Source organism: Cheilinus undulatus, linkage group 6, assembly GCF_018320785.1.
Source record: "Cheilinus undulatus linkage group 6, ASM1832078v1, whole genome shotgun sequence".
Classification (NCBI taxonomy): domain Eukaryota; kingdom Metazoa; phylum Chordata; class Actinopteri; order Labriformes; family Labridae; genus Cheilinus; species Cheilinus undulatus.
Genome location: NC_054870.1, coordinates 4739841 through 4861736, shown reverse-complemented (window position 1 = coordinate 4861736; position 121896 = coordinate 4739841). Strand labels below are relative to the sequence as shown.

The window sequence follows — 121896 nt, the reverse complement described above, 5'->3', positions numbered from 1 at the left end:
GAATATGTAAAAGTAGACACAATATGGAGAAAACACACAGAAATCAAGAGAATCTATTAAAATGTACCTAAAATGAATATTATAATATTATCATTTTTATCACCATAATGCATTTAACAAAATTATGTGTACATTGATGCATTTATACACATAGCGTAATCATCACTGCAACCCCCAAACAGGATAGGTGATGTAGAAAATGGATGGATGGTGTAATCATAATTATTGTTATACTATTTTTCCTATTTTTGTCATGTTTATATTACTATACACAATTCTGGCTTATTTCTGTATATTATGCATAATTTATGTCATACATATATTATTCATAATAATTATATCAATATTGTTTTCACAAACAGATATAAAATAAGAACTATATATTCTTTTGTATTCATTTTAATGTTATTACATTTTTTTTTCTTATTCTTGTGCACCATGAGTGAAGTAAGTTAGACCAACACTTCCCAAAGTGGAGTCGGGACTCCCCCAGGGGATTGTGGGACGCCTATGGGGGGTTGTGGGATGCTTTTCAAAAACAGAGAAATAAAAAGAAAAGATGTTAAATGGTATTTTCTACTCACTGTTGTAAATTCATAATACAATAAAATGAGTTGAGTTTAACCATTCAACCATAGTTATAAGGGAAGATTAAAGCTTGTATGAAAAGTCCTTAAAAATGCACATTTGTACACAAATCTTTGCACAATATTTCACGCGTTAACCAACTCCAGGGACAGTGGGGGTCCCCAGTTTTTACCATTGTCATTTTGGGGGTTCACAGGCCCAAAGGTTTGAGAAACTCCGAGTTATAACACAACTAACCCCTCTGTTAGAGGGGCTCATTTAGCCTGTCAACACTGGTTCTAAGGCAGTTACATGTTTCAAATCAGTGCTATGTCATAGACAACAAGATGGTTGTTAGGGTTGATTAGGTGACTTCTACATAAAACTCAATAACTGAAAGCACACGTTCCAGTAAGCTCTGCCAAACCACATCCAAAACTGTTAAAAATGAGCAGGTGAGACCTGTAGGTGTTGTGGTCAGATAACTGGGAACACATTTCACTCAGTGTTTAACCCTGTGTACCTTACATTCAGAGCACTGATTTAGATCTATAGGCCCCTTGGATTACAAGGCCCCAGCTAACTGCCTCCCTTTGCCTGATGGTAAAACCTTCTACGGATGAGAATCACTGGTTTCAAAGGTTTATGGGAGTCTGATTGGATGGGGGTCAGCATGTTCTTTTCAGTGACGTGCTCCATGCATCATTTAAGACGTCACGTTTCAGAAAACTGCTGGCTCAGTCGATCCTCCTCTCTCCCCACATTAAAGGTCGCTCCACTGATTTCAGCTGGTTTTTCGGTCAGTTTTGTGTGATTCTGTTGGCATGCGTTCAGTAAAACTGGGCCACTCTCTGGCAGTTTGGGATGGGGGGTTAACTAGCTTAGGAGTTTGTCCATAAATATTTGAGCATTGTTCACGCCCTGACCTTCATTAAGCTGTACAATAGAGCACTGTTCTAACATTCTTATCCAAACAGCACACAATGGTGTACGAGTTCCTTTCAAACTGGATTCAGTTGCCTTTATTATGAAAACAAGAGAACATTGTATTTTATATGCAGTTCTGTACTGAGATTACACAGCAATTTGCAAACAGAGCCTATTTAAGTGGCAGTAGTTTTGCCAAATGAATGTAGAATAAATAATCCAACAGGTTTTCTACACATCGCATCAATAATGGCAGACAGATCCTCTCTTTTCTTACAGTCTGGTAGTACAATATTTATTTTCAGTTGAAGTGTTACATGTTGAGCAACAAACTTACAGTTGTCTTCAGCCACAAATTTAATGCAAAGATAATGAGTCAAGACTATCCCGATGACTTCTCGAACACTAAAGAACTGGCAAATCAGATGTGACATAATATATACATAATGTCTATGTACATATACAGTTGCACTTGACTTTAGATGGACTGTGAGACACTGCTGTGCACAGGTTGGAGAGGAAATTAAAAAAAAACACCTTTGAATGGGGCAGACAGACAGACACATGCCGATACAAACAGCAAAATAATCACAGACAGAGAAGAGAAACAGAAAAGGCCCATACAAACAGAAACTGATTCATTTACCAACCCCACAGTAGGAATGCAGAGAAACACGCTCACTCACTCAGACAGAGTTCTCATGGACCTGTGCTCAGAAAGCCAAATAAGGAGGGGTCTCCAACAGGTCTGAGATGGGGGTGATGGGGTGTCGGGGTCTGGGATGATCGCCTATGTGTAGAATTTGTCATCAATAACAGGACAGTTTGACAAGAAGGATGCTTTATTTGTTTTTGGTAGTGCGGCTATATTATGTACAGTACAAATACAGGCAACTTCATCTTGTTGTCATGGAGACATGTTGTGAGTCATGTCTTCACTGTCCTGTTTGGCTGTGGAGGGGCGGGGCGGGGCTTTGCTCGGACACAGTGGAGTTTGAGGGGGATGGCGGCCAGGCTGATCGGCCCGCAGAGGTGTCGGGGGTTTGACGTGGAAGTGGTTTCTCTCTCAGCAGCACCCTCCTGATGAAGGCTTGACAGTAGTGCCAGGGGTCAACTTCACATTGGGCTTCTCTCCTCCTCCAGCTGTGGCCCCGGGGCCCATCCTCTTCTTGATTTCAGCAGCCATGGTCATGAAGGCCTGCTCCACATTGGTAGCATTCTTGGCGCTGGTTTCCAAGAACGGGATGCCCAGGGAATCTGCAAACTCCTAGACATGACAGAGACAGGGGGCAGGAGTTTAGACATCAGTTTTAAAGAGGGTCTTTTTTTATTTCAGAACAAAACAGAACACAAAGAAATTGTACAACATAAATGACTGTATAAGAAGTTGAAATAAAAACTTCTAAATATTCATTTACAAAGATCAGAAAATACAGGGGTTTGAAGTACGTTTATGTCATGTTTATTTGTAAAAGCACAAGCATGCATAAAGTTAACAGATACTTCACTCTAAAATATTCATAGCCTGATATAATTTGTGATTCACAATACCCATCCCTAGCTGGGCCTTTAAAAAACCTAAACTCAACATCTCAACAGACAGAGACAATGCTAAACAAGCCTGAAAATAAAGGGAAAAAATGCAATAAATATTAAATCATATCACACTGTAACACAAAGTAAAAAAGGATGCATGAGTAGAGTATGTAGCACTGCCTTTATTTGCCTGGTTTAATATTCTGCATTAAATCTACACAGTAGCTACACCATATAGTGACCTACAACTAGGGCTGAACGATTTGCAAAAATAATCTAAATCGCAATTTTTCCCGAATATTGCAATTGCGATTTAATATGCAGTCATTTTTAGGTTCCTCATCCAATGTGATGTTCCACAAATACGAGCAATAATTCATTCTATATTATAACCTGCACTATATTAGATTAAAGACATGGGGATAAGCAAAATAAAAATAAGAATAACTGTGATTGTTGCTCTAATTGCAAATTTGCTATCAACTGCCATATTGAAGGGGATTTTTACATTATTCTCGTTTTGATTAAGAAAGAAATACACTTGAACAACTAACTTAAACTCTTGAATGCTTGCATAATGTGTAGAACATAAAATCTACTGCTGCAAAAAATTTCATTAAACTGGTATTTTTACAAATTTTCAGGTTAAAGAAATATTGCACTGTCAGCGATTTGAAAAAATTGCTGCAGGCCATATTGCATTTTAATCTAATTGTGATTTATTGCCCATCCCTGCCTACAACATCATGAGCACTACATACATGTGCATCTGAATAAATAGAATTTTCTTCCAGTAGTTACATAAAGTTAAACTTCCATTTATTCTAGATTCATCACAAAGTGAAATATTTGAAGACTTTTTTTTTGTTTTAATTTTGATGATTTCTGTTCACTGTTCACACAAATCTAAAACCCACTACCTCTGAATACTGGGAAATTGTGGAAAAGTCAAATTTGGAAAAGTCCATTTCTGGTTCAGAACACAAAACATCAGGAAAACTGCTGACTGGACTGTTGTCTAGAAGGAAATCATGGACGAGGAAATAAATGTCTGAGATTTTTGGATGCTGGCAAAATAATTCCATTAATTGGTTTGTCATCTTCTTCCATAAATCTCACTTTAGTGGTCCTCAACTGGTCTACCCTCAGTGAGGGCCTACCCCCTTCTTAATGAGAAATTCTAACCCAAATTTCTGTAAATTTATAACCACTTGAACTTATTAAATGAAAAATATTTCACTTTAGAACAAAATGTTACTGAACAAAGTAGAAAGGCTGCGTTGTGGCTTGATTTTCATTTCAGCATCAATATAAATAAGTCCAGGCTTCCAGACTGTGTGAGCACTGCAACTCACATACCAAGAACCTAGAAATTAAAACATTCATCTATTTTTCCTGTGAACCACATTTATCTATCGGCCAAAACCAACAGGAAACTTACAGAGAAATATATATCTACCCTGTATGTCTACACAGGTAAAAATATGTCACAGGGAAGATGGGGGATGTGTGACCCTGACTGAAAACAGCTCCCTGACCCACTATGGGTCCCAATCCACCAGTTGAGAACCAGCACTCTAAAGTGCACACGATACACCAGTAGACATTACTCAGACACCGGATGCCACCCCATGCTGCCCAACAAACAGTCACAGGCCTTTTAAACTGCACCGTCAGCACTGGTTATATTTTTGATGAGGTGCACATCAAGAGGGTTGGCTTCTGCATGGGTTTAGGAATGTGCATGGGTATGCTACACAGTGAAGCCTGGCTATTAATCAGATTTAGAATAATTTGCTACATGTCTTACTGGAGCTGCCAGGTAAAAAAAAAAAAACAAAAACAAAAACAAAAAAAACGTTAGAATGACGTAATAATTTTCTATGATCCCAAAATTTTAAATTTTTAAGAATATGGCGCGCCGGTAGTCGAGTGGTTAAGGTGCGCGCCATGTACGCAGGCGACCCGGGTTTGAATCCGACCCGTGGCACTATTTCCTGCATGTCTCTCCCCGCTCTCTTCCCTGTTTCTGACTCTATCCACTGTCCTATCTAACAAAGGACAAAAATAAATCTAAAAAAAAAAAAAAAAAATGTAAAGGATAAATACTTTTTAAACACACTTTATTACATCCTGAGTGCATTTTTTACTGCAAACCCACAGAAAGTCATTCCCTCTATGTGCCATTTCCATCACAGATGCTACAGGAGGATGTGTGGCTAGTTAGCCGCACTGTTAGCATTAGCAGCACCAGCTCTCAGTATCAATGCTCACATGGCTGTCTGGCACACTTCAGGACTGCTTACACTGTTCATGGAGCCCCGAGTTACTCAGCCTGTCCCGTTTACCTCAAAGAAAAGTTTTAAGACTCACTGTGGATTCTACGATCCCAGGTAAGAGGATTTGTGATTACTGTAATTAGATGATAAAATAGCTACAAATGTAGCACAAGCTTTGTACTGTCAGATAATAAATAGTTCCTTAGCACACTGTCGACTGAAGCAGATGCTGAAACTATGATCTCTTAATAGAAATTAGGAATGTGTTGTGGATTGGAAATTGTTTTGAATTGAAAATCGATTTTGAATTGAATTGTGACTCCCAGAATCGGAAATCAATTGAATCAAAAGATTCTTAAAGATTCACATCTATGTCCGACCTCCATTTTAAAAATCACAGAAAGTGCATTATTTCTTTAACCTGAAATTTGTGTCAAAATAACAGTTACATACATTTTTTTTGCTGCATATATATGAAAATGCTTAAATGTCTCTTTACTTTAATGACAAATTGCAAAATAAAAATAAACAACAAAATAAGAAAAATACAGTCTAAGCACCCAAAATGTCTTGGGAGAGGATTCCTAAACCCCAAATATGGCATAATCTAATGGAATTATTTGACTTCCCTTCCTTTAAACTTTAATAAATGTAAATTGCCATCAGAACTGTATTGCACTTTGTAAAATATATTTTCTTAAGGGACCCATCTTCTTTCTCAATTATCTAGTACTACTTCTCTTGAAAAAAGCAAGTGATTGATAAAAAAAATGCAATTTCTCTCACTAGAGCACTCGATTAATCGACAGAAAAAAATGACAGACTACTCAGTTACAAAAATAATTGATTACTGCAGCTCTAGTAAGAATGATGATTCCCCTTAATATATCAATTCACATTTCATTTTCATTACGAGTCAAAATAATTGCAATTACATATTTTTATCAGAATTGCTCGACCCTTCTGTGGTGTAGATTCAGTAATTACTTACAGAAAGACCTCAAACTTAGTGAACTGGTCTCACTGGGAGCTTTTAAGAGGAGGTTGTTTGACTTGGAGGCAGTCAGATCTTTCTGCAAATGTTTTGAATGATGTGTTTGATCATAGCTGGTTTTAAGAATTACTTGCTGCTCTCTCTTTCTGTGTACTGTTGTTTGACATTTTACTTGTATGTTTACTCGTTGTTTGTCTGCAACTTTAACTGTGCTGCTGCTGTCTTGGCCAGGACACTCTTGAAAAAGAGATTTTTAATCTCAGTGAGGTTGTTCTCTTGGTTCAACAGAGGTAAAAAAAATCAGGCTTTAGGGAAGTTCTCTTTTTTTCCAGTGGGAGTGAAAGTCCCCCCTACTCACTTTAACTGAACTAGATTATTTTGAATCTTTTCCTTGACATTCATCTGCAAGACTTCCTCTTGTTGAACTTCGTAAGAAAGTGCAACTGTCTGTAATATCATCCAACTTTTCTGAAATGATGACTTTGACTTTGGATTGGTAAACTGTCAGGGCCATGAAGTTCACTGTACATGAAAATTTGCTTGTGGGGGGACGAGTATGTTGGTTTAAATATTTTTAAACATACAGAACATGCAGAGGGTCATTGCTAACAACCGCTTATCTGTAAAACTTTCCTCTCTAGTTTGACCCATCCAAGATAAGACTAGTTTCAATGCAGTACTACTAATGCAAAAAAAGAGCAGAGTGGACACAGCAAAGAGAAATGAAAGGACATTTCAAAATAGACAAACCCTGAAAAGCATGATGAAGTTTCAGAGTAAAGGTTTCTGTTAATGAGAATAAACACACAAGTATGTTACCTTTGCTGTTGTGTAATCCACCACCTTCTTTGTCGTCAGGTCACACTTGTTCCCGACCAATAGCTTGTTGACATTTTCACTGGCGTAGCGGTCTATTTCCTGTAGCCACTGTTTGACATTGTTGAAGGACTCCTGGCAAAAAACCCCAGCAAACATTAACACCAAGGTTCATCTGCTACATGATGCTTTCACTGAGCCTTTGAAAGCAACATGAAGATATTTATAAACCAGAACAAATATTTTTAAGGGCGGTTTGTTGACAGGGAGTAGGTCTGAACCAGTAAAAGAAAAGACGACAACATAAGAAAGCAAATCCAAAAAGCAAAATTTAACTAAATGATGTCAGTACATGAACTTCAAGCACAGCACACAAGCTATGAATTAATTCAAAGGGACAGAAAAGAGCTGATTATTTTTGTAGTTTTGACCTTTATACATTTTGACAATAATGGCTTTCTCATACTTTTTGGTTACATTACAGAGGGCAGTGAGCATGCAGGGTTCTGTAGCTCTTGTAAAAGTGTAAACACAAACTATCCCACATGAGGAAGCTGCATTAATTACTGTATATTAAATGTTTGTTCCTCAGTAGTTGATCAAAAGCAGATATCTTTGGTGTCAGTTAGGACTAGATGTGAGTCGACTTCATGCTGTAAATATGACTTTTATTCAGATACTTCTTCTATTCTTTAGACCCCGTTTAAACCTCGCATTAACATCTGGCATTGGGTCACCAAGCTGACTGCACTAGCCCACCTCTTAGGAAAGTAACAGCCCATTCATCATTTCTGTGGCTTAGTTACATCCATCAAGCCTCAAAGGTCAGTTGTTTTGAACTGAGGAGACATTTTAATCTAACCAGCAACCCACAAGTTTTATTTCCGACATCGTCACAGTTTCCTTTAAAAGCATCTTCATGACAAAATGAGGCATTTGTAGCCTCTTAACTTGTCGTTACGTATGCCTACATACTACAGTGTGGCAAACTAGCCACAAGATAAGAGGCTAGCAGACTCTCTTCAACAGCAAATCTCTTCCTTTTTTTGCCATAAATGTTCTTTTAAAAGAAACAGGGAAATGCTAAGCAATAAATAAACCATGCAGGTGTCTGGTCTGATAAGAATGACAACCTAGTTCAAGACAAGTGACAAGTAAGACTGGCCGCCATAAATAAGCCCTGCTCTTTGCTTACTAGAATTGACAGGGCAGTCTTTAAGGTTCCAGTATACATGAGTGTTTACACTAACAAAGCATCCCAGGTCACCTCTGTATGCAGCCTCAGCTATTGGAGATCAGATCGTCTTCAGCGGTCATTAAGGCTGGCCTTACACTAGAGGACTTTGCTAAAACCTTTAAAACACTTTAAAAAGACTGACATCTAAGACCGTCTCACATCTAAAGACCATTTTTCAGCAAGTCGCTGAGTTTTTTAACCTTGCAAAGCAGATGGATTCGCCTGTTTCTGTGTTTCTCACTGGTGAATCCATCTTGCAAAGCTCCCATCTGAACCGTTTGGGCCCAGTCAGAAAGTGACAGGACAAATCAGGAGTAAGGGGCAGTACTTTTGGGGCGCGGCGGAGTTGTGACGTAAGCAAGAAGTGACAAGAGGCTGGTGCAATTATGGAGGAAGAGATTAGTGTGGATGCTGCTATAGTGTCAGTTTTATCAGAACTTGACGACATTTCTTCCTTAAAAGAAGAACAAAGAACAGCGGTGAGTTGTTTTCTTCTCAAAAATGACAAAACTGACATGTCTACTGTTTTTTTTTCTGTTTCTTTTTTTTTTTTTCTTTTTTCAAAATATGCCCTTTCCCAAACACAGCCGAGGGAGGTTTCCAGATGGATGTGGGAAACAAAACCATCTGGTGTGTCAGGTTATGAGTTTTTAGTCACAGACTAAGATTCTGCAAAGACTGATACTGTTGTAATGCCAAGACTGAGGAGAGAGAGACAAACTACTTTGACTGAGTTTTATGTCCACCTTACACCTAATGACAGATCATGGGAGCGCGCTGCAATTTAAGCAAGACTCTCGTGATTTGACCCCAACTTTTGAATTTTGTCTTGGATTTTGAAACCACTTGAAAAGTTGTAAGGTTTAAGTCCAACATAAGGAGCATCCACACCCAAGGATGTTCCTAAGTTTCAATTTCCCTATTTGACTCATTTAAATTTCGTTTAACTGACTAGTCTAAAGAGGAGAATCCCTAGGAAACAGTCAAATTCTTTACAGGGTCATTGTCTCAGCAGGTGTGATGTGAGCCTGGTATACTCTCTACAGCATGGCTAACATTAGCATCTAGCACCGCCAGCATTCGTTACTCTTTGCAGATTAATATCATGCTTTGATGTGCTGCCTCTTTTCACTTCGGGTAAGTTAAACCCTCCTTACAGTTTAAAAGAGTATTAAAGACCAGGATTTCAAGCCTGTATTTATATATATTTAAAAAACTTGCAAATCTTGCGCTGGCTAATTTGATAACCGTTTTACCGATTGACTACGCGCATCCCTATCCACACCTAGAACTAAAGATGACCATTCAGTATCCAGATGCCCTAAAACAGATGTTGATGCAAGGTATAAACAAGGTCTTAAACCTCTGAAATATTAAATAAATGTTAAAGTGTAAACCTTGACCATTAAATTACATTTCTTTGGTTTTGTCACCATTTCTTCAACTACTACTCTAACCCTATGTACCAATACAATGACAAATACTTCAGTGACATTTCAGTTTGTTATAGTCGGCCCAATCAGATTCAGTCAAGTTAGAGGGTAGATATCAATGAAATGGATGAAAAATGTGCCCCTCAGATAATCCAGTCTCATAAATGAATAAAACTGTGAGTTTATTTGGTATGGAAAGGTGCAGGGATACTTGCCTGGTCTGTGACATCGTACACTACAATGATACCATGAGCACCTCTGTAGTAGCTGGATGTGATTGTACGAAACCTTTCCTGACCCGCCGTATCCCACTGTCAAAGGAATGATAGGGTATTATTAGTTTAAGTGCATTTTTTATGCTTTCTGATAGAAAAAAGAAGCAGGTAGATGCTTTAGAATGCATTAAAGCTTGATTAATGGATGTTATGGCGTCAGTTTTAAAACAACAGGACATCTGTGAATGTGTACACTAGGACCAAATAAGATAGCAGTGAAATTAAATCTGACTAGCTAGATAAAACCTTCTAAAAATACATTATTCCTCTAAATGAAATAAAGGCGCCTTTGAGGTCATAATGAAGCAGTAGATTACTTACGATCTGAAGTTTAATGGTCTTTCCGTCTAGCTCTATGGTTCGTATTTTGAAGTCCACACCAATAGTGCTAATGTAACTTTCTGTGTATGTGTCATCCTGAATAAACACAGAGAGGAAGAGTTAGATTTCTCACACATCCTGGTCATTTCCGTCTTCAATGTATACACACACACTATCAGCACCAACAGTCACTTCTAACGAAACAGGGAAGTAGCAAAGGTGCTGGTGACAGAGTTTGTATACGTTACAAACTGCAGGATGTGAAAATGAAGGAGTTGCAATAGTGACGAATTTGGAAACAGTACTAGTAAGAATCAGACATTATTGGTAGCCACAAAAAATGTCCTCCTGGAACCCAAAACTGGTTAATTTTGTTTTCTTAATTTCCAAGCTGCACATTAGAAAGGGTAACTGAAAACATACACACAAAGCTAAACTGATCAATAATCATTTCTAATCCAGATGAAGTACAGGCCGGTTCTGCTCTCAGATTCATAAAACTTCATCGTCTGTCGTGACAGACAACTGTCTTAGGCGTGGCACAACATAGAGTGCAACATACCAACCACAGAAAAATGACATTAAAACAATGCATTCCTGGCAACAGACTAAAAATGGCTACTACAGTAAGTTAGACAGGATTAAAATATATATTTAAAATACTTTGTGAAAATATGCCTTGTATGAGCAGTGGAGACATAGTTGGGAAATTTTTATTTATTTAAGATGTCATTTTATTAGTGTTAGTGTTTGTGTAGAGCTGTGTAGCTGTCATCAGTCTTAGGCTGTGAAGTAAAGAAAAACTTGAAGGTACTAGGAGTCACTGCAGCACAGGCGTTTTTAGACCCTTTTAGGTGTTCTGAAGCATCCCTTAATTTCCTCTCAGCACCCTGGAAGAATAGTAACAAGGACACATGCAGAGGCCAATCCCACCAGATTTTTCAAATTTGTCAGAAACTTTTGCAAACATTTGAATTTAAATGTAAGTTTGAATATCACAACTAATTAATCAGCAGAAAAACGCACAGATGGGGAAGAACTAGGGAAGAGAAAATATCTACGCTAGTGAGCTCATACTCACTAAAAATAAAACCTGTAGATATTGAACGCTGTAAGTTAAATTAAGCTTTTATTAAAGAGATTAGCCTTTACCCCTTCAGGTTAGCTTGTCCTCTTGCTCGCTATCTAACTTTAGTTTAAACTTTTTAATAGAGAAGAAACCTCCTGTTTAAAATTAACCTTTAAATGCAAAAGTGGGTCAAAAATGACCAAATGAGGTTGCTAAGTTATTCCCCAGTTTTAAAATATGAAATATTAAAAGACAAAAAAAATGAAATCTAGTGTTGACCAAAACACAGTAAAAGAGAATACTGTTCACCGAATTCAATAAAAGGGAATATAAACATATTGATCTTAACACAGGTTATTTTTGAACAATTTATGAAAAAGTGTTGGGTCTAATCACTGACCGCTGTACTCTCCTCTATAAATGGCAGAAAATCCAGAGGTTAATAATGCAAAAGGTGGGCTATTATTAGTGAAATAAAATTTAGCTGTGCACAACTTTACTGGACAGAAACACTATCGAAGTGGTGGGGAGAAGTTTATTGCAGGAAAGGTAGAAAACTTGTCAAGTAATCATTTCATAAAAATAAAATATATTGACAATAATTGCAAAAAGATCTAGATCCGTGTAGATCTTTTGCTTGTGTTGTTCTTGCTCTTGATGGTACGTCGCTTTGGATAAAAGCGTCTGCTAAATGACATTGTAACATTGTTGTATTGTAAAAAAGCATGCTTTAAGTTTAATTCCCTTTTAAAATATTAAAACATGCTACTTATTTTGCTGAGCAGAGCACCCCTAAAGGTCTCATCCTAAATCACCCCTACATTTGTCTCTCTCCTCTGCTCTTTATCAGTCTGTTACGGACACATTGACATGTGCATCTTTATGAGACAATTAAAAGACTTAGTAAGACTTATCAGCCAATCATTGAATACAACAGTGGTTCACTGAGGGCAGACAGAGGGCGGAGCGGAGATGCAGCAGGCAGATAGATGCACATCTTCATAGGCAATCAGACGATCATGTTTGTGAGGAAGTGTGCTTCTACGTCCTTGCAGGCATCATCATTGTAAAATAATCAGAAATAACATCTATTTTCTCTGCATCCCCACTGTCACTATTACCCACCAGTGTATTTTCCCTTTCTCTCTCCAGCTTTGGGTTGACAATATGACTATCTGGTTTTTCCGTTATAACTTCAGTACTTTCAGTACTTTCAGTATTATTGCTCATACTAAAATACAGCTCCCATTTTTTGACAAGACTATGTCTACTCTCCTTGGCCTGCATTTTAAGAGGAAACATGCAATATGCAATAACATTATTAGCTATCAAGACAAAAATAGATTATGTAATGATTAAACCAGTAACAAAGAATCCATACTAATAGAAGCTATTAGCAACATAATTTTATTTAAAATAAATCCCCAAAGCTTTATTTGCCACTTAATTGTCACATTGTTATCTGAGGATGGCTTGAAATTAATCTAGCTACATTAAAATGTCATTATAGCATAGTGATTACATTCAGGACGTGCCTCCGCTGTTAAAATGGACAGTACACATGCTGAGAGGGAAATTATTGCTTGCTTTTATAAAGACTTTTAAACTTGTTACTGTAGATAAAGACTTTATATAGTTGTTTATTGTGAATGCTTAAACTACAATAAAGATAAAATTAAGATTTGATAGGCAGCCTGAGTTATGCTTTTGTATTCATATTCAATACTTGTATCATCTTAAGCCTGTGCAGCACGTTGATCAACTGACATTGTTTTAAATGTGCTGTTTAATACTTTTGAACTTGAACTGACCACAGTTTGTACATTAGAGCATCTTTTCCTGTTCATTTAGGTTGTTACTGAGTTAACAACAACCCCCAGTTAAGATGGTGAAAAAAATCTGCTTTCAAAACCAAACCAGCCTTCGACAGTCTGCCCCAGACTATCCCAACAGAAAAACACATCTGCCTCCTGTTTCCTGGAAGAAAAAAAAAGAATTAATACACTGTTTTCTGAAACTTACTGCAAATCGGAGAAGAAGGCAAGACTTTCCAACACCAGAGTCACCAATCAGGAGGAGCTTGAATAAATAGTCACTGTGAAGGAAGAGAAAAATAGCTGAGAGGGTTTTCATGAATCGTTAACCAAGGGAGAAAGTGACAGATTACCCTTTAAACTACATAAATGGCTGCCGCAGGAAATGCCAGCGAACACAGACTAAAGGATTCTGATCTCCTGCAGCTCATTCATAACAGAGATGAGCCTTTCTTGTCTAATTCTTGACTTCATGTCAGTTTCAGCTGGATATAAAAATGTTCCTCAGCACTGGTATGTAACTTCTTTTTGCTGAGTGGCCGAGGGTCAATCTTTCAGCAGAAAAGGAAACAGTTGGGACAATGAACTCTGCTGAGCTCAGGAGCTTTGACAGAAGGAAGTGTAGCAAGCCAGCAGATCATGTGAGTGGACATATGAAGCTTGTTTAAAGGAGCAGGGAAAACCAAGAAAAGGCGTGATCTTTCCTTTGCTACAAGTTTTACCGCTCTTCTCCTGATGTCATTTTAGTCCTTATCACGTTAGCCACTCACATCACTGAGAAGGTAATTTTTCTTTAACAACATTAATATAGTTCCACTTTTTGTTCATGGGCTTAAGTTTCCTCCCTTGTAAAAGCCCCTGCTACCAAATTGGTACTTTCCAATAACCCAGACACAGCAGGATCAGAGAGGAGGGAGCAGCACGGCTGCTGGATTATAATTATGATTATACGGATTGATATTATTACTTTTATTATTAAACACTGTTACTCACACCACTCACATACCAATTTGGGTGTGAATTTCAAACAATAACTAGTACTGATCATGTTGTATAATAATCTGCATTATTTGACTCTCCAAAACCTGAGTGGTTTCATTGGGATCTGTGTATTTAATGGCCAGCCATGTTTTTTGATGACAAAAAAATCAATGTTGTCAGCAATGTTTGCCCATCGTTATTGAAAACAAAACAGAAAGAGCCTTTTCCTTGTTTGTGTTGAGAAGATTATAAAGGCAACTGTCCTTTAATTTTCTTCAACATGCATCTAGATTGAACTCAAAAACTGCACTAGGTGGTGTTGTATTGTTTTTTTTTTTAATATAATCTTTATATAAATGAGGTCTTTTGACTTTATTCGCCTTTATGCCATCTTCTTTTTCTCTCTCACTTTCAAAATAATCTGAGTACGTGCCATGGCCCCTTCTGCTCCTCACTTAAATTAAAGTGAGAGCTTTTGTTATGGGAGGGGCAGAGTACACCATATGCTGTAAAGGGAATGAGGGAACTCCCCTTTAATACACTGGATAAAACCTACTGAAAAACAAGTCTAACACAGCATGAGGCAGAGTAGTCATTTCATCTTGATAATACTGGTCTGACAATTTCTGTAAGCTAAAATTGTACTTGAAATTGAAACTTGATTAATCATCCAGTGTAAGTAAGCAGCACAGAGAAAACCCTGCACTAATGCACAGCTTTTATGCAGACAGCTAGGAATCACAAGCAATTTCTATAGTCATTATAACACTCTGGAATGGGAATAGTGCTCAGTCATTGCAATCACAAGAAAAATACAGAGGAATTTCATGACTAGTCTTTTAAAAAGGTGGTGCATTTCATCTTTAACATCTCTGAGAATTAAGACTGAATGTATCCTGTATCCTGCAGGTTCTTATTATGAAATGCTCAACAGTTTTGATTCTCAAAGAAAACTGTCGAGACACGCACATAATGAAAAGGGTAGGGCATTTTTGTTTTATTAAGATGATCCAGCCAAAATGACCCAGCCTAACACTGTCTCACTCAAACACAGATTTGGACAGCCTGCAGCTAACATTCAAGTCTAAACCCCAACCTGCATCACTCACAAAAAGACTCATTTAAAATGAAGCAATGTGGTGATAATCCTTCACTTCCCACATGCTCAGAAAGATCTGTTTGTGCAGCTAAACAAACTTGAAACAACCAGCTTTGCCTGTCTAATATTTAGTTTGTAAAGACCTGTTGGTGTTAAGCCTTGCTCTGTTCCCTCTGCCTCTGCTGATCCACTGCAGTACCATAATTTTAAAGAGGCCTACATGGACATGAAGTCTTCAGGTGCAGTTACAAATACTGCACTTTTCTTCCAATTTCAAGGACTTCTCCTGTATGGTATGATTCAAAAATGTAAAATCCTGGGAATGAATGTGGAGTAAAGAAAATATACAACTTGTACAAAATGCTTGTGCAGGACTCCAAACTAGAGTGTTTTCACTCCAGGCACAACTGTTTTGTCCTGTGCCTGGGCGGGGTTACTACCCCTTGACCTGTATGCAGTCTGTCCGATACAGTAGGTGGCGCAATGCAAATAGCTGATGCAAAAAAACACAGAAAAGAAGGGACAGCCATGGCAACCATAACGGCAGTCTCAAGCCAAAAACTGACTGGCACCGAATGATGCGATGCACCAGTCTGGTGCCGGTGTGTTTTGGGCTTCAGACGTGGTGCCCAGGTATGCTATGCTTGTGTTTACACTGACCAAACAGAACTGGACTCGGGATCAAAACCACTTGGATCTGGGCACAGGTCCCTTACATGAAATCATTCTAAAACTAAAGTCGGTTTTTACTGCGTCTTGTCACGCCCTATCTTATTTCATAGCAGCCAATGCTGCATCACCGTGTCTCCACCCCACTGGGGAGGGAGTAATTGGCGAATTAGAATTTTAAAGGATTCTTCACTATTGGGAGATATGGCTAATGGCAGAGGTCTGCGCTCTCTGGGTACTTTTCTAGTTTTAATGTGCTTTAGCCCTTTCATCATTATTAGAAATACATTAAAGACTCTCAAAAATTACACACGCTTTGAAATGTTTCACTCAATATTCCATAATCACAACAGGAGATCCACATAAATGAAGGCTTGCTGACAACAACACATCGACCATCCAACACCATGAGTGCAGGACAGCATCAGCAATATGCAGGTACTAAAAATTATTCAAATAAAGCCGTAACACACTGTCCTACCTAGATTCCACGCATGTGAGAATCAGCAGCAAAATCAGCAAGATTACACTGATTCATAATGTAAAGCCCTGACTGCATGTGAACAATGAGGTACAAAGCAGAAGAAATGCAGCGCTATGGGAAACACCCATAGACTTCTCTCTCCCCCTCTTGCACATAATAGCGATCATGTAAAGATTAAAAAAAAAAAATCAGTACTTTACAGACCATGAATAGTAGACTTTACAGACCAAGAGTTTTCAGTGGGCAGTTTTATCAGAAGAGGTGGGAGAAAAAATCGATTCTTAGATGCATCGTGATTTGGAGGTGGAGAATCTGAATCAATTTATAAAAGTCCAATAATGGATTATTTAAATATTTAATACTGTGGAATAGCCAGAACAAAAAGGTGGAACTCTGACACAAAGTGCATAACAGGAAGATTTAGATTACCAGTTGTTCATCTGTGATAAGGGCATTTTTATGCCTGTAATTTTAGATAAGTAACAAGGAAAGGATGCTGCTATCTTGGTCCAGTGCAATTGTAACTTTTCAGTTTACACACATCTCCCATTATAGGATAGGAGACATCTAATTTATCTCCTTTTTTCTAAACACAAATACATTTTTTTATTATGCTGGACACAGTGAGGACAACAGAAATAAAAAAAGTGCTTCACAATGCGTCAATAATCAATAAGAATTGAATCGTAGCTCTATGAATCGTAGCTGAATTGAATCGTGAGGCACCTAAAGATTTCCACCTCTACTTATCAGATTCTTTTTGTAGACTGAACTGCAAATTTTGGTATCAGGATTGGTATCAAAGGAAAAATGAATCAGAACATCTCTTAATGCTCCTTAAAGTCAAAAGAGGCCACACTCAGGCTAGAAGGGTTAGCGTGTAGCTGAGGTTAGATCCATGCATAACTAGTTCTTCAGTGTGATGTGATATTTGAATTTTGTGAACACAAGTTCCTCTTTTTCTGTGTTGCGGGCAGTTGAACTTGATGACCACTTCATTCTTCTCCACAGGGCGATTACCGAGTCTGCTAATCTGTCACCCTCAGCAGTAACCCAATGTAGTCAGCTGACAAAACAATGTAGCCACAGTAGCCTTCCAGGTTGAATAATAATAACTGAATAAAAATTGTCACTTTGCCAGTATGCACAAAAATGTTCAATGGTGGTAGATACCTCATACTTGCAGGCTAGGATAACTGTCAGATAGGGTTCAGACCTGACTCAGTCTTTCACTTTGCATTAGAACCATCAGGGACCATTACATCCCTTTCTGGCTTTCCATCCTCCTCTACCTCCTACATTTAGTTTTTGAAACACACTAATTAAAGGTTTCAATTTTGGAACAGAAACAAATATGTTTGAGTAATTCAGCTTGTACTGTTAGATTAGGCATCTGAAAATGATCTTTTATTACCTAAATACTAATGCAGAGTAATTAACTGTTTGCCTGTGATCAAGATTATATAATTACTGTCCTTGACAGCACAGCGTGTACTTTACCGTTTCCACCAAGTCAGCTCTCACTCTAAATTTAAGTGAGGAGCAGAGGGAACCTGGTTACTATCAAAAGTGACAGAGCTAAAGAAGATGACAGAAAGGCAAAGAAAAACCACTCAGTTAATGGGGCCATGTTAGTTTTGAGAAGTCAGACCTTGAATGCTGCAGGGGTGTAACGATTTATCGATCTGGATCGATATATCGATTGTTAGAGCAATGATTCAGTCAAATCGATTAAAAGTATAATAATCGATTTCCATCGCCATTTTTACCTTACCCTTTAATTTTAAAAGTCCCCCCGCGTGCTTGGTAATGACAGTTTCCACCCAGCCATGAGTCACAATGCTGAATAAATACTGTGCATTTAAAACTGAAAACTGCAGCACTTTAAAGTGAAACACAAGCATTTGTTCGCTTTGTTAAAGAAAGTTTTTCATGTAAATGCCTTTAACATTTGGCAATAAAATTCTCAAAACATATCAATATTATGTATTGTGAAAGATTGTGGTAAATGGGTTGAATCGTTTTTCTGAGAATCGACATAGTATTGTGATGAAACTGGTGATTTACACCCCTAGAATGCTGTGAGATGCTGTGCTAAATTTGTAGCATGTTCGGGTCTGCCTTTTGTGGCAACATGTCAAATTTTTTTCATCATTTGAAATTCGTGCACAGAGTAGTATATAACTGTGATGTCTGAATCAACCAGAACAATCCTAATCATAATTATTGCCACAACTTAGCAGCTGTATTGCATACCTTCAAAAGGTCAAACATGCATTCATTCTGGTCACAGTCTGGGACTTGTAGTTACAGAGAAATCCAAACAAACAGATAGTCTGATTTAGGGGATGCCGGTATACATGCCAATACCAATCCCAAGTACTCTTACTCCTAAAGCACTGCAAGTAGGAGCAAAGTGCACAATATGGCGATATTTTTACATTAATTAGGATGCAAAAAGTGCACAGTTGAATGGTCAAGAGGAGAGCTGAGGAACATCTGATGAAAATGAAACAAAGTTTCAAAATAATTTAAAATAAGTGCCATGCTATTAAGTACTCATATTCGTACTCCATATTGGTGAGTACCCAAGTGTACATGCTTGCATTTGGCCTGAATAAAGGGGGTATCGGTGCACCCCTAGTTTGATTTATAATAATCCAAAACTGTTAAAGTACAGCAAAGAGGAGAAATGAACAATAAACACATTGATATCAAAACTCCAGCATCAATAGGATGACGGCGGTATTGTACAACTTACTACTCATAAATCATCCTGACTCCCAGGGCCATCTCAGTCCCACCCCCCTACTCAATTAATGTTTTGTGATGCATTCCAGTCATTCTCTCTTCATTAGGCCTGTGACTGAGTGGATAATGGCCTACCCTTTACTAAGCTGTCCAATCAGAGCTTAGCAGAAATCTATGTGATACTATACTGACTAAAAACAAGAGTTTGAAAAAGCTACCAAATAGGGCTACTGACTAAGCTTTGTAACCCTACTCAATGCAACACAAGTTGTTAAAGTCAAACCTGCAAATTCCAATAATCATCATTTTATGAGTCCTTACTACTGTGTAAACAACCTCAACTTAAGCAGAGAAAACAATCTAAAAATGCCATTGATAAGAGTCAAACTGTGCCATTTAGAAAATCCACCCGGCCTACAATTGCTTGTTGCATTTCAACAAGAGGTTTGGATAAGGAGACAGGCTTACACACTGATCTAGGGCTGGGGGATATGGATTAACATTTTGACATTTTTTCTGAAAAGAAATAACAACAACAAAGTTATGTCTGAGTCAAATCCTCAAGGGTAAAATGCCAAACTTTTATTAACAGCCAGCTGCACAGTGTCAACATGAAATGGACATCAACAATAAAGTAAATAAATAACAATTAATTAAAAATGTCACTTACATCAAACACAAATAAGCAGTTTGATTTGGCGTAACCATTTCAAACATCATCTTGTGGTCATAAACGTGTTACTTCCTGTGGCTCTTATTCAGATCATTTCACTAAGTACGCAGCCAGAGATGAGCAAATCCCCTCCTGATATCGTTTATCTGCCTGATCCAGACTCAAATAGCTAGATTCAGAATCATAACCATGGACAGATAAAATTACATGGGGCTGATCCTTGGGGTCAGTCTATACAGCTCAGTTCTACACTATGTTACTGCTCTCACCTCTCTGGTAGGCTTGTGCACAGCACACAAGAAGCTAACAACAATGGCTTTAAGCAATGTGTAGCTATTTCACTCCTGGTACACCAACAACTTCGGCAGCTACTAGCAATTTATACACAGCCATGTTTCAAGGAGTGGTGGTCTAACCATTAGTTTAAACCAATGAAGACGAAAGGCAAAATAATACATAAGAGGCAGTTCACTTGGTCTGCTGCACTGCAAAGAGTTGTACATGGACTGTACGGCAAAGTATGATAACTTCATTTGTTTATTTCAGTTGTTTTCCAAAGTTGGGAAAGTTGGGTACTTCTTCTTCCCCAATATGCCATCATTTCTTGTGTTAGACCATAAAAAAGTTGACTTTGTCCAAGACCTCACCTCTCCTGGTTAAAAAAAAACCTTCTTTAGATTAGTAATTAGGTGTACTAGATGCCAGGATGGAAGTGATACCACACAACAGATAAATGTCTACATGCCACATTATTTGCTCATGTGCTGTCTGTCATCAGGTCTGGTATCACCAATACCAATGTTGATCCAATACATCCCTCTATAACACTGCTATCACATCAGATTAGAGCATAAGAAATGGACTACATTAAGCCTTACATGATTGTTGTTTCTTCTGAGTTCATCCAACATCCCACTCACAAATGGCCAGATGAAGTCAGAGGGAACTAGCATAATTTTTAAGCAAAACAAACAATAATTAACCATAAGAACCTACATATTGCCCACCCCTACACCACACCATGCTGTAGCTCAAATGCCTCTACTCTGCTCTTTTGACAGAGACTTTTATTGAGTAAGTAGATCTTGAGCAAAGTGTATCTGGTCCACAGCAAAGAGCTGAATCATTAATACAAGATGAAGTAATCTGCAGGAGATCAAATATCCTCGTTCAACGTAACGGCGAGACCTATGTGATTAACAAATGAGATAAGTGGTGTTTGGACACAGCTTACCATTGGGAACATTCAAGAATGAAAATGTGGAGAGTGAGCTCAAGTGACGGATTGCTCAATGCTATACTGTGGTGAAATCGAGGGCTTGTCCTGTTGCATGTGACCTACACATGACTAAGAGGCTGTCTCACCACTACTAGACCATATGACTGAAAACTGAGTCATGCTAAATACCAGGTTAAACCGTTAAACTACCTACCTGGATGTAAACAACAGAGGGTTGACTCCACTTTAAGTAGCTTCACATTAATAGTGGCAGGTAAATAATGCCCATCACACGAGACACCTAAGTAAAAGGTTTTCAATTATCTATTATGGGAACGGTTGATGTTGACGAATGTTATTTGAAATTTAATCTTCCAAACTGTTATTTAAATTTATTCAACAGGGATGCAATTTAACAAAGTTTCAATATAGAACATGGAGCTGATGAGAGATTTTATAACGTTTACTAATTTAAAACTCTTGTCTCTAGTAGGGCCTTTAAGTATACAATGTATAGCATTCAGTGGCATGAAACTACACTCCCATACTGCATAAAGATAAGACAAATGCATTTACCCCAGTATAACAAAACAGAACTACTATAAACCAACAGGAACTGTGATGAAAAAAAAACAGTAAGGGTATGATTAACTTTTACCAACACCTGACCTTTGATGTTCAAGATTTTAAAACCAAGTTTAACATTATTTCAGCGTCATGTGCTCAGAATTAACAGCCTTTAAGAGAAAGCTCACTGCCCAAATGTAGATGTTGAATGTTACACTTTCCAGTAACGTTAGCTAACATTCTGGTTAGCTAACAATGGTGTCTTTATGCAGAACAACACCTGGACCGCATATGAGCCAGAATGGCCCTGTTTCAGTCACCACTCTAAATTCAACACGGCACCTTTGTCTTTTGATTATTTACATGTCAGAATAAACGCATCGAGCCGACACCAGTCTCTACAGCTAAGGTGATGCCGCTGGCCCGACAGCTGGCTAGGCTAACGATGATATACGCAAATTTTTATTGTTTGGTAAATGTCAGTCATCTCCGACATCTTTAACGCCCTAATCATATGGTTTTCATAAAATGTTCCCCGTATCTTTCAGCAAGGTGTACAATAAGGCTAATGTCAGCTGATGTTAGCGGCTAACTTAGCTCCACTGCTAATTTTAAGTTGTTTGCCAGCACTTGTAAGCTAACGGCTAAAGCATATCTATCTGGACATAATGTTCATAAAGATAATACTTACTATTCGGGATTCATTGTTGACTCCTTATATAGTGTACTTCCTGTCGTCAAAGGTCTCCTGTTTTCTGTCTGTGGATCAGCAGAGCTGTTGAGGTAAGAAAAAGGAAGCTGTGGCTAGCTGACACTGCTCCCAAAACTACGGCCGGCTAGTTGTTTCTCGGTGAAAATCCAAAATGGCTGCAACTCCAACCAGGAAACAGCTAACATTAGCCAGCTGGTTAGCGAAATCGGGAATAATACAATCTACGAGGCTTATTTTTGACTGATGCCGTGGCTCTCTGAGTGATACTGGTTACTGCTACAGTAGCGGTAAAACTACAGCGAATAAAAACGGGTGGTACCGGTAAACCGGATCCTTTCTCCTCCTTTCGTTGACTGTGTGTCTTTACCGCAACGGCAAACTGTCAAGCCAGGGAGGGATTACGTCATTTAGTGAAACGTGGCAGAAAGGTATCAGCCAGTGCCCCGCGTCAACTTCTGTACCATACCTAACATCCGGAAAAGCTTTTCAGAATAAAGCTATACTAAGAGAACCCACTACAGTCCGCCCATGCTCATCACCGAGGCTCTTATTTCTAAGGGTTTAAGCAGAATTTCCGGCCACGTCGCATTTAAATCTAACGAGCCTGATACATCCTACACCTACAACACATACATTCAGTATGTTCTCATCGACTTGAAACTTTAAAATCGGAGGAATTTGAAAGTTGGGGGATTTCTTGAATAAAAGAAAATGAAATAAAGAGTCGAACTGGTTAGATAAAGTCATATATATGACATAAAAGCTGAAGTTATAATAAAGTCATAATTAGATTTAAAAAAGAAAATCAAAATTATGATGTGAAATAATAATTATGATATAGACTGAAAAAAATATTTTGAAGTCTTTAGTAATTATGAGATTAATAAAAAAAAATGTAATAAGAACTAGATATTGTATAGGGGATAAAAAGTCAAAACCATAAGATACAAAATTCCAAATTATGATATTAAAAAGTAATAAAAAATCGAAATATTTAGATCAAGAGTAAATATAACATTTCTAGAGAAAATGTTGAGCGAGGAAAATAGAACTTATGAGATAAAAAGTCAAAATTATAAGATTTAAAAGTGAAATGTGTGAGATAGTCCAAAATTATGATATTTAAAATAAAGATAGTGAAGAAGAAAAAAGATTGTCACAAATCTTGGATAAAAAGTCAAAACTATGAGATAAAAGTTACAATTCTGATATTAAATGTACAAATAATGAAAAAGAAGCCCGTAAGTCTGGGAGATATATTCCGAATTATGAGATAAAGGTCAGGATTATGAAATAGTAGGTCATAATTAAAAGTAAGAAGTCAAAATTATGAGATAAAATGTGAAAATTATGAAAGAAAAATCAAAATTCAGAGATAAAATTCATAATTACATGATTAAAAGTAATAATTATAAGACAACAATCAACATTGTGAGGTAGAAAGTCAAAATTATGAGATAAAAGTGAGATTTATGAGAAAGTAAGTAATAATTGGAAATAAAAAGTTGAAATTATAAGATAAAATGTCTAAATTATGATATTAAAAGTCACTGTTATGAGATAAGTCAAAATTATCAGATGAAACAAGTTGAAATGATCAAATAATGGTCAAAATTATATTTAGAGTGGAAATGTTTGTATAAAAAGTCAAACTTATGAAATAAAAAGTCATAGTTATGAGATAAAAAGTTGAAAGTATGTGATAGAAAGTCACAGTTCTAGGATGATGAACTTATGAACAAATGTGAAGTTAAAATAAGTCATAAAAGTATAAATAATCAAATAGATAGTCATAATAACAGAATAGAAAGTAGAAACTATGTGATTAAAAAGTCAATTTTTTTAGATAAAAGCCCAAATTAGAACATGGAAAATCATAATCTGAAAATATAAAGTCAAAATTAAGAGATAAAATGTCAACATTTGACTTGAAAAATGTAAAGTATGTTATAATTATTCATAATCATGAGCTAGTAATTCATTATTGTGGGATAATTAAAGTATGAGATAGAAAGTTAAAATTTATACTTAAATTATGACTTTACCTCACAATTGTGACTGATTCAATCATAATTTTGACTTTTAATTTCATATTTAATATCTCATAATTTTGATTTAAGTTTCCTTTAAATAACTGATTATGAAAATTGGCATGCAATGAATAAAAATGTCTGATTGGTGGGAGTCAAACAAATATGTCATCGAAAGTGAGCGTAGAGTTTTTTTTTAAATTTCAGCCTAACCTTGTGACATGTTAAAATATTACGGTGTACTGAGGGTCTCTTTCACTGGCCTATGGGCTTCCACATGACTAAAACCATCTCTGAGGTAGGCTACCTTTCCTTAGCAATAATAATAAATAATCTTAAATTAATCATTTATTGATCTAGAAACTTCTGCTCCAACTAAATGCTCATATAAAACCTACGAACATTACTCATGGTTGCATCATCGCTGCTGCAGTGAACAGCCCCACAGGCTGCTCATGTCAGCACCTGTACACAGGTACACATGACTCACCTGATAAAAACCTATTACATTTACATTCCTGATGTTAAGGATCATCCTCAGCTTTACTTTTATATTCATACATACAGGGATCCATTCTGAAATCTTTAAGAATGAAATATTATTTTAAATGTTTCAGGTTAACTGCCATGAATGGTTAGTGTATCTGTGCATGAAAATACTGAGCAAAACTCAGAATAGTTTAAAAAACTCAACTGAATGAACACACTGTTGTAATGGGGAAAAAGGACAAAAAGACACGCAGTGACACAAAGATGATTTCTGAAAAATGTTGATATTGAAGACTTAGTTTTGACTTATATTTTTTTACATTGCTGTTCAGATTTGCAGATGTTTGTACTCAAATGAAAGTACCTGCACTGTCCAGCATCTGCAGTAAACATAAAAATAATAACAGGTGGACAAGCAACCCAAGAGGAGAGATTACATCTTCACCTTTCTGATTTTTCTTGTTCTGGCCAAATACTCTCAGTTCAAGTGTCTGTAACATTTTTTAAAGAAATGAGGAATTATAAAGAAATGATTCAAACTTCCTGGATGTAAATGGAAATATGCTTTTTGGACATGATCCACGGCAATGTAAACCCCTTTTTACTTTGTCAGCACAAAAAAAAGTCAAGAATGCTTTGTCAGCGTCTTTTCTTCCCATGTCAAAGAGAGAAGAAAAGATTCAAACCATGTTTTCAATAAAAACTGATCCAATCTTTGTTTAGTTTTCAGTCAGGAGGTGACACTAAAATGCTGAAAATTACAACAAATTCTTAACAACCAGCCATCAGCACTGTGAATCAAACTGATCCAAAATACAACACCTTTTACTGTCTTTAGGTTGGACATCACCTCATTCAGCTCCAGCTGTAGGTGAGAAGCATCCAGACACTTAATATAAACTGCTGAGGGACTGTCGTCCTCTTCATCTGCTCAAAGCAGCCTGGGAAGGGCTCATACATTTGGTCTCAAGCTTAGTTAGTCAAAAACAGTAATCCAGTGTAGAAATCCAGTTGAAACTGGTAGGATAAAAAGCTGATCATTTAACTTAATAATGGGACATAAAACAGAAATGTAGAACAGATGTAAAAACGATTGAGCTCCACTACAAGGGCACTCAGACCATGGCAGTCTGTGTGTGCCATAGCACACTTGAAACCCAGAGTCCAGTTTGTTTGATTTGACCAGTGTGAATGCTCCCTACCCTGCTCAAGCATGACACTCTTCCTTATGTCCCTTTCAAATGTGCCACCATTTAAAAAGAAAATAAACAAGCTTTCCAGCAGTATAAGATTTATTGCCAATAAGCATTGTTACAACAAAGAAATAATCTACCAAACACCAATTTCCTTAATTTTGTGCCAAGTTCACGTGCATAAAATTTACCTTCTTACTTTCTTGGCCCCGGCACAGATGGGAGGTGGGCTGTGGCGCCATACCATTACTCATGCAAGAAGCCATGAAACAAGCCAGGTAGCCATCATGTTGTCTTTCTTGATCGTTCTGATTGATTCTGAGACTGCGTGATGTATTTGAACTCAGGCCTGGTTGGGTTTGAAGCAAAGTTAATACAACTGTAAAAACACTCACATTAATGCTCTATCAAATAATGTAGAAATACAGATGAAAATGTGTAAATATCTTTATTGCACAGTGGAGGAATATGGAGAGAACGTCCAACAAAAACTAAATTACATTTTAGTCTTCTTGAAACTAAACTTAAGTGTTGTAACAGTTTTTTTTTTATCACCTAAGATCTGTTTTAGCCTGTCTTGGTCTCATCTTCATGGAAAAAAGGTTGCTGGCTAACAGTTTAGTCGACAAAATTAACACTGAAGTGAACCATATTTTCAACCTGCAGCCAACTTTCATGCCCTTTTCATTTAGTGTTTCTCAGAGAGCCTGCTGCCCACTCGGCCTGATCAGATAATCAACCAGACAGACTCGTACAGCAGTGCAGCAGGCCAGTCCACCTGGTCCAGCCTGGAGCTATCGAGTTTCCACTGCCTCAGAAAGCACCATGACTTCCTGTTCTGTGGTTTCTGTGTCTGTTTGTGGTCACAGCCTCAGGCACCACTCTCAAATGTAGATCATTCCTGTGTTTCTCAGCTGGTTCACAGGGAGAGGACCTGGTGTCAAAAGACCCAACAGCCTCAACTGAGACACAGCAAACGTCCCTCTGTTGATAACCTGCAACAGATTACTGGCTTTCTTTGACCTGATTGAAGTTAGCTTGTTCTACAAAGATGTAAAAGCTCTTAGATCAAGGGGGTCAAACTCAAAGCCCAGGGGCCAAATCCAGCTCGTGGTGCAGTTACACCTGGCCCGCCAGATCATATGATATTTTTATTAGAACTGGCCCACCAGTATGAGGTCTGTAGATTTCCTCCAGTATAAAAATCTAACTTAATCATGATGATTTATAATATCCTTGTTGAGTCATAAAAATTAAAAAAGTACACAGTAAAAACAATTTGATAAAAAGTCAGGAATGTGGGAAAGAAATTCATGTTTTCTCTATATTTTCAATTTTCCATCTCACAGTTGTGACCAAAAGTTATGGTTTTGACTTTTTATTACCTCCGCCAAGGAGGTTATGTGATCGGGTGGGTTTGTTGGTTTGTTTGTTGGCAACATAACTCAAAAATTCATGGATGGATTTTCATGAAATTTCAGGACATGTCAGAAATGGCATAAGGAAGAACTGATTCGATTTTGGGACTGATCCAGATCACTGTCTGGATCCAGGAATTTTTTAAAGGATTCTGTACTATTGGGAGATAGGGCTAATGGTGGAGGTCTGCGCTGTTAACACTTCACAACCGGAGATGGCAGACATGAGTAACTTCAATTCCAGGAGCATTTTTTGGTGTGTTTCTATTCAAAGTTTTGGAGTTTATAGAGTTTGAAAGACGCACGCCCGGTCGAGGAGAGGAGTCAGAGCATAATTGAGAGAAAGACAGCGAACTGCAGCAAGAATACTCACAATGCTGGGAGGAATAGAGGAATATTCACTCTCTGCCATGACTTCCAGTCGTCCAGTGAGACCATGGGTGAGACTGTCAGTGCATCTGTTGGCACCGGCAGGCAACGCTTCCGCCATGACAGTCCACACATAGCAAATCTGATGCTTTGCCTCACCATTTGAAACTCTTGATTTTGACGTTTACCTCATATTTTGACTGTGAAAAATCATGATTTTGAATTTTATCTCAGTTTTTGACTTTTAAAATTAATGTTTTCAGTGTTCTATCTCATATTTTGCCTTTTAAAAACATTATTTTGACTTCAAATGTCATGTTTTTAACTTTCAAACTTATAAGTTTGACTTATTAGCTCAGATTTTGAGTTTTTAACTTATCATGTTCACCTTTTGATTGCAAAATGATTTATCATCAGTGCCAAGGTTTTTACCCCCATAATTCATTTCTGGTGAGAATAAGGTTTGCATTTTGTGGTTAAATATTGACCCTGGTAGGCCCTCAGGTTTGACCCAAGTTCAGAATCCGGACCCTGCTGTATCAGAATACAAGTCAAGATAACCTTGGACATTCAGGTGATAGAAAACTAAACTTCTACTTTATATGATTGATATCAGATGTTTTCAGTAGAGCTCTCCCTGAGAGTCCAATCTAAGTGGTCAGATTGTGCCATGGTTCACTCATTCTCAGTTTTAGAGAAGAAATAAACTAGCTAGTTAAATGTTTTCATCTTCTAGGCTTGGTGCAACAACTTACTCTCTGACAGGACTTGATCCATCCTGTTTCTCACTCATTAACCCTGCATTGCAGCTCTTTTCCCTTTTTCTAACGTTTATAACTTTGTTGAATTTAAAGTTAAAATGCTGCTGGTCCATGACTTCTACTAAAAGTATCCGTATTTTAATAATTCGACAATGTTATTTTTAAAAATTGCATGAAAGGCAAAGAAAAAGTGTGATTATATTAACCTACAAAGACGACAGGCAGTCCTTTTAACCTCCAGATTTTTTTTTTCTGCACGTTTCTCAGTATTATAAACAATTCTCATCCATCCTGTCCTAAACTGACAAAGCACCATAATAGTCAACATCAACAACTAACATATTCAGACACTAAAGTCAATGTGTTTCCTTTGGCTGCTTTTTGGGGTTTAGGATTTCTAGAGCATTATTTGACATTCAGATGAAGAGCCAGCCTCTGATCACCTGATAGGAGGATGCTCCACTTCACCAGATGGAGCCATGGTCATCCCTGTTGTCTCAGTTTACCCTAAATTTGCAAATAAATAGTGGATAGTTTTAGACAATGTGGTTTATTCAGTGACTTACAGTGTAAAAGTTTTATTTTATTTAGTGGTCAGTTCACACTGGTGACAAAAGCAAAACCTCAGAGAAAGTTACAATCAAAAGTGGAAAAAATTAACCAGACGTATTTAACTGTGGAGAAGGAACAAAATAAGTGTTTGCAATTTGGGTTTGAATGACCCTTTAACATATTTAAACATGTAAGAAAAGTTATATAAAATGTTGCTTAAGGCTGTGTAAAGGCAGACCATCTTGTGGATAAGACAACATTAAAATATTAAAACAGTACTGTGAAAGTAGACATAAATATCCTACAGGACAGTGCATGCTAAAGGACAGTAACAGTCCTCGTCCATTCCTCAATCATCTGATCACAAATGTGCCAGTTAAAAAAGCTGTTTATACCCAATACTCATATGAGTCTCACGTATGTTGAGATCTCACCTTCCAACTCTTCATTTTAATAAATACATGACCTGAAACATCTCTATAAGCCCACAAAATGATCACAGAATACAAAGCTGTGACACAGCAGCAGAGCAGAGAGAGAGGAGGGTTTAGATGAACACAGGCAGAAATGTTAAAGAGAGGTCAAACTGACTTTGATTATAAAACTTTACAGCTGTGTGGGGTGTACGAACTCTGATGCAGACTGAAGTCGCTGTTAAAACTGAAAAAAACAGATAAATAGCTCTGTTTTATATATTATGGGCGTAACAAAGGGGGAAAAGGGTACTGATTAACTGGGCCCCCAGCAGGGAAGTGAGTTTTTAAAAAAAATTTCTTAGTAATCAGTAGGGCTGAATGATTTGGGAAAATAATATTGTGATTCTTTTCCCCCCCAATACTGCGATTGCAATTTAATTAGCAATTTTTCCTTAAGTGCCTCATCTTATGTATTTTCCAACAAAAACAAGCAATAAACCAATATATATATTAACCAACAAAATATTAGTGACTAGGGATGAACAATTTTGAAAATATATCTAATTCTGATGATTTTTGACTCATATTGCAATTGGATATGACTAATTGCAATGAAGGGAGTGATAATTTTTATGTCATCCTCATACTTAACCAGAAAAATGTACAAAAATGAAGAAAGTAGGATTATTTGAAGACTATTCTATAAAATGGGTCTTGAGTGATTGCATAAGTAATGCATAACATTTCTGCTAAACTGGTATTTTGAATAAAATTTCAGGTTAAAGCAATATTGCTACTTCTGCGATTTGAAAATTGCAGCAGGCCATATTGCGATTTGATCTAATTTTTCGATTAATTTCCCAGCTCTAGTAATCAGTGTCATTATTGAATCTAAAGCAACTAAATTAATTAGTCAACAAACTGAAATTTGAATCAAACAGAGAGAAATGAAATACTGGGGGGCCCTGCTCCTCCTTTAAAAATGTCCAAATAGTGTAGTCCAGCACCAAGAACTAATACAGGTAACCAAAGTAAAAACACTGCTCTTACATTGTGAAATTATGGTTCAGAAATACATTTAAATGCATAGATATTTGTAAAAATGACACATTTGTTGCTTGGCTAACTGGTTAAGGGGGGCCCTGTGTAATATTCTTTCTGGGGGCACAAAATCCCTAGCTACACCCCTGGGTATGATGCTGTCTTTCTTTGGAAGTGTTTTTCTTTGTGCTCAACCACTGGGCTTTTTTCTATACTGGTGCTAAAAAAATACTTTTAAAACCTTTGGCCTAAATGGTGTCTTAATTGATCATTTTAAGAGAAATAAAGTGTATTAAGAGTTGGCAGATGATTAAAAGTACAAGACGTTACTCTTAGATTCAGCAGAGCATGAATCTAAGAGTGCACATAAATTACACAAACACATTCCACACTGTATTTTGTCAAATCAGGATGGCATGGTGATGAAGTTAAGCACCAGAACAGGTGTTGTAATTGTTAGATGTGTCGCCACTGGTACACATTGAGAAATTTAAGGATGTATCGTCAGTTTATTTAACCTCCTTCTCCTTTTCTCTTAGTTTTAGAGATAGGTAAATTTTTCTTTGATTAATTTGGTTATCTCTCCTGGAGACTCATTGTGTTTATGAGGCATTTACTAACCCTGAGGTACATTTTTAATGATTCCTTTGTTCATATAAACCGGTAAAAATCTGTAAATAGATCTCCATGTTATTAAAACCTTGAAAACCAGTCTTCATGGCTGCTTGAGGCATACGGGCCTTTTTTATTTTTGTCCTAGACTGGTCTCTTTTTTTAAAGTGCCCTCACTTTACTACTTCATTACAACCCAGTGGTTCTCAACTGGTGGATCAGGACCCAAAGGTGAGTCGCAGGGCCCTTTTCAGTGGGTTGTAAATGTGTGCCTGGAAAATAATTGAGCCAAAAAGTCTCTTTAGCTTGTGCTTGTTTCTTTGTTTTGGACTGAGGTCCAAACTTGGACATTTTTCTTGAAAAAATTTGACGAGTTAAAAAATTCCTTAAATTTGGGTCATGATTCTTCATTCGGGAGTAGTTGGTGGGCCTTTGTCTTAACCAGTAGAGAACCACTGTTATAAACTATGACCCTGTCCACATTTTGCATTAACATCCATGCTGGGTAATCAAAACCCAGGTTGATTGACTTTGCATTAAAAATACATCTGTAGTGATTCTCAGGCTTACTGTGGCTTTCTAACATCCATACAGCCTCACTGGTAGCCTGTTATCTTGAATTGATGAGTCCTTTCAGTCCTACCCTTACCAGATTTATTTTCTGAACACTAATTTACCTTTTCCTTTAGATGCATATTAATGATAACATAAGGTAGAAAAGCTGTTACAGCCAGCATCTTGGCTTATCGCTAACCTGCTCTCATAGACTGTGAGTAGCCAGTAGACTTGTGTATCTCAGTTTCTGTTGGGTTTTTTGAGTAACCTGGTTTCTGTTTGTGCGGAGGGTCAGCTGGTCTGCCTCTGCCCAGACAGAGTGAGTGAAAACCAGGCGGCTGTGTGCGCAGCGGATCATTCAGAGGATCTGTGTGACCTGGCTGCAGTGCCATGCCTAACTGCGCTCATATTTAGATGAACGGGGAAGTAAACATTGAGATTTTTCCTCCATTAATGAAACATGAGCATAGTTCACTGTGGAGACAGAGAACGGCCGCTCATGCAACGAGTACAGTGTTCAGGGCTCTGTGTGAGAAGCTCGAGAAACGACACTTTGTAAGCATCCTGCTAAGTCCGTCACGACATCCCAGGCTATTTTTTATTTTCGTCTAAGTCTTTTGAGTACGTTTTTTAGTTTTAGTAACTGTTTAGTCATTTCTATAAACTCAAACATGAGATACAGATGCATTTTTTTGACAGATTTACCCACAGTGGAGAAATATCTTGGATTTTGAATGTCTGACAAAAACTACATTACATTTTGGTCATCACAGATCTATCTTTGGCTAGTCTTAATCTAGTTTTCATCATAGGAAAAAGGCTGACAATGAACATTTTTAGTCATAGTTTAAGTGAACGAAAGTAACACTGTTGTGAAGCTGTTTTCAGGTCAGTTTTTTAGTGAATGAATTTGCTTTAGGGATTGCTGAGCTCTTTCTTAAAGTCTTGGCTAAACTTCCTTAGCGTTTGATAGCATTTATAATCACATCATATTTAAATTAATTGGAACCTTGTTTGAACATGATGATGGAATTCAATTGTGTAAATCCCAAAATAATTCACAGTGCTCTTTTTTCTCAGATTTAATAAAAAAAATGCCATGGTTTTGTTGTAAAAATAATTGCACAGATGCCTGTGCAGATATGATTCAGTAATCAAAAACTGGGATACTAATATTTGTCATGCATACAGGAATATGAATAACCAGGTTTCTCTGTGCGCATGTAAACACAGAATCCTGAAAATGATAAAAACCGGGATATACAGCAGCATCAGTACATGTTGTAGTGCGTTCACACGGAGCATCAAGGATTGTTATTTGTTATCTTATTACCCAGCATGAATGCTTCTGCTAATGAAAGGTGTAAAAAGGGTCTCTAAGGCTGGCCGAGGACTGCTAGATCCATAAACACTCATGCTGCTGTTTCCTGAAGTCTGATTTCATTACAGGTTACACTGGCATACTCCTATCTCGTTCATTATAGAAACTAACTCCAAAATGCCAACTGTGACTGTTAGCACAGCAGACAATGTAAAATCAAAGAAAGGTACCATAAAAGGTTCTCGTAGGCTTTAGCTGGTGATCTCAAAACAGACAAGAGTGACAAAAATGGTGATGAGTAGAGAGTTGTGTCCTTTAAAACACAATGGTGACAGCGAGTATGAGTAAGAAACAAACAGTGCATGTTAAGGCATTTGTGTAATCTCACAGACAAAGCTGTTGGAGAATTTCGAGGTCTTAAATCCTTCATTTATCAGTTCAGTTAATAAACTAAACCGGCCCTGAATGCTCCACTAAAATAAAAAGGCAAACATCTTTCATACTCATGATCCTTCCTCAGTGACACAAAATGGCTTAAACCAATAACTGTTGGTAGAAACTGAGAAAACAATACATAAAATAGTTCACATATTTGGACTTATCCTGCAGTCCATTCACTAAGTGGACCCCTGGATCCCTACAGGGCTTGAGTCCTCCTCTCGGCTCTGCTGGACAGGACCAGGCTGAGCTGTAAGGCTGTCCATGGCAGACAGGATGGAGGAGAAGAAGTGTTCAGTGTGGTTCTCCAGAGCTCCAGATTGCCTCTCGATCAGCAGCAGTGCTTCTCTTAAAACTGAAGGAGAGGAGAGGGAGAGTGAAGAGGCACAGAGGGATATAAAGAGAAAGATGTCGGATTCTTATTCTAGGCTTTTCAGACTTACATGGAGACGTTGTGTTGATGCAGCTGAGGAGAAGCCGTCCGGTGTGCAGAACACAGGAGACCAGAGGCTGATGGCTGCTCACTTCTCTCTGAAAACTCTGACGAATACAAGCATCAAGAAAGACAGCGTCACATGTGCATGACGAGAATCAAGACTGTGTCTATGAAATGTTTTTCATAGACACAGTCTCACCCCCAAAGGCAAAAAATAATTTACATTTTTGAAGTGAATAAAAGAATTAAACAATAAAATGTTAATTAGACCAAAATTTATTTGAGTTTTTTTAAAGTCTGGCCCTTTCGGTGTCTTCCAAGAAAAAACAGTCATTTCTTGCTCTTGGAGTAATTTCTGATTTGTTTTCAATTTTTTCCTAGCCTGACCTGTTGTTGAAGATTTTGCATGATACAGATTTTCTTTCCTAAATCAAAACAGTTATTGACATCAAAATGATGATATTATCCCTTGTCTGTAACTGATGTTCAGTTTTATGTCTATAATAAAACACTGTGATCAACTACTTATCAAAAATTGTCCAAAAGTGCACCAGGTCACTAACCTGACATGCCAGATGGATTTGTTTCATTTGTTTCATCCACCTGGAAAACCTTCAATACTAAGAGTTTGGGAAAGGGCAGAGGATTTAAAAAACTCAGAGTGTGATTGGATGAACGTTCTGTCTGTCACATCTTTACGCACCAATGAGAGCAACAAAGCATGTGATGTAGCCACAACCGAAGTGCACGTGCGCAGCTACCAAGGAATAACACAAACCATGGCGACTGCAGACAAGTCAGTACACGACTTTTGTCGTTTTTGAAAAGAAAACAACTCACTGCTGTTTTTTGTTCTTCTTTTAACAAAGAAATGTCATCAAGTTCTGATAAAACTGGCGCTTTAGCAGCATCCACGCTAATCTCTTCCGCCATAACTGCACTAACCTCTTGTTGCTGCTTGCTTACGTCACTCCACCGCGCCTGAAAGTACTGCCCCTCGTCGCTGATTGGTCCTGTCACTTTGTAACCGGGCCCAAATGGTTCACACGGGAGCTTTGCTAGATGGATTCGCCAGTGAGAAACAAGGAAACGGGCGTATCCATTTGCTTTGCAAGGTTACCAGGTCACATGACCATCTCTCATTTTAATTCCAACTAACCTTCACCAGAAAACTGTGTCAAACCCTTTTATTTTCTGTATTGCTCTGTATTTTATTTTTAATGGTTTTATATTAGTAAGCGCAAGTAAAATAAAAAATATACTCAATTATCTGGTTAATCTGTGAATTTAATTTTTGTCTTAATTTCACATTTTAGAGCGATAAATGATATACAAAAGGCCATTATTAACACTGTTCAGCTCTCTTTATGGATGTGACTCAGGTATAAATCAGAAACAGAAACATTTACAGCATTAATATTCTCCCTGAATCCTGAAGGAGCTATGAATTATCAAACAAATAATACAATGAAAGGTTTTTTTCTTTTAGGTAATGCTTTATTACTATTGTTTTTTCACCTGGCTGCCTCTTCCATCCTCTTTGCCTTTAGTGAATGAGATTTGTGGTTGCAAGGCATTCGTGTTTTTCAATTTCGTACATAGTAATGATCTATACTGACTTACACTTCCTGACTGAAGCTCAATCTTTGCTAAAGCATGTGTGGGAGAGATGCCACCGTTCCAAGCTTTTAAGCCCTCTAGGCCTCTACAAGGTCATATGACTGAAAGTTATGATAAAAATATAACTTAGAATCATATTGCAAAAACAGTTAACTCCATTTTTATAAATTGTCATAAAATGTATTTTTTATCGTAAAATCAATCAGACTGAAGTTGATTAAGTATAATTATAATAAGTATAATTAATTAATATTTTTAAAGATTTTAGATCAGAAGACAGCTCAATTGAAAGTGTTAATTTTATTATTTTTTTCATAATTTACCAGAATGGCATCTGAACCTGGAGTTTGCTCTGTAGGGTTCATGACAAGTAACATTTCTGACAGCAGATCAGGTAAAATGTTCTCAAACGTGAATATTTCCACCACTCCAAACATCAAGAGTCACTGATCCACATGTGTCTGTATCATTGTTTCAGGCTCAGCCCTCACCTGATACTCAGCCAGAGAGGACTTCACACTGTCTATGTCCACAGTGGGCGCAGCCAGCAGCTCCATCTTCTCTGATACTGCATACAGCCGCCGGATGAGCTGCTCCAGGTGTGAACAGAAGACCTGAAACAAACACGGCATTCATGGCTGCTTTTACTGACAGCAGTATTACAACATTCATGATGTATTAAAGGCTAAAAGTTTTTAGATTTTAATCAGTCGGAGCATGCGTGTTTCTATGAAGGCATCCCACAGTTTTAGATATATGACATCACAGTCTATCCCACCTGGTTCCACTTCTACCTGGACAGTAAAAGGGGGCTTGTTGTTTTATGTTATGTTTATTTTATTATGTTTTATCGGAACTTCTTTTGGTCTAAGATTCCAACAATGCCCACATTTTCTCATCTCTGACCACAAAAAAAAGATCAGAGTTGCCCAACAGGTCCCATCTTCTGCCTAATGAGATCTCTATTCTGAGCTGAATGCCTGTATTTAATGGATTCATCACAACAGATAAAAGCACCTGCTACTGACACTGGCTCAGCTGATTCAGTGTCAGTATTTTCTATATTCTTTACTGATCTCTTCTCTCTTTTTATTCTTTTAAAGAAATGAAATTTAATCCACTGCTCAGCAGTATTTATCAGCCCTAACTCCAGCTTATTACTCTCAGTTTCAGTTTCCATGTTTTCCTGTTCACGAACAAACAGGAAATGTCTCATCTGGACAAGGACTGGCATAGAAATTGAGTGGGCGAGAAGCATTTGGGCAGAGTATAGGTTCTTTGCAGATGACGTCACACAGCAGAGAGCTTTCCTTGAGAGGCAAGAAGTGATTTCTACATAGAAAAATGCTACCAAAAGGCCATGTTTGAGCCATTTATGAATATGCCATTGTGAATATATAAACATTTTTAATTCTTAAGCTTCTTTTATGTCCCAAAAGTAATGAAATATTCAGGAATTTTTTTTTTTTTAAGTTTTAAAACAGGAGTTAGAAAAGTCTCTGTGCCTTGATGCGTGGTGTCACTCAACACTTGTGTATAGTCTCTTTCTACAAAGCGGCCTGTTTTGGTTCAGTACAGTTTTGCCATGGTTTAGCTCATTAAACTCTGATCCTACCAGTGCCACCTCAGCTGAGGGTTATCTCACCAACCTCCAGCTTTACTCATTGTGACAGGAGATCCAGGTCATTCTCAGTAGGGCTGGTTGTTTGGCTTCCAAATGAATCTTTATTTGATACCAGTTTGGCTTTACCAGTGTCTAACATAAAAAAAATATTGTAGCACAGGCCCAATCATGAACGGCTAATTAGCACGCCGTCACTTACCCTACAAGGTTTATTCAGCTGATAGTACATCCCTGTTTCGATTACAAGCATTTCCTTACATTATGAGGGCTTTTTATATGTTAAAGGGGAGCTCAGATAGCCTCTTAGCTAGGTAAAGGCTCTTCAAGACTTCCTTTTATCTGGCTAGAAGATGCTAGGAGGTCTGTAGGACTGAGTAATTTGTGATACTGATTGCCTCCCTGCCAGGTAGACCATTTCACCTGTGGTAAAAATCACTGTTTTGTAAAGTGTAGAAATCGCACTCAATGTTAGAACTCCTAAGGATTAACTTTCCTTCGTTCCCATTCATTCCTAATATCTGACCTCTGTTTCCTGACCCCGATCTTTAACATGCACTAAAGCAAACTATGATGCTTTAAAAATGATCTCTACGTGTATGTTTGTATAAATGTTATTCTGATCACGGAACGCAATCATTTAACAGACATTCTGGATCCTGTGATCGCAAACCACCCATTGCAGAGCTACTGAAACACACCAGTGAACAAGTATGTGGAGGCCACGACAGTGTAAGCTCCTCTACATAGAAGTAAAATCCAGACCTTACTGGATGTCAGGGCTAAATACATATGTGTGTCCACAAATTCTCCTTGGTAATCTTTGTAGTGCAAATTTTGTACAAAGAAAGTTTAAAATGTCAGCAATAAAAACCTTTTTTAAATGTATGTGTTTGAGCTGACTAATTTCTGACTGCTAGCCTATACACTGTTTAATTTAAAGCTTGATTGATTGTTAATTCATATATTTTGTTGTCTTATCTGTATGTCTTGTTTTAACTCTTCCCTTTAAAGGAACATTGGGTTTTATGAAAGGTGATTAAATGCATTATTATTACATACCTGCAGACCAGTTAATAAAGTGTAAATAAAACAGCATTTCCATGGCAACGTCTTATCTGTAACAAACGCTCTGAATGTGCCAATAATAATGCTAGCAAATGCTAAGAATAAAACATGTCCCTGTTTACTGGTGACTTTTAACCAAATCAGAAGTTGGAAGCAGCACTAAACAAAGAGGTATTTATTCTGGCAGCTACGTAGGCACCAAGGTGTTAGTATGCTCTAAGAGCACTGCCTGTGTACACAGACATGCCTCTTTCAGTCCGCTCTTCTCCAGTTTCTCTGTTTTTTGAGTGGCCTTGAGGAGACTCAGCTCACTGGACAGTCACTGACATTTGTTTGAAGCATTCTATCTCTACTTTGCTGACTTCTGTTACTTTTAATGCTTCCAAATATATCTAGAATGTAATAATCGACTGAAATGCATAGTATCCTAACTCAACTCTGGTGTTTCAGCCATCAATTATACTGAGCTACTGTGCAAGACACATCTTTACCTTAATGTGCTGCATCAGAGAGTCCCTTTGCCTCTGGTTCTCCTGGCTGCTCCTTTGGCTGCTGGGCAGTGTGAGGCCTGAAAGCTGCTCCACCAAAGCCTCCACCTCCCTGAGATTCAGTCCTCCCCCAGCAGGTTCCACTGAGGGTCCTGGACCCGTTCTCTCTGCCTCTGAGGCCCTGTGATCGGCTGCTGGTGGACAGGACATGAATTTGTCACCCCTTTAATAGGCTGCATGCAACCTTCAAAATCATAAACAAAGTAAAATATTTCCCTTGATTAGGTCCCAGTGGGTGCATTATTTTGGTGTAATTCATACTGGGAGATGTGGTGAAATTTAAAGACAAACATAGCCTACTGTACGTAAATGTTCTGTTTGGTTATATCAGAATTAACCTGAGATGTCAGATAGATTTGTTTTCTCTTAAACTCTATGGGATGTTTTTCACATCTATCTGGGCAACACTAGATGGTGTTTGGGAAGGGCAGAACCTTTAACAAAACTCAGAGAATGACTGGGCAAACTTACTGTCAGTCATTACAGGCCAACCAGAGCGATAAAACATGCCATAGACATCTGTGGTCGCAAGAAGTAAACTATATAACACATGTTTGACACACTGCTGTTGTCATGTCAAGCCATGATTCTTCCCTATTAGTGGAGCCAGTTGGTAACCTCAATAGTGCTGCACAGATAATATAATTGCAATCACAATCACAATCACAATTGCAATGGCAATGCCAGGCTGTGCAATTACATAATCGCATAAAAGGCTGTAATTATTGTGTATTAAATAATACTACATAATCTGGAGAATCACTTGGCTTTCCCAACATGTTGCATGTGATCCGAAAGAACAGAATGACCAGAATAAAAACATCGATCATTAAATAATAAACAGTCAACCTGTCAGAGCGGCACGTCTCTCCTCTCTGTCTGTCTCATCTTTTCCTCCTGTCCCATTGTTGCCCTCCAGCTCCTTGTCTTCAGCCTCCTGTTTATCAGGCAGGGTGACGGAGGACAACACGGAGGTGGTGCCGGGCCCCAGGGACTCCCAGCTGGCTGTGACAGGCCGGCTCAGCTGGGCTGTCACCTCCTTCACCTGCACACAGGGACAAATACTTTCACTGCCGGCTAAGTAACACAAAGCCTTTGAAAAATTCAACACTCTGGAGGTTCCCAACCTTCCAGCGACATGTTTACCTGGACTACATTTGCAGCGTTTAAGATGCCAAATATGTTTCAGACGTGTTAACTTCTATATAGTCAAAGAATGATGATGACATGTGTGTCCTTCCATGTGATAGACCATAGCGGCCATGTTGCTGTGGCACCATGTACAGCAGTGGTTTTCAACCTTTTCAGCCCGCGACCCCCAAAATAAAGGGGCCAGAGACCGGGGGTACAATCAAGAATAGTCATGTACAGACAAGGCTGCCCATATGGGGGATAGATGGGAGAGCTTTCTGAGGCTCAGCTGAACTGGGGGATCATGGAGGTCAGCAAAATTATGGTCCAATGTAAAGTTAAGCTGTGATATCCACATTTTATATTTAACCTGAATAAAGACAACTCTTTAAAAAAAAAAAAACACTTTATTATTTTGTGCCGTAGTAAAAAGGCTTCTTAAAAATGTAAATCCCTTTTCTTAATTGGGTTAAAAATGGCAAAAATGGTGGAAAAGGTAGTGAAATGTGGTTTTGAAAGTAGCAGGAATGGGTTAGAAGTGGCAAAAATCAGATAAAATTGGAAAAAATAGGTAGAAATTGGTAAAAAAAAAAATGGTTAAAGTGGCAAAAACGAGCATAAAAAGTGGTATATGGCAATTAAAAAGTGGCCAAAATGGTTTTAAAGTGACAATAATGGGTGGGAAGTTTAGTAAAAGATGAAGAAAAATAGTGTTAAACTAGCAAAAATGGGTTAACTGAGGCAGAAAAACAGGCCAAAATTTGCCTAAATAGGTTTATCTGGCAAAAATGGGCATAAAAAGTTGTACACAGTGGTTAACAGTGGCAATAATGGGTCAACGGAGGCAACAGTAGGCGGAAAGTGTCAAGAAAATGTTAAAAGGTGGCAAAAACAGGCAGAAAAACGTGGTGGAAGGGTTTACAATTGACAAAATTGGTTTCAAGTGGCAAAAATGTAATAGAAATTGACAAAAGTATTTGGAAAAGTGATGAAACGGGTTAGAATTCGGCAAAAATGGTGTGAAGGGGCAAATTTAAAAGTTAAACAATATTCTTACTGATTTAAGGGCAAGTGGAGACAACCTCTCAGTGTCATCCACCCCACACTGAGAGCCACTGATGTACAGGACAGGAAGCTCTAGTATTGTTATTTTCATGTCATGCTATTGTAAATTTCAGGGATACCACAAAGCCAGATTGGCACAGCCCAACCCTCTTACAGTAGGCATGCTAAACATAGCTTTAAGCCTCAGTTAGAGATGTTTGGTATCACAAAGAACTTAACTTTCTCTGGTAAGCAACATCAATTTCCTGAAAGGGGCGTGGTCAGGGTCAGTGTCAGGCAGCTCATTAACATTTAAAGCTGCTGACACAGAAACAGCTCATTCTGAGCTGGGCCGAAACAGAGGAGTTTTTTTAGACATGCAAAAATCCAATACTGGAGTGTTTTTTTGGCAGCAAACTTCACAGGCATGTTTTGGGGACCTCTCAGACCAATATAAACTTGTCTTAAAGGGGTAACATATGTCCCCTTTAAGGCTGTTTGTACCCAACATAAAAGTGAACATTCTTCTTCTCATTTCTGCATTTATGAGTTTTGCCATAATCAAGCAGCCAAAGCTAGAAAAATCCTTCATTTTCACATTTCTCATGGGATGTGTCTCATCAACACAACAAGACACTGGATGTTCAAAAACAATGCTACCTATAGTTGCATGGGAGGTGCCATTTTGTTGCTCTATCTCATTCATGTTTAGTGCTGCTTACTAGTGATGGACAATAATTATTCCGTTACTCCTCCCCCAATCCCATAACTGTGAGACCACACTATACATCTCCAAGTCCAATAGATAAACCCTGCTCAGCTCTGCCTACCTTCCATGCTTATGAACTATGGAGTACATTCAGCAAAAACTGCCCTCTAAGAGGTGTATTAACTACACAGTAAACTACTTTTGTTTCCAGCTTTACGTGATCCCTGGATGCATTGTGAGAAGTTGGCAGCACAAACCGGGAAAGCCACTTTGAACAGCTTTTTCCTTTAATATGCATCAACATGCCTTATCCTTGGAACAAAAATGTGGTTTTCTGAAAAGTGAATACACCTCATGGATGGCGTTTTTTTGTTGAAAAGAGCCCTCAGTGCAAATCTAGTCTGTAGTGGAAGTTGGTGGAGCTGGGCAGCACATCTCTATACCTCTTGGAAATGTCTAGAAGGGCAGCGATTCCCATATGATGCCGCATACTGATGTGTCTTAAGACAAATCTAGGTGTGCTGTGGGAATTTTTACAGCCACACATCATTACAACAACTGAAGAGCAACTAAAGAGGCTTTTACACATTATAGAGGCTATTTATAGACAGTATAATAATAATAGAGGGAAGAGTTGCAGGGAATCTCTCCCATGAGTCCCAAGGCAATGGAATTTACTGTACATTCGTGCTTAGGTAGCATTCATGACTCAGCACTGACCTGTCTTGACAGCAGCTGCAGCTCCTCCAGCTGATCTGGAAGAGGCCAGAACTCATCGTCCAGCTCCCTGCATGTACACCTGGACCGTGGGAGGACACTAGTGGAGCGTCTAAAGGCAGCAGAGGTGGAGGAGGAGACTGCATGGTGCTGATGATAGCGACCACCCTGCCTGCACAGATTTATTCGTCCTGAGTGCCTACAACAGTCCAGACTGTCCACAGACAAACCCACCGGGTCTGTCAAGGACAGATGGTCATCCAAGGATCTGGTGGACCCCTGTAGGTCAGGTGACTGAGGACCCTCACTAAGAGGACCTATTCTCCGTGTCTGTCCGTTTCCCAACCCTGACAGGCTTGGGGAGCTACAAAGATGGTCCAGGTCGATCCCAGAGTCCTGCAGGTTTGGATCCGTTTGGAGGAGAGAGTCCTCCTGGTGGTCAGTGCTGTCCCACTCGCTGACGTGTCCTGCTCTCAGGGGATAAGTGTAGTCAAGAAGGGTTTCATACTCTCTGTTTGGGTCCCAGCCTCTAGAGTGCCTGTCCGGGGAGGGAGGCAGAGACTTAGGGATGGCACAGGCCCAGTAGTTGGCCTGATGTGGTGACATTGTTTTTTCTTTTAAAAGCCTCTCAGAGGAGGAACGTTTGGTTTCTCCTCCAACTCCCCCCTCTCTCCCCCCTAATCTGGGATGAGCCTGGTCCCCCCTTGGTCTCCCTGATAGAGGGGTATAGGTAGGATGGAGTACAGTGGAGGTCAGCCGGGGCCTCAGAGGAGGGTTCAGTCTTTGGACCTCCAGAATGGAGCTGGTGAAGCTACGCTGAGCTGATCGGCTGCCAGATAGAGACGAACGAAAACTGGGTCCTTCATGGAACAGACTGGACCTGAGCTCAGAGACCCCCAAAGGTGAGTCTAGGTCTTCTTTAGAGACTGAAGGAATGGAAAAGTCACCGTGAGACAGTCGGAACATCTCTGGAGACATGGCCTCTTTGTCTCTGGTCCAAAGGTTACTGTCCACATGGTTCAGATTTTCCTCTCTTTTACTAACACCAAACTGCTTCACCTGGAGGGAGGGAAAACAAAGACATAAAAACAGATTCCGTTGAACACCTGGATCCAGAGATGAATGGTTTCTGTATCTTGGGGGTTACGGTTATTTTTGACAGGCAAGTAAGTGTTAATGGGGTTGATTCTCAACTGGTGGGTCAGCACTCAAAAAAGGGTTGCAGAGCTTTTTCAGGTGGGTTCCGAATGGGTGACTGGAAAGAATTGTGACAAAAAAGTCTACAGTGTACGGAAGCCTTAAGTGGACACACATGCATACTTTTAAGTTTAGATAGTTTTCCTGTGATAACAAGCACAATCCAGTCGTTTTCTCAAGATTCCCACTAATTTATCTCCTTTTCTTGGGGAAACAAAGCTGATTCCCCCAAATAACAAAGTCATTCCTGAAGAAATTACCCAAATTCTTAAGCTGACTCAGGAAAAGGAAGAATAAACAATATGCATGCATGTCCTTCTGTGATCAAAGGTACAAACAATAATATGTTTATTTACTTACTTTCTGTGATTTTTATGCCTTTATTTAGAGAAGAAAACAATATACAGAGTCAGAAACAGGAATGTGAGAGTGGCAGGCCAGACTTGAACCTGGACCTCCTGATCTAGCCTCTGGGCTGTGACCCACAAACTGCAAATGACACAAACCTTGACTGTGGACTTTGTGCTGTTATTCTGAAATTTTTGTAACATAAAATAGCATAATTATGTAATTATGAAACATTTCATAAGCTCTTGCTACAAAAATAATGAAATGAATTTTAACAACTTCTCTAATCATGTGGTGAACAGAAAGAGGTTTAAAACAGAATCACTCACATAAACTCTAGTTCTATGACCTCAGACTCTATATAACTGATAGAAGGTGTAAAATGTTGACTAGTCTTTATTCCTCACCTACATGTGTCATATATAATAATCCATGAGTGTAAAAATGTTTGATAGACAAACCTTCATCCAACCAGAGTTAATTTCATCAGCTAAAACTATGACCAAAAATGTTCACCTCCAGCCATTTTTTTTCCATGTGAAAGACTAGACAAAGACTAGCCAAAAATAGATCTTTGATGACTAAAAGTGACTAAAACTAAGTTTAGTTTTCGTCAAAATGACTAAAACTAGACTAAAATGTAATGAAGTTTTTGTTGGACTTTCAAGATCCATGATATTTCTCCACTGTGGATAAATCTTTCAAAAAACAATGCATCTGTAGCTATTTTGCCTCTCAGTTGTAGAAAGCAGAGACTCCAGGTTTGGCAGGCTACAGAGAACACACTACCACGACCTGGTACCAGATTCAGAGAATAAATGCTTGAGCCAAAAGTGAAGACTAAAATGTGAGGACATTTTATGGCCTAAAACTGGACTAAAATGTTTTTGAGTTCCGTCGACTAAAACTGACCTAAAACTATAAAGGGTAGAAATGACTAAAATGTGACTAAAACTAAAAGCTATTTAATCTGAAGACTAAGACTGAGATTAAAACTAAAATTAGCTGCCAAGAAAACGCTGCTGCCAATTTAAGGTTTAAATGCAACCTGCTAGGTTATACTCTCATTACACTAAGCATCAACAGAGTTCTTGCACTCTTTTAAAAAGCTCATTTAAAAACCATTTTAAGACCTGAACTGAGAAAAATAAAAACCACAGCGAATGGTTAAAAATGAAAAGAATGTGAGAGTTCCCAGCACAATGGACCAGGGCTGAATTTTCTGATTCAATGCACCGTTTATGAAACGTCAAATGGTTAAAAAAAAAAAAAAGAATATTTGGTCAAAAAAAACTAAATTTGATGACTTCTGGGACATTTAATCCCTCTATTCTATCATTATACAGTATATTGATATTTATCATAACATTTTCAAGCAGCTGTCTTAAGCTGATATCTTAAGCTAATCAGTTCAATTATTTTTGCAGAGAATAACAATTTTGGTCAGACCTGTAGATATTAGCCTGGGTTGTATGAATTGTTTAATGGGCAACTTAGGCCTGATGTCAGAGACCTGGACTAATGTTTCTTAGCAACAAAATTTGAGACCTCTCACTGGTTCTGCTGTTTGAAGAAACAGCAGGAGTCACATCCAGGCCCCATGGTCAAACGTCCAATTTTACAGCAGAAATAAACATGTTTACAGGCTGGTTAAAAACCAGTTTGGTCAGAATAGCTCATGTCTTCATGGACACACACTGTATAGGGGTGAACTTCTTTTATGCTCTTCCATTTTGGTTTTAAGAAGGATAAAATGTATGCATAACCAGGGGTGTGGCTGACTACAGGCCATGAACAGGGACATGAAATATCATTCCATCATGGTTTCAGTACGAACATCTCAAGGCGTAAAGACAGGAGCTTTGTAATCCAGAAATACACTGTGAAAACATCTTGAGATAGTTTGACATCAAATAATGTTTTGGTTTTTGGTTGTCGGGTGTGTTTAAAATACACGGTATCTCTCAATTAAAAAATTAAAAATCTTCAGAACAAGCAGAAACAGATATTTTACTGAAAGTGTTCATTCACCCTCCCTCCTTCTCACCTTGTCTTTGGGGTTTTGTGGATGAGTCTTCTTTAAGATGGATGTGTGCTGTTCTGCAGCAAACAGAGGCTTCCTGACCACATACTGTCTGTCCGTCAGATACCTGGAGGTCGGCGCCATGCTAACACTTTTGTGTGATCCTGCTCTGTCCCTTTCTCTCTCTGTTTTGCCTTTTTCGCAGTCATTTGAAGTCGGACTCGAGCATCTCCTGCTATGTGGGAGTTTCATCTTCCATTGCTGGCTGCATCCCTCTGCTTCCATCAGAAAAAGGAAATATAAGCTGGTCCAGTCAACTACAAAGACACAGGTTTAGTTAGTTTCAGATTTAAGACTTTTCAAAAATAAAAATAAGAGGTTTGTGAGTCGTACTTAAAATTACTTTGTGTTTTTGGTTTCAGTCATGCTCCTTGAAGGAGCTGCTTGATTGTGGCAGAGTTTCTTTATCCAGTGTCCTCTCGATAACTAACATCATGTTGGTGAGCTGTGGAACAGAGAAGCACTGTAAGGACAAGAAATACACACATTTACAGTTCAGTATAAAGACATAGAGGCACCTTTTATAGACAACCTAGGAATTAAAAACATGAATTATTTCTGAACTGAAGGATTCCTCTTAACCAGGGGTGTCAACTCAGTCACAGCAGGGGCCATATTCTGGATTCAGGTCTAACCTGAGGGCCTAACAGGGTCACCTTTTTAACCAGAAACTGTCAACCTCATTTCACCAGTAATAAAATATGAAAAAAAAAACCTTATCACTGATGATAAATGATTTTGAAATTTAGAAAGATCAGTTTAAAGGCTCACAACCTGAGAAAAGTAAATTTATCAGTTCAAAAAGGTCAAAACGTGAAATTGAAAAAATAATGCTTTTATAAAGGCAAATATATACGAAAGAAAGTCAAAATCATGAGTTTAAAGGTCAAAATATGAAAAGATGTATAATCATGAAATTAAAAGTCAAAATATTCAAAATGTTAAATTGTGAGTCTAAAAGGTCAAACTATGGGACTATGAAGTCAAAGTTTGGAGTTAAAAATGTGAGATAAAGAACAAAATGATTGGTTGAAAAGGTCAAAATATGACTTAGAATTTAAAATTATGAATCTTAAAACTTTTTACTTGGGGGAAATCTGCAGACCTCACACTGATGGGCCAGTTATAACAGAAATATGAGATCATCTCGCAGGCCGGGTTTAACTGGTCCACGGGCCGGATTTGGCCCTCGGGCCTTGAGTTTGACACTCCTGCTCACAGAGGTGTTAGAGACACATTAGTGCTTTTCCAGATGTGTAAGCTGCCCACACCATGGGCACTAACATAAGACATGCAGATTCAAAATAAGCTAATATTTTTCAAGAAATGGTAAAATGTTTGAAAATCTGATACAGCTTATTGTTTATGCTGTATTGGGAATAAAAAATAGCCTCACACATAAATGGTTCTTGGTTTCATTGCCACAGTGTAGTAGACTATAGGATTTGAATTTAGGATTTTGAATATAAAGTCGGATCTTTGACTCCCCTGTAAAATAGGACCCCCATCACTACAGACAGCTGCAAGACAGTTTTGACTAATAAAGAAATCACTGTAAACATGTTCCAGATAAACAAATATATCCTGTTGCTGAGTAGGGGGAAAGTCTCTAGCTATTGTTGTCTGATCACTAAGCAGCAGACCTGAGGAGCATCCTGTTAGCCTGGGCAGTGAAATGATATGCTTGCTCCTCACCTGACTGATCTCATTAAGACTGCATGTTCAGACCTGCTCACGCTCACCAGACCGACCAGGAGGAAAATAACGAGGCGCTCAGTTTGATCGGACACCACTTCAAGACCTACTAGAAATATTAGAGGCTATTACAAGAGTTTTTAATGCAACGTCTGTGTGGTCTGTTCCAAAACAGTAACTGTACAGCAACAAGGACAAAGTGTTATTGCTCTACATGTATCATGTAAGACCCTGAAAATTCTACTTCCTGTTTCACTGCACAAAAAAAGCACCATGGCCGTGCCTTTAGACGTAGATCTTTGACCATCAAATATGTGATTTGATTTGGTCAGCCATGTAGGGATAGCCCTGTTAATGGAACTAGCTTTTTCATAGATTTCCCATGACTAGACTTTGAAGTTAAGTGAGGAAATTCAGTGTTTGTGGTGATGATCATCTTTGTAAAAACTTTATACAGAGCTGGTCTGGGTTGTCTTCAACTGGTTCGGCAGTTTAGATGCTGTGTGGACTAGCACACATTTAAGACTGCCCAGTCAATTGTCATGTTCTTCATTTATGTCTGTCCAGTGTTACTTTTGGCAGCTTTTTTCATTGTAATTTTATAGTACTGAGGAGATCTGAGGCCCTCAGAGGGATTGTTGATAAAAAGCCTTTCAGTCAACTGTCCTGATGAAGGCCTGTATGGCTGAACCATGTTGACATGTTTTTATGAATTGTAGCCCTCATGAAATAAAGGCTTTTTATCATCAATCCCTCTGAGTGTCTCAGATCTCCTCAAAATTTTAAGTTGGATCCCCACACTGAAGAGCACCAGAGAGCGCATATTTTTACAATCATTTTTCTAAACTTATCAAAACCCATGCAGCACTCCATGCAACTGCTTTTTGACTGAGTAATGTTATATTAATTTTCTTTACATTAAAATGCCTTTAAGTTTTAGTCACATTTGGCATTTCCACTGACATTTTTCCCACTTTAGTCCAGTTTTAATAACAAGTCCTTACATTTTAGTCTTTGATATCAGTAAAAAATCCTCTTGTCTTAATTTTTTCATATTGCAAAAATGTTAATAAATAAACATGAATATTAATGAATGAATGAAGAAAATACTGACATACCTTCAACAAGCATTTATCATTAACAAAGCTTGGATTTTTGTCAAACTTTAAGTTTGAGTTGGTGTCCATTTATATGTTCCTGGTCTCTTCTGTGTTTGAGCTTTTGTTATTTAAAATTTACTGTTGCAACTCCAATGAATTCATAAATAAACATAATCCAACAGGACTCTACCAGTTGTTAGATTGGACTTCTAATTTTGATTTTTAAATCATGATTGTATCCTAGAAATGTCAGGATCAGACATTTTCCAACAGTCTTTGTCAGGATTCAGGTTTGATGAAGACTGGCCCTCATTTTGATGGTGTGTCTGGTATCCATGGAGACGGCCTTGAGGGCTGGCTCTTGACTCGAGAGGGAAATGTCAATCAAAAGCTACAACAAAGAAAAAAAAAGGCTGTCAACACTGAAAGCCAAAAGATGAACAGAACCTGCAGATCTTAGAGGGGCCACTTTAGTCTTGTTCCAGTCGATCCCCAAAAGGCAACATATGTGGAAAATTCAAGCAGTGTACATATGTCTTCCTCACTTATTCAGTCTTGTCCTTTTATTCAGCTGATTGTCCAAATGGATGAAGAAGAAGTCTGTGCTATGAAAGAAGTTGGCTGCAGCCATGATGCCAAACTGAGGTCTAAAAACAACAAGCAACTGATAATACCGTGGTTAAATCCTCTTTATCAGAGTAGTCCCAGAATGGAGCTATCTTAATAGTATACGGTCACTAAAACACTGATCAGCGGCTGAAGTAATGATGGTAGACTGTAACATTTATTGATGTTTGATCATGTTCTGTCAAACTAGACAACCCAGTGCTGCAGTACGATCCCTGGAGAAGAGGAAGAAGAGATGCCTGCAGCTCAACCATCACAGCTATTTGTCCTTCACAAGAATGTTTGTATCTACATGAAAACGAAGCCCTGCTACACAAGGTAAATATGGCTCTCTATTTGTCATTTCCTGTCTATTTTGTCTGAGAAAAGGGTGCAGTCTGTCATAAAACTAAGCAAGTATCCTATTCTCCCTCGACATGTGTATTAGGAGCACGTGATGTGTTCATGCAGGCAGTTTGAAGGCCTGACTTGTTAACATGCATGCTGAAATGAAAATTGAGCAGTGATGCAGCTGCAGTGGTTGCCATGCACCAAGGTTATACCAGTTTTGGATTTTTCATTAGTTTCTATTTCTATTTCATTTTCACTTCCTGTGATCGATTTCAGTTTAGTTTTTATTAATTTTGACTGCTGGTTTGTTAGTTTAATTCTAATTTTGCAAAAATGCTTCATTTTAGTTTAGTTTTTATTAGTTTTAGTTTTTTTGTTTTTTGAAAATGAAGCACAGAAATCTTAGTTGTAATCCAGTACTTTTGGTATAGGCTATAGGAATGAGTATTGAAATCTGGTACAGACATGGTATCGGTACCAACTAGGGGAGCACTGATCGATCGGCCAAAATCGGAATTGGCGCCAACTTCCTTAATTTTGGGGCATTGGTGATCGGCCAATACTTAGATAAGATTGGTGGATAAGATCGGTTTCATATGTACCTCTACCTACTAAAATGTGAAAAAAGAAAGACTAAAGTAACTGATATAATTTAGTAGTTTGGACAGCAATGCTCTAAACTTTTCATTTATATTTAAGAGAACTACCTCATGTGCAGTTAAAACAACAAGTTCGTATTGTTTAACGGGTATTGTTCAATGTTTTTCCAATAAAATAAGATTGGAACATTGAAGGTGTATGCTGTCAGTTATTAAAAAAAATTGGTATCGGCCAAAATCGGAATCGGCAGGTCAGGCTTTTTAAAGATCAGTGATTGGTGATCGGCCAGAAAATTGCAATCGGTGCACCCCTAGTACCAACACATCTGCTACCTACAGGACCCAACTGCTACAAAGACATTCATACTTACTTTCAATCCTCCCCATCCCAAATGAAAGGCAAGAAAATTGTTAAGGAATTTGTGGGCTTTATTTTTGTACATGTATGCATTTACTTTTCTTATCATATGTTTGACGGGCATCTTTTAAGATATTTCTGTGAATTATCAACAATACTAAGACAGCTATAGTCTCCTGCTGACTTTTAATTTGCTTTCTCTCTCAAAAATATTGATTTAGCACTGTTTAGGCACTGGCAACATACAAAAAGTAACGATTTAGCATCGTATCAGAAAAACCCAGACATTACCTATCTCTAATTGGCTGTAGGTACCAGTACCACTGGGGCAACAGATTTCGATACCCACCCCTAGGGAGCATTTGTTCACGCCATGTCAGACTTGACCCTGTACTGGTCTGGCCACCTGATGGCCATCATCCATGCCTGTCCCGTCTCTCCAAGTATCCTCCTAGCTGAGTCCTCCAAGAGGCACGTGGTCGCCCCCAAGCCTGGTCCAACCTACCAGATCCTGGGTACCCAGTATGCTGTGAGCTGGAGCAGGACTGGGGAAGTGTACCAGGGTCCTGAAGAAGCCCAGGTGCTGCTCCCTATTACTCAATATGAACATGGTACAATGACAGACCAGTGGTTTGGTTATGCTGAGCACTGACAACTGACCCCGGTCTCCCCTATGTAAACAGAGGGGGGCAGTGGTCAGAAAGGGACTATAGAAGAAACCATAGCAACAAGGACTGACACCAAACACAGTTGACCTATACAGGCTAAGAGCCATAGCTGTCTACAAAGCTGACCATGTAAGGATCTCTGTCCTGCATTTACTCATGCCATGAGTAACACCAGCACGTGTTAAAGGACCCTTTATCAGCTCTACTAGCTGGAAAAAACCTACAAATTAAAACGAGAAAATGTAGGACGATGTACATGAAACCACAGAGGACAGTGTTACTGTACGAGCAGATGTGTAGACTTCAGCAGCAACATAGCTGACGTTGCCTTTACTTAATATGGAAAATGTGTAACGAATGAATCTCATTTAAAGTCCTGAAATTATAAAAACCATTCCTTATCATTAACAACATTATCAAATTTGATACAGCTCTACCGTCCCGTCACCTATTATTGTATTCTCGTTAATTCAACATTACGGTCCATAAAGGATGGATCCTCCTCATTACAGCTCTAATGTAAAGTCCAGGCTACTTTCTCCAACGCCCTCTATTGTGTTTTCTTCTTAGTAGAGCGGAAGTCAGACCAGATGTCACTTATCGAATATCTGTCAATGCAGAGCTTCTTATTATCTTCATAAGCAGCAAGTACAACCATGAGTACGAGTAAAAACATTTAATTTAATCATGTTCTTACCACATTTAGCAGGGTAGTTTTAGCTAGTAGCCTCCAGTTGTTGCCGCTCATACAGCAGCCTTCTTCCTATGGCCCTGGTGCCTTCACTGGCTCATTCTCAAATCGTGTTTTTTTCGGTTGTCATCTAACAACAGTCTTTTCCGAACATTTTGAAAGAAAAAAAAATGTTGCAAATCCTCTGGCCAGGAACTTCTCGTTCGGTGATATCTACTTTTTCATCACTGCTCGGGTAAAAATGCGAACTCCTTCGTCTCCGAAGAAGCACGAACCAGTTCAAAACACATAAAAATTGGAAAGTTGTAGTGTGTTGGAGGTCGCTGAATCTGGAATCGCCAATACAAAGCACTATGTGAAGACGTGTGCATGATTTTGATACGTTTCAAGAAATTTGATTATATCACACTAAAAATGGAAACCCCAAACCTTAACAATGTGTAAACGCGACACTCTCTCGTCTAGTTTCTGCTTTGCGGGTTGAAAACCAGACGGATAAATTTTTCCGTGAACAAGTGAAGGCAACCCAGCGAAGTTCCGTTATGAACGTGTGGAGCAGCTCACTGTTGTCCTTTACCGCCATCTAGCGGAAACTGCATTGACAAACAACAAAAAGCATTGAAGCGTCATATTTTCCAGAATAGTTCTCAAACATTTTACTTATTTATTTTTCTCATTTAAAATGAGAATAACATAAAAACGCTCATTCCCACGGAGGCCCTGAATTCCCATGTATTATTTACTCCGTTTTCCTGTGATAACGAATAATTTCTGTCCGTTTTCTATGAGTGTACTGCTGACATTGGTGGGTCTTCCAAACTAAAAACGTTGAAACTGTTGGAATCAAATAAATATGACAAATAAAGTAGCAGAGGAAACACTGGTTTTGATTATACAGGACTGCATTCCTGCTGATTTAGCTGCTTTATTCTGATCATCGTGATTCAGGTGTTTTCTTTTGCTCCCCAGCTCTATGCTAAGGTGTTACAACCAGCTCGCTAGGGGAAAGGGAAGTAACATAAAAAAACCTAGATGTTCAAGGTTTAAATAAAGTTATTTATTAACAAAAGTAAAGTTGGTTTGACAAACAAAAGTGAGGCAACTAAGGACAAAAAGGTGCTGTGCAAAATGGAAAAACGAGAACAAAAAGAGACTCTAACTTAGAGTTATTAAACTAACTTTTAGCAACACAAGAGAAACCAAAAACCTAACTACCCTAATTAACAAAAGAATCACAAAACAGCACCCAAACTAGCAGATAAACGGAGTGTGTGTATGAGATAACTAAATAGGCTATACAAAAACCACAAAAGACTAGTGCCTCAACAAAGTTACAGAGATACAATAGTTTAACAATAATGTCAACCAGCAAGAGGCACGTGAGCATGGCTGGTTACAGCTTGCTGCTGTCTTCTGGTGGCTGGCTCCTTTTATCCTCTGCACTCTCTTCTGGTTGGTGGATTGGGCTGCAGGACCTCCAGGCCAATCAGGCTTCTTCTGCACAGGTGGATGGAATCACTGCAATAAGCCTATGCAGCACGGGCAACCTGAGAGCTGCAGAGTGCCAGGCAAACAAGAACACTCACACACACACACACACTCAAATGGGGAGGTAAAGATTCCCAAACGGCGGCGGCCGTAACACCCCTCCCCTTAAGATACAAACCTATAACAATCAAGGTTTGTTACAAAAATGCACAGTTCACAAAGTCATCAGTATAATCTGGACAGCGCATCAGCAACAACATTTTCTGACCCCTTTTTGTGTCGAATCTCTAGGTTGTAGTCCTGCATAATCAGTGCCCACCGCATGAGTCTTTGGTTGTGATTGAACATGCGCTTTAAGAAAACTAGTGGGTTGTGGTCAGTGAAGACCACCACTGGCAGAGGACTTGAACCTATGTATACTTCGAAGTATTGAAGTGACCACAACAAAGCAAGTGTTTCTTTTTCAATAGTGGAATACTTAACCTGGTGTTTGTTAAACTTGCAGGAGAAATAACACACTGGGTGATCTACTCCATCACTATCCTCCTGTAATAGGACAGCCCCGGCTCCCACGGCAGAGGCATCTACTTCTAATTTGAACGGATGGGAGAAGAACGCATGCTGACAGTTGGGAGACCAAGCGAAGTCAAGTTTTGGACTCATCAGCGCAGTTAAAGGCTGAACAACGGAGGAAAAGTTGCGACAAAAACTGCGGTAGCAGCCTGCCATGCCTAAGAAACGCCGCAGGGCTTTGCGCGTGCTCGGGACCGGAAAATCATTGATGGCAGATACTTTTGCAGCGAGGGGTTTGACTTGGCCCTGGCCCACCTGTCTCCCCAGGTAGGTGACAGTGGCTTTGCCAAAGTCGCACTTAGCGAGGTTTAGGGTGAGGGAGGCGCGCGCAAGGCGAGTGAACACCTGTTCGAGGGTGTGGAGGTGCTCCTCCCACGTCATGGTATACACGATTAAATCATCCAAATACGCGTTACAGTTGGACAGCCCGGACAAAACTGTATTAACAAGCTGTTGGAAGGTAGCAGGCGCATTGCTCATACCAAAAGCCATCACAGTGTACTGTAGGAAACAGTCAGGAGTCACGAATGCGGAGATCTCAGACGCGCGCTCAGTTAACGGGACTTGCCAGTACCCTTTTAGCAAATCTAATTTGCTGACATATTTCGCGGAGCCGAGAGTGTCAACACAATCTTCCATTCTGGGAAGAGGATAAGAATCGGGAACAGTTACAGAGTTTACTTTACGAAAGTCTGTGATAAAACGAGGAGAACCATCGGATTTTGCCTCCAACAGACATGGAGAACTCCAAGAACTGGAGCTTGGCACAGCTAGACCATTTTCTAGCAGATAATCTGTTTCCTTCATCATAAGCTCTCTCTTCACGGGGTTAACTCTGTATGGATGCTGTCGGATGGGCTTGGCTTCTTTTACATCGATATCATGCTGCAAAACGTTTGTGCGAGTTGGAACATCATTAAAGAGACACGGGAAACGACCAATAAACGCAGTTATGTCACTTAGTTGCGCGCAGGTTAAGTGGCTTAACTGTGAAGGTAGCGCTTTAAGCATCTCAGAGTTTGGCAGACGAGCAGTTTGATGAGACAAATGACGGGTCTTTAATTCATCCTCATCATTGATGCAAGTAGAAGGCTCAGTAACTATTAACGCACTGACAGCGACAGGATCAGGCTGTGGAGAAACCACGAGTGGAGCGGCAGCGGGGTTTGGTTCACGAGTAAAATACGACTTTAACATGTTTATGTGACAGACACGAGTTTTACGCCTTCTCTCCAGTGTAGCAATAACATAATCGGTGTCACTGAGGCATTCACGGACCTCATAAGGGCCGGAAAATTTAGCGGAGAGAGAGCGAAGCCAGGAATAGGCAATAAGGCCAAAACTTTATCACCGACCTTAAAGCGGCGAGAAACGGCAGAGCGGTCATAGTGACGCTTCATCACAGTTTGGGAGGACAAAAGACACTCTTTAGCAAGTGAGTCTGCACGATGCAAACGCTCACGGAACTTACTCACAAAATCAAGCATGTTTTCCTCACAAGAGGTTTCGGAGGAGAAGAACTTTTCCTGCAGGGACTTAAGTGGACCGCGGAGTGTGTGGCCAAAAACGAGCTCGGCGGGACTAAATCCTAAGGATTCCTGGACAGCATCGCGAGCAGCAAACACAAATGGGATTCCTTCATCCCAACTCTTACCTGTCTCTAAGGAATATTTTCGGAGCATAGACTTTAACGTCTGATGCCAGCGTTCTAATGCTCCTTGGGATTCGGGATGTTAAGGACTAGACACGGAGTGTTTTATTTTAAGGATTTTAAGGACCTGTTTGAAGATTCGTGACTGAAAATTGGTGCCTTGGTCTGTTTGGATTACACGAGGGAGGCCAAATGTAGAGAAGAATCTGGTCAACGCTCTGACTACAGAGCTGGACGTAATTTGACGCAGCAGGACGGCTTCAGGGCAGCGAGTGGCAGCGCACATAATGGTGAGTAAATATTGATTACCTGATTTAGAGCGGGGCAATGGACCTACACAGTCTATTATGACGCGCTCAAAGGGCTCACCTATGGCAGGAATAGGATGGAGTGGAGCAGGTGGAATGGTTTGATTTGGTTTACCAGCTATTTGGCATACATGGCAACAGCGACAGAATTTAGCAACATCAGATTTCAACCCAGGCCAGAAGAAATGTTTTAGAATACATTTGTACGTTTTGTTTACACCCAAATGACCTGACCATTTACTCTCGTGGGCAATAGAGAGCACATGTTGCCGATACACTGAAGGCACAACGATCTGATAGACATAACTAGACTCTGAATCAGTCACTGGAGGGGACCATTTACGCACCAGGATCTCTTTATTTACGAAATAGGCCACAGTTTGGTCACTTGCTTTGTCGGCACTTACCACACCTTCAAAGCAACGCGTCAGGGTCGGGTCAGCCCTCTGCGCAGCGATGAGACGTTCACTGCTCACCGGCAGCGTGAGACTATTCGACAGTGATGAACTCGGACGAGAGCGCACGGGCTCAGCGGCTTTAGAGGGCGGAAATGCGAGAGCTTTCTCCGTCACAGCTTTCACATCTTTCTCATCTGAAAAAGCGGACATAAGCACAGTGTCAGACAGAGTAAATTCATCCATTTTACGAGCTTGAGCACGAGTAATTGCACAAGATGGAAATAACTTTGAGTCAAATTCACTATAATCAATCTCAGCGCACTGAGGGGAATCCAACACTTCCAGCGCAGGGATAACTTTACCGCCAGCTATGCCATTACCCATTAGGAGAACTACCCCTTTAATGGGCAGAGCAGGGCAAACAGCCACAGGGAAAAAACCACTTATCAGTTTGGATTCAATGTGGATCTTGTGCACAGGCTGCGGAATGTAACCCATTTCAATACCTTGTAAGGCAACGCTATAACCACATGCAGATTTCTCAGAAAACAGTAACCCACTAGCCAGCATTACAGATTGAGAGCCACCGGTGTCTCTCAGAATGCGCACTGGACACTGATCTGCAGACTCACCTGTCAGAGATACAAACCCATCAAAAATGAATGGCTCCAAACACGGGTCTGGGCAAACAGAAGAAACAAGGTTAGAGTTGGAAAATTTTTCAGATTTTATTAGCCCAACGCCTTTAGGAGGCGACCTACCACCATTTTGCTCCTTTCTTTTTAGTGTGGGGCAGTTTGCAATGAGGTGTCCAGATCGGTGACAATAGTAACACTCTCTCTCATCTCGTTTGTTAAACACTTTTGTTTGAACATTTTGAGGTGCCGGAGCACGAGGCTTTTCAACAGTGGTGGACGGGAACACAGACTTGTGCGTAAGCACATACTCGTCAGCCAGTACAGAGGCAGTGGAGAGAGATGACACTTTCTGTTCATTTAAATAAATAACAATGCGCTCAGGCAGGCATTTCTTGAACTCTTCAAGAAGAATTAATTCACGCAGTGAATTAAAATCATTGGCTTTACAAGCATTGCTCCATTTATCAAAGAGAGTTCCCTTTTCCCTCGCGAACTCAACATAAGTTTGAGCTGGGGCTTTTTTGTGGTTCCGAAATTTTTGCCTGTAGGCTTCAGGGACCAATTCAAAAGCACGTAAAATTGACATTTTGACACAATTGTAATTTAGACTCTCCTCTAAAGGAAGAGCAGCTACAGCTTCCTGGGCTTTTCCGTGGATTTTGCACTGAAGCAAAAGTGGCCACACGTCATAAGGCCACTGGAGCGCAGACGCAATGCGCTCAAACGCAGCGAAATAACTATCAACCTCAGTGTCTCTAAATGGAGGAACAAGAGAAATATGTTTACCAATATCAAAAGATTCACGGGTAGAGCTGGTGGAAGGAGACATACCTGCATCCGCAGATGCACTAGGTGCGGGAGTTTCTCTCAGCTGAGCTTCCAGCTCCAGCTGATGCAGGCGGACTGCTTTGTCGGCCTCGATCTCCATTTTCCGGATCTCCAGTTTGAGCTGAGCTTGCCGGCTCTCAGCTTTTTCTTGGGCCTCAATCTGGAGTCTTGCCAGACGGACTTTTAATCTGGCCTCACCCAGAGAATCAGTGCTGGAGAGAGGGTCGTAGCGAGGCAAAGTGAACGGAGTTTTGGGCCGCTCACTAACCTCACCAGTCTCTCTTTGGGCAGCATAATCAGCAGCTTTCTCCTCAGCTGCAGGTCTGAGGCTACCATCCCCCTCAGAACCAGGTGCACACACAGGTGACTCACTAAGCACCGGCAACACAATCAAATCCAACTCCACCAACTTACCTATGACTAGAGATTTTAATTCTTTCTTTAGAATTGGTTTGGAAAACGAGACATTGAAGTGGGTAGCTATCGTGATCAAATTATCTTTTCTGCATTTATTAATTTGATCAAGGGAGCCAAGAAGCTATCAAGATCAAAGGACGCCATTTTAGAACTTACCAGTTACACACACGCAAATTTTTTTTTCTAAACACAATCTTACCTTTAATTAACAATAACTTTCAGTTACCGGGTCTCCTCTAACGGATTTTTTTTTTTATCCCGGACGAGCCCCCATTTATGTTACAACCAGCTCGCTAGGGGAAAGGGAAGTAACATAAAAAAACCTAGATGTTCAAGGTTTAAATAAAGTTATTTATTAACAAAAGTAAAGTTGGGTTTGACAAACAAAAGTGAGGCAACTAAGGACAAAAAGGTGCTGTGCAAAATGGAAAACGAGAACAAAAAGAGACTCTAACTTAGAGTTATTAAACTAACCTTTAGCAACACAAGAGAAACCAAAAACCTAACTACCCTAATTAACAAAAGAATCACAAAACAGCACCCAAACTAACAGATAAACGGAGTGTGTGTGTAAGGTAACTAATTAGACTATCCAAAAACCACAAAAGACTAGTGCCTCAACAAAGTTAGAGAGATATAATAGTTTAACAATAATGTCAACTAGCAAGAGGCACGTGAGCATGGCTGGTTACAGCTTGCTGCTGTCTTCTGGTGGCTGGCTCCTTTTATCCTCTGCACTCTCTTCTGGTTGGTGGATTGGGCTGCAGGACCTCCAGGCCAATCAGGCTTCTTCTGCACAGGTGGATGGAATCACTGCAATAAGCCTATGCAGCACGGGCAACCTGAGAGCTGCAGAGTGCCAGGCAAACAAGAACACTCACACACACACACTCAAATAGGGAGGTAAAGATTCCCAGACGGTGGCAGCCGTAACAGTGGTTATCTGAATGAGATGAAGCGCTATGGCAAGAGACTGAGGAGAACCCCACTGCTGACAAAGAGACATAAAAAAGCCAGACTGGAGTTTGCAAAAATGTACCTGAGTAAGCCTCAATCCTTCTGGGAGAACATTTTGTGGACAGATGTGACTAAGGTAGAGCTTTTTGGAAAGGCAAGTCATTCTACTGTTTACAGAAAATGGAATGAGGCCTACAAAGAAAAGAACACAGTATCTACAGTCAAACATGGTGGAGGTTCAAGGATGTTTTGGGGTTATTTTGCTGCCTCTGGCACTGGATGCCTTGACTGTCTGCAAGGAATGATGAAATCTGGAGACTATCAAAACATTTTGGGCCGCAATGTAGGGCCTAGTGTCAGAAAGCTGGGTCTGCGTCAGAGGTCATGGGTGTTCCAGCAGGACAATGACCCCAAACATACCTCAAAAAGCACTAAGAGATGGTGGGAGACAAAGCTGGAGAGTTCTGAAGTGGTCAGCAATGAGTCCAGATCTAATTGAACACCTATGGAGAGATCTCAAAACTGCTGTTGCAAGAAGGCACCCTTCAAATCTTCACATCTGAGGGACCTGGAGCAGTTTGCAAAAGAACAGTGGTCCAAAATTCCAGTTGAGAGGTGTAAGAAGCTTGTTGATGGTTATAGGGAGCGATTGGTTTCAGTTATTATTTCCCAAGGGTGTGCAACCAAACATTAAGTTGAGGGTGCCAACAATTTTGTGTGGCCCATTTTTTGAGTTTTGTGTAAAATTATGTCAATTTTGTCTTTTTCCTTCTGATTTTTTGTGTTGTTCCAATGCACATAAAGGCAATAAACACATGTATACCAAAACATTTGTTGACTGCAACAATTTCTGCGAGAAATTATGTATTTTCTGGAAAAATTCCAGGGGTGCCAACATTTTTGTCCATGACAGTACATATATTTTTCTCTTACATACATACATATATACTTCTCATACATGCATATATACTGTGATGTGATGGTGTGGTATTTGAACCCAGAATGCAGGAAACGGAGCAGTTTTAAAGGTTTTATTGATGACGGCGGGGGGTGGGGGGTGGGGGGGATCCACAGGAACGGGGGTGAGAAATCTTGGTGGAGTGTTACACAGGCTGTTGGTGAACATGGAGTGAGGCACTGGAAGGGAAGCAGAGAGACACATAAGTACAAAGTCAACAATTAGACACTGGAGAATATTTAAAAGGTGCAAAAGATTACAAAGGCCGAGCGCTGAGGATTACCACGGGTGAATGATAGCAAAACACTGGCACAGCAGAGAGTCTCGAGCAGCCTCTTGTAGTCCGTCTTGATTTACTGACGAGCCACAGGTGTGAATGCTCTCTGCTGTGCCGTGGGGGATGGTGACCTCAAAGGAAGCAGTGTAAAGTTACCCAACACAAGAATGGAGGCCGGAAGTCAGCGACCGGAAGTCCACAAAATAAAATACAAAATAAGAGTCTGATACACACCACATATACTTCTCATACATGCATATATACTTCTCTCACATACATAATATATGTATGTGAGAGAAGTATATATGTGTGTGAAACTAGGGCATAATTTGGGGGGTGGGGATAGGGGGAACGTGTCCCCTGCACTTTTTAAAAAGGCAGTTTTGGTCCCCTGCAGTTTTTACCATCCAAAAACAATGTTACGCTATATTAAATGGAGACAGGTTGAACACTAGGACCAAGTGGAAAATGGCTGCTCAAGCTGAAGCCTGTTTCCCTTTAGACCGCCTACTGGCCCACAAGCTCATCAATTGGCTCTGCTGTTTCTTGCTAACGTGTGATTGGCAGTCCCCGCTGTTACTCCATCTGGTTGTAAACAGCGCCTGGACTATGGCACATGAGCACACTGGTGTTTAGCTAGTTGGCCATGAGTCCACGTTCATCTGCCACTGCAAGTTGTTAACATGTTGGGCATTTGTTCTGCCTGGGTCACGTCAGGTAGACGGATTTTAATATCAGAGGTTTCGTTTGCATTAACATTGAATGTGTGCGTGCGTGCACGTGTATGTGTGTTTGGTAATTAGGTGCAGCCAGGTGGCAAAATGTCTAAAAAAAGAAAACTGGATATAAGACTTCTGTAGAAGTCATAGTGTAAGTTGCTCAGAGGAACACATTACACCACAAACTCCTTCCCCTCATCCATCAGAAACTCAGACTCTCTCCCCTCCTATTATTATTATTATTAGTAGTAGTAGTAGTAGTAATAGTATTACTTGTATCTTTTTTTAATATTCTATTATTTAAGTTTATGATAAACTTATGTATTGCAATTTATATGTTTATATTATGTAATTGTTTTATTCTTGTAAAGTGTATGAGTTTTATTGAAAGAGCTGACAAATAAAATATTATTATTATTATTATTATTACTATTAATACTGTAGAGCCTAAACAACACAGAGATTTTTAAAAAGTGTATATTTAAAGCCAAAGAGATACACTTTTTGATTTTTTTTTTCATGTATTATTTGTGTTTTGAAAGGCAGCAACTGTTTAAAACACTAACAATAAAAGTTTGTGGGAAAAATAAAATAAAACCTTGGATTATAAATGTGATTTTATACATCCATATTGTTTGTGAATAAATAAGACATAATAATTGAGAAACTGAGTTTTTTCTTCAGACTATACCATCAAAATCAATGATTGTTGCATCCCAAATTGTCCCACTGTTCATATGTCATCCATCAATATATTTTTGTCAGGTGACAGATAATAGAAATCCAGAAGAAGATACAGGAGGAGGTAGAGCAAGAGAGGCTGGAGGAGATGGAGGAGGTAGAGGAGGAGATGGAGGAGGAGATACAGGAGGAGAACGAGGAGGAGACACAGGAGGAGGAGAAACTGGAGGAGATGGAGAAGGAGAGACTGGAGGAGGTAGAGGAGGAGAGACTGGAGGAGATGGAGGAGAGGCTGGAGGCTCACAGGTGAGGCTGAAAGAATAAAGATATGTTAGTCATGAGATTGAGCATTGTGACAAATGTTAGGGTGATGATAATCTTATTTTTATATCTCATTATAGCTTATTATAGCTTATTTTTACTCAAAAATTAGGTATAATTTTATGTAAATGAGGTCTATTGACCATACCCCCGTACTCAAACCGGTTGTGTCCCCCCCCACCTCTGAAATCAAAATTTTGTCCATGGTGTGCAAGGAGAATATATGTATGTGAGGGAAGTATATATATGTGTGAAAGGAGAATATATGTATGTGAGGGAAGTATATATGTGTGTGCAAGGAGAATGTATGTAAGAGAAGTATACATGTGTGTGCAAAGAGAATGTATGTATGTGAGAGAAGTATACATGTGTGTGCAAGGAGAATGTATGTATGTGAGAGTAAAGTATGGTGGAAAAGGAAGGCAGTATAGCGGAAATGGAAGTCAGCTTATTTTTATGCTCTCTGATTGGTTGAGAGGTTTACAAGGCGGGTCAAGGTCTAAACGAGCATTTAAACAAACATGGCGTCTGAGGAGTGAATATGTGTCTAACAGCAAGCATTTGGTATATTTGATCATATTTTATCATCACCTGAAACTGTAACCTCCTCATTTTCAACAACTGAGTGGCAGAGGACATGCCCAGCTGCACACAATGTCACCCACAGCTCAGTGCAAAATGAGCTTCTTGAGAGATGAAGACCGGAGTCCGTGACTTGGACTCGAGTTGTACTAAAGTGCACACATCAATGACTAGGAGGAGAATTATCTTATTAAACTGTTATTGTTCATATTTTCTTTGAAAGGATGAGGAAAATAATGACGTCCTTTCTCCAGAATCATATCACAACACCACATGGCACTCAACAATGTAGATTTATTTAAATAATATTAGGACATGCACTCTAGCATGTAGATAATATGGCTGAGGGGTAGCGTTAAAGGTTTTGGAGCAGGCGTACCAGATTCGATTCTCACAGCGATAAAAGTGTGTGTTTATTTCTGCATTTATTTTTTGGCTCTTGACATTTATGCACTTCTCAGAGATTTAATTAATCAAAGCAGGAATATGTATCACCTAAAAATTGCTTCAATCTGTGATCGAAAAGTTCCGACCTCACAAAATAATCATTTCAGTCCATAACAGTTCGTCCTATTTTAATCCTTTGTTTATTGGCTCTGGCATTAAAACATGTCAGCCGTCCCAAAATAGAAAAATGTTCTGCTGTCCCGTGGGTAAGGCTACCAGAGACACAGAAATAGATACCTGAGAGTCACCTGGCTCTGCCTAATGTTCTGATCTGGAGCACAAATGCGGTGCCTGCGTGATGTATCCGTATCCTGTGTACAGCAGGGAGGGATCCACTTTAAAATACAGAATATAGCTACTAAGCCGGATCTATTCATAAACTCTGTTGAATACTATTTCATATCAAGTCGAGCTTTGAGGTTACAGATCTGACCCGTCCATCACTAGCCTACCTCTCCTACTGCTGATAAAATAAACAAAGAATCCCTCCACTGCATCACCTGTCACCCACTACCGCCCGCGCACGGTAAGATTCTGTCCTGATGCTGATTCACTGAAAGCATGCAGGATCACAAACAGTACGCTCAGTTAATCCCCACACGTTCAAAATTGCGTTGCCCACGGTATAAGATAAAAACCCTTTACCCAGAATTGAAGCAATTGGCATCTGGTGCTGCGGGAAATGCGAAAGTGGGCAGTCTGGTGATGTCAGACCTGAAAGGGAATCCCCATGATGCAGGGGACAACCCAAACAAATCCCCGCCCACTACTCAGGTGCTGGTGCTTCTTATAGTCTTCCTACATACACATACAATTGTACATTTTTTTCAACACACATGAAATTAATCTTTAAACAGGAAAATAACCTCAAACCAGAAAGTACACTGCAAGACTTGCCCAGCTCATGCTAGCTCAAAGAACGTTATCATAGCACTGCTGTCAAGTGAGCCGGCGTTCGCAACAGCTCCGTCAACTGAGCCTGCGCTGGTTTGTTGCTGCGCGTTTATGCCAGAGATTGTGGTAAACACAGAACTCGGAGAGGCAAGACACGTGACACTAGAGGAAAACTGAACCCTTCAAAATAAGAGCATGAAATGAGATGAGATGACAAATACATTAACATAAAGAGCTAGCATTATTACTACTCCTTGTATCGATTCACTTCTCATTTTGGTACTTGGAAAACTACTTCTATTTCCACTTTTACTTCTACCAGTGATAAAATGAAAATGAAAGTAATAATAACAACAACAAGATTGTTATTATTGATGTTATAACAATTATTATGATTGCAGAATTTAATAATGTAATCAAAGTGAGTTAAAAATAATATTCTAACTAGAAAATGCTAGGTACTTCTATGACTATTACTAATGATAATAATAGCAACAATAACATGAAGAAAAAGAAAGATACAAAAATGCTACAAACGCAAATTCTATTACTACAACTACTACCTTCTGCCCTCAGCTAAATGTGTCTATCCAGCATATGCAGCGAGTTCAACACTTACAGCTCATGACTCCAGGTATAGCAGGCTAAAAATACTATCCTAAAAGTCCTGCTGTGACTCTGTATGTTTGACTGTCTTTTATAGAAGATGGTCTGTTTACATCCACCACTGCAACTGCAATGCATCCACAGCAACAGCGTTCCTTGGTTCTACACCAAATACTGTTGCAAATAAACACTGGGACTGAAACATGATCAACTAACACATTGTTCAGACACACAGAATCACTTCTACTGACTAACTCCCCCATAAGCACTTGGATTCAGACCTACAAAGGCATAGAAAAGTACAGTTGTTTCCTCACTCTAGGCTTTACCAACTTATAAACAATGTAATACAGGGGTAGAGCAGGGTTAAAAACATGGAGTCTTCATGGGGGGAACCATTCTGTCATTCATATCTGACTCCATCTTTATAGGGGAAAGCACTGAACATGTGTATAATGCAGTTCAAGCTCTAAAAAGCAATAAACTTTACAGTTAGGTTCAGATTATTTTTTCTTTTGCCATCATGTATGTAGAAGGTTAGTTAGATATTTATTCCCTAGAGTAGTAGTATACTGTAATAGGTGACCACAATACTACTACTGTCATATGAATAGTAACAGTGGTATATCAATAAAAATAGTAAATGGAAAGGTAAAAAATGCTTGATTATAGAATATATGAATATAAAGTTGTTTTTTGATGTGCTGCTTGTTAAAATATAATGTAATTTCTTTTTATAAACTATTTATTTGTTTTATTTTGTATATATTGTAAACCATCATGTTTTGGTACCCTTATTGCACATTGTTGCCCTGAGGCAACAAACCAAAATCTGGAGTGGGTGGTGGTGGGGAAATTTTTTTAGTTGATCTCTCAAAAAGGGCCCCCTCGCTACCAAAAAGTAGGGTGAAATATTTTTTTTCTACACAATAGAGAGTTAAGGATTTCGCGATAAGAAATGTTGATGTTTAAAAATTTTCTTTCATTCTTAGAGCACTGAACAAAGTGGTGGGAAAACATCCTGAAAATTGGGATGACTTTTTGGATGGCATTATGTTTGGTCTGCATACCAAAAAAACAAATGACCACCAAATTCTCACCCTACTTTCTGATGTTTGGAAGGGAGGCACCATACCCTGTTGAGGTACCTGAAAGCTTCACGGTAAGTTTATTACTTTGTCAGGTTGTCCGTCTGTCCCTTGAGTTGTAAGCTGTAAAACACAAAGAAAAGTGTTCCTACTTTAAAGTATTTACATCAAATACGAATAAAACTTTTTTTCTTTAAGACTGACAGCACTGTTGAGGATGTGGTGGCCCAGGAGGACGTGTCCCCAACCATCCCCCACCATGAAGATTTAATTGCCCTTTAGGAGGACAATACACAGAAAGAACACACAAAAACAAAAGGGAAAACTTAAAACAAAATATTGCACCATTCAAGGTTGGGGACAGTGTGTGGTGCCAGAATGTTTGTGTCCAGCAGGGGGAGGGGGGACTTCTTGGAACCCTATGTGTTAACAGAGCTATGTATAAATCAATAAAAACATATTGAAACAGGCTAGTCATCACTTATTTTATTTACTTAATGATGATATTTGAATACAACTCCAGATATAAAACTACCACTGTGTGAAGTCTTTAATCTAGTATTGTGTTGGTTATGATATAGAATGATTCATTGCTTGTGTTTGTTGGAAAATACACAAGATGAGGAACTTAAGGAATAATCGCATTTCAAATCCTAATTGCAATATTAGGTAAAAAAAAAAATTGCAATTTGACTCCAAATCGTTTAGCCCTACTACAGACAGGAGGAATGGAGATTATCACAGCTCAACATCTTGTCCAAGTGTGATGGCCATGTCATTGGTTGTTTGGTACTGCTGCCTTTGTCTTTTGTTTCAGGAATGGCTCCATCTGGTGGTGGTCAGTTCAGGGATATCTATCCATGTGGTTTGGAGGCACAGCCTTTGATGATTGTTGAGTGACTACACCTGTATGGAAAGGCATAAAAGCCAGAGTTCTTAGCTTGTTGCTCTCTCTTCCCTGGGACTGAGAACCTCCAGCACCTATCATGTCTGGTCTGAGTATCTTTCTTAAATAAATGTTATATTTTCTGTAAACCAGCTGTGTGGACTTCCCTTCCTTGTGTGGCTTGTACCGTCTAGCCATAACACAAGGGACAGAGGACAGCCTCAGAGAGTGGGCTAGAGATTTTGAAGGAGTTAAAAAAGCAGCTGACGAGTTTGTGAAGCGGGCTAATGAGAAGTTGCAAGAGAAAGAAGGGTGTGAGCTGGTCATGCAGGCCACTCCTTCTGAAAGAAGAGTAAGAAGAAAGAAAAATGCCAGGAGAGTTTGCAGAGGATGAGCCACTGGCATCAGCTGATACTGACTTTAGGGTCAAAGTGCATAATGTTATTGTAGACACTGTGACAGACAGTATTCATAGGAGGTTCTCTGCAAATGCAAAAAACTTGCTCTGACTTTGCTTGTCTTGACCCAAGAAACTTTGCTCATGTGAGAGAAAATGGGCTACCTAACTCGGCTCTGGAGGAAATAAGCAAATGCTTGCTAAGATTTGACAGTGCAGCTACAGTTGGCTATTTGCAAACTGAACTGTACAGCCTTGCATCTCAGTGGGACAAACTAAAGACATCTCCTCTTGAGGAGTACACTGTCAGGAAACACAATACATTTCGCAAAAAAAAAAAAATATTTTACAGAACAGAAATACATTTCACGGAACAAAAAATGAATTCACAAAACAAATACATTTCGAAAAAACAAAAAGACATTTCACAGAACAAAATTTATTTCACAGAACAAAAGTAAATGTCACAGAAAAAACACATCATACAGAACAAAAATACCTTTCATAGAACAAAAATACAGTTCAAAAAACACAAATACATTTCACAAAACACAAATACATTTCACAGAACAGAAATACATTTCACAAAAAACACAACATTTTTAAAGGACAAAAATAACTTTCACAGAAAAAAGTACATTTTACAAAACACAGATACATTCCACAAAACAAAAATACATTTTAACGGAATAACAATTTCACAGAAGAACAACACATTTCACAAAACACAAATACATTTCACAGAACAAAAATAAATGTCACAGAAAAAATGGTTTTAAAAAACACAATTCACAAAACACAAATACTCTTATCAAACCAAAAATACCTTTCACAAAACACAAATATATTTCACAGAACAAAATAAAATTCACAAAACAAATACATTTCACAAGACACAAATACAATTCACAGAAATACATTTCACAGAACAAAAATAAATTTCACAGAAAAGAAATAAGTTTCACAGAGCAAAATATATTTCACAGAATAAAGTACATTTTACAAAACACAAATACATTTCACAAAACAAAAATAAATTTGACAAAAAAGAAACACATTTCACAGGACAAAAATAAATTTCACAGAACAAAAAGACATTTCACAAGACACAAATACATTTCATGGAAAAAAAAATTACATTAATCAGAGCAAAAATAAATTTCACAGAACAAAAATAAATTTCACAAAACACAAATACTCTTCACAAAACAACAATAAATTTCACAGAACAGAAATACATTTCACAAGACACAAACATATTTCACAGAACAACAGTAAATTTGACAGAGTAAAAATAAATTTCACAAATAAATATCATAAAACAAAAATAAATTTCACAGAACAAAAACACAATTGAAAGAACAAAAATTAATTTCACAGAACAACAATCCATTTCACAAGACACAAATACATTAAACAAAAATATAAAATTCACAGAACAAAAAAAAAAAAAAATTCACAGAACAAAAATACATTTCACAGAATAACAATCTATTTCACAAGACACAAATACATTTCACAACACAAAAATAAATTTAACAGAACAGAAATACATTTCACAGTGCAAAAAAAATTTCACAGAACTAAAACACATTTCAGAGACCAGAAATCCATTTCAAAGAACAAAAATAAATTTCAGAAATCACAAATACAGTTATCACAGAACAAAGATAAATTTCACTTAACATAAATTTTAAAGAAGAAAAACACATTTCATAGAACAAAATACATTTCACAAAACACGAAGAAATTTCACTAAAAACATAAACATTTTATAGAATAAAAACAAATTTCGCAGAACAAGAAAACATTTCACAAAACACAAATACATTTCACAAAACAAAAATACATTTCACAGAACAAAAATAAATTTCACAGAACAGAAATACATTTCACTGAACAACAATCCATTTCACAAAACACAAATCCATTTCACAAAACAAAAATACATTTCACGGAACAAAAACACATTTCAGACAAAATAAATAAATTTCACAAAATACAAATACATTCCAAGAAAGAAAAATAAATTTCACCAAACAGAAATACATTTCACAGAGCAAAAATACAATTTAGAAAACAAAAACACATTTAACAAAACACAAATAAATTTCACAGAACAAAAACACATTTCACAGACAAGACATACATTCCACACAACAAAAATAAATTTCACCAATTACAAATACATTTCTCACAAAACAGAAATAAATTTCAAAGAAAAAAAATTAAATTCCATAGATGGAATGTAAAATGCATTTCACAAAACACAACAAAATTTCACTAAACACATAAACATTTTACAGAATAAAAATAAATTTCACAGAACAAAAACACATTTTACAAAACACAATACATTTCGCAAAAAAAAAAAATATTTTACAGAACAGAAATACATTTAACAGACCAGAAATACATTTTCCAGACCCAAAATACATTTCACAAAACAAAAAGACATTTCACAGAACAAAAATACATTTCACAAAAAACAAACACATTTCAAAGAACAATAATAAATTTCACAGAGCAAAGATAAATTTCACAAAACACAAATACATTTCACAAAACACAAATACATTTCACAAAACAAAAATACATTTCACAAAACAAACATCAATTTCACAAAACAAAAATACATTTCACGACACAAAAAAACATTTCACACAAAAAAGATAAATTTCACAAAACACAAATACATTTCACAGAACAAAAAATAAATTTCACAGATCAAGAATACATTTCACAGAACAGAAATAAATTTCGAGCAATCAAAACATATTTCACAGAACTGAAACACATTTTTACAGGACAAAAATACATTTCACAGACCAGAAATACATTTCACAATACAAAAATACATTTCACAATACAAAAATACATTTCACAGAACAAAGATAAATTTCACAAAACAAAAACACATTCCACAAGACAGAAATACATTCCACACAACAAAAATAAATTTGACAAATCACAAATACATTTATCACAATACAAAAATACATTTCACAGGACAGAAATATATTTAACAGAACAAAATACATTTCACAGAACAAAAACTAAATTCCATAGAACAAAAATACATTTCACAAAACAAAATTACATTCCACAGACCAAAAATAAATTTCACAAAACAAAAATGAATTCACAAAACAGAAATACATTTCAAAAAACAAAGACATTTCACGGAACAAAAATACATTTCAGAAGACACAAAATACATTTCACAGAACAATAATAAATTTGACAGAGCAAAAAAAACAAAACAAAAAAAAACAAATACATTTCACAAAACAAAATTAAATTTCACAGAACAAAGACACAATTAACAGAAAAAAGTACATTTCACAGAAAAACAATCAATTTCACAAAAAAACATCCATTTTGCAAAACAAAAATACATTTCATGAAACAAAAATACATTTCACTCTAAAAAGATAAATATCACAAAACACAAATACATTTCACAAAACAAAAAACAATTTTCACAGAACAGAAATACATTTCACAGAGCAAATATACATTTCAGAGAACAAAAATACATTTCACAAAACACAAATACATTTCACAAAAAAACCCAAAACAAAACAAAAAACTTCACAGAAAAGAAACACATTTCACAGAACTGAAACACATTTCACAGAACCAAACTACATTTAACAGACCAGAAATACATTTCCCAGACCCAAAATACATTTCACAAAACAAAAATACATTTCACAAGACAAAAATACATTTCACAGAACAAAAACACATTTCACAGAACATGAATAAATTTCACAAAACAAAAATACATTTTGCAAAACAAAAATAAACTTCACAGAACAAAAAATACATTTCACAGAACACAAAGAAATTTCATTAAACACATTAACATTTTTCAGATTACAAATATGTGACGGCCTGCCCTATGCCTATGAGTTTGGTTGGTTTACTTTGAGCCAGTTCGTGACAAATGGGGGCTCGTCGAACTTTGGTTGACTTTGATTTGTTAGATAACAAAACCAAAACCAAAACCAAGCACAAGCACTGAGTCAGTTTCTGCTCTGAGTCTTCCTTTTGGTGAGTAGATGTTGAGCACATTGTTTGAGAGTATGGGAAGCCAAGCTAGTGGTAATTCTTCCTGATTTAGGTAGGAGGTTCCTGCTGGGCTGACTTTGGTCTTCCATTAGTGTTTCAGCTGGTGAGAGTGGAAGCTTTTTAAGGGGGGTGTGTGTGATGGCCTGCCCTATGCCTATGAGTTTGGTTGGTTTGGTTTCCTGGTTCAGCAGCCAATAGGCAGAGTCAGGAGGACCATCAGTGGATTGAGCAGCTAACTATGCACACCTGTGTTAATCAGGCCTCAGCTTATTTAAGTAGCTTCCACTCTAACATCTCTCTCTCTGACAAGCATCCACACTATTGATATCCACGTCGGCCATCTTGAACTTTATTATTATTCTTCCTCCGCGGCGTCTATCTCCTCCTTCATACTTTGTCGTATCGACACCGTTCAAACTTCAAAAAATCACATTTCTCCGCCATTTGACTGCTATGACTTTTCTCATTTCTAACTTTTATAATTTTTAAAATATTTAACTTAGTTTAACAATGTTAAGCAGATGGCAAAAATTTCACAAATTTGCCCTTTTTTCCACTGCTCATAACTTTGGCACTCCTTGGGCTATTTTCACTATTTTACTCTCATACTCTTCAGCTTCTTGTGTAGAATTTTGCGAACTATAATACTCTTTTCTACTATTTATACTTTTTGAACTATCATGCTTTTTGCTGATCAAACTTTTTCAAAATTTTGGCTCTCTCAGACGTTTTAGAGTGAGACTTAGAGTGATGACATCACCGCCAGAGTGAGAAACAGACTCTTTAAAACTAGAGGCAGCTCAGCGAACAAACTGCTCTCCTGAGACAAATATTGGCTCTAGAGAAATAATTTTAACAGCAAAATGTAGCTACACCTCTCCTCTTGCTCACAAAAAGGTTTGAGGTCAATAGGATTAACGGTTTTGGCACAGTGATCTTCAAAGCATGACCAACTCCTCTACAGCTCCTAATCTGCAGTAATGCATTTTTTGATCAAAGACTCCTGAGTGAGAGCTTTTGGTACCACTGTTTTTAACTTGCTCTTGTAGCATGATTTTTCACTTCCCACACATAAAAAACATATCACTGCGTTCCTCAACTTCTGCTGATTCTCATGATACCTTCATTTTTCTGCTAGCTTTCACAACAACAGCTTAAATTGACTTTGTTTGAGTGCATGTTTTGGCCACTAAACTGAGCTTTCTGTGCAGTTTTAACAGAAGCTGTCACAGGTGTTTCTAATTATGCTTTGATCTCAGCCTTGATTAAACAATGATGTCATGCAGGCTTTGATCACCATAGCAACCATGGAGCCCCTACACAGACACAAGGATTAACTCCCCTTAACTATCACATACATGCAGCTCCACATAGCTCCCATAGTTGCTCCTATTCACCATTTTTGATGCCATTTCTCACCCATTGAAGCTACCTGTTGCAATTAAATACCACTTACTTTCTCTTTTTTGCCCATTTTTTGCCACTATATCCTATTTTTGCCCCTGTTTCACCATTTTTGCAACTTTTCACCCATTTAAGCTACCTTTTGCCATTAAATAGCACCTTTTCCTACTTTTGAACCCAATTCATTTTAAAGGCTACTTTGAGGTATTCATATGCTACTTTGAGCTATTCTAGGCTACTTTCAGCTATTATAGGCCACTTTGAGGTATTCTTATGCTACTTTGAGCTATTATAGGCTACTTTAAGCTATTCTTTTGCTTTCTTCAGCACTTTTTAGGCTACTTTCAGCTATTCCTATGCTACTTTCAGCTAATATAGGCTACTTTAGGCTATTCTTATGCTACTCTCAGCTATATATAGGCTATTTTGAGCTATTCTTATGCTAATTGCAGCTATTATAAGTGACTTTTTGCTATTCTTATGCTATTTTGAGCTATTTTAGGCTACTTTAAGATATATTGATGCTATTTTCAGCTATTTTAGTCTACCTTGAGCTGTGCTTATGAACCTTTGAGTTATTTTTAGGCTACTTTGAGCTATTCTTATGCCACTTCCAGATATTTTATGCTACTTTGAGCTACATTGATGACATTTACATCTATTTAAGTCTACTTTGAGCTGTGCTTATGCTACTGTCAGATATTTTCAGATTACTTTGACCTTTATTTAGGCTACTTAAAGCTATTTGTATGGTACTTTTAGCTATTCTTATGCTACTTTAAGCTATATTTAGGCTCTTTCTGGCTATTTAAGGCTACTTTGAGCTATTCCTACACTACTTTAAGATATATTTAGGCTCTTTCTGGCTATCACGGGCTAATTTGAGCTTTTCTTATGCTACTTTCAGCTATTTTTAACCGACTTTGAGCAATATTAATGCTACTGTCAGTCGTTGTAGGCTACTTTGAGCCATTCTTATGCTAGTTTCAGCTATTCGTATGCTACTTTGAGCTATGTAGACTATATTCAGCTATTCTTTTGCTATTTTCAGCTATTTTACTCTACTTGGAGCTGTGCTTATGCCACTTTCAGCAATTTCTAGACTACCTTGACCTGTTTCTGGGCCACTTTGAGATTTTCTTATGCTACTTTTAGCTTTTTTAGGCTATTTCTGGCTATTTCAGGCTACTATGAGCTATTCTTGTGCTATATTCAGCTATTTTGGGTGACTTTGAGCTATTCTTATGCTACTTTCAGCTATTTTAAGGCTATTTTTAAGCTACTCAGAGCTTTTCTTTTGCTGTTTTCAGCTGTTTTGCTCTACTTTGAGCTGTGTTTATGCTACTTTCAGCAATTTTTAGACTACTTTGACCTTTTATTAGGCTACTTTGAACCATTATCAGGCTACTTTGAGATTTGCTTATGCTACTTTTAGCTATTATAGGCTATTTTGAGCTATTATCAGGCTACTTTCAGCTATTTTATGCTATTTTTCTGTGATTTTTAGTAGTTCTTCCACAGTTCAGCTCTCAGCATCCCCACGCAATTTCAGCTGAAATTGCAATCTTGATCTAGTTTAATTTGTAATAAATTAACTTCTTTTAAAACTTGTTTCATGTATGACTCGCCTTCGTTGTCACCTACTGTGAGCCAGTTCGTGACAAATAAATTTAACAGAACAAAAATGCATTTCACAAAACAGAAATAAATTTCACAGAATACAAATATATTTCACAGACCACAAATACATTTCACAGAACAAAGATAAATTTCACAAATCACAAATATACTTATGACAGAACAAAAATAAATTTCACAAAACTGAAATATATTTCAAAGAAAAAATTAAATTCCATAGAACCAAAATACATTTCACAAAACGCAACGAAATTTCACTAAACACATAAACATTTTACAGAATAAAAATAAATTTCACAGAACAAAAATACATTTTACAAAACACAATATATTTCACAAAACAAATTTTTTTTTTACAGAACAAAAATACATTTCACAGAACAAAGACTAAATTCCATATAACAAAAATTCATTTCACAAAACACAATTACACTCCACGGACCAAAAATACATTTCACAAAACAAAAATGAATTCACAAAACAGAAATACATTTCAAAAAAACAAAAAGGCATTTCACAGAAAAAAAAAACATTTCAGAAGACACAAACACATTTCACAGAACAATAATAAATTCTACATAGCAAAAATAAATTTCACAAAACACAAACACATTACACAAAACAAAATAAAATTTCACAGAACAAAACACAACAGAACAAAAATACATTTCAAAAAACAACCATCAATTTCACAAAACACAAATACATTTCACAAAACAAAAATACATTTCACGACACAACAACACATTTCACACAAAAAGATAAATTTAACAAAACACAAATACATTTCACGAAACAATAAATTCACAGAACAGAATACAATTCACAGAGCATATATACATTTCACAGAACAAAAATACATGTCACAAAACACAAATACATTTCACAAAACACAAATACATTTCACAAAACAAAAATAAATTTCACAGAAAGAAACACATTTCACAGGACAAAAATAAATTTCACAGAAACAAACTACATTTCGCAGACCAGAAATACATTTCCCAGACCCAAAATACATTTCACAGAACAAAAATACATTTATCAGAGCAAAATAAATTTCGAAGAACAAAAACAAAATTCCACAACACAGAAATAAATTTCACAAAACAAAAATAAACTTTACAGAACAAAATAGTATAACAGAACAAAAATACATTTCACAGAACAACCATCCATTTCACAAAACACAAATACATTTCACAAAACAATAATACCTTTCACTAAACAAAAACATATTTCACACAAAAAAGAGAAATTTTACAAAACACAATTACATTTTACAAAACAAAAATAAACCAGAGCAAAAAAAATACATTTCACAGAGCAAAAATACATTTCACAGAACAAAAATACATTTCACAGAACACAAAGAAATTTCACTAAACACAAACATTTTACAGAATAAAAATAAATTTCACAGAACAAAAATACATTTCACAAAACAGAATTAAATTTCACAGAACAAAAATATATTTCACAGAATAGAAACATATTTCACAGGACAAAAATAAATTTTACAGAACAAAAACACATTTCACAGACCAGAAATACATTTCACAACACACAAATAGATTTCACAATACAAAGAAAAATTTCACAAAACAAAAACACATTCCACAAGACAGAAATACATTCCACACAACAAAAATGAATTTCACAAATCACAAATACATTTATCACAGAACAAAAATAAATTTCACTTAACACAATAAATTTCAAGAAAAGATTAAATTCCATAGAACAACAATAAATTTCACAGCACAAAAATACATTTCACAAAACAATATATTTCACTAAACAAAAATATATTTCACAGAACAGAAATACATTGTACAGAACAAAAAAATAAATTTCATAGAACAAAAATACATTTAACAGAACAAAAATACATTTCACAGGACAAAAATTAAATTCCATAGAACAAAAAGAAATTTCACTTAACACAAATACATTCCAGACCAAAAATACATTTCACAAAACAAAAATGAATTAACAAAACAGAAATACATTGCGAAAAAACAAAAAGACATTTTACAGAACAAAATTACATTTCAGAAGACACAAACACATTTCACAGAACAATATTAAATTTCACAGAGCAAAGATAAATTTTACAAGACACAAATACATTTCACAAAACAAAATTAAATTTCACAGAACAAAAACAGTATAACAGAACAACCATACATTTCACAGAACAACCATCCAAGTCACAAAACACAAATCCATTTCACAAAACAAAAATACATTTCACGAAACAAAAACACATTTTACACAAAATAGAGTAATTTCACAAAACACAAATATATTTCACAAAACAAAAATAAATTTCACAGAAAGAAACACATTTCACAAAACAGAAATAAATTTCACAGAACAAAAATGCATTTCACAGAACAGAAATACATTTCACAGAACAAAAATGCATTTCACAGAACAGAAATAAATTTCACAGAACAAAAATGCATTTCACAGGACAAAAATAAATTTCACAGAACAAAAACACATTTCACAGACCAGAAATACATTTCACAGAACAAAAATACATTTCACAACACACAAATACATTTCACAGAACAAAGATAAATTTGACCATCAATTTCACAAAACACAAATACAGTTCTGCTAGGAGGAATGGGCTAAAATTCCTGCAAACTATTGTGAGAAGCTTGTGGAAGCATATCCAAAACGTTTGACCCAAGTCATACAGTTTAAAGGCAATGCTACCAAATACTAATGAAATGTACGTAAACTTCTGACTCTCAAGAAAATAATAAAAAATTGTCTAAAAAATGATCTCTCTCATTATTCTGGCATTTAGCAAATAGAAATAATTTTGGTAATCCTAATTGACCAAAAACAGAAAAAGTTTAATCTAATCTTTAATCTCTAATTTAATGTCAGACGGTGAGAAAAAAAAGTTCATGTGCCTTTTTATACAGTGTATGTAAACTTCTGGTTTCAACTGTATTTGTGCTTTGTGACATGTATTTTTGTTCTGTGAAATGTATATTTTCTCTGTAAAAATGTATTTCTGTTCTGTGAAATTTATTTTTTGTTTCGTGAAATGTATTTGTGTTTTGTGAAATGTATTTGTGTTTTGTGAAATTTATCTTTGCTCTGTGAAATTTATAATGGTTCTGTGAAATGTATTTGTGTCTTCTGAAATGTATTTTTATTCTGTGAAATGTCTTTTTGTTTTTTCAAAATGTATTTCTGTTTTGTGAATTCATTTTTGTTTTGTGAAATTTATTATTGTTCTGTGGAATGTGTTTGTGTCTTCTGAAATTGATTTTTGTTCTGTGAAATGTCTTTTTGTTTTGTTGAAATGTATAAAAGTTTAATCTGATTTAATTTTAGACAGTGAGAAAAAAAGTTTATGTGCCTTTTTATATAGTGTATGTAAACTTCTTTCAACTGTACATTTCACAGGACAAAAATGAATTTTAAAGAGCCAAACTACATTTCATAGACCAGAAACACATTTCACAGACCCAAAATACATTTCACAGAACAAAAACACATTTCACAAGACACAAATACATTTCACAGAACAAAATTACATTTCAAAGAGCAAAAATAAATTTCACAGAACAAAAATAAATTTCACAACACAGAAATACATTTCACAAAAGAAAAATAAATTTCACAGAACAAAAACACAATTCACAGAACAAAAATACATTTCACAGAACACCAATCCATTTCACAAAACACAAAGATATTTCACAAAACAAAAATACATTTCACAGAACAAAAACACATTTCACAGAAAATGAAAAAAAATTCACAAAACACAAATACATTTTACAAAACAAAAATAAACTTCACAGAACAAACACATGCATATCACAGAGCAAAAATACGTCTCACAGAGCAAAAATACATTTCACAGAACACAAAGTAATTTCACTAAACACAAACATTTTACAGAATAAAAATAAATTTCACAGAACACAAACAAAATTCACAGAACAAAAATACATTTCACAGACCAGAAATACATTTCACACAACAAAACTACATTTCACAATACACAAATACATTTAACAGAACAAAAAAAAATTTCACAAAACAAAAATACATTCCACAAGACAGAAATACATTTCACACACACAAAAAAAATTCACAAATCACAAATGTATTTATCACAGAACAAAAATAAATTTCAAAAAACACAAATAATTTTCAATGAAAAAATTAAATTCATAGAACAAAAATACATCTGACAAAACACAAAGAAATTTCACTTAACACAAACATTTTACAAAATAAAAATAAATTTCACAGAACACAGAAACATTTAACAAAACACCATACATTATCCAAAACACAAATTTATTTTACAGAACAGAAAGACACGTCACAGAACAGAAATACATTTAACAGAACAAAAACTAAATTGCATACAACAAAAATACATTTCACAAAACACAAATACATTCCACAGACCAAAAATAAATTTCACAAAACAAAAATACATTTTACAAAACAAAAATAAACTTCACAAAACAAACACATGCATATCACAGAGCAAAAATATGTCTCACAGAGCAAAAATACATTTCACAGAACACAAAGTAATTTCACTAAACACAAACATTTTACAGAATAAAAATAAATTTCACAGAACAAAAACAAAATTCACAGAACAAAAATACATTTCACACAACAAAACTACATTTCACAATACACAAATACATTTTACAGAACAAAGAAAAATTTCACAAAACAAAAATACATTCCACAAGACAGAAATACATTTCACAAAAAAAAAAATCACAAATCACAAATATATTTATCACAGAACAAAAATAAATTTCAAAAAACACAAATAATTTTTAATGAAAAAATTAAATTCATAGAACAAAAATACATTTCAGAGAACAAAAATACATTTGACAAAACACAAAGAAATTTCACTTAACACATAAACATTTTACAAAATAAAAATAAATTTCACAGAACACAGAAACATTTAACAAAACACCATACATTTCACTAAACACAAATTTATTTTACAGAACAGAAAGACACGTCACAGAACAGAAATACATTCAACAGAACAAAATACATTTCATAGAACAAAAACTAAATTCCATACAACAAAAATACATTTCACAAAACACAAATACATTCCACAGACCAAAAATAAATTTCACAAAACAAAAATGAATTCACAAAACAAATACATTTCGAAAAAACAAAAAGACATTTCACAGAACAAAAATAAATTTCATAAAACACAAATACATTTCACAAAACAAAAGTACATTTCACAGAACAAAAACACATTTCACACAACAAAAAAAATTAATTTCACAAATTCCAAATACATTTATCACAGAACAACAATAAATTTCACAAAACACAAATACATTTCAAAGAAAAAAAATAAATTCATAGAACAAAAATACATTTGACAAAACACAAAGAAATTTCACTTAACACAAACATTTTACAAGATAAAAATTAATTTCACAGAAAACAAATAATTTGACAAAACAAAATACATTTCACTAAACACAAATATATTTTACAGAACAGAAATACATTTCACAGAACAAAAAAATAAATTTCATAGAACAAAAATAACATTTCACAGAACAGAAATACAATTAACAGAACAAAATACATTTCATAGAACAAAAACTAAATTCCATACAAAAAAAATACATTTCACAAAACACAAATACATTCCACAGACCAAAAATAAATTTCAAAAAACAAAAATGAATTCACAAAACAAATACATTTCAAAAAAACAAAAAGACATTTCACAGAACAATAATAACATTTCACAGAACACATTTCACAAATCACAAATACATTTCACAAAACAAAATTAAATTTCACGGAAAAAAAAAACAATTGACAGAACAAAAATACATTTCACAGAACAACCATCCATTTCACAAAACACAAATCCATTTCACAAAACAAAAATACATTTCACGAAACAAAAACACATTTCACATTAAAAAAGATAAATTTCACAAAACACAAATACATTTCACAAAACAAAAAATTAAATTTCACAGAACAGAAAAACATTTCACAGAGCAAATATACATTTCACGGAACAAAAATACATGTCACAGAAAAACACATTTCACAGGACAAAAATAAATTTCACAGAACCAATCTACATTTCACAGACCAGGAATACATTTCACAGACCCAAAATACATTTCACAGAACATAAACACATTTCACAAAACACAAATACATTTTACAAAACAAAAAAAACTTCACAGAACAGAAATACATTTCACAGAACACCAATACATTTCACAAAACACAAATCCATTTCACAAAACAAAAATACATTTCACAGAACAAAAACACATTTCACCGAACATAAATAAATTTCAGAAAACAAATACATTTTACAAAACCAGAATAAACTCCACAGAACAGAAATACATTTCACAGAGGAAAAATACATTTCACAGAACAAAAATACATTTCACAAAACACAAAGAAATTTCACTAAACATAACATTTTACAGAATAAAAAATTTCACAGAACAAAAATACATTTCACAGAACAGAAAAACATTTCACAGAGCAAATATACATTTCACAGAAAAGAAACACATTTCACAGGACAAAAATAAATTTCATAGAACAAAAACACTTTTCACAGACCAGAAATACATTTCACAGAACAAAAATAAATTTCACAAAACACAAATACATTCCACAGACCAAAAATAAATTTCACAAAACAAAAATGAATTCACAAAACAGAAATACAGTTCATAAAACAAAAATTTTTCACAAAACACAAAGAAACTTCACAGAACAAAAACACATTTCATGGAGCACGAAATAAAGTTCACAGACCACGAAATATATTTCAGGAACCTGGAAAGGGTAGGACCCTAGTACTTGTCTCTGATTGGACAAAACCCAAGTCATGTCTTGTTTCCAGTAGATACCAGAATAGCCAATCTGGCATGAAATTTAAAGTGTTTGTCAGGATGGAAGAGGACATTCAGCTGATATAAGGCTTTTACAAGGGACATACATATTGTGTGCTTCTTGAAATGCTCTCTGCGTATCATGAATACACATGATTGTGTTACTCTTGAATGTCATTTCCGGTATGTCATCCCAGCAGCTCTGATAATATTTCCCTCCTAATGATATGAAGAATATCTGCTATATTTCCCGCTCTGAGGTCCTTTACGGGAGCGTTAAGGGTTCCAATTAGGGTTGGGTGAAATTCCTTTTTTGATACTATCATCCTCTCCCTGAATTTTACTGAGGTATAGCTACAGTGTTGCCCCTTCGGGCTGTGCCCAGCCAGGCCCCATGGGTGCAGGCCCAGCCACTAGGTGCTCTCCATCGAGCCCCATTCCCAGGCCTGGCTCCAGGAGGGGACCCCGGTGGCCCACGTCCGGGCAAGGGAGATCTGATTCTTTCCTGCCATTCTAAGAGGTTTTTGAGCCACGCTTCGTCTGGTCCCTCACCTAGGGCCTTGGGAGACCCTACCAGGGGCATTAAGCCCCCGACAACATAGCTCCTAGGATCATTGAGACACGCAAACCCCTCCACCACGTTAAGGTGGCAGCTCAGGGAGGGGGCCTGAATTTTATTTTTAATTATGTGATTAATCATGTGCAGTGTTCGGCAAATATTGTCTTGTGTCTGCCTTTGCCGGATGAAACTTGTCTGATCTCGACTTATTATCTGTGGAAGGATATTTTCAATTCTTTTTGCCAAAATATGGGTAAATATCTTATAATCTTGGTTCAGTACACTTATCTGCCGATAGCTTCCACACTCTAATTTATCTTTACCCTCTTTTGGTATCAGCGAGATCACTGCTTCTTTCTATGAGGGGGGAGTTATGCCTGTTTGATGGGAAACCGTCAAACCGTCTTATTTTGTTCGTCCCTTATTTTGGGAAGTTTTATCAGTTCAAAAAAGGCTTCCATCTTTAATTCATTTGTTTTAGGTTGTGTATACAAATTTTTGAAGAAAGTTTCAAATGATTGTTGGATTTCTTTTGCTTTATAATGTGTGGAATTTGTTATGGGATCCTTTATTTGAAATATTTTGTTCTCCACCTGCTGTTTTTTTAATTTGTGGGTAATTAATTAAGCCGATTTCCCCCCTGCCTCATAGCATCTTTAATTTAGAAACATCAACTTCTTTTTAATGTCATTTGAATAGATTTCATTTAATTCATTCTTTTTCTCATCTATTTCTTTTTTATTCTTTCATTTAATGTCTCTTTATGTATGTTCTCTAATTTCTTTAATTCAGTTGGTAAATTTTCCAATTTTACTTTCCTCTGCTTTTGTAGATAAGAGCAGTAGCCAATAATTTTCCCCCTAAATACAGCTTTGGATGCGTCCCAAAGAATCGGTGGCGATACTTTCCCGTTATCGTTTTCCTCAAGATACTCTATAATCAGGGATTTTTATGCTATTTGCAGCTATTTTATGCTATTTAGCCATTTAAAGCTTTTTTTCTGGCACTTTTTTATGCTATTTGCACCTATTTTTATGCTATTTAGCTATTTTATGCTATTTAAAGGGAATTTTGTGCTTTTTTTTAGCTATATTTATGCAATTTAGCTATTTTATGCCATTTTTTTTAGAAATTTTTCATGTTATTTTCAGCTATTTTTATGCTATTTAGATATTTTCTGCTATTTTCAAGGATTTTTTACGTTATTTTCAGCTATTATAATGCTATTTAGCAATTTGATGCTATTTTTGAGGACTTTTTATGCTATTTTCAGCTTATTTTTTGCTTTTTCAGCATTTTGATAAGGAAGATTTTAACCATTTCAGGACAGTCCCTTTAATCCCAGCACATGATTCAATGTGTGATAAAAGAATCTGGTGGTCAACCATGTCAAATGCAGCAGTGTTACGTGTGCCTGGCTCTGCATGTTTCCTCTCTCCCTGCTCTCTCTGATCTCCCTCCTCCCCCTATCTGTGTGGCTTCAGCACACCTGTGTGCTGTTAGCGCTCAGGGTGGAGGAGGGGGAGTATTAAAGCGGCAGGGGAGAGGAACATGGGAGAGCAGAGAGAGCAGAGCTGGGCCAGGCACCCGTAACACTCTCATGGAGAAGCGCGTGAGAGGTTTGTTTCCTTTGTATTTGAGTAACCTTCTCTTTTTGTTGTTTATTGATTAATCCGGTTATTTTTCCAAGCATTTTGTTTTCCCGTTCTTTCTGTTCCCCAGGCATGTTTAGATTGCTGGGTTTTGCTGTTTTAGTTTGGCTGTAGTCATCGGTAGTGCTATTTTCTCGTTGTGTTCTTTTCTTGATTAAATAGTTAGTTCTTTTGGTTAGGCAGTTTTAGTTAGGGGGTGGTGGCCGGTCCAATGGCCCATTGCATGGTAGGCCAGTCCACCACCCCTCTTTTGTTCTTTTTGGCCGACGGCTGCAGCCCTTTTGATTTCATTGATTTATTTAATGTTTAATTAATTAATTGACTCGTTTGTTTAAAATAAAGCTTGGATTATTTTGAAACTCAAACCATTTGTCTGTGTCCTTTTATATGTTATGGTCTCTTTTAATACGAGCCTTATTTTCCCTGGTTTAAATGAATAATTTTTAAGAGGCCGTAACAAGCAGTCAAATCTAAAAGCACTAGCAAAGCTGAGATGCCAGCATCAACAGTTTCGTTAATGATGGAACCTTATTTTTCCCTCCGTTTTATAGTACGTTATACATGTTAATATACAGAGATCGTGAGGTACTCTACGTATTTTTTTTTGGGGGGGGGGGTTTGTGATGGACATGTGGGTGGCTCTGCTGTGACGTTCACTGAAGCACCTCTACATTATTGCTGGCAGCAGCCGCTTTAAAAATCACTCAGCATTTCAGAGGACTCCTCCGGCAGGGAGGCATTTTTCCACGCCTCTGACTTTGTAATTGACTTTAGTATTTTTGATTAAGAAAGCCAAATGTTGGTAATTTTCTGTGTGGGGTGTTTTTTGTCAGGGTGAAATTAGAACCAGCCAGAGAAGAAACCAGAGTAACCTTGCCTCTTGCTTTGCGCTGCCATCCTGCTAGCATTAAGCTCATCTCCTGCTGATCTGAGCATAGAGGCCTCCCCATGAAAGCAATTTTCAGAACACTCTGATCTGATCTTTAAACGTAGCTGAATTTTGGCCATCCCTAATTGATCACTAAGAGCGTCTTCCCTTTGGCATGCTTTGATCTGCTCGTGTGCACGCAAGCATTTCTCCAACCTGAGTAGCTCTTTTATCTTCTGAATGTCATGCTGCAAAGTTGTATTGTGAATTTTACACACCTTAAATTCTTTGTCAACATCTTTCATTAGCTGGAGTTGTTTTTGGAGAGTTTGGTTACAATGCGTCAGATTCTCAAATTCTGTCTCCAAATTGTCTTTTTCGGAGCACAAGCTTTCATTCCTTCTTTGCAAGTCGATGATTTCTACAGAGAGGTTTTGACTTTCAGTCCTTGATGCTTCCATTGCAGTTTCTGCATTGAGCAACTGTTGTTGTAACACCTCATTTTGTTGTTTCAAGTCCTCATTTTTGGCCCTTAACACAATATTTTCAGCGGACATTGAATCACACCTGTCCCTACAGTTAGAAAGGTCTTCGCTTTGCTTCTGCAAGTCCACTTTGTGAGCCTCGTTGTCTGCAGTCAGCTCTCTGAGGCCTTCTTGCAAGCTGGACCTTTCATTTTCAAATTCAAGGATCAATTTCTCCACCGTCTCTTCATTTTGTTGGGACAGGGCCTTAATTTCTGTCTCCAAATTGTCTTTTTCAGAGCACAAGCTTTCATTCCTTCTTTGCAAGTCCGTGATTTCTACAGAGAGGTTTTGACTTTCAGTCCTTGATGCTTCTATTGCAGTTTCTGCTTTGAGCAACTGTTGTTGTAACACCTCATTCTTTTGTTTCAAGTCCTCAGTTTCAGCCCTTAAAACAATGTTTTCAGCGGACATTGAATCACACCTGTCCCTACAGTTAGAAAGGTCTTCGCTTTGCTTCTGCAAGTCCACTTTGTGAGCCTCGTTGTCTGCAGTCAGCTCTCTGAGGCCATCTTGCAAGCTGGACCTTTCATTTTCAAATTCGAGGAACAATTTCTTCACTGTCTCTTCATTTTGTTGAGACAGGGCCTTAATTTCTGTCTCCAAATTGTCTTTTTCGGAGCACAAGCTTTCATTCCTTCTTTGCAAGTCCGTGATTTCTACAGAGAGGTTTTGACTTTCAGTCCTTGATGCTTCCATTGCGGTTTCTGTATTGAGCAACTGTTGTTGTAACACCTCATTTTGTTGTTTCAAGTCCTCATTTTCGGCCCTTAAAACAATGTTTTCAGCGGACATTGAATCACACCTGTCCCTACAGTTAGAAAGGTCTTCGCTTTGCTTCTGCAAGTCCACTTTTTGAGCCTCGTTGTCTGCAGTCAGCTCTCTGAGGCCATCTTGCAAGCTGGACCTTTCATTTTCAAATTCAAGGATCAATTTCTCCACTGTCTCTTCATTTTGTTGGGACAGGGCCTTAATTTCTGTCTCCAAATTGTCTTTTTCGGAGCACAAGCGTAGACAACTTCTCCGCAAGTCAATGATTTCTACAGAGAGGTTTTGACTTTCAGTCCTTGATGCTTCCATTGCAGTTTCTGCATTGAGCAACTGTTGTTGTAACACCTCATTTTGTTGTTTCAAGTCCTCAGTTTCGGCCCTTAAAACAATGTTTTCAGCGGACATTGAATCACACCTGTCCCTACAGTTAGAAAGGTCTTCGCTTTGTTTCTGCAAGTCCACTTTGTGAGCCTCGTTGTCTGCAGTCAGCTCTCTGAGGCCATCTTGCAAGCTGGACCTTTCATTTTCAAATTCAAGGATCAATTTCTCCACTGTCTCTTCATTTTGTTGGGACAGGGCCTTAATTTCTGTCTCCAAATTGTCTTTTTCGGAGCACAAGCTTTCATTCCTTCTTTGCAAGTCCGTGATTTCTACAGAGAGGTTTTGACTTTCAGTCCTTGATGCTTCCATTGCAGTTTCTGCATTGAGCAACTGTTGTTGTAACACCTCATTTTGTTGTTTCAAGTCCTCAGTTTCGGCCCTTAAAACAATGTTTTCAGCAGACATTGAATCACACCTGTCCCTACAGTTAGAAAGGTCTTCGCTTTGCTTCTGCAAGTCCACTTTTTGAGCCTCGTTGTCTGCAGTCAGCTCTCTGAGGCCATCTTGCAAGCTGGACCTTTCATTTTCAAATTCGAGGAACAATTTCTCCTCGGTCTCTTCATTTTGTTGGGACAGGGCCTTAATTTCTGTCTCCAAATTGTCTTTTTCGGAGCACAAGCTTTCATTCCTTCTTTGCAAGTCCGTGATTTCTACAGAGAGGTTTTGACTTTCAGTCCTTGATGCTTCCATTGCAGTTTCTGCATTGAGCAACTGTTGTTGTAACACCTTATTTTGTTGTTTCAAGTCCTCATTTTCGGCCCTTAAAACAATGTTTTCAGCGGACATTGAATCACACCTGTCCCTACAGTTAGAAAGGTCTTCGCTTTGCTTCTGCAAGTCCACTTTGTGAGCCTCGTTGTCTGCAGTGAAGTCTTGCTGACCTCCACTAGCTTCCCCTAGCAAGGCCTCTGTCTCAGTCTTGTTAACCACGTCTGGCTCCTTGAGCACTTCATTTTGTGATGATAAATCGTCCCACCTGTTGAACAAGTTATCAGCATGTTTACAGAAGTCCATGTCTTCATCTCCAATATAACGTTTTATGTTTTTCAAGTCCTGTCTCTGCTGATCCTTGACTTTGGAGTGATTGAGTAGCATTATTTTGGCCTCCTGAAGCTCATTGTCAGAGGACTCAAACTTTCCCTTCCACTCTTCCATCTCAGAATAGACCATATCTCTTGTTCTTATAAGAGACTCCATCTGGATTTTCAAGGCACCGATTTCTTCCTTCAAGGCAAAATTTTCACTTGTTAATGCCTCATTTTTCTCTTGAACTTCCTTGTTTTTCTTGCCTCGGCACTTCCAAACGTTTCTAAGATGCGCTCCTGTGTTTCTGCGACGGCCTTTATTTTCTTGGAGGTCTGTGACAATATTGTCGGGGGGCTGATTGTCTTGGCAGAGGTTGTCAGGTTCATTCGGAACACTGACAATGTCTAATGAGTCTTGTTGGCTCATTTTTATTATTTTTTAAGCTTACCTTCAAACAAAAAAAAAAAAACGGTTGTAAAGTTTTGATTGATTTTAACACAAAGTGTATAATCTAATATCTTAAATATTTAACACTGCTGCTATGCTGAAGGGCGTGTCTTATGGTTCTTTCGTCCTTTCATCCTATGAGGTAAGGGAATTCCCCTGATGAAGGAATCGCCCTGATTAGGGAATTCCCCTGATTAGGGAATTCCCCTGATCTGTACACAAGCCTCCTGATGTACTTCCGATTTTCGCCAGAGATCGGCAGGTCCGTTTCCGGTTGCCTTCCGGCTTCATCTGCATCGCCATGAATTTTTCAAGATGTCTGCAAAACTTGCCAAAATTTTTAATTAATGATGTTCATCGTATCGTGGATGCCCACTCCCCTGCTCCCAATAGTAAACAGGAAAAGGGGTTTCGTCTGTACATATCCAGTTATTTGCACCAGTACGACCGTAAGTAGGTTCTGTGTTGACATTAGCCGGCCAGCTAACGTTAGCAACGTGCTAATTTCTTAGCTTTGTGTTTGTTTCGTACTTTCTTCATTGTAAACGTTAGTTGTTGTGCTAACTGTATTAACTTTATGTCCCTCGCAGTGTCAGACAAAGATAAAGCCACAGGTAAAGTGGTTGTCAGGGCATTTTGTTACAGATCCACGAAGAAAGCTGAGAAGCCCCACAGTTTGAGAGTATGTTGAAGCTAGGATCGATAAGACAACAGTCATAAGCCTGTTGCTGTAACAACCCAGTGTTCCCGATGTTCCTGGGGGCTTAGCTAAGGTTATACATGTTTAATGTAACACTTAAATCTAATCTGCACATAATAAAAATAGTGGATAAAATAACAGGTAAGTTTACCTTGCTGGTCGCCACTGGGTTACTGCATGCGTCTTGTTCATGTTACAATGTTGTTACCAGCACTTTTTTATAACCCAGTGTTCCTGATGTTCCTAGGGATTCAGACTCATGTTTGATGTGACTTAACTCTTAATAGGATGAAAACACTGGCTAGAGAAGGCAGGTGAGTAGGGATGTAACGATATGAAAATTTCATATAATGGTTATTGTGACCAGATTATCACAGTTATCATTATTATTGCGGTATTGTTTAAATGTGCTCAAAATGTTTAAAAAGTACTTATACACACACTGAATCTAAGAAAATTGGTACAGAAAGAACACTTTCACTGTTTCATGTACCTTAAATAAAAATCAAATGTGCATATAAAAGCAACTCTTCCACTTTAAACAAAGTAATGTGGCAGAAACATTGAAATACCATAAATAAATAAAAATAAATGTGCATTAAAGATGGCACCTTATGGCCGTAAGGGGTAACTGTTGTAGATAAAATTACTTTTCTTTGAAGAACTGATACAGAATAGACACTTTCACTGTTTGGTGTACCTTAGGTAGGAATCAAATGAGCATACAAACATATTAAAGTAATGTGGATGTAAGAACAATACAATCACATGTAAACAAATCCACAGTGCAAGTGTTTAAAATAACATGATAATATATACAAATCAAATGAACCACACTGATAGTCTGTTCTCTCCTTCATGAGAAATAGAAGAAATAATATAATAACTAAATAATATAAATCTATTATTAATTAGGTAAAAAAAAAATTTTAAATATTATTATTATTATATTATATTATTATGATATATAATTATATTAACATACTATTTATCTATAAGAAATCCCCAACCTTTACAACCTTCTGCAATGTTTTAAAACTGCGCACTTCTGCATCTGAGAGAGTGCTGCTGCTTCTTTTTCTTCTCTGGTGTTTAACGGCAGCTGGCATCCATGAAATTGCATTACTGTCACAGAGCGCTCCAGGAATTGAGCAGTATCACCGTGAGTTTTCAAAGTGCGGTAATCAAACACGGTTTTAACAATAATTCAAATTTGAAACTGTATTACTAACCTTCTCGAATTTTACCACGGTTTATAGTGATACTGGTTATCGTTACATCCCTACAGGTGAGTTTATTTAGCTGGTCCCCACTGGGTTGATTAATATTTCGTTCATCAGGTCTTTTTGTATCTTCTTGTGCTTCTCACAGTTGTTATTAGCTATGTTTTACCTGAAATTAGTCATTCATTTAAGGTGCACGCTGGTGTTGTAGGTAGTCATGATTCATATCATGAATCAATGAAATCGATTAGGGATATTGATCTAGTGCAGTTGGAATTTTATACAAAATAATGTAACACACGACATTTTCTCAGTAGCTATTAGATATAGAAATTATTTTAAAAACCCAGATTGTGTTCCTAAAGAATGATTAAACAATGAAACAAGCCAAGACTAATAAGTATTAACCATAACATGTTTCTTTTGCAGGTAGTACTGAAAGATTCCAGTCCTATGGAGCTGATGCATCACAGCTGCACCTGTGTGGCTGGAGCAACTTTATGTAACCACTGTGTGGCTTTGTTTTTCCAGTCAGCACATTATTCTCAGCTGAAGGTGCCAGTGGTCCCCCCTGTGCTGAGCTGAGGGAGAACACCAATGGCACAAGCCCAGAACTTTGGTAAGTCAAGAAAAAAAAAGGCATATTTACCTGTTGTACAGTCATTATACATGTGTTGGTGATATTTTCTAAACTATATCCTGCCTAACTTGATAGGGTGTGAAGCCAGGCCCTGTGCGTAAGATGGCTGTGCTGTCTGCTAAACCAAAGTGTGGAGCAACAACAGAGGGTGTAAGGTAAAAGCCGAATACTGTAGATTTATTAAAGGAGAACAGAGGGACGTCTAGCACACTGCAGGGCTCCAAAAATATAATTATTTATTGCACCAATGTGACATTTCGAGTGGAGTAGCTCTTCATCAGACTAAAGTGACAAGTGCAGAGCGCCTCATTACATGCAGGTGAAGGTAATCACATAGACGATCACATGATCTGATTTCAGAGTCATCACATGAACATGTTTCAAGGACAAACAAAAAAACATAAACATACGACCCAGTGGTTATGTGCAATACTTACAATTTCAAATGTTCAAGATATAGTGCTTATATGTACACCTAATTATAGAGATAAGTCAAATGTAACAAATCCTGCACATGTAGCTCTAGGACCAGAGCATGACTGTGTAGATTGCAGTAAAAAAAAAAACAACAATTTTTACACTTTGATAAAGTACAGAGAACCAAATATATAAGTGGGCTGAGAACCTCCACGGTATAATGTAATGATTATCAGGCTAGAAGCCGTCATAAAGTACATTATTAAAGCAGCGCCTGAAGTACTGTGGGTGCTATTGATGAGTCAGAGATGAACCGTCATCCTATCAGGAGAGGTAAATACATCTGATCCTGTCATTCTATGAAGCTATTACCCTGAATAATCTTAAGAAACCAGGTCATTGATAAAGCATAGTGATAAATAGCAAAACAGACCAGTTTATAGACAATATTACACGACTTTCACAACTAACAGTTCGGAGCACAAATTCATAAATCTATAGGATGATTGAGTAATAGTGGCAGAGGTGAACCACAGCATGCACATTATAAAAGGGGGTGGATATCCATCTCTTCAATGAGACCTTTGGGTGATAATGTATTAAGAGGATATATCCAGAATACCTCATGTTAAAAGAGAATGTTGTTAATACCTCCTCCTCTCTGTGGGAGTGTGACATGTTCAATACCAGTGTGACTTGAAGAGGCAACTGAATGGCTCTGCAGATCAGAGTGGTTAGCTACAAGACTTTTTTGTCATGGTTTTCTGATGGCACTTCTGTGTTCTGAAATCCTATTTTTTAAAGGTCTGGAGGTTTTTTTCTATGTAAGCAAGTCCACAGGGCCATTTAAGCATATCGATGACATTAGAAGTTTTACGTGAAATGACGCCTTTAATATGCTTTTGCCTGTGTGTGGATGACAGAAAGTTTTCGTTTTGCGAGTAAAGTTACACTGTTGACAATTAACACATTTATAGTTGCCAGGTCCCAGGGTGCTCAAAAATGTGGGTTGGTGAGATGTCGGGGTTACGGAGCAGTCTGCTCTCACCAGCATGTTACCTAGATTCAGAGGTCTCTTAAAAACAATCCACGGTGGGTTTACTAGATGATCCTTAAGGGCTGGATCCGTGGCAATAACATGCCAGTGACATTAGAAGTAGATAGATGACATGTCTTTAGCTAAAGGTGAGTATGGGATGGCACATGTGATCCTATTGTTAGATTGGCTTTTTTGTTAGAAAACTGATTGGAAGCCTCTTGTACCCACTCTTTTTTGTAACCTCTTTTTTGTAAATCTATTTTCTAAATCAACGCTTTGACTTTTGAAGTCAGCATCTGAACTACAGATGGGGCGCATATGATGGAACTGAGAGATAGGAAGGCTTCTCTTTAAAGAAGTGAGATAGAAAGACTGACCATGTAAAAAAAGAGTTTCTATCTGTTGGTTTCCTGTATTAGATGGTGCTTAAACTTCCATTATTGTTGATAATTAGTATGTCCAAAAAGTTCATTTTGTAAGGATCATGTGCCATGGGGAATTTCAAATGTTCATTTTGAGTGTTCATAAAGTTATTGAAATCTCTGAGTTACTCCTCGGTAGAGGTCCATATGAAAAAAATGTCATCTATGTACCTTCTGTGTGTGGTAATATACTGTAGGAAAGGATTCCTTGCAGGGTTCAGTACGACGTCCTGTTTGTACTTTCCGACATACAGTGATGCAAAACTGGGAGACATTTTGGATCCCATACTGACCCCTGACACCTGTAAGAAAAAGTCATTGTCGAACAGTGTTAATTTTGGCAGCTATTTTTAATTTTAGTTTAAGTTTTAGTCTTTAAATGAAATGCATTTTAGTTTTAGTCACATTTTAGTCATTTCTACCCTTTTCAATTTTTGTCGTTGTAGTCGACGAAAACTCAAAACATCTTAGTCTAGTTTTTTCCATAAAAAGTCTTGACATTTTAGTCTTGACTTTTAGTCCAAGCATTTATTTTCTTGTCTAAATTTGGTACCAAGTCATGGTCCTGTCTTCTTTGCACTCTGCTAAACCTGGGGTCCCTGCTTTCTACAGCTGAGAGGTAGAAGAGATACAGATGCATTGCATTTTGACAGATTTACCCACAGTGGAGAAATACTACAGATTTTGAATGTCCGACGAAAAATAAATTACTTGTAAGGGCGCACTCACACTAGGCCATCCTTACCGTGCCTAGGCCCGTTTCAGCCTAAAGTCTGGTATGTTTGGTCAGTGTGAGTGCAATCGTTCTGTGCTTCGGCACGGCATGCTTCGCGGCCCCGGCACGGATGGACGAGGTGGGCCTAAGCACGGCACGGATGCAAATGAAGGAGCACAAACGCGGGAATGTGACGTAGCATCAAGTAACAACAAAAGGACCCGCCCCAGAGCAGAGGTAGCAGCTGCAGAGACAGCAGGATTTTCAAGAGAGAGAGAAATATGTATTTTGTCTCACTGTATTTCATCAAGCTACAAAGATTTTATAAGAGCTGAAGAATTTCACTTCGCACAACTCCATGACCTCTTTCTAATGGATCCCAGTCCAGTCCACATTTCTGACCAGTTTCAAACAAAGTCAGGCTTTAATGACTGTAAGAGGTTTTTTGGTTTGTGAAATAAAACTTCTTCCCTTGTTTTAGTGACAAACAGCAGCTCACGGGATAACACCTTTCGTCCTCCATGCGTAAAGCAGAGTGCCAAATATGCGGACAAGTGTGTGCCGGTTAATCTCACGGCTGATTTAACCTCTCTTACTAAAAAGCATAATACCAAAGTATCATCCACTGAATTAACTTACCTCTAATTCTATTTCATGTCACCAAGCAGTGAAATTGGGATCTTGATCGCTGACGTTTGGACAGAACATCGTTTATTAATCCTGAGGCGCATTCACTTCCAGCTTTCATCAGAGGGTTAAAATAGCTCTCGTCACTGTTAAAAACATCTTTTATCTGAACATTTAATCCTGCTCTGAACACAGACTGTCTGGTGACATGAGAGCTTGTTTGGTGCACCACTGAAAGGTATCCAAACGCAGAGAAAAGGCTCAGTTCAGGGCGCGTAAAACAATTCCACGGGGATTCAGATAGTATATTGACACGCAGAAGAGCAGCTGTAGGGGCTCATATGAGATAAAAAGTCCGGGTTTCATTCATCAGAAGTGCTTGTTACTCTGATCAGACTCCAGATTATATGCTGTGAGCGATAATTCTCCGCTGTGAACCGCTTTTTCTCTCTCTCTCCTCACTGGGCTCTGTATAGTTAATGTAGCTGCTGATGTCAGGTGTCAGCTGAAATACCTCTGGTGTCAGATCAAATATCGTATAAATCTGTTGATATTTTACAGCCTAAAAAAACAACACTTATACATACTGAGTCATCGACACCTATAAAGTCATGAACGGTGGATACTTCGTGTGATGACGTCGGCGCGTGACGTATCCGCGCCCAGGCCTGGATGCGTTGAGCAGTGTGAGTGTGGGCCAAAAGGGGGACAGGGGAGGGGGTGAAATGGGCTTCAGCACGGTTAGAATACGGCACGGTACGGATGGCCTAGTGTGAGTACGCCCTTAGTCTAGTTGTAGTAATTTTGACAAAAATTAAACTTATTTTTTGTTAGTTTTAGTCATCACAGGTGTATTTTTGTTAGTTTTAGTCTAGTTTTTGTCATGGAAAAATGGCTTTCGACGAACAGTTTTAGTCATAGTTTTAGTCGACAAAATCAACACTGTTGTCGAACATAAATAGTTGTTGGTCAGAACAGTTTGCATTAGCTCTAATAGGCATGTGATGCTGGATGTATGGGAGGATTCTTGTAGGAGGAAAAGTTCAGCTGCTTTCATTCCCTCTTGTATGGGAACATTTGTATATAGGGATTCAATGTCCATAGTGACTAGAAAACAATTCTCTGTATTGTGTTCAACAGCTTGTAAGGTTTTGATGAAGTCAATTGAGTCTCTGATGTAAGAGGGTAATGATGTGATGCAAGGTTGTAGAAAATAGTCTATGAAGGCAGATATTTTTTCTGTTAAGGAACCTGTAGTGGTCACAATGGGTCTGCCAGGAGGGACATCACTGTAAGTTTTGTGTATCTTAGGTAATGTGTAAAAAACTGGGATAATGGGGGAGCTGACCAGCATAAAGGCATGTTCCTGCTTGGTGATATCATTGCTGAGAAGGAGCTTGTCCAAACAACCATGCATTTTGGTTGTAGAGTTACCAGGTAGTTTGAGATAGAATTTCTCATTTTCTAGTTGTTGCAGAATCTCTGCATTATAGGAAACTCTGTCCATGATAACCAGTGCACCACCTTTGTCAGCATTGCTAATAACAATGAAGTTGTCCTTTTTCAGAGTGTCCAGCTCATTCTTTTGGTCAGATTATGCATGACTTTGTATTGTTTCTTATTTTAGAGCAAATGTAAAAAGTTTCTCTCTACTAGTCTGCAGTAAGTGTCTATGGATGAATTTCTGTGTTTTGGGGGAATGAGGGTGGATTCACCTTTTAAAGGGAGTGCTAGGTCTGGAAACAATAGATGATGGTGTCTCCTGATGAGCGGTAGTGTCCATATCTCTAGAGGGGGAGGCCCCAGAGGTTTCTTGTGGAGTATGAACATGTGCAGAACCTTGGTAGTCTTTAAAAAACTCCTTCGGACGCGGATTGCGTAAAAATTTCTGTACATCAATGTAAACATTGAAGTCTTTACAGTGGGTAGTAGGACAAAAGAAAAGTCCTTTGCTAAGAGCAGAAATGCATATATTGGACACAGGTTCATGAGCATGAACATTTGAAATTCTCCATGGCACATGATCCTTACAAAATGAACTTTTTGGACATACTAATTATCAACAATAATGGAAGTTTAAGCACCATCTAATACAGGAAACCAACAGATAGAAACTCTTTTTTACATGGTCAGTCTTTCCATCCCACTTCTTTAAAGAGAAGCCTTCCTAACTTTCGGTTCCATCATATACGCCGCATCTGTAGTTCAGATGCTGACTTGAAAAGTCAAAGCGTTGATTTAGAAAATAGATTTTACAAAGAGGTTACAAAAAGAGTGGGTAAAAGAGGCTTCCAATCACTTTTCTAACAAAAAAGCTAATCTAACAATAGGATCACATGTGCCATCCCATACTCACCTTTAGCTAAAGACATGTCATCTATTCATTCATTCATTCATTCATTCATTCATTCATCCGTTCATGATTGATTGATTCAATCAATCATTCATTCAAACTTCTAATGTCATTGTGCTTGTGGCGGCTGGCTGCCATACTGTGTCTCACACGAGAATACACACAAGGTTTTGACTAGCCCTTTGGGACTAGAGGTAAGACAGATATTTTTGCAGTGTAAGAGCTCATATGCTGAGCAGGAAATGGTAGGGTGGTGGTGGTGGTAGACAGGCAGGGTTTTTACAAAGATCCTCCTGAGCTGATGTCATTAAGTTTCAACTAAAGTCCGACTACAATATACGTGTAAGAACAATGAAAAATGCGACTTCCTGGTGATGACTCCTTTAAAATAGTCTGCATGAATGTTTGAATGAAAATATGTGTATGATACCTACGTAAGTTTTATGCTTCACACAGGAGCACACTGTACAAAGGCCTCAGTGGGGATTTACCTGATCTCTCTGTTGGATTAACAATATCAGATTTCACAGGACAGTACAATTGATGTCAACCAAAATTGGTATACCTACACTGATATTTCACAATTTTATTATTTCCCCCATTTTCATAAAACATATTTAAACAAGTATTCTGCTTTGAAGTGGGGGAAATTTTTTTTGAACTAAAAGCAATATGAGAATGTCTACACAAGGGTCCTCCATTATGAAATTAATTGTAGTGGGGTGCGGCCCTGTGCATAATGAGTAACATGCTCACATGTTGCTCATTCAGAGTATGGGGACTGTTTATGGTATGTTAATAATGATTTGTTACTTCCCTAGGTGACAGAGATGTATAAGGACTTCTCTGCAGCTGAAGCGCCGGTGACCTGCAGCATGGGCATCAGCTGTGAAGTTCCTCTGGTTGACTCTGCCCTTGGCCTGGTTCAAGCTGGAAGTCCATTGTCATACCAGCAACAGCAAAGAGAGACCTGCTCTTCCATGATGCCCCACCACCTCCTTCTCTGGTTCTTCAGAATTACCGCCTGCAGCCATCCAGTTGCATGTTTGTCTGCAGTGAACCACAACAGCTACACATTAAAAGTCTTGAGGTCACTTGATACACTGTGCACAAATTTGAGTGTGCTACAAGACCACAAAGTTCATGTGGTGAATGGCATCAGTTAAGGAGGCCTAGACTGACCGCCTCACGGTTCAGGGAGATCTGTCAGGTCAGAGAGAGCTCTGTTGACAGTCTGGCTGACCGGCTACTTCGGGGGACCCGTCAGACTGCAGCTATGAAGAGGGGGCTTGACATGGAGGCAGACGCCATCTGGGAGTATTGCCAGATGAAGAGGGTCAATCACTACCCCTGTGGATTTGTAATCCACCCTGACACCCCTTAGTTGGGGGCATCTCCCGATGGGTTAATTTTCGACCCTTCAGAGCCATGTCAGTTTGGTTTGATTGAAATTAAGTGTCCAAATGTTAAAAGCTACATTGACTGCCCGTATCTCAAAATGAGTTCAGGCAAATTGGAGCTCAAACAAACACATGCTTATTACTCACAAGTACAAGGGCATATGCTGATAACAGGAATGAACTGGTGTGATTTTGTTGTCTCAGCTGAGGAAGACATACTAATTCAAAGAATTTACAAGAACAGTGACATGTTTGATGTCATCAAATACAAAGTGGACAGGTTTTATTTCCATGTCTACATGCAGAAATGCATGTAATGTGTTCAAATCCAGTCACTGTGTGTAATGTAAATATGTTTATTTTGAACTTGTATGAATTTTTGATGTAATGCTGAATGTGTAACAGTGTGTTTACGTTACAGATTATTCACTGTATGGAACATCAGATGACTGCTTTATTAAAATCTGAACAGGCAAAAGACAATCAGCTGTCATGTGTCACACTTCTGTGGTTAATACAGATGAATAGGTGAGAATTTTATCTCTACAGAGCAATGCCCCATCACTTTAAATGTTATCTGATTATGCTTTTAAAACTACAGGTGCAGCTCATTAAATTATAATATCATGGAAAAGTTCATTTATTTCAGTAATTCAATTCAGAAAGTGAAACTAATATATTAATTACACACAAAGTGAAATATTTCAGGCATTTATTTGTTATTTAAATAATTACGGCTTACAGCAGCCATAATTATAGAAATGTGTAGTATGTCAAGTACATTGTACAAAATTGCACAATTTCAAAAAAAATTTAGCTCTAAGAAGTGTTAAGTACATAAAAGATGTGAGAGAGAATCAATCAATTGTACATAAATACAACTCTAAGAAAAATGTAATTTACAACAGTTTAGGAATAAACATGTTCATGTCAAGTTCATGAGGAGGAGGATAAGATGATATGGCTACAATGTCAAACTTAATATCTCCATTTCTGGACAAGAGGTCCATTTTGGTAATTTGAGAGGAGACATGCGACTGTGAAGAGCTTGTTTATGCTCCCTGAGATGGAGAGAGGGATAGTGGTATCAAAGAGTTTATTTTCTTTAACTCTTTGGATCATCCTCTCGACGTGCACTCTCAAACGAGCAATGGACTGCGTCCTCAGATCATCCACCTCCAGCATTTGTGTCCTCTTGGAGAGGAAGGCAGGACGATGAACAGTCCCAGGTACAAGATCATCCACCAAGAAGCCCTTATCAACCATGATGGCCATGTCAGGTGTTAAGAGTGATGTAATCAATGACTGAACAAAAAACGCCTCCTCGTCGCTCATGGAATCCTCAAAGAGTACCGACACAAAAGTCAGGGCTCCATGAGGGGACATTCCCACCATCACCTTGAAGTTGGAGAAGACTTCACTCTGATAGAGCAGGGATGAAGGAGTTTGACACCGTAGCTCTGTGCAGTCAAGGACTACTTGCATATCGCTGTAGATGCCATGAAAGTCTCGTGGAAGACTGGCCTTCACAGCTACAGGAGACATCCATGTACAGACATAATTCGGCTGACTGTTGCTCTGTGGATGTTAAATCTATGGCCTAGCTCCCTTTGGGTACAGCCGGTGGACAGGTATGTCAGGAAGAGGAAGAGTTCATCTATCAGCAGCAGTTTCGGGGTGGGGGGGGGTTTAATTAGTGGTATTTCAAAATCGTCATGACATGCTTGTGTGTGTGTGTGCGTGTCTTTGTGTCTCTAAGTCTTGGGGGGTGTGTGTGTGCTTGTCTTTGTGTCTCTGAGTCTTTGTGTGTGAGTGTGGGGGTGTCTTTGTGTCTAAAATAAGGGTTTATCAGGGCGCCAGTGTGAGAAACGAGGAGTTTTTTTGAGCTGTAAACCATGTGAAGCTACTACATGGGTATCAGAGAGATGGTGTGAAGCCTTGAAAAAAGGCACAATACCCCCTCTTTAAACTACTGAGACTGGACCAGTTGCTTTTCCAACAGTTTTGTGTCTCTGATGAAGACATCCACTTCTACACAAGATTTCCTTCACAAGAGGTTTTCCAGGCATTCTGGGAAGCTATTCAACCATCAGCATCTCTGCTTGTTTATTAGTCAAAAGCACAGAGAAAATATCTGATCCCAATTCCCCCAGCTCACAGTGCTGGTTGCAGTTAATTGATGAATTTTTCCTGTACTGCTGTCGTGTTTCTGCAGGCCTGAAAGAGAAAGTGTTAGCTGAGATATTTCAGGTCAGTATATCCACCGTCTGCAGAGTTGTTGTAGAATGGGCCAACTACCTCTACCTGCTTCTTGGCTCCCTTCCCATCTGAATGAGCAGGGATCAAGTCATGTCCACCATGCCACTCAAATTTAGGCAGTACTGTCCAGAAGTGAGGGTGATCATTGACTGTACAAAGGGGCGGTGCCAGAGCCCCTCATCTCTCACTCTCCAGTCTTAAGTCTTCTCCAGCTACAAAAACACCACGACCTTCAAGGGGCTGATTGGGATCTCCCCATGTGGTGCTGTGACTTTTGTGTCGAGTCTCTACACCGGCTCAAGCTCAGATCGAGAGCTCACTGAAAGGTGTGGAATTCTTGACTTACTGGAGCCAGGTGATGGCTGCGTGGCAAACAAGGGATTCACCACTGAGAAGATGCTGGCTGACCATGGGGTAGTGCTGATCATACCCCCCTTAAAAACCACAGCACAGTTCAGCAGAGAGGATGCTCTGAAAACCCAAGCCAAAGCTCAGCTTCAAATTCTCGTTGAGAGGGCGATCAGAAGAGTCAAAGAGTTCCCCAATGGGACACTACCATTCCTCTGACTCTGCCTGGAACAGTCACCCAGCTGTGGACCAACTTTTAGGGACCACTTGATTTGAGAGGCCACATACCTGTGTCATAGATACTGTAGCATACAGGAAACTGATTATCTTGACAAAACAGGATGTTTCCTCAAATGTTGAACCATTAATATTTCCCAGACTTATAATTTGGTCACACTGTCTAACTTGAAAACAAAAAAGATCAAATGTTTGTGACTTTTCACTTCTAGACCTTCATTAGTTTGCATTTTACACATAAAGTAGCTTCTGAACTTCATTAACATACAACAAACAACAGCTTCCTAACTGAAAATAAATATGAAGAAAGACTAAAAAGCAAGTCAGAACTCATTGTTGTTCTCTAATATAGAGTGTAATTGTTCAACAATATTGTGTTTCATGTCTATGAAATGTGCTACATAAATAGTATGACTTAAATAACAGAAACATATCCTTAGTGTTAAACACTTCATTTAAACACATAAAACCCTTTTTAAAAGGTGAGATTGTACATGATTTTTTTCACTAATGATAGTTACTGTACATACTTCTGAAGTTTCTGTGCTGTTTTTATATTTTCAAGATCTAGGGTACTTCTTGTAGCACTGCCTTGAGATACACAAATGTTGTAAATATGAAGAGTTGATTACACACATGGACAAAATTGTTGGTACCCCTCTGTTAATGAAAGAAAAACCCACAATGGTCACAAAATTAACTTGAATCTGACAAAAGTGATAAATAAAAATTCAATGAAAATTAACCAATGAAAATCAGACATTACTTTTGAATTCTCATGAAACAGGCCTGGACAAAAATGATGGTACCCTTAACTTAACATTTTGTTGCACAACCTTTTGAGGCAATCACTGCAATCAAACGATTTCTGTAACTTTTCAATGAGACTTCTGCACCTCTCAGCAGGTATTTTGGCCCACTCCTCATAAGCAAACTGCTCCAGTTGTCTCAGGTTTGAAGGGTGCCTTCTCCAGACAGCATGTTTCAGCTCCTTCCACAGATGTTCAATAGGATTTAGATCAGGGCTCATAGAAGGCCACTTCAGAATAGTCCAATGTTTTGCTCTTAGCCATTCTTGGGTGTTTTTAGCTGTGTGTTTTGGGTCATTATCCTGTTGCAAGACCCATGACCTGCGACTGAGACCAAGCGTTCCGAAATTGGGCAGCACATTTCTTTCTAGAATACCTAGATAGTCTTGAGATTTCATTGCACCCTGCACAGATTCAAGACACCCTGTGCCAGATGCAGCAAAGCAGCCCCAGAACACAACAGAGCCTCCTCCATGTTTCACAGTAGGGACAGTGTTCTTTTCTTGGTATGCTTCATTTTTGCGTCTGTGAACATAGAGCTGATGTGCCTTGCCAAAAAGTTCCAGTTTTGTCTCATCTGTCCATAGGACATTCTCCCAGAAGCTTTGTGGCCTGTCGACATGCAGTTTGGCAAATTACAGTCTCGCTTTTTATGATTTATTTTCAACAGTGGTGTCCTCCTTGGTCGTCTCCCATGAAGTCCACTTTGGCTCAAACAACGACGGATGGTGCGATCTGACGCTGATGTACCTTGACCTTGGAGTTCACCTTTAATGTCTTTGGAGGTTGTTTTGGGCTCTTTTGTTACCATTCATATTATCTGTGTCTTCGATTTGTCATCAATTTTCCTCCTGCGGCCACGTCCAGGGAGGTTGGCTACAGTCCCGTGGATCTTAAATTTCTGAATAATATGTTCAACTGTAGTCACAGGAGCATCAAGCTGCTTGGAGATGGTCTTATAGCCTTTACCTTTAACATGCTTGTCAATAATTTTCTTTCTAATCTCCTGGGACAACTCTCTCCTTCGCTTCCTCTGGTCCATGTTTAATGTGGTACACACCATGTCACCAAACAGCACAGTGACTACTTGTCACCCTTTAAATAGGCCGACTGACTGATTACAAGTTTGTAGACACCTGTGATGCTAATTGGAGGACACACCTTGGTTGAACATGTCCCTATGGTCTCATTATTTTCAGTCTTTTCTAGGGGTACCATCATTTTTGTCCAGGCCTGTTTCATGAGTTTGTTTTTTAAAATAATTCTGTTAAACCACAGTTCAAAAGCATTGTCTGATTTTCATTGGTTGATTTTCACTGAATTTTTATTTATTATTACTTTTGTCAGATTCAAGTTATTTCTGTGACCATTGTGGGTTTTTCTTTCATCAACAGAGGGGTACCAACAATTTTGTCCACATGTGTATCCCTTTTTCTTTTAAACAAACATTCCCGATTTTAACGTCTCTTCACTCTTTATGTATTGTCTATTGTTCTCTGCTGTTTTGAATATTGCTATCTGTATCTTGCCTCTATCTGTAAAGCACCTTAGTCAGCTTGTGCTGTTTTTAAATGTGCTATATAAATAAACTTGACTTGACTTCTATCACGGGACAACAGAGTAAATAATATATGTGAGTATACGGCCCGTTAGGGCTTCCATACATTCCCTTCAACACAAAAATTCACAATGCATCTGCAATATGAGTAAAAATAATTGCATTTAGATGTTTTTTCAGATTGTTTCGCCCTAAATTTAATGATGATTGCAACAAATTTTTCAACTAAACAATTGAGTTAAAAACAGACTACTGTGATTGAAGGAGATAAATAAAGACGTGTTCTGATTCATGCATCATGTTATGTCATCCTTACTTAAAAGCCTGGCCTATGGGAAAGAACAGTTCATGTTTTATCAATCTAATACAGTTTTGGTTATAATATAGAATGATTTAAAGCTTCTGTTTGTTGAAAAATACATAAGATGAGGGACTTAAATAACTGCAGGTAAAACCATCAATGCAATTTTGGGAAAAAAAAAAAAATCTCAGGTTATTTTCCTATATTGTTCAGCCCTAGCAACTACTCAGTACTCTTTAACTGAAGTAAACTTTAAATACTTTCTTCTTTTACTTGAGTAGATTTATAGACCAGTACTTTTTCCTTTGCATTGCCTTCTCTTGTTGGTCCAGGTTGGACAGACTTTTGAAGGTCAGCTGAAGCCAAATGCGTTCCTAAATACTTTTTACCTTTCCACCCCTAGTTCTACTCTCAGGACCCTCCAACAATTAATAAAAACACAAGAGCATTACCCAGCCAGACTGAAAAAAACTGAGAGTTAAATAGTAAATATCTCCCTATTCCCTTGCAAATTTGTAGTACCGCTGTAGCAGACAGGGGATCCCTGCAGCACAGCAGTGTGTTAGTGTGTTGGGGGGGGGGGGGGGGGGGGTGTTATTTTCTGTCTTATTGATTCATTTTTGATGATTTGATGCTCTTTTATTATCTTAATGTTGTTGTGGTTACAACAACTGTGAAAGAGAGCAGGAGTAGAAAGACCAAATGAAAGTATACAGAAATCATACATCTGTCCAAAATCCAAAAGGAAGGTGCACGAGAACTCTGTAGAGTTTTACTCTGGAGCCTTTAGTCTGTGAACCTCTGGATTCCTGGACCAGTGTGAGATCCTGAATGTTTGGTGGCACTGAAAACTTCTGGTGGCAGGACTTCCCTCCAGTCTTTGGAATATTGCCCCTCTGTATGCTACAACTCTGCTGTCCACAAGTTGCCCACATTACCCTATTTCCCACACTTGTCTTCCACATTTTCTTTCTCACACATAAATGTGGAAAGCAGCATAGTAATATCAGTTTCATGTAAAAATATCAAAACAGATTTATGTTTGATGTAGTTGACTTCTTAAACACTCATCCAAACCAAAGTGGGCTGGTGCTGAGCTGAAAAGTCTAACATGAGGTGAAGAGAAAAACATCTCACACACTGCAGAGCTCCAAAAGTCCAGGTTATATATTGCACCAAAGTTTCAAGCATAACTGCACTTCATCAGACTGACTCATGATGACTGACGTTCAGATAAGTTCTAAAAACATCCGTTGTTGAGGTTGGATTAATGATTTATAAGGGTTAGGATTAAATCAGTGTCTTCTTTTCCCTCACTATTGTTCTGACATTGTAACTATATCCTAAGTGTTTGACATCCTTGTATTATGCTATGCTTCCTATTTTAATATTATTTTCTATATGTCCCTTATCCTTCTTTTCATGTTTAACATCAATTTAAGACATTAAAGAAATGATCAAACATCGCTCAAAGGTCATGAACATACAATAATCCCTCCTTTTATTAACTTTATCATTCATACTCATGAACCAAACACAGAAGATCTACAGGACCAGCTCTCAGAATCTCACTCTCACATGCAACCGAACATCATCATGTGCAAACCATCCACGTGTTTCTGTGATCGTTTAAATGGTCTTGTTTACAATGTCAACACTGGCAAGATGAGAGCCAAGATAAACTTCAGTTAAACTGTGTGAATAGAGATGGTTATACCACCAAATGATGCTTATAACTGCCTCTGTTCTCTGTAAGTGAAGCCAGAAACACAGAATGGATCTTTGTCTTATTCTCACTTTGTAATCAGAAACTAAGATTGAACAAGAACAATCAGTGACTAAATAATGGCTCTTCACCGACAACGAACTAAAAGTCAACACAGCGGCCCTTTCTCTCCCAGTCTCCATAGCGGGTTGGCTCTGGGCCCCGAGGACCCCCTTTCTCTTTGGTTATGGGGTTTACATCATCCGGGAATTCTGGAGGGACAACAGAACAGCATTTCAGTTTACAAGATATAGATGTAGCAAAAAATTTAACAACTAAAAACTATGAGCTGGCTGTTCTAATCTAAAGAACAACTGCTGTAGTGAATTCTATGTACGGAAGAGTATTGGGGCCACTGAAAAAAAAAAAAATTTGAGACGAACATTTTTTTTTTCACTTGTGAGAAAAAAGTCAGAATTCTGAGATTAAAGTCAGAAAAAAAAAAATTTGTCTCCATTTTTTTTTTTTCAGTGGCCCTAATACTCTTCCGTATCTATGCAAGACATGTTTATTAACCAAAAGAATTCAGTCCTTGAGCCAATATGGGCAGGCTTATAATGTAGGGTTAATAATGCAGACATTTCTCAGTATTTTCAGCATGAAGTTCAGTCATTGGAAATATAAAGTTAGTATCTACTGATCAGCTTGTGTCTGGAGGAAGTTTCTGGAACTTCTCCAGCCCATGCAGCTACTATCTTATGAATTAGAGCATCACTAAAGTAACAATTCATTCAAGTACGGTACACCTGTGTAACAGAACCATGCAGACAACACAGAAAGATATCATACTTTCTAGAACATCTTTCTGTTTCTCCTCAGGGCTGTCGAATCGACCCTGTGGGGTTTTAGCTTTCTTCAGTGGCTCTTTGCTGGTTGCCGCTCCGCTGGCTGCCCGTGAACATCCTGAAGACACAAAGGAACACAAGAGCAACCAGGATTCATGAATAAAAAGGCAGCAATACAGACTTCTACAAGGCAGGAGATCCATGATTAGACCATGGCCCAGGTGTTATTTCACTACCACTCAAAGTGGAAAAATGTTGTCCTTGTCTGTGGGTGATGTTTTAGTGTGACAGACTTCCAGAGTGGCAGCTGAGTCACAGAAACCAGCTCATGAAATGAACTGGCCCCTTTAGTAATTTAATTCTAATTCTAAAGGCTGATGCACATCCCACTTAGGCTCATGGACAGGACCCTTTTCAAAGTTTATACTACTGTGATTGGCATTAGGGGTGCAACGGTACAGGTAACCCATGGTACGGTCCGTACCGCAGTTTTTGGGCCATGGTTTCGGTACGTGTTTTGTGCGTAAAAAAAAAAAACAAACTATTTTTTTCCTCCGGAAAGTATCTCTGTATTTTGCTTGTCAGTAAGAACTGCATTTCACAGTAAACAAATTCCAGGATCACTAGTGTACTAAATAATATAACACTTTTCTTTCAAGTTAACAGTTATTAAACAAAACTCTTTCAAATAGAAAACTGTCTCCTATTCTGTGACTACTTGTATACACTATACCAGGGGTCAGCAAGTACCTTTGCACAAGGGCCAGATTTAGTCTGGACAGAAACTCTGGGGGCCGGGCTTTCAAATACACAAAAAATAAACAAATGTTGTGGACTGGGTAACATGTTATTGTAGTAGTATTTGGATTTTCTTTAAAAATGCGGGACATTTTTAGTCATTATAGTGAATCAATCCCAGTTATAATGCAGCAGGTCACAAGGAGACAGGGCTGACAACAGAACTGGCTAGACCCCTGAAAATCCCAGAGAATGGACTCTCCACAACTGTGAATTAACACCAGCATTAACACATTTTTTGCCTCTTTGACCCAATTTTTGCCATTCTTTAACCCCTTTAAACAACTTTTCCTGCATGTTTTATCCCCTTTGTGCCACTCTTATCCATTTTTACCACTTTTCTTCTTTTTTTTTCCACTTATTAACCTATTTTCATTACATTTTTCAACAATAGTTGCAACTTTTAACCAGTTTTTGCCACATTTTACTTATTTTTGGCACTCTAACCCCCTTTTGCAACTTTCCTACTAACTATTTCCCTTTGTGTGCGGCTCTTAAACAACTTTTCACTAATTTGTCAGGCCATTTTTGCTGTGTTTTTGCCACTTTTTGACACATTTTTGCTACTTTTCACCCCTTTTTGCTTCCTAAACCCTATCTTTGCCATTCTTTAACCCATTTAAACCATTTCCCACGTTTTATCCCCTGGTAGGCCAGTTGATGATCAGTGCACTATACAGTAGTATCAAATATGTATAAAAAAATTAAAACATACAAAAATGTAAACAAAAAAAGCTTCTAAATGTTAAAGTGCCTCTTAGTCTTCACTAGTTGTATACACAATACAGTAGTATAAAAAGAGAGGTAAACAATTTCAAAAGAAAAAGTGCACTTATATCCTTGAAAAATTGAACATAAGAATTCTTAACTATAGGCTATATTCAGGATCTTAAGTGCAGTATCAATTAGCCAGTGTTGGAATCAGCTATTTATTCCTCTGCTATTGTGAGATTTGTTTTTGTAAGAAGATAAGCCTGTCAACATTGTCTGCAGCAGGGCGAGACAATGTCCCTTGCAGTGGGGAAAATTCTCTCACTTGCAACAGAAGTTCCTGGGACACAAAGGTGTATTGTGCAACTTTTGCAATAAATGCTCTCACTACAGGGGTAATTTTTTTGTGTTTGTCTGAAGTGGCACAGTAGGCCTGTTCAAAAGCATCCTGAGCTGTTGTTTGGCTGGTGTTACCTTTTCCAGTTGCTCCACTGTCCTGTGTTTGGGAAGCGTTATATCAGGATGCTTATGCTGCCTGTGAAGCATCAGTGCAAAATGAATTACAAATCCAAAAACCCGCAGTCCATAAGGGCATATTGTCCCGTGCAGAGCGGACCAAACGGTTCAAAATTTTACAGAGTACTGTTGCATCCCTAATTGGCATCTGTTCAAAGGGGAGCTTCTCAGCTTTCATTCAAGTCTAATTATGTAAAATTCTGACAAATATTGTGGTAACTGTAGCTCTTCAAACATCACTCCACAATTTTAAAACCTAAATGATAGCCTGTTTCTTATTTAGCCCGTCTAGGAACTTCAGGGACATGAAACTCAAAAACTGAAGTATTCAAAACCTGAAATACTCAGAGATACTCAAAAGGATTCAGGAAACACACAGAATGCTCATTCTATTTCATTATGAGATGTTACTGACAACCATAGATTAGAAGAATGTCTGACAGCAATTGCCAACATATAATCTATGGTTTAAGTCATTTTCAAAAGTGTGACATTAGTTCATGACAGGGCTGAAAAAAATGTGATGTCTTTTTAAAAAATATCATTAAGAGTTATGTTTTTATTTGCAAAAGAAATTTATTTTCTGTGTATCTTAAAAAATAGAAAAAAAAGAACAATACAGCATCCCTACACTGGCTCCCTGTAAGTTTTAGAATTGATTATAAAATTTTACTAATTAATTTTAAAGCACTGAAGGGCCGGGCTCCGAGCTATTTTTAACCCCCTACAAGCCAGGCCACAGCCTTAGATCCTCGGGCAGGGGCCTCCTGGTCATTCCAAGGTCGAGGCTCAAAACTAAAGGTGACAGGGCCTTCTCTGTCAGGGCGCCTCGACTTTGGAACGACCTGCCCGAGGAGATAAGGCATGCTGAATCAGTGACATCTTTTAAATCACTTCCTAAAACTCATTTTTATAGACTTGCTGTTATGTGACGTCGTCTAATGTCTCTTACTCTCTAGTTCTTCTACTTTACTGTCAAATTTAACCTTAAAACCTCTATATCTGCTCTTCCCGACTTTGTATTTTATGCTTATTGATTCTTATGCAATATCTCCACCTCTCTTACTTGCTTTTTAGAGCCCCCCACCCCGCTTTTATTGTGTCCCCCTCTTCTTGCTGCTATGTCGGTTTTAGCAGACTATTATCATTATCATGATTATCATTTATATCTTTTACAGTCTAGAATTTTAATTTCGTATGCTGACTTATTAATCTCTACACATTTTAATTGTTTTTATTCTCCTTCTTACCATTTTATTTATATTCCATTCAATCTCTTCCTAATATTTTAAATGCTTTTACATTTCTGGTCCTTAGGTCTCTTTTATGTAGTCGGTTCCTGTGTTGCCTGGATTGGTCTAGGTTATTCTGGGTTTTTATTTACTTATTTATTTATTTTTATTCTTGGTCTTCATTTTTATTACAGAATCTTTCATATTGGGGTTTTTATGATGTCTTTCTAAACTGACACCATTTTTGTCTTTAGAATGTTCTGCTAGTTTTTATGATGTTGGAGTTACATTGCTGGCTGAGTTTTTCATGGGTACTTCTGTTGTGGGGGTTTTGTCTTTCTTGTGATGTTTTGCTGTTTGTGTTTTGCTTTGTAACTGTGATTCTGCTTGTTGTCAAAGCACTTTGTAAACCTCTGTTTCTAAAGGTGCTGTACACATAAAGTTTATTATTATTATTATTATTACTTCACTGACAATAATTCTGCAAACACACCACACACTCATCTTCTGAATATATCTGCAGAGATCTGTCATTGACTGGCAGCAGTGGCAGCTAAGGCTACGGTTCTCAACTAGTGGCTCAGGACCAAAAAGTGGGTCGTAAAACCTTTTTTAGTCAGTCACAGATATGTGTCTGTCAAAAAAATGATGTGGCTTAAAGTCTATGATGTGCTTTTATTTATTAAGGATGCACAATATTTCTTGCAGAAAGCAATATCAATTCTGATATTTAAATGTAGTTCAGACTTAAAACTTCAGTCCTTACAACACACAATTTAAAGTCTGAAGATGAACAAATAAACTAATTTCAGTCCTTAAAACAGACTTTAAGTGTAAGGGATGATGCTGAATAAAGGTCTGTTGGTCCAGCTTAAAACTCAACTCTCTTATTTGTACATACGGACAGTATTTACATCTGCCAGTGTGTTGTAACTATCAGCAGAAATTCATATGCCGATTCAAGTAATTCACTTTTATTAGGCTAAAATCTGCAGATAGTGAAATCATACTGATATTACTGTGCATCTCTATTATGAAGTGTAAGTTCCACCCCTTTGTTTTATTATATTTAGGATTAATCTAAAGTTTAAACTCTCTTGTATTCATTGAAAATATTTGGTGGTATGAAAAAATGGAAGAAATCTGTTGTAAATGGGGTCCTTAAAAACCACGGATCTAAGATATCTTTATAAGGAATCAGACACAGTTTAACTGGTCTGGTATGTGACTGGGTTTAAAATGTCAGTGACCAAACAGTGAGTGGTGTTAGTTTAATAATAAGACCTTTAAGCTCTGATTTAACCTTGGCTAACCTTACCTTAATGACCGTATACCTTTATATATAAGAGTCACAGAGGACCCTAAAGACGTAGAAACACATTATTTGTCGTCTCAAAAATTAAAACATTCAAAATGTAAATTTTTAAACAGGAAAAACAAATGGAGTTTAACCGGCTAAAGTCAGTATACTGACCTGATAATACCGACTCTAGAGCTCGACCATTCAGGAGAACCCGTCTGCTGGTTGAAGAACACACCTGCAGAAGAACCATGTCTGCAGTGGACCAGAAAAAGCAGATAAAACAACACAAACGGTGTTTTTCTGTGCGCTCAGTCGGTTGGACACTTACACAATCGTGTTATTGTTTGTCGATTGTTAGTGACGTCATATTTATCATCACTGGGCGACGGAAATTGACATCAAATGCAATGCTTACAGGGTACCGGTAGGGGGAGATAAAGTACAGACATCAGATCAGTGGAGCCCCCCCCTCTTTTATCAGGCTGTTATAATCTTCGTGTAGGATGGAGAAACTTTGTTTTCTGTAATCCTCCGGGATCACTCTGAACACTTCTGACTGATAGCTTTACAATTTAACTTTTTTAGATAATCATTTCTGTGTCGCTGCAATAGGCAGTGTTTTTGTATGAAGGCTGTTATTTTGGTACATTTTCATATTTAAATTTTTTAGATTGAAGTTTATTCTGTACAAATTTACCATTCTATAAACTACTCAGGACGAAAATGTCCACAGTGAAAAACATTTATTGAAATAATTACAATGAATTATTTTTCCCATTTTTAAATGTATTTCTCAAAAACTTCAATCCTCACCAAAACTACCAAATATCTGAATATTTGGGATTCTCACTCTTTAAATATCGGTTTGACTACAGGTTGCTATACCCCCCCCCCCCCCCCCCCCCACACCCACACCCACCCACACCCACACGCACACACACACGCACACACATACATATATTTTAAAGGTGGCAAATTTAAAATTTTACTTCCTAATAAGGCATTCATGAAAAAAATGTCCACTTATAAAACTGTAATAATTCTTGATTTTATTTTATTTTATTTTATTTTATTTATTTTTTGGCTTGAATCTTTCAATCAACCCAAGTCCTGATCATAACTACCAAATATTCTATTATTTTCAGGATTTTAACCATTTAAAAGCCAGTTTGGATAAATGACGTCAGGTTTTATATGAAAATCACACAACAAAATAGCTACTTTCTATATAATATATGATGGTGGGCTAGAGTATGTTTTTAAATTAGACTTTTGGATGTGTCAAAGATTAGTGACAACACTGATTTTGATGCATGATTCGTTTTTTGTAGTGTCTGATTTCAAACTTGACTCCAGAATAAGCCATTTCTGGACTCATTTACTTCCATGATAATCACTTTTTTAATATTTATGCCACAGCAGAATAAAACCATGATTTCTGTTTGTTAGAAGAAAAACAGTGAAGTATCATTTTTAGTACACATGCCACTGTTTTCCCATTTTAAGCCTAAACATGAAACACGTCATTTCTTATTGGTGAAAAAGCCATAAAATACACTGTAAGGATATTTTTGCTGTGTAAGAGTTATATTCATCATCAGATTTCTGCAATAATTACCTTTATTTTGAATGTTGCAAAAACTTTGCTAACTGCAATTACAATTCAAAGTCGTTGCAAACACTGAGAAACATCCATTAACTGCCACAGGTTCTAATTCATTCCTAATAAGTCTTTGTAGCATCACTATGTGCTGCTGGTGGAGTTATGTTTATCTATGCTTGTAAAGTTCTGTCAGGTTGAATGTTTTTGTGTCTCTTCATTTTTTTCACAGAATAATTTTGTATTGACAAAATGTTTCTTCCCCTCATGAATATTTTGTTTTTCCTGTAATCATTTTGTTTTTAAAGAAAAAAAAAACATGAAATATTATCTGTAGTTGCTAAACTGTCACATATTTGGAAAAGGATTTAGAAAAGAAGACAATTTAAATTGTTGCAGACCTTTTTAAAAGAATATTTACTTTTATTTAGGAGACATATAATCAACTTAAATTTTGTTTCTTATTTTATGGTAAAATTGTGCCAAAAATGTGTGTATCCAATCTGATTTAAAGGTGATGTTATTAATTTTCTCATTTTTATCTGATGCATTATTTATTGCATACATCAATATTTTCTCCTTTGCTCTTTAAAGTGGTCTTAACCGAAATGCCAAAAGAAACCATTTAACCATGCATTAGTTTGGAAACTGAGTACACATGGAGCTGATGTGTGTCTGACTTATTGATCTCTTTTCATGTGTAAACTGTGAGACTACAGGATGAACCCTGGTGTGAAATCTAGATAACAGCCAGCAGAACTTCATCAGCTCTTAGAGGAGCATCGGAACTCATAAATCTATGCTCAAACACAGTGATATCTGTTTATAGTTAACTAAAACTAACTAAATAACTAAAACTGAAAGGTAAAAATCACTTTAGTTCACTGAAACTAAATCAAAACTAAGCTTTATGAGAAAAATGAAAACTAACTAAATCTCCTTAGTTTTAGTCTTTGTCAGCAGCAGACTGAGAGGCCCAGAGAGAGTAAAGTGGCCTGCTTTGATTGCAGAAGACTTCACATAACTGTAAGTTTTAGGTCTTAAGTTGTTTACAAACATAAAAGTTTAATTAAAAGCATGAAAAGTGAAGAGTCTTCTTGGGTCCGGCCCTTGACAGGCGTCTCAAATTTCTAAAAAACTAAAACTAACACTAAAAATAATCAAAACTTAACTTAAACAAAGCATTTTTTCAAAATCCAAACTGAGCTAATCTAAGAACCAGCAGGAAAAACTTACAAAAACTAAACAGGAAATCTAAAGAAAAGGTAAAAACTAAATAAAAATAAAAACCAATGGAAAATCCAAAACTATTATAACCTTGATCTGTTCTTTGACCTGTTGTGAAGCCAGGAGCCCACTGTAGGGGCTTTGATTTATTTATTTATTTATTGTTTTAATAGAAGATATAGATTTATTTCAAAGCATTTTTATATACCTTTGCCCATGGGTGTGTGTGTGTGTGTGTGTGTGTGTGTGGGGGGGGGTGTTAGGCCCCTTGAGAAACCTGAAAGGAAAAGTGTGTTTTTATTTATTTTTTCTTAGTATTAAGTGTCGTCATTGAATCAGAAACAACTAAATTAATCAGTCAACAGAATGAAATTTGTATCGAATGGAATAACATAAAATACTAGGGGGGCCGCTCCCTCCTTAAAAACATCTGAATGGTCTAGTCCAGCGCTGCGAGATAATACAAGTAAATTTAATTTAACCATATTAGAAATATTGCTCATAAAGGGGAGAATTATGATTCAAAAATACATTAAAATGCATAGATATTTGTAAAAATTGCAAAACATTGTTGCTTGGCTGGCTGGTTAAGGGGGACCCTGTGTTATATATTTTTCTGGGGGCCCTAAATCCCTAGCTACGCCCCTGCCTTTGCCCTCTTGTCAACAAATACCTCCTTATTTGTTGTACATTTTGAGCTCCTTGGAACATGCGGCCTCAACACCTCTGTCTAACGGTAAAACTACCTCTGACTACTGACTCAATACTGACTAAATAACAGATTACCTATGGAGTATTCATCAGACATGACGCTTTATTGAACATTAGGGTCTGAGGAACTTCTCTGATCTGTTTTTATGCCTCCATGTAATTACCAAGGCTAGAGGGGTTATGATTTGAGATTGTCCATCCAGTGGGCCTCTTTTTGAATTTTCTCCAAACTTTGCATGTATGTTCACTCTGATTCGAGGACAAACTGATTAGATTTTGCAGGTCAAAGGTCAAAAGGAAATGTCATTAGGCCACATATTCATTGATTTGTACCACAGTAAACTTCCCATCCTCTCTTCTTGACCTGACACTCTACTTTCACTGTCTTATGATTGGAAACTTTGTTGGGGCCTAAATCCACCAACCAGCTGATGTCATTTTTCTCTGTCTGTAATGAATTAAAAAGGAACGATTATAGTTCTCAGGCTTTTAAGAGTTGTACTTGACTAGTTTAGCCATGGCTGACTGTGTAATTGGTGTAAGGGAATGCTGAACGTAGACAAAAACTTGGAAGATACTCGTCTGATTATTTTCCCCAGAAGAATGAGCTATAATATCAGGACATGACCGTGGAGTGCTGACAAACTTTTGTTCATTTATTGCACCAACTCGCCAATCCTCCTCAAAGCTGTGCTACCTTTCTTCACATTTTTTCAGCGTATTTTCTCTTATCAGCTCCAGTCACCACTTTCCCTCGTTGACTTTTCCTCCCCGGGGTAAAATCCTGTCGGACGTCCGAGAAGAATTCCAGGAGGATTGAGAGCAGCTCAGCTCAGAGCAGAGATTTCCAAGTGGATGATGAAATTCTCCTCTACATTCCTCTTCAACCTTTTAGAGAGGAGACCTGGAGAGCGTCACATCACACACGAAACACTCAGCCACAGTTACACACAGACAAACAGCTGACTCAGCGTTTAACACACAAAAAGTTAGATTCTTTTTACCCTGTTTTTATTACTCCCACACCTTTGTTTTTTTTTACTGACATTGTGAGCCACTGAGAAACTATCAAGGATTAAATACCAGCCGAGTTGCTGCTGCTCCAATGGCTGCATAAAATAATGGAGGAGTCCACCTTTAAGGTATTCATGTCCACACCAAAGAGGAAGATTGAAAAAATAGTCTATTTTAAGATTTGCATTGAAAGTGTTAATAAGTTGATCGAGGAAGCTTAAGAAGAAATGAATGATTCTAGATGACAGTCATCTATTTCCCCTGTATTTATGAATGATGCTGCTGTGAAATAGAGTGAAGGTCTCTGCCTGTGAAAAACTGGCTCTGAATGCTAACAGCAAAACAAAATTACAAAGGCTCAACGTCCAGGGTGAGGCCTGGCTTACTCACCATTCTTCACCCAGAAAAAGTCCCTTTGTGCATAAAATCATGCTAGTTATGAGACCTGCTGCACACTGTCTAGGTGCACTGACATGCAGCACACATTTACCACAGTGGCCTTTAGTATAAAGAGTATTAACAGTAATTCTACAGGGAGAAAACCTTTCAAGCGCATCTCTGAGATCAGCGGGACTAACCTGGCTAAAGCTAAATACAAAAAGCTGCTAAATGCTGTTACTGTTCATGTTTCGCCCTGACATTTTTGACACTGTGAAGGTGAAACAAAGGGGAGATTAGCTGATATGGTAGGCTAAATGAAGCCCGTTGAATCCAACCAATCAGGTGCTAATTTAAAAGATGAATGCTTCTTATCAGCAAATATGCATCTGATGTAGAGTAAAACTGTGTGATACTCTCTATAAAGACACTTTTGAGATTGACTGGGCAGCAGTAGCTCGGCCTGTAAGGACTTGGGCTGGAAACTGGAGGGATGCTGGTTTAAGTCCCGGTCGGACCATATCTGGACTTTGGTCTGGTAGCTGGAGTGGTGCCTGTTAACTTCCTGAGTGCTGTCGAAGTGCCTTTGAGCATGGCACTGGACCCCCAACAGCTGCCAGCAGTGCTTCAGTGAGAACAGCAAGGCCGTAACTCTGACATCCCTCCACTGGTGCGTCCATGGGGATCCTGTGTTCGCAGGTAATTCAGCCTGTGTGTGTGTAGCATGTTCGACAACAGAATGTAAACTGTGAAAGAATGTCTTCTTCTAAGTTTTGCCAAAAGATGTGACTCAGCTGTTCCTCTTCTCAGAAAATACAAACACATGTCTATTCACATGTGGACAAATATCAAACCTGTGAGTCCATGTATACCATGAACACTTGAATCTAGATCTGCCCAGCACCCTTCAGAATGCTTTTAGGCCTGCAAAGATTCATCCAAATTATATGAGGCATTCTAAAGACTAGCACAGACTTCCCTTAATCAGTGCACATTAAAGTACTGAGGACTATATCTTTGGAAACTGACAGTTTCTCCACAATTAGCATCCACAATTTCATTATTTCAACGACATTTGAAGAGGTTATTAATGTGACAATATGTGTACCAGATCTTAGATCTGACTAAAGTCTATCATGTCATGTAGATATATACATCTGTAATGTCCTTTTTGTAGCAAACCTGCACTTCTGCCTAGAATAACTCTTGTATCAGGGGAGAAGTATCATGTTAGGCCTTTTTGGCCTCTTATCTCCCTTCCCTGCACGAAATTACCCGCCATTGTTCTCATTTGTTTTATAAAGTGCCAGATAAACTTATAAGCTTATGAATCCTTTTAAAAATGAGAAGTTGAGGGGGGATTTAGACTAGATAGTTAAGGTACCAAGACAACTGGACTGGAACATATATGTACGGCATTTCTTTACAGACTCACAGGTCAACTCTTAGTCCAGCCAACCAACCACAGCACACAGCGCCCCCTCTGGTCTGAGTATGAATTGCTAGGGCCATGTCTGCGTATGCTTTTAGAGCTGGCAGCACTTCTTTTTCATATAATTTTCATAGAAACTCCTGGAAATATTCTGCAATTTTACTTGCTCCTACATAGGATATTCACATCCCTAAATTAGTGTGAAATGAGCATGAAATTCCTTTAAAATTCACTCCAAAACTCACAGAGAGTGATATAGAAACTCAGTTTGATCATAGTTATACAGAGTGAGAGAAAAATGAAAAGAGGTAAACTGGTCAAAAGTGGTCACTGTTTAATGTAGCTGCAAAGTGCAATTCAATGTTATTTTATTTTGATGGTAAAAATAGACAAATAGACTGTAAATCATCATAATGAGACATTTTCATAACTTTACATGTCTGAATTCGTAAAAAGGTGCAAAAACAAGTGCTGTTATACTCGGCTGAATTCAGGGGGATTGGGATGTTATGTTCAATAAATCAGTTAAACAAAGAAGGTTTATTCTGTTAATCAGTGAATAAAAATAACAAAAAAATAAAAACCCAATCTATCTGGACCCAAGCTGAGAAAATGCCATGACCTCACTGGTGTGATGTCACATAAGTGGGCGGGACAAGCTGATAAATAGCTCACAGTTATCACTCAAACTTGAAAGGTGACCCACAGGAACAAAGCAAGTACAACCCCAATTCCAAAAAAAGTTGGGACGCTGTGTGAATGACAATAAAACTAGAATGCAATGGTTGCCAAATCTCATTAACCCATATTTTATTGACAATAGAACAAAAACAACGTATCAGATCTTTTACAGTTTCATGAATAACATTAGCTCATTGCAAATTTGATGGCAGCAACATATCTCAAAAAAGTAGGGACAACAAAAGGCTGGAAAAGTAACTGACATTAATGAAACCGATCACTGACATGAGAGGCAGAGTCTCTCAGAAGTGAAGATTGGCAGAAATTCACCAATCTGTGAAAAACTGCATCTAAAATTTGTGGACAAATGCTCCTCAACATGAAATTGTCAAGACTTTGAATATACATCTCACCATCTACCGTCCATTTTATCATCATCAGATTCAGAGAATCTTGACAAATCTCTGTGAGCAAGGGACAAGAGGGCCAGTATGCAGGTGATGTTGGGGCCCTCAGGGGCCACTGCATTAAAAACAGGCATGGTTCTATACTGGAAATCACTGCATGGGTTCAAGAACACCGTGCCATCCACAAATGACAGTTAAACTTGAATTATGTTAAATGGAAAACTGTTCTGTGGTCAGATGAACCAGATATGAAAATTCTTTTTGGATACCGTGGACGCCGTGTCATGCAAAGAGGAGAGTAAAGTGAAAAGGAGACATCCAGCTGGTTCTCCTGGCTCAGTTCTAAAGTCTGCATCTCTGATGGTATGAGGTTGCATCAGTGCCTATGGCGTGGGCAGCTTACACATCTGGAAAGGAACTATCAATGCTGAAAAGTAGAGAGAGGTTTTAGAGCGACATATGCTCCATCCAGACAACGTCTCTTTCAGGGAAGGCCTTGACTGTTTCAGCAAGACAATGCTGAACCACATACTACAGACGTATTTGGGCAGCCCTTCTGGCAGTTTGCCCAAATTTGAGATGGTTAGTCCAGAAAACGGTGCTCATGGAGAACCTGGACGTGTTTTTTATTTGTTAGTTGTTACGAACACAACCCTGTAATCCACCATTGTTGTTTTGGCCGGACCCATGCAGGCGTCTTAAGAGAGCTACACTATGAGTGACATAGTTGTTTCAAGAAAGATGCAGTTGGCCGTCCACACGGAGACGAAACGGTAGTCGTTTATGGATTTGTGCACTCTGGGACCCGGTTTCAAAAAGTATCGTTTAAAGTCATCCAAAACACAGTTTCTGTGTGGATGAAATGCTGATACGACAAAAAATATTTGCGTACACTCCTGAATTCGTCTCGTGTGGACGGGGCCTTAGACTGTGGAGAGAAGCTGGAGCACCTGGATGCATGCATGGAGAGACCATGTGATCTCCACAAAGATGGCTCTGGGATTTGAACCAGGAACCTTCATGCTGTGTGGGATCAACACTTATCCACCATGCAGCACAATAAAATCTATTTGTCCATTTTAAATTAATAAAGTAACTAGGGCTGTCATGATTAATTGCATTAATTACCATTAACTTAGATCCTCAATTGGGGCTTTTTTCCCCTTTTATGGCAGTTAATCTCATGCTTTTTTTTACCTCTCAGCACATGTTGGTTAATCCACGCCAGTGTCTCCCTGCGGCCAGTGATAAATCACTGCTCCTTAGTTTAAAAACTCACAGACAGCTAAGTGGACAAATCAGAAGACATCTGAACCTCATGTTATAAAAAAGGTACCTTTTAAATGTCTATAGTTTCTTTTTAAACCATACAGAGTTCCTTTTTCTGTGATAAATTTGCATTATAATCTTTGATAAAAGCAGGAAGTCAGTTACTCTTAGTATGACTGTAGAAAAATCCAAAATGTTTTAATTCTCAGGCATCACCAGGGACAATTTAGTTCATTTGGGGTAATTTTTCCTCTTTCTCTGCTCACCATTTTGGCTGTGTTAGTCCATATGGTCCAATTCAAAGTTTCTTTCTATGCATTTTTTTTTAATTCCAATTGAAATTGCTCTAAAAGGTCAGGGGAACACTGAAACAAATTTACTACCCTTTAAGACCACTAAGGACAAAAATGTCCACTTCCAAAGAACTGCTAACAGATTGATTTTTTTTTTCTGCTTTTTTTTGCATAAATCTCTTAAACAACTTCAGCTGTGCTCACAACTACCAAACATTCAATCACTCTAGGATTTTAACCCTTTAAATGCCAGTTTGATTACTCATGATGGCTGATTTTAGTGATGAACAGTATAAATGACACTTCTGACTATTTTTCTCAAAAATGAAACCATGATATTACAGAATTTATGATTATATCATGCAATTGCTATGATATAAAAAAATGTGGTTTAAATGGGAGTCAGTGGGAAGTTTTGTGACTTGAAAGAGTAGAACATTTTAAATTAGATGCTATACAAAAACTAATAACGCATCAAAGTAAATATTTTGGCTAATGTTTGACATACCCAGGACTGATTTAACGCCCTCCCCAACATTAGTAATCTGGAAAATAATTACTGTTTTGTGTGTGTGTGTTTTTTTTTTTTTAAAATATGACCATCCTGTAATCAAACTGGCATTTAAAGAGGTAAAATCCTGAAAATTATTCAATAATCTTTTTTTTTTATTAGAACTTAAGTTGATCAAAAGATTTGTTTATAAAAAGCAGGAAAAATATTAATGTATACTATTTTTATGCTGGTTTTTTTAAAGATGTTTTTGTCCTTAATGACATGAAAGGGTAGAACATTTTTAAATTGGATCCTATACAAAAACTAATAATGCATCAAAGTCAATATTTTGGCTAATCATTGACATGTCCAAGCTGGATTTAGAAACATTTAGTTTGAGGAAGATATATATTTTTTTCATGAAAAACAACATCAACCTCAAGTAATCAAACAGGCATTTAAAGGGTTAAAATCCTCAAATTGATTGAATGTTTGGTAGTTTTGAGCATGGCTGAAGTTATTTAAGAGATTTATACAAAAAAGCAGACAACATATGAATGTGTTAAGTTTTTAGAGCAGTTTTTGGAAGTGGACATTTTCATCCTTAATGCTTTAAAGGGTAGTAACTTACAGTGATGCCTGAAGGCTGAACGCTAAATAGTGGAATCTTTAAAAAGCAATAAAAGCATGTTAATTATTGTGATTTACTGCACAGATTTGGGGATTTATGCACATTTTAATCTTTTGACAGCCCTTAAAGTAACATAACCTTATCTTAATTTATGTGTTAAAGGAGATATATTATGTAAAAATCACTTTTCAGGCTTTTGTAATAAAAATATATCCCTACAAGAGTCAGAAGACTCCACCCTTCAGAAAATGTGTGCCAAAACAAGCCATTCTCAGATTTTCCCCTCATGATGTCAAGAGGGGAGTGAGCCCCGCCCCCAGGTTCAGTTGGCCCTCCCCGCTTGGAAGAAAGCTCCGCCCTCCTCTCCTGATCCAGCTCTCAGCAGAGCCACAACCATTAAGCCACATTCATTTCCCAAGAGGGGCGGAGTCAGACAGCTCATCAACATTTAAAGCCACAGACACAGAAACAGCTCGTTCTGATCAGGGCTGAAACAGAGTGGTTTTTAGACATGCAAAGATCCAAAACTGGGGTGTTTTTTCCAGCAACAAACTTCACAGGCATGTTTTGAGGACCTCTGAGAACAATATAAACTTGTTTTAACAGGGAAAAATATGTCCCCTTTAAATTTCAATTTTAAAACCTCAATTAAAGCACAGTTTAAAAACTCTCTGTGGCCTGCTCAATGGTGAAATGTTCTGTCCCAGTCACCTAAATGATCCAAGAAAAAAAAAAAGAAAGAAAGAATTTGGAACGGTTTCTACAAAAGTGTGTGCCAAAGTGTGTGAAACAGAAATAAACTTAAACTAATGTGACCAAACTGGTCCCAGTATCCCTGAATTCAGCCTCCATTATTGTGTAGAAAGTGGGCATAAAGGACAATAAAGACAGAGACACGATGCAGAGATGAACACAGGTGTGTCCTCTCCACCATCAGATAGTCAGATAAGCTGTTTCTCAAACAGGCAGATATAATACAAACTCACTGGCACCAGTCTGCTCCTCCGCTCTGTCCATCCAAACATTTCCACAGTGTCAGTGTGCTCTCCGCAGGGCCCAATCCTGGATCCAGACCAGACCTGTAGGATCCAGATAAGCCCATCACATGGGTGCAGCGCTGAGGGACCCCATCAGAGCTGTGTAGTGTTGCTGCAGCCCCAGCGTCTGTCTGATAATAAGACGGCCTGCTGGCCAGAATCCATTAAAGCCAGTCCTGCTCCAGGCCTCCAAGTCCAGGTCTCTCCTCTGGGAGTCCCGGAGGCCCGGGGTCCCCGCCTCTACTCACAGGCCGACACGCTGCTGATCTTAGCGGTGTTCTCGGTCCAGGGCTGCAGGTTCTGCAGGGCGAACAGGGAGCTGTTCTGCAGGCACAGCGGGTCTGGGGTGACCGGCTGGTTGATGGTCTTCTGGAAAGCTTCCTGCTGCAGCTGCATCAGGATCCGGTTGGCCTGCTGCCGCTCCGCCTCGCGCTCCTCCGCCGTCTGCCGCCTGCGACAGAAAAAGCAGATCCAGTTTTATTAAACACTGCAGTCCAGAGAGCTTTACACGACCCAGGACATTTAGATGAGACCTACTTTAGTAATCTCACGAGCCTTTCTGACTCATTTACCCGCCCAGACCGTTACCGAGTCGTCAAGCTGCCTCCGGGATTTTTACTGATGGAAAAGAAAATTAATTTTTCTTTCCTGTAACCCTCCTCAGCTCACAGAATAAAAGGCAGCTCTGTCCTTGCATTTATTCTTTTATTCTATGCATTTATTATTGTGGAGTTCATAATAATCTGTCCAGTCCACCCTTTATAAATCTACGGATGAATCCAGAGAACTTTCAAACATCGAGCATGCGCAGAGAGAAAACCTGAGAGAGGGAAAAGCGCCGCAGAATTTAGCGGAATCTCCTCTGAACATGTTTTTATTTATAAATGTGACGCACCTTCACTCCTCATACCATCCTCAGCCACAGATGTTTTTATTCTCTGCAGAAATTAAACAGACGTAAAATTAA

The 121896-nt window shown here is 37.9% G+C and overlaps 4 protein-coding genes and 1 long non-coding RNA gene across 12 annotated transcripts in view; 1 reads left to right on the top strand and 4 right to left on the bottom strand.

The window, feature by feature from the left end:
- Nucleotides 1-1556: 1556 nt before the first annotated feature.
- Nucleotides 1557-22814, bottom strand: LOC121511013 (ras-related protein ORAB-1-like). The gene is made up of 6 exons (XM_041789483.1): nt 22403-22814; nt 13477-13549; nt 10386-10481; nt 10005-10100; nt 7123-7254; nt 1557-2761 (listed from the first exon to the last, which is right to left on the bottom strand). Exons 1-6 carry the CDS (start codon nt 22414-22416, stop codon nt 2561-2563), a joined length of 612 nt encoding a protein of 203 aa, XP_041645417.1. The 5' UTR covers nt 22417-22814; the 3' UTR covers nt 1557-2560.
- A 6422-nt stretch (nt 22815-29236) lies between these two features.
- Nucleotides 29237-52462, bottom strand: cep68 (centrosomal protein 68). 7 transcript variants are annotated; one of them, XM_041789554.1, is made up of 10 exons: nt 52215-52460; nt 48954-49326; nt 46484-46585; nt 46105-46397; nt 42516-43571; nt 39761-39956; nt 38855-39045; nt 36166-36288; nt 34062-34158; nt 29237-33973 (listed from the first exon to the last, which is right to left on the bottom strand). In XM_041789554.1, the coding sequence occupies exons 4-10, from the start codon at nt 46363-46365 to the stop codon at nt 33798-33800; spliced, it is 2100 nt and encodes a 699-aa protein (XP_041645488.1). In that variant the 5' UTR covers nt 46366-46397; nt 46484-46585; nt 48954-49326; nt 52215-52460; the 3' UTR covers nt 29237-33797. The 7 variants fall into 7 exon arrangements, with proteins under 7 accessions (XP_041645488.1, XP_041645491.1, XP_041645490.1 ...); XM_041789557.1 differs by lacking the exon at nt 48954-49326 and having other exon boundaries at nt 46105-46358; nt 46474-46585; nt 52215-52462; XM_041789556.1 differs by lacking the exon at nt 48954-49326 and having other exon boundaries at nt 38855-39042; nt 52215-52462.
- Nucleotides 52463-87886: 35424 nt separating this feature from the next.
- On the top strand, nt 87887-97604 carry LOC121511341. Of its 2 annotated transcripts, none has more exons than XR_005992039.1 (4): nt 87887-88047; nt 90053-90140; nt 90237-90316; nt 96556-97604. It is a non-coding gene; the product is annotated as an uncharacterized LOC121511341 (long non-coding RNA). The 2 variants fall into 2 exon arrangements; XR_005992038.1 differs by having other exon boundaries at nt 89951-90140.
- A 6517-nt stretch (nt 97605-104121) lies between these two features.
- Nucleotides 104122-110107, bottom strand: sdhaf4 (succinate dehydrogenase complex assembly factor 4). The gene is made up of 3 exons (XM_041789935.1): nt 109928-110107; nt 105201-105314; nt 104122-104623 (listed from the first exon to the last, which is right to left on the bottom strand). Exons 1-3 carry the CDS (start codon nt 110004-110006, stop codon nt 104514-104516), a joined length of 303 nt encoding a protein of 100 aa, XP_041645869.1. The 5' UTR covers nt 110007-110107; the 3' UTR covers nt 104122-104513.
- A 9544-nt stretch (nt 110108-119651) lies between these two features.
- Nucleotides 119652-121896, bottom strand: part of tlx1 (T cell leukemia homeobox 1) — a 17405-nt gene continuing 15160 nt past the window's right edge. Inside the window, exon 3 of the mRNA XM_041789865.1 lies at nt 119652-121380. Coding sequence (XP_041645799.1) covers nt 121170-121380 — 211 coding nt within the window. The 3' untranslated portion in view covers nt 119652-121169. The remainder of the gene's footprint in view (nt 121381-121896) is intronic.

Coding starts and splice junctions, on each gene's coding strand:
- sdhaf4 (XM_041789935.1), bottom strand. CDS start 110,006: ATGGTTCTTCTGCAGGTGTGTTCTTCAACCAGCAGACGGGTTCTCCTG. Junction 105,315..109,927: donor TCTAGAGTCGGTATTATCAG/GTCAGTATACTG, acceptor TTGTGTCTTCAG/GATGTTCACGGGCAGCCAGC. Junction 104,624..105,200: donor ACAGAAAGATGTTCTAGAAA/GTATGATATCTT, acceptor TTGTCCCTCCAG/AATTCCCGGATGATGTAAAC.
- cep68 (XM_041789555.1), bottom strand. CDS start 46,365: ATGGAAGCAGAGGGATGCAGCCAGCAATGGAAGATGAAACTCCCACAT. Junction 36,289..38,854: donor CTCTGATGCAGCACATTAAG/GTAAAGATGTGT, acceptor TGTTTGTTTCAG/GTCTTCTGTTCACACCTGGA. Junction 33,974..34,061: donor CATCAACACAACGTCTCCAT/GTAAGTCTGAAA, acceptor CCTCTCCTTCAG/TTTTAAGAGAAGCACTGCTG.
- LOC121511013 (XM_041789483.1), bottom strand. Junction 7,255..10,004: donor TGTACGATGTCACAGACCAG/GCAAGTATCCCT, acceptor GTTTTTTGCCAG/GAGTCCTTCAACAATGTCAA. Junction 2,762..7,122: donor TGGATTACACAACAGCAAAG/GTAACATACTTG, acceptor TGTCATGTCTAG/GAGTTTGCAGATTCCCTGGG.